The sequence below is a fragment of the Mycena indigotica genome (assembly GCF_014461135.1).
Source record: "Mycena indigotica strain 171206Taipei chromosome Unknown Mind.scaff0012, whole genome shotgun sequence".
Taxonomy (NCBI): domain Eukaryota; kingdom Fungi; phylum Basidiomycota; class Agaricomycetes; order Agaricales; family Mycenaceae; genus Mycena; species Mycena indigotica.
The window spans coordinates 1,397,466-1,523,006 of record NW_023503011.1 but is presented as its reverse complement, the minus strand read 5'-3'; the positions used below and the strand labels follow the sequence as shown (position 1 = coordinate 1,523,006).

Here is a 125,541-nt window from a genome sequence, read left to right as displayed (position 1 = left end):
CCCGCCGATGTTCGCCATATGGACATCCTCGACGAGGTAATCCAGCAACTTGGCGATGAGATGCTGGGAGAGCTACTTGCGGGGTTGTCCGACACCGCGGCCTTAGCAGAGGCGCATTCGGAGGCTCCGGCAGAGGATTTTGTCCCCCGCGACGAGTGACTGGTGTGCCCTCGTTCGCGTCCATAAATCGTTTCACTTGTTTGTATGATGAATCAACTCCCTTGCCCTACAACGAGCCTGAAACGAAAGACGCACCCCCTGCCCCCTCCGAAGCCCCCGTTCGGATTCGCCGACTTGCCTGGGAGAAAAAGCTACCTGGCAGCTATACCATCTCTGCCGCTCCTGGGGTTAACTCGCTCCACCTTCCTCTTGAGCTTGAGTCCACTGCGAACGCACTCAAGCTCTCCCTCTCCGGTCTGGTCGACTGCGGAGCCACCGGACTTTATCGACACAGAATACGTCAATCGAAACAACGTGCCGGTCCGAAATCTCTCAGTACCCATACCGGTCTACAATGTCGACGGCACCCCCAATGATGCTGGGTCTATTCGCCAAATCGCGGACCTGGTCCTACGGTACAACGGACACTCCGAACGCGTTCAGCTGGCTGTAACCCACCTTGGGAAACAGGACTTGATACTCGGGTACTCCTGGCTCAAAAAGCATAACCCCGAGATCAACTGGGAAACAAAGGAGGTGAAAATGAGCCGCTGCCCCGAAGCTGCTCCACCTGCCGCGACGAGGAACGGACCGAGCGCTGAGGTTCGCCGCCTCCGACTCCTTAAATCGCGCTTGCTTGCGGGCGCCTTCCCCACCGTTTGCGCTATCGATATCGCTGGCCCAGACGATGCCGATGACGAACTCGGAGCTCCTTCGGACCCTCCGGAGCGCTCACCAGATCTTGACGACGACGAGCATCTTGAAGACGGCGACCGCATCTTCTACACCTCCTTTCGCCCAATCGAGGAGATTCGCGCTGGGAGCACCGTGTCCCAACGCCTTGCAGAGGCCTTCGCCCGTAACTCGGCCCCCCCGCCTTGGAGATTCCGGACTGGGCCAAGGAGTTCCAAGACGTCTTTGACAAGGAGTCCTTCGACACGTTACCAGAGCGGAGGGCTTGGGACCACGCTATCGAACTCGTTCCCGGCGCGAAGCCCGCTAATTGCAAGGTGTATCCGATCTCCCCCTTGAACAGCGCGAACTTGACGAGTTCATCGAGGAGGGACTTGCCACAGGCCGTATCCGCCCTTCGAAATCTCCGATGGCTTCCCCCGTCTTCTTCGTTAAGAAAAAGGACGGAGGACTTCGGTTTGTCCAGGACTACCGCGCCCTCAACGCAATGACGATTAAGAACCGGTACCCCCTCCCGTTGATTAATGACCTTATCAACAGGCTTAAGGGCGCCCGTTACTTCACCAAACTCGACGTTCGCTGGGGGTTTAATAACGTCCGGATTAAAGAAGGAGACGAGTGGAAGGCGGCCTTTCGGACCAACCGAGGGTTGTTCGAACCTTTGGTGATGTATTTTGGCCTGACGAACTCCCCCGACTTTCCAAACGATGATGAATGACATTTTCCAGGATCTCATTCTCTCAGGAGACGTTATGATCTACCTTGACGATATCCTTATCGCACATTCGGACCTCCGTAAGCACCGCGAGATCGTCCGCGAAGTTCTTCGGCGACTCCGAATGCACAAGCTGTACCTTCGCAAGGAGAAGTGCGACTTGAGAAATCGTCAATCGAGTACCTGGGGGTTATCATCTCTCACAACCACGTCGAAATGGATCCCGTTAAGGTTGCCGGAGTCTCCGCATGGCCTCCGCCCGAGAACAAGAAGGACGTCCAGCAGTTCCTGGGGTTTGCTAATTTCTACCGCAGGTTCATTCGGGATTTCTCGGCCCTAGCGCAACCTCTCTTTGCGCTCACCAAGAAAGACCAGAAATGGGCCTGGGGAGACGCCGGAAGCCGCCGCCTTTCAAGCTATCAAAGACGCGGTCGTCTCAGAGCCCGTCTTAGCGATCCCGGACGACTCCCGGCCTTTCCGACTTGAAGCAGACAGCTCAGATTATGCGACGGGGGCGGTTCTTTCACAACAATCCGCCCCGGACGGGAAGTGGCACCCTGTAGCGTTCTATTCCAAAAGCTTAAATGATGTCCAGCGCAACTACGAGATTCACGACAAGGAAATGCTCGCGATCATCCGTGCCACCTGTGTAGCCCAATACCCACTGTGTACTATCTAGTCCACCTCAGCGGGGTGTCGCAGATAAGCCATGCTGCTCTCAGCATTGCCATAGAACTGAATAAACCTTGGAAAGGGAACTGAATAAATCTGAGCAGTTCTTAGGTTTTCACCATTTTTCGCACCAAGTCCACATGACTGGCTATTATCACCTCACTCATAGTATGAATAATGTTGAATAGACTGGGTATTTCCTAGTAGCATTGTATATAGTTTAGCTTATTAGTATATGTATCGCTATCATATAAGTGTATTCTGATATGAATAATAATGAATAGTAATGAATAATTCAAACCCTGGGTTGAACTCAGCACCTGGGTTACATGTGTGTCATGATGTGTGACAAATTTCCCCAAAAGGAAATTTTCACTATTTGACTCTACAATCATCAGAGAATGTCACAGATCGTCACAAAATCAAAGTTGTGTACAAACAACTTTCATTAAGTGACCTATAGTCACAACTGAATAATTGTATTACTAGAATTGGCCAATTATTAGCTGATCTACACCTGAGTAATATATCAGCAAGTGGATAACTTATATAGGTGATTAAAGCACTACCAAGGGTACCTAAATGATAAGATCAATATCCAGGACAATAAAATGTTATTTGCATAGCTATATTATGCTATGATGATTCATCACCTACATTGACACTGCAATATCTCCACCAATCCTGCATCAAGTGAGTTGATTTTTATACTGGTAGGTAGGTAATAACGCCGAGGGTCAGGGTGGGTTGGAGCGTCTGAGGGGGCGCCAGTAGGATGCGCCTCGGATGCGCTCGGACGGTCCAAAGGAGGTCAAAGCAGGGGTTCACCTGACAGGGACCAGGAGAAATATGCACCTGCTCAAGTAGGTATAGCTCATTTTGGAAGTCACTCTGCAGTTCTATCATGCAGTGCGAACAGCAGTTGACCGCACAATCTTCATCATCAGCTTGTTCCCGCTCTCACCATCAGCCACTTTAAGCTCCTCTGGTGTCAAATCCACCAGATTGGTTTTGTGTGAACGCTTGGCTCTGCAGAGCTTGCAGTTGCCAACAACAATCTTCCCAAATAACTTCCCATCTTCACCAATACACCAACTGTCCTTGTCAAGATACCCATGCTCTTGCAGCACGACTCGCATGCCCTTTGGTTAACCAGCAAAAGCCTTGTGTGGATGATTGGCACGAAGCCGGGCTGGAAACTGCATCAACTGTGTTTCACCAGCATGGCCATAAGGATTGTCGGAGGGGATTGTGGTGTCATGCAAGGTAGATAGGGATATTGTTGTTATATGTTCTGATATGAGAATAGGCTTATACCTTTAGACTATACTGTTATACCACTGTTCTATAGCTTTTCTGCTTCAAATTTGATGATGCATAATAATAACCTGATATCTGAGTGAGGAATGCATGGATAATCTTGATATAAGTTGTGTTGTAAACTAATGAATGTTTATCATAGCTCTGAGAAACCCATTTATTTTTAAACATCCTATATGTCTGTATATATGCCATGTATTTATTGCGCCAATCTGCCAATAACTCACTCAGGGATAAGGGACCCCTCATAGATTAAAAGGAGGAAGTATACAGAGGGGTCCTCTGATGACATAACATCCCTCACACCATCCTATTCACATATAATCTGCTGTTATTCTCCAATATCCCCCTGAATGGCATTCTACATCATATTGGCAATACAGCGATGATCTGGTAGTTGATTGTAGATCAAATATATGTACACCTTGTCATATGAGGTGTATACACCACCAGCATACTTAGATTGATCTCTATATATTTTTAGAGGATGAATTAGGGCGAACATTATAAGACATTTGCATGCAGTACTAGTTTACATGAATAGTAAGGTCTATAAACTGAGTGTTAAACATTGAGGTGGGTGTATAAGAATATTTGGATGTCTACTAGGACCCTGTACCATAATCAGTTGTGGTTCTGGTATGTGTTAATAAAGGTAGCTGAAGAGAGGGTAGGTACCCATAGAGCAAAAGAGAGTGTTTTTGTTATTACAACTGGTTAGAAATTAATTTCAAGACTTGGATATAGGATGGTAGAGACCTGTAAATGAACCTGTACAGCACTTGAGTCAACCTTATAGCTAATCTGGATCTCTCACAATACCATTATCAGTATTATCTATACCAATAATGATGAGTCCACCATGACATGACCTTTGTGAATCAGTATATCTGTAGTATAATCCACCTCCTAGAAACTGATGCTCTTACCCTCCTATCATATCTCTATTCTGAATTATACAGTACCTAAGGTCTGTGGAAGTTAACCCACTCCAGCACTTACTGCATGATTACCAATTTATAGGATTCTGCTACACCATCCCCTGAAGCTGTATCAAGCTGGATAATGAGATTCCATAAATGGGGCCCCAGGATATCAGCAAAATGCTCCTTACCTTAGCATTCAATCATGCTTGGCAGTCAATAGATTGATGTGATGGCATCAGATAAAATGGATAGATGGGCAAGATGATGGTAGGATGGCATACCCTTCAAATGAGCTCTCTCCCAGCTTCATCCACTGAGGTGCACTGGAGATCCATGCTTATCTTTGAGAGTTGATGAAGATCGAATACCACTGATAAAACAATTCATGGCATTTTTAGTACTATATTCACTTTTGGCTAGAGGTGGACAAGTAGGGAACTTATCACACCCTGTTGATTCCTACCACATACCTATCCTTTTTGATCCGATCATCGCCCTGATGACATCCCCGCTTGTCACTGTTCCTGTCAAATGTCTATGTCCTGTTGCATAGCCTTACTCTGACAGTAGTGTGACAAGTGCCATGGTGAAACAGCTACTTACAGTCTAGTTTAGTCTGACACCTGTTGCACTAGTATGTGACGTCACAGGTGCAGACGGTATATAAGTAGCCTGCTAGATCTCCTGTACCCTAGTCCTTTTATTCTCATTGATTACACCAAACACACCTACCTGTTTGGGAGTCTGTCACACTAGTGACAGACTCCTACCATCTTACGAATCCTCCCTTTACTTTGTTCTACGGAGCCATCACTTGATCACTCATTCAGTTGACCCATCATTTGATCAAGCTCTGTTTGTGACATAATAAAAGGGCTACCTTCGTACCCTCGTACCAACAACTACCAACAACCAACCACTACCAACCACTACCCTATCCCTTACCTCTACTCCACCACCCTCATCATACCACTATGACTACCAAAGTCATTCTCGCCTCTACTCCCTTGTTCTTCGATGGCACTCCAGCCAAGTGGAACAACTTTTACGACACTCTCACTACCTATATCGGTGCTGACGACAGTGAACTGAATACTGAGAAGAAGCGGATCTTCTTCACAGTATCCTTTCTTCGAAAGGCAGATGGTTCAGACTGTGTAGCAGCTGATTGGGTCCGCAACTGGAAGAAGCGTACTCTGAATCCAGATGGTACTCTTCGCACCTCCTATACTTTTGCAGAACTCATCACTGAGCTAGAATCTGCCTTTGAGGATAAGAACCTCTCACAGATTGCTCATCTGAAATTAACAAGTAATTGCCAGGGGCGTATGTCACTTGTTGAATTCTTGCAACAGTTTGAAATTCTTGCAACAGTTTGAAATTCATGCAGAACAGGCTGGTTACTCACCCCATGCAGAGGGTGGTAACTATGATGCCTTCCTGGTGGAACTTCTAGAGGACAATGTGAATGAAGATATCATCAGTCAGATGTATGTTGGAGGGGATGTCCTGCCTTCCACATACAAGCTCTTCAAGGAACGATTGCTACAGATTGATGGAAATCTGCAGCGAAGCAAGATTCGACGCAATCGACAAGTTACATCTCCGGTACACAAACCACGAGCAGTACATCATACTCCCCGTGGGTTTACTCCTACCCCAGTGGGCTTGACTCAGAAAACCTCTCAGTCAGTTCAAGACCAAGTGGTACCCATGGATGTGGACAAGCAAAGGCAAAAAGGAAAGCCTTTCACTTGTTATAATTGCGGCAAGATTGGACATTTGAGCAGAAACTGCAGTGAACCCCACAAGCAAGGATTCAATCTTCGAGCGCTTTGCGCTGAGATTGATGGCTTTGACACTGGCAGTGAAGTTCTGCAGACTCTCGCTACAAAGCTGAGAGAACGGGGTTTTTGAAGCGCTCAGTGCCCATGGCCAAGGTAGCTGAGCAGAAGTTTGGAAGATATACAATTCTTGAACAACTAACGGATACAGATCTTGTTGATAATACCGATTCATCTCCTAATTCCCCACCTAATACCATTTCGAAATTCCATATCCATTCCAAACGCAAGGCCCGTGGCAGACTTGCTGCCTCGACAACTAGAATGAAACCTCAAGAACAAAAGGGGAGCAAGAAGACTCCGATGGCTCAATCCTTGGATAAGGAGGAAGCGCCAATTCCAGTATATAAACGAACACGAATTCCATCCACCACACGCATTCGACAAGCTGCACTTAATCAGCACACCACGAAACCTGATAAGCTTTCACAAGATCTCAAGGAGTTCTACAAGCACAGGAACCGGCATGAATTCATGCTTCCTATCTCCCTGACTACGCTTGACACAGGCAAAGTCCGTTCTGTGAATGCATTGCTCGACTCTCGCTGCACTTCAACATGCATTGACAGAGATTATGCAGTTGCACAGAATTTCGAGATGAAGGAGCTGGATGTTCATATCCTGCCAAGAAATGCTGATGGAACTGTCAACTCCAGGGGGAGAATCACTCATTATGTTGAACTTCAGATGAAGATTGGCTCCCACCAGGAGAAGCAACGATTCTTGGTGACAGGTTTGGGAAAATCAAGAGTATTCATTGGATATGACTGGCTCTTGAAGCATAATCCCAAGGTTGATTGGCGAGCCCACAAGTTAACATTCACTGGCTGTCCAGCAGAATGCAACATGACTGGCACTGAATATGGAACTGGTTGCAATGATCCTCTAATGGAGGAAGGAGATTCAATTCTTCTGATTGACTTTGCACCTGCTATTGATATTCGAGCCAAGGAGACACAATCTCAACGGTTGGCTGAAGAAGCTCGCAAGGACCAACACTCAGCAGAGATTCCTGTGCAACACCGACATTACACAGATGTCTTTTCCAAGGAATCATTTGACTCTCTTCCTGAACGCCGACCATGGGATCATGCTATTGAATTAAAACCTGGAGCACAAGCTGTTGACTGCAAGATCTATCCTCTATCTCACCTGGAACAACAGAAGCTAGATGAGTTCCTAGAGGAAAATTTGGTGACTGGCCGAATCCGACCATCAAAATCACCAATGGCATCATCATTCTTCTTTGTCAAGAAAAAGGATGGGACCCTCAGACCAGTACAGGATTACAGGAAGTTGAATGAAATGACTATCAAAAATCGATATCCACTTCCTTTAATTTCTGAACTGGTGAACCAACTTCAGGGTGCCCATTACTTCACAAAGCTTGATATTCGCTGGGGATATAACAATGTGAGAATCCAGGAAGGTGACGAGTGGAAAGCTGCGTTTCGAACAAACCGTGGCTTGTTTGAACCACTTGTTATGTTCTTTGGACTCACCAACTCTCCTGCAACATTTCAAACTATGATGAATGACATTCTTCGAGATCTTATCAATGCAGGACATGTTATTGTCTACCTGGACGATATACTTATCTTCACCGAAACTCTTGAAGAACACCGGAAGGTTGTGGCCCAGGTGCTTGAAACCTTGGCTAAGCATAAGCTCTATCTCAAACCAGAGAAATGCCAATTTGAACAAACTTCAATTGAGTATCTGGGAGTGATTATCTCACACAATTCAATGAAGATGGATTCAGTTAAAATTCAAGGAGTTCTTGATTGGCCTGAACCTCGTTCCGTCAAACAGGTTCAAGCTTTCCTTGGTTTTACAAACTTCTATCGCCGATTCATTCGAGGATATAGTGAGGTAGCCCGACCACTTACAAAATTGACTGGCAAGTCTGGCTGGTGCTGGGGTGCTGAGCAACGAGATGCTTTCCAAGGTCTGAAGTCTCGGATAGCAGAAGACGCTGTCCTAGCCTTACCAGCAAATACCGGAAAGTTCTGATTGGAAGCTGATGCATCTGAAGGAGCAGTTGGTGCTGTGCTCAGCCAAAGACAGAATGACCAATGGCGTCCTATTGGATTCATGTCTCATAGTCTCAATCAGACAGAAAGGAACTATGAGATCTATGACAAGGAGATGCTTGCAATCATGTCTGCTCTTGAGGAGTATCGACCAATGCTCATGGGAGCTAATGAGACATTCGAAATTTTCACCGACCATCAAAATCTCGAATACTTCAAAAAGCCTCAGAAGCTTAATCAAAGACAAGCCCGCTGGTTAACAGAGCTCTCAGAATATGACTTCACTCTCCATCACCGCCCTGGTGCACTCAACCGTAAAGCTGACTTGCTATCACGCAGAGCGGACCATGACCAGGGAAAAAATGATAATGAAGATGTCACACTTCTCAAGAAAGAACTGTTCAGAGCAACAGACCTCCAGATAGAGAGTGTAGATGTTCAGATTTTGGAGAAAATCAAATCTAGCAAGGTGATTGACACTTCGGTCAAGCTTGCACTCCAAAAATCATTACCCGGTTGGAGTCGTAAAGGTGATATCATTCTCTATCAAGGCAAAATCTATATACCCCGTGACGAGACACTGCGGGAAGAGATTATTCAGCAGCATCATGATGTGCCAATGGTTGGTCACCCAGGAGAATATAGAACTCAGGAATTGATTGAACGCAATTTCTGGTGGCCACGCTTGGGCAATGATGTCAAGGCTTATGTCCGGACCTGTGAATCATGTCAACGAACTCGCTATCGACGACGCACACATGGATTCCTGAATCCACATCATGTGCCTGAAGGACCTTGGCAAACCATCTCCATGGATATGATTGGTCCCCTTCCCACGAGCAATGGGTTCAATGCAATTGCCCCGAACCACCGAGGAGAGCGTACCCGGCGCACTATCTTGAGGAATTCAAAGAGGTCTTCGAAAAACAGGACTTCGACAAACTCCCGGAACGGAGGAAGTGGGACCATGCCATTGAACTACACCCAGACGCCGAACCCGTCAAAGGGCGCTGCATTCCCCTATCAGGAGAGGAACAGAAAGAGCTTGATGCATTCATCAAGGAACATTTGGCAACCGGGCGGATTCGGCCCTCGAAATCCCCATACGCATCCCCGTTCTTCTTCGTCAAGAAGAAGGACGGGAAATTACGGCCCGTACAGGACTACCGGAAGCTGAACGAGATTACTATCAAAAACCGATACCCAATACCACTCATATCGGACATCATGCATAAGTTACGTAACGCCCGGTGGTTCACCAAGCTCGACGTACGTTGGGGGTACAACAACATCCGCATAAAAGAAGGCGACGAAGAGAAGGCCGCGTTCGTTACCAATCGGGGCCTATTCGAGCCACTCGTGATGTTTTTCGGCCTCACCAATTCCCCGGCCACGTTCCAATCCATGATGAACGAATTGTTTTCCAACCTGATCTCCCAGGGTTGCGTGATCGTGTACCTGGACGACATCCTCATATACTCTAGTGACCTCTCCGAACATCGCGCAACGGTGAAAGAGGTCCTACAGATCCTGAAGGACAACCAACTGTACCTGAAACCGGACAAGTGCGACTTTGAGCGGAACGAAGTCAAATACCTCGGTGTGATCGTCGGGAACAGGCAACTTCGCATGGACCCGATCAAGGTCGCTGGCCAGCTCATATAGCTCCATCTATGCGAAAGATGATGGCCACTGCCTACCAGGCTAATGCAAAAGATGAGGGCAAGGGCCTATGATATATTATTCAAAGAAGTATTATTGTGTTTTTAGCACCTGGGAGATGATATCATTGATGGGATTGATGGCAATAAGGTATTTTGACTAATGTGGAACGATTTTTGATTGCCATCACTGCTTTTGATAGCTGAATTCTGTTAGATCAATCTTACTTAAGCCATTATTTATTTCCTTGTTTCTGTCCTATTAAGTCTCCAATATTACATACCGAGTCATCGGCCTGAAGAAAAGGTGATTTATCTGACATAATATGTCAAAACATTAGTCATATACATCAGTACCATTGAGAAAATCAGCAAATACAAGGGGCCTGACATCTTTTGCATTAGCCTGGTAAGCAATTGCCAGCATCTTTTGCATAGAATCAGCAATAGGTAGTGCGCTGGCATGCGCGAATGGCCCCGACCTCGTAATCTGCGAGAGGTTCAAAGCTTCCTGGGGTTCCTCAACTTCTATCGACGATTCATCAAGGACTTCCGGCGCGTACGCCAAGCCACTGACTCGACTGACCCGAAAGGACAGCCCATGGAAATGGGGACCGGAAGAGGAGGAGGCCTTCCAGACCTTGATAGACCGGGTCACTGACGAACCCGTCCTACACTTCCCTACGGATCACGGGGCATGAGAACGGGGGAGATAAGCCGTTCGAAATCTGGACCGACCACAAGAACCTGGAGTACTTCATGACTGCTAAAAAACTGAACCGGCGGCAGGCACGATGGTCACTCGAACTGAGCGAGTATCACTTCTCCTTGCTGCATAAGCCGGGGAAAACGAACGGGCGGGCCGACGCGTTATCCCGACGAAACGGGTACGACAACGGGAAAGAGGATAACCAGGATATCGTCCTACTACCGGCGGGGCTATTCAAGGAACACGCGATCCGCGCTATGCTCACACTGGAGCATACGGAGGGCGACGGGCTGATGGACTCGATCCGACGGGCCGAATCGGCCACAGAGGAAAAGGTCCTCAAACTCTGGGAAGAAGGAGAACTGGAAGGCTGGGAACAGCATGACGGCTTCAAGACTAGGAACGGACTCGTATACGTGCCCCCAGCCATGGGACTGAGGCATCGGGTGCTACGTGTAAGCCTGGCTTACATGAGAGATGATGGATTGATGAGATCACTTTTCTTCTTGCTTCTGGACACTACTTTGCTTGTACCGGTACATATCCCGAATCACCCACAGAAGGGTTCTGTTGTCTCTCGGCGTACCTCTCGACGCTCTTAGTGTTTCCGGTCTCTCCTGAGCACCGGTTTCCACTTTTTTGACAACATCAACCACTTTCTGGACAACAACTTGTACAAGAAAACCAAAACAACTTCCCCACGCCTTTCTGAGCATCTCGCCGACCTCTCCGCGGGCCACGACCTTCATTTGGAGGCCTCGCCGAAGACACACGGCCGCGGAATTCGTCGCTCGACATATCACACACATCACACTTCTCGCTGGAGCACATCTTCACACGCCAATCACATATTCGGCCGATTCTCGGCCATACGCATCCACACACCTGCAGCGAGCTCTCTGGCGCTCAGCTGGAAGCTCATACACACACACATTCGGGCGGGCATAACCTCCAGCGACCACACGCACGGTCCGCTGATGCCTCGCCACCCACACGTCATTGGTGACATCATACTGCCAGCACATAACGCTCGCGCTCCACACGTCACACACCCACACACTTTCTTGACTCCCACACCCCCACCACGCGATATACACCTTCACACGAACCCACCATTCCACGACGCGAAACCATGAATCTCTCCAACTATCGATCATCAGCTTACGAAGAAGTACACTTGGCTCGGCTCGAGGATGGCCGCGCGCCAAAAAATGGCACCAGTTTTGCTTGGTGGCCGCTACACCCTCAAAGTTATACGCGAATGGATGAAGCACTGCCGCGACTACGCTGACCACAACAAGGTCAAAGAGAAGGACCTAGTCGGCAAGGTCATGGGAGGGTTGCAGGACGTTTTGCTTGCTGCCTGGGTCCGCACCGAATCAGACGAGCTCAAAGCTCTGGAGCTGGACGCGTTCGCCAAGCTGGTGAAGGAACAGGCTCTGGGCGACAACTGGGCGGCGGAGCAGATGCGTGTGGTTCGCAACACGCGCATGAGCGACCACGAGACGTGTGAGCGCTTCATCACGCGTCTCTGCGACGAAAACGACCTCCCTACGCGGCAACACTCTTCACATGGACTACGACGGTCTCCGTGCTCACATTTTCGCGAATGTCATCGACAAACTACAGCTTATCTTCGACGAACACCAGCAAGAGCTTTCGGGCATCGTTGACTTCCGCCTCTGGCTTAAAGCTATAAAAAAGCTCGACATCCGGCGCATTCACGATAACAAACGCATCGACGCCATTATCCGTAGCCGTTACCCCGCTCCCCCTTCACGCCCTTCGAACAACCGCGACTCCTACCCTCAGCAACGCGACTCCTTCTCCAACGCGAACCGCAATGCAAACGGCAAACGCGTGCCCGCGCCGATGATGCCGACGATGGCTTGCGTAAGCGCGCGAACACCTCTGAATTCCCCTACTATGGCCGCAAATATGTGGGGAAGCTCGATCCCGTTCAAGGACGCCTTTTGCGCGACAATGCGGGCTGCCTCAAGTGTCGCAAACTCTTTGCCTGTCACGATGGCGACAACTGCGACAAATGGCCCGATGCCAACACATACCGTATCATCACGCCGGCCCTCGTGGAAGCCGAACGTGCGAAACTGTCGCAGGCCGAGCTCGCACGTGCAGAGGCTTTCATGCGCCAGCGCGATACGGCCCCGCTCTCCACGTCGAACAACGCCAATCGCGCTCCAGGCGGCACTTGGCAGGCGAACACGAAGTCCAAACCACGCGCGGCTCACATCCCGACGCGCTCGATGGAAGACCCCAACGATTCCTCGGACTCGGAGGATGATCTCGCCACACGCTCGGTGAGTCATCTGCCCGCACACCCCCTCCCCTTGGCCGCTGCTACGATTACCGAGGCTGACGATGGCGTATTAGCGCCCGACACCTCGCGCCCCTCCACGCCGGCTGTCAGTACCCGAAACTCCAGCCGCGTGGGTCGGGATCCGCTCATCTGGAGCGGCATAATCGACGCGCCAAAAGTACGAGTTCCCTGTTATCGTTGATGCACTGCTTGACAACGGTTCAGGTCTAGACATGATCGACGCAAATTTTGCAGCACGACTCGCTCTCCCTACGTATAGATTATTGACGCCAGTTTCCTTTGGCTTAGCCATGAATCACGATGAACACCTCGCCTCGCATTACGTTAAAATTCGTTTACACTCTCTTGACTCGTCTTACTCTTCCCGATCGACCCGTTTCCTTGTCGTTCCAAACCTCTGTAAAGATATTATACTCGGACTGCCTTTCCTCGCACGTAATCACATTGTAATAGACCACGAGAATCGTACCGCAATAGACAAATCCTGCGGTCTAGACTTGCTTAACCCTGCTGCACCGGAACCAAAGAAGAGACCTAAGAAGAAACTGAGAGAACTTTTTGATGAAGTCAAACATAACCGTAAACAGCTTGCGGCTGAACTCCACGGGGTTTGCGCTGCACGCAGATTGGACATGGAAACAAAGGGCCTCTTTGAGGAGGTTAAACCTGTCAATATTGTGGCAGCAGTACAGGACCGTATCACAATACTGGCAGAATGGGAAAGACTGAAACTGCGGGGCGAGGCAATCAAAGACGACTTCCGAAAAATTTTCGAACCTATACCGCATGTCGAAGACTTGCCCCAGAATGTGTATTGTGAGATCTCAACCAAGGACGCAGCCCAAATGCTAACGAAGCGCACTTATCCAAGCCCTCGGAAGTACAAAGAGGCTTGGGGTATATTGATAAATAAGCATTTGGAGGCTGGCAGGATCAGACCTTCAAATTCCTCATTTGCTTCCCCTGCGATGTTGATTCCGAAGTCAGACACAACAGCACTGCCTCGCTGGGTGAATGACTTCCAAATCATAAATTCAAATACAGTTACAGATTCCTTCCCGCTACCACGGGTTGATGACATTTTGAATGATTGCGCAAAAGGAAAAATATGGTCAAAAATTGATTTCACAGATTCCTTCTTCCAGACATGTATGCACCCAGACTCAGTGAAATACACTGCGGTGTCGACACCTTTGGGTTTATATGAATGGCTGGTCATGCCCCAAGGCTTACGTAACGCCCCATCAGTCCAGCAACGCCGCGTAACTGCAGCATTACGAGAGTATATTGGAATCTTCTGCCATGTGTATATTGATGATGTGATCATCTGGTCTCAAACTGAGGAAGAACATGAGAAGCACATACGTCTGGTTTTTGAAGCATTACGGAAGGCCTCCCTTTATTGCAATGAGAAGAAGACTCAGCTATTCTGTTATGAGATAGACTTCCTGGGGCATCATATTTCACAGAAAGGGATAGAACCTGACAAATCAAAGGTTGCACGCATAGCAAACTGGCCAATTCCTAAATCCTCTACAAATGTACGAGCATTCTTAGGAGTCGTGCGGTTTGTGGCACAATTCCTGCCAAATCTGGCAAAACACACAGAAGTGCTTACAAAATTGACACATAAATCGGCTGACTTGGATTGGCCTGGGTGGCAGGAGCATCACCAAGCGGCCTTTGACGCCATAAAAAGGCTTGTTCTGGGGGCGGACTGTTTAACCACAATTGACCACCAGAATATGGGTGACAACAAAATATTCGTTACAACTGATGCAAGTGACACCCGAACAGGTGGCATCCTGTCCTATGGTCCTTCTTGGGAAACTGCAAGACCTGTCGCTTTTGACTCTATGACCCTGAAAGGCGCCGAATTAAACTACCCTGTACACGAGAAGGAACTTCTCGCTATCATTCATGCATTCAAGAGGTGGCGAACAGACCTCATAGGTGTCCCTGTGGAAGTTTATACGGACCACAGGACCTTGGAAAATTTTGCGACTCAGCGTGACCTTTCACGGAGACAAGCACGTTGGATGGAGTTCATGTCCCAGTTCGATGTCAAGATCACATATGTCCCGGGCGAAAGGAATACTGGGGCGGATGCCCTATCACGCACTGAATTCTCTGACCGACTTCCGGAGAACTTCGAACATCTCCCTCTTAAGGACCGTGACCACGTGGTTGCAGCAGTATTCCCAGTTTTACATGCTTGCCAATCCATATCTGCAACTAGAATCCGGGGTCTGGATCACACACCCGAAGTAGGAGCTATTCTGGAGATAACATCTGATGACTCCCTCCTGGACTCTATTCGATCAGGATATGACCAGGATGATTGGACGAGAAAGTTGCATGCAAAAATTGGCTCTCTTCCTGGGTTAAGGGAACAGAATGGTCTTCTCTTCATTGGTGATCGATTGGTCATCCCCCGTGCAAACAACCTACAAGAAACGCTCTATCATTTGGCTCATGATGCTATGGGTCACTTTGGGTTTGACAAGTGTTATGCTTCGTTGCGCAACTCATATTACTGGCCTCGCATGAGGGGAGACCTGGAAGCGGCTTATATACCAGGATGTGCAGATTGCCAGCGCAATAAATCTTCAACCAAACGCAAGGCAGGCCCTTTACATCCCCTGCCTGTCCCCGACCGCCGTTGTGACTCGGTAGCAATTGACTTTGTGGGCCCCTTACCTGAAGATGGAGGCTTCAATGCTATTGTCACAATGACAGATAGACTGGGTTCAGACATACGTATATGCCCGACGCGCACGAACATAGATGCAGAGGAATTTGCCACTGTTTTCTTCAACAACTGGTATTGTGAAAATGGCCTACCCTTGAACATTGTATGTGACCGAGATCGGTTATTTGTTTCAAAATTTTGGGAAACCCTATGCCACCTGACAGGCGTGAAGTTGAAGATGTCCACGGCCTATCATCCTGAAACAGATGGCTCTAGTGAACGCACTAACAAAACTGTGATTCAATGTCTCAGGTACTATGTAGACGCAAACCAGCGGGGTTGGGCTAAGGCCTTGCCACAGGTTCGGTTCCACATCATGAACTCACTGAATGCATCAACGGGTTTCACACCTTTCGAGCTGAGATTTGGGAGACCAGCACGCATTATACCTCCCTTGGGCACATACCAGATGATCTCTGACTCTAAGGAGGCTTTTGACGCGGAGACCTTTATGGAAAATATGAAGCTCAACGAACTACAGGCACAGGATAATTTGACACTTGCAAAGTCTCAGCAGGTTGAACAGGCTAACAAAGGACGCCTTCCTGATCCTGACTATCAGGTTGGTCAACGTGTGTTGATTGACACAGCTAAGCGACGCAAACACTTCCTGGGGAGCAGCAATGGACGTGTCGCAAAGTTCATGGTGCGATCTGATGGACCATTCAACATCACAAACGTACACAAGGAGGCCTCGACAGTGACTGTCGATTTACCTCCAGACTCGAAACTACATCCAGTAATACACTCATCGCAGTTGCGACCCTTTGTGGAAAATGATGCAGCTCTTTTCCCAAGCCGGGAAATGACCGAACCTGGCCCAATCACGTATGATGACGGGGTAGAGGAATACTATGTGGGCAAAATTTTGGAAAAACGCACACGCTACCGAAAGGTACAGTACAAGGTCAGATGGCATGGGTACGGTCGCGAACATGACTCCTGGGTGGATGCACTGGAGCTTGAGGACTCCGACCATGTCGCGGCCTTCGAGAGGGGCGAAAACCAGGACGAAATCACCTCAAGATTCCTTGCGAACAACGGAGACAGCCAACCACCTTCGAATACCGACAACATGGAATCAGTGGAATCACCGATTATTGTGCCTCCGCGGAAGCCACGGACAAGGAAGATTATGCCGCCAAGGGACCTGCCTTTACGACCTCGGGGAACTGATGGAAGGACCGCCACGTCTGCCGCATAACCAATCTTACGACGATCGTATGTGAAGTGCCCGCAGTTGGTGAAGAGGAGGGCTTGTTTTAAGAGGGGGAGGGTGTAAGCCTGGCTTACATGAGAGATGATGGATTGATGAGATCACTTTTCTTCTTGCTTCTGGACACTACTTTGCTTGTACCGGTACATATCCCGAATCACCCACAGAAGGGTTCTGTTGTCTCTCGGCGTACCTCTCGACGCTCTTAGTGTTTCCGGTCTCTCCTGAGCACCGGTTTCCACTACGCCAACACCATGACATCCCTATCGTAGGACACCCAGGGTGGCATCGAACCCTCGAACTGACGACCCGCAACTACTGGTGGCCGTCTATTCAGACCGATTGCCAGGCGTACGTACGGGCCTGCCCGTTGTGCCAACGAACGAAGATATTCCCGAGACGCCCCGCAGGTACCTTGGTCCCGAATAGCGTGCCGACTCGGGTATGGCAGCGCATATCAATCGATCTGATCGTGCAACTACCCGAGTCTTCCGGATACAACGCAATCCTCGTGATCATCGACAGATTGGGTAAAGGGATACGTGTACTCCCGTGCACGGGGAACATCTCCGGGGAAGGAGTCGCTCGGCTATATCGTGATCACGTCTGGAAGGATTACGGATTTCCGGAGGAAGTAACCAGCGACCGGGGCCAGCAATTCATCGGGCATTTCATGAGCGACTTGAGCAAATTGCTGGGAATCAAGGTTCGATCCTCATCGGCGTACCACCCGCAGACGGACGGGCAAACAGAGCGTGCGAATATGGAGGTCGAGCAATACCTTCGAACATTCTGCAACTTCCAGCAGAGTGACTGGTCTGACTGGCTTTCCCTAGCGGAATTTGCGTTCAACGATAAAGTTAACTCCTCAACGGGATTCTCGCCCTTCTTCCTCACGTTGGGATTTCACCCGAGGAAGGGGTCCGAAGCCCCGCAAGAGGTCCCGACCGAAGCCGCTACAGTTTTTGCCGAACGGATGAAAGAAGCTCGGGCCGACGCGGCCGAAGCCATGAAAGAAGCACAGGAGACGATGAAGAAGTACTACGACCGGAAGCGCTCTCCGGACCCGAATTACGCCGAAGGGGACAAAGTTTACCTTCAGGGGACGAATTTGACCAGCGATAGACCCTCAAAAAAACTGGACGACAAAAGATTCGGGCCGTTCGAAGTCAAACGCAAAGTTGGTAAAACATCCTACGAGCTGGTCCTACCCCCAACTTGGCGCGTGAGCCCCGTATTCCACACGGCGCTATTACGACCGTGGAACGCCCCAGTAGCGGATCACCAACGGGCCGCCCCGCCACCCCCGGCAGAGATGCGGGACGGCAAGCCTCACTACGAAGTCGAGGCCATTTCCCTCGTACGCAAGCAAGGTCGACATCGCCTGAGGTACCTAATTCAGTGGAAAGGTTACCCTCGAGAAGAGTGGACGTGGGAACTGCGGGACAAACTGGAAGGCGCAGAAGAGGCACTCGAGGATTTCTATATCGAGGATTTCTATATTCTTAACCCGTTCGCACCCCGCGAAGAACTCATAAACAGCCGATGGAAGATCCGAAAACAAGACCAGGGGACACGGACCCATAGGGCGTCGAGGCGCCGCCCACAACGGAGGGGGTGATGTCACGGTTCGGGTCGGGCCGTCCGGGCCATAAGGCCCGCACGGGCCCGAACGGGCCCGCATGGGCCCGCATACCGCCGCCCCTTCGACAATCCCCCATTCCTTCAACCCCTTCCCTTCACCCCTGCGGCCCTACGCAGCGCCCATCCGATCCACCCTGGGACCTGGCGCCCATCCGATCCATCCCTAATATCGTAGCATATAAAAACCGTACTTACAAGATGTAGTCGCTAGGCTAATATCGTCTATTCTCCGGGCGAATACCCATCTCTCGTGCTCCCAGACCCCTTCGAAGTCGGTTCCCCCGACGCCCCGATACGGCCCGAGCCTGACGTTGACATTGAGTTGGATCCGGCAAACTGAGAGCAAGGGAAGTTGAGTGGCCGGATGTTTTGTGAAGGGAGCGGGAGGCAACTAGATGGCATTGTGATTCCAATGTCGCCTCCAGCAACGAGCTCGCTATCACTGTCGTAAAAAACGCGGACAAGAGTCCAGCATGATGGCGATGACGAGAGCGCGCGTGAAGGATTCGCGGCCCTGCTAACAGCTGGTCGGGCTGCTGGTTTGAGCGCGTTGCTGTTGGCGCCAGCTTGAGCAAACGGAAGGGTGGCCTGACATGTGCTGCTCGTCGATGATGTCGCTGTGGATGGCTACAAGCCGGTATCGTGATGTAATCAACGTGACGTGATGCCTCCGATCGATAGATCCGGTGGTTTGTCATCCCGGACCACTTTGGGCGAAATCGCCGAGTGATTCGGACGAACAATCGACGTGTGTAAAATGCGTAGCCCAGTGTTCACGCCTATGCGCCGATCGGATGTGAAATCGCCCCCGTGGTTGGCAATTTCGTCCTTCCCGGCGATTATCGTCTGGATCACCTGGGGGAAATCGCCGGATAGTAATCGCCGAGCACGGGCGAAATCGCCCATTTGTCTGCCGCGTGCCTTCTCCTGCACGCCAAGCATGGCACCGCCCTGTTTGGACCTTAAACACCATGAATCCCATTGGTCGGCGACTTATCATCCGGATCATCACTCGGCGATTTTGCCCGAGAGCTCTAGGCTTGATAAGCGGCCCAAACATCAGCCTTGCTGGACCTAACGCTAAATCGCCGACCGCGGGCGAAATCGCCAACCCGGGCGAAATCAGACGGCGATTTCGCTGGCGATTTACTGTCCGGACCACCCAGCAATTCACCTGACTCTTGCAGTGCTGTCCCTTCATAAGCTGCGCACATGCATGTGCTTCGGGCTGGCTGGAGGGTCTGGCACCTTTGATAGCGCCACAAAGGGTATGCCAAAGCCCGTTGCAGCATATGCTGAAACTTGAAGAGCTTATACCTGGTGCGTTTAGCTATATAGCAGCTTACCAGGTATCCAATAGCACTCCCTTGAGTCCTTCAGGCTCTAGTCATGCACTATTAGGCAGATGATAGATTTCTCTGTACACAGTCTGCAAGAGTACTGCCCCAATAATGAAGAAAAATTGTCTGATCCAGATGAAAAAAAATTATGCAACAATTGAATTGTTTTCCTGTCTTCAAACTCTAGGTCAAAAAATGTATTGGAATATTTAAAATTTTTCAGGCCAAAAAACTCATCAAAAAGTCTGATATTTTCCGTGTCAGAAAACTCATTCTACTATTCAAAGTGGTTTATCATATCTCTCAGGCCTGAAAATCAGTCAATAAACTTAACTTTTTCCAATTGAAAAAACTTGTTCCAATAGTTTACATTTTACAATACATTTTACCCACCCTCAAAACTAGTATGAAGTCTCTATGTTTTTTAATTACTTTGTAGCTAAGAAATATTTTTTAATAATACTTAGCATTTGTAACAGTAAAATAACAATTTGTAAACTTTAGACTGCCCAATAAGTTTTTTTTCCAATTCAAAAACTTTACATTTTTGGTCCAGTTTATATAATCAAAACATTCATTATAAAATTTTGCCTCTTCCCACTAATGTTTCCACCCTCAACATTTTTGAAACGCGGCTGTGCCTTAGAGAACAAGCCAAGGAGCCCTCTAGCCCAGGTGCACTACTATATACTAGTGACCGGAGTAATGATAGAGTGACTGTGTAGCGACGAATGATGGATGAGAGCAGTTAGGTGTTGCTAACAGACCCTAGGTGAGTGTCGAGTAGCCCTCAAAGCTCTGGAGAGCCAGGTTTGGGACTGTGATGCCAAGGGAGGAGCCTAGGCATCTATAGAAGGCCCTGGGAGGGCTTCAGGAGGTCCAGGCTGCCTCTGTGCGTCTCCGATTGTGACCGTGACATGACAACCGGAATCAGAATCAGAATCGATTCCGGGTGTGTGACCGTGACATGACAGCCGGAAACGGAGAGGGAGAGGGCATGGAGTGGAGAGGGAAGGAGTCTGGTCTAGCCCAAGAGCCAGGGAGTGTTTACGAGGACCAATGGAAATGGCAGCCAGCTATGACTACTAGAGGGTAGCGACAGGGGGGTCACTCGGGGACGTCCCTGGATGTCTCCAGAGAGGTGGAGGTGTGAGGCCTGGGGCGCTGTAGTAGGCACGAGCCTTAACAGCAGTAGGCCTTACCCCAAAGGAAGACCTGATGACAGGGGCCATGGTGGTGGAGCGCAGAGCGGAGCCAGGGCAAGGCTCAGCCATCCGAACGTAAGCCCGAATGCTGACATAGGTTGGAGACACCCAAGAGGTCCAATAGGTAGAGATCGCAGGGAGACCTCGATGCTATAAGGCAATAAATAAAAGAGGTTCTCCTTTCTGTCTGAAAACATATTAAAATCAAGCAAGATAGGTCTTATCAATTTTGTTATTATCTTTAATCAATCTACATCAGAATCAAGCCTCAGGGCAACCATGAGGCCAATCTACCAAAGGTGAGTCAGATGCTCTTATGAGCATTAAGCAGTCTGATGCCATGGCACATGCCTGTGGTGGAACTTAGAGTTAGATTAGTACAGTAGCTGGCAGAAATACATAATTACAAAATCTGGGAGTAGGTGGCTAGTATAGTGCTAAGTTTGTGCAATGCTACTTGTTGGCTTACCTTTGATTATTGACAAACTGATTTATCAGTTTTGCCTATAGTCTTACAAGAATTCCCACCTCTGAGAATATCATCAATGGACATAACACCTCCACATCACCCATACTGTATCACATTAATTACAGCCATGTTTCAAGAATGTTCAGGGCAGAAATATTAGTGGGAAGAGGCAAAGTTTTTTAACAAATGTTTTTATCATACAAACTAGACCAAAAAGGTCAAGTTTTCAGAAGAGAAAAATTCATTGGACAATCCAAAATTTACAAATTGGTATTTGAGTGCCACAAATGGCAAGTATTACCACAAATATTCTTTAGTTACAAAGTCATCAAAAACATTGGACTTTTCTACTAGTTTTGAGAAGGAGGGAAAATATATTCTAAAAGGGGAAGTATTATGATAAGTTTTTCTGCTCAAAACTTAAGTGTTTGACTCATTTTTCAATCCAATAAATGACATACAAAGTGTTTTTTGACCCAGACAATGTCAAGTGTTTAAATGAGTTTTCTGAACTGGAAAACTTCAGATATTTCAATCCATTTTTGAACCAGAGGACCATAAGTATTTTGGATTGAATTTGATGAAATAAAAACTTCAAAGTTTCTCAAAGGGTGGGTGATTTCACCCGAGAGGCTAGAGCACCTGACATACCAACAGCGAAAGCTAATGCAGGCCGGCTAGGGCTTGGTTTGTAAAGATTTTAGAGGTTATTAAACGGTTTGATGAAAATAGCCTCTGAAACCCTGTTTATAAACCGATTTTTAGGTTTTATAAACCAACTGAGCCAACATGACAGGAAAGATCAAAATTGCCTTTTTTTGGGAAATTTTTTGCAGCAAATTTTGGTGTTTTAACTTTATGATTTTGAGATTCATAGACAGTAGGGTTGAAATAGCCAGGATATATCAACTATCACTTATAAGTTTACATAACATGGCTAAGTTATATATAGCATGTACAATTTACTTGAAGTTATCTTATCAGCAGATCTTAGATGCCCTGTCATAGATCCTTTATACCCTTGATGACCTTGATAATAATTAAATCTGTATAGTTAGTATAGTATAGTCACACAGCCAAGCTTCTAATACTAGTATTAATCATGATCAATATGCCAATACTGTAGTAATTAGACCACAAGTTCATCAATTTTGAATTTTTTTCATACCTGAGAGGGCTGAAAATTTTTCTTTTGATTTTAGGCGAATTTTAACGCTATGTTTTTTTGGCTTGATTATGCATTACGTAAACTTATGGTCTAATTACTACGGTATCAGCCAAAAGTAGGTTCAGATCCTACTTGATAAGAGACAATATATTATGATAGATCTATAAGATATGATCAAGCCTACTAGCAGTATATGGAAGCAATGATGGTGAAGTAAGTCTAGTTTACTAGCTTCTTTTCCTTTTTGGGTGCTTACTAATATAAACTATAAAACAGGGGTGTTTCCAGCCAGGCTGTTAATAAACATATGAAACAAGTTGAAGTAATTATAACCATTCTTAATCAGTTTGGGCTGCTGGAATCATTTGCACGGCAACTGTGACCACGCTCGTTACGTGCACGTCATCACGTCATCACCCTTCTCTTCCCAAACTCCCACCATCTTTACCTGCCTTATCTGAGCATCCAGATGGCGCCGCAAACCGGCACGGCCGATACTAAGACGGCGAAGGCAGATGTGCAAGAGGCGCTGCGGAAGGTGCAGCGCGAGCGAGATGCGTTTTTTGAGGACATCGAGAGGCTGAGGCGGGAGAAGGTTGCGCTGGAGGGGCGGCTGAGCGAGGCGGAGGGCCGGCTAAGAGAGGCCGGTGAGCGGCGAGTAGGGGATGCGGAGAGTATCAGGCGGCTGGAGCGGGAGTTAGAGGCTGCGCGGGTAGAGGCAAGGACAGCGGGATGGGCAAAGAACGATGCGGAGCGGGAATGGCAGCGGGAAAAGGGGGCGATGGGAGGTGAGATTGAGCAGTTGAAAAGGGACAGCGAGGTGCAGAAGCGCCAGATCGCGGGGCTGAAGAGGAAGTTGAAGGACAAGGTATGTCTGTGTTTCTGGTTTCGTTTCTGTTTGGTGAAGCAGCGGGCAGACAGCGGTGACTCCAATCGTCGTTATAGACGATGGCGACGATGGCATGAGTACCTTGGCATCCAACTTCCGGGTAAAGGAGCAAGACGAGAAGGCTCCGGTGAGCACTTGTTGTCTCCCTCTGAAGTTCAGCTGACTTGAGCAAGGACGACCGAAGCACCTCTGTGGCATCTTCATATGCGACTAGTACACTTGTCGGCCGTTCTTCAGAGGCTTGTTCTTCGTTCCCTTACTGAAGCTCAACTCACTAGGTCCACAGACTCCCACCGGCCCTACAAAACGACCACATAGCCCTGCGCAATCGGATCTCAGCTCTCCTACGAAACGGCTCAAAGGCGCGATATTGACGGACAGGAATGCGCAGAGCCGCTCTCCCGAGCGGCCAGTTATCCCGGTGCGTTACCGCATGCAACTAAACCCAGCCAACCAACCTCATCCACAGCCCCCCTTCTCTTCCGGTGGACGAGCAATGACAGTCTCGCTGTCACCGATAAAAACGGAGGCGAAGCCCGGCCGCGGCTTAAAGGTGCGTCCTGCCCGGCTGCCAGTGTCTTCCGCTCCATCTCCAGCGTCCGCACAGCGTGAAGTCAAGCAAGAGCAACTGGCGCTTCCCGCTGCGCTTCTCGCGACGCACCTCCACTCCGTGCCCCCATTCGCCATCCCGCCGCCGGGGCCCTCCGCCGTCTACGCCTCCCGCCGACAGCACCTCCACCCAGCCTTCAAGGGGCAGCGCCAGGCATTGCTGCCGACCATGTTGTACTGCCCGATACCCGGCGGGCCAGAGGTGAAAGCGAAAGTGCTGTTCCCGCAGCCCGACTTCAACCCGCTCCTTCCGCGCCGGCCTGGAGAGCCCGGGCTGCTCTTCGCCTCGCGGCCCGACGTGGCAAAGCCGGGCACAACCTATAAGCTCTTTTGCCGCCGGACAGCGAATGGACCCGTGGTGTGGCGATATATGGGAGAGTATGTACATAAGCGGGTGGGGGACGTGCCGAAGGAGACGTGGAGAGAGCAGACAGCGAGGGTAAGGTTGGCCGGCCTGAGCAGACGGTGGGCTGATGTGTGCTAGGTCCGGGCAACGTGGGCGAAGCATATCGCGAGTAGCAAGAACGGGGTTTATACTGCGGCGCGGCAACGGCTCCAGGAGGACAGCGATACGGGCAGGCTGACCGGGGGCGATATCGTCACGGCACTATGCAACGGCGGGGCGGTGGGTGGATTCTGTCTGCAACGAGGTTCTCAGGTATACTACTGAAACGTGCACAGACGATTGGCATTGTCCAGATGCGCTGTGTCGGGTACGACGCGGTGTTTGCGCGGCTCGTGGAAGAGGCGGTGGAGGCTGGGGATGCGCAACGGGAAGAGAGAGCTGTGGCGGGCGGACAGCGGAGCAAGCGCGGAACGAGCGGGTCCAGGTCTGGCTCGGACTCAGAGTACACCGAGTCTGACGCTGAATGGGACGGAGACGAGGAGGACGAAAATGGGGCTGGATATGCCCGTGGCTCGAGACGGGCAACGTTCCCACCGGAGTGGGCAGATGGTGAACTTTCGGATCTAACGGAGTCGGAGGAGGAGGGAGAACGGGAACAGGAACTCGCAGGCAATGGGGCGTTGTAGTAGACTAGCAATTGATTGGATTCAAGGTGGAAGTGGATCCAAATGACAAGAGACAACTGAACACATGAAAAAACACTCTTTGGTATCTTCAACTTCGTCAATTGCCGGGTCCTCGCTTTGGCCTAATCGGCTTTTTAATTTTAAGGTTGTCCTATTCTCAGCCCCCGCTGGCCCGCATTCACCATCGAGAGCGATGAACTTTGACTGTGAATATATCGCTGCAGTAGCACCCAAGAAATTCGAGGGAATGGTCAATTAAGTGGTACTACCGTACATGAAACAACTACAACTGCCAGGAATTTTGCCTCGCGAAGTTTCAGTCGGATGTGTAATTACAACTTGAAGCTTTAGTAAGGCAAACTTTTATGAAGAATAGAAAGGAGACACCAACGAACTGCGATTTCTACTGACCTCCGAGTCATCATCATCATGACTCAGAGTAGATATCTGATAGCTCCTCCTCCTCGGAGTCAAAATTACGACGCTTTCGTCCCGGCCCCGACTTCTTTGCGTTCTTCCCCGGCGCACCCTTCCCCTTCCCACTAGTACTGGCCGAGGCGCCGACCGACTCCTCCACTCGCCGCGCGAACGCGTGATCATATCCCACACAACGCATCTGGATGATGCCAATTGTCTGGAGACGCGTCAGCTTGTAATGGACATACAGAAGCAAACGACACACCACATTCTCCCCGCTGCACAATGCGTCCACGATGTCCTTCACAGCCAGCTCGCCCCGACCCTCCTTGCGCTTCCGCGTGCGCAGCTCCTCCCGCATCTCGGCATACACCCCACGCTTAGTCTTGAAGATATGCTTCGCCCATGTCATTTGCACCTGGAGAATTTCAATATAATAATCAAGAACAATATTCGAAAACAAGCTCGCCCCAGTCGTTTGCGCCGTCCAGGTCTCCCCGCTCACGTTTCCCACCCGCGCATGCGCATATTCGCCCATATACAGCCACGTCACGGGCCCCTTCGCCGCCCGCCGGCAGAAGAGCGTATACGTCACGCCCGGCCGCGCGATATCCTCCCGCGACGCGAACATCAGGCCAGGCATGCCGGGTTCGCTCGGCAGCAGCGGGTTGAAGTCCGGCTGCGGGAACGCGGTCGTCAGCTTCACCGCCGACCCCGGCGCCGCGGCCATCCGTGTGATGAGCGACTGATGGTTGCCCCCGAAGTGTTTCTGCAGGTCTTGTGTGCGCGAGACGTACTTGCTCGACGGCCCGGGGCTGAAAATGGAGAATGGCAGGACGGAGTGCAGGTACGTGGCCAGTAGGGATGCGGGAAGCTCTAAGTGCTGGCCTTGAGTCTATAACCGTGGTTGAGACTCAACTTGAGAGAGAGCGGGTATAAAGCCGAATGAGTTACCTTGACCGAGGAAGGGATTGAAGCGTGGATTACCGCTCGGGAGGAGCGAGCACGGGACGTTTCAGGCTGCTGTTTGCCTCATGAGTCAACGCAACCCACCAGATAAAGCACTCACAGGGCTTGTGGATGGCTCCGGAGAGGATGTCTCCCGATAGTTCCTGATGATTCTGCTCCGCTTCGGGTGTCGCGTTCCCACCTCTGAGTCGGCGTCTGAACCCTCCTCACTGCGAAGTCGTTTTGACGGGGCCGACGTCCCAGCCACGTTGTGGGGTGGAATCTACATATATTGAGCTCCTGCAGAAGAACAGGGACAGCAGACCTCTGAAAAACGGTCTAGCAGGCCTGTATCGGCGCCAGACGACGTGGCAACAGAGGTGCCGCGGTCAATATCAAGGTTGATATTCTGCATGCGCGTAAGATCGTGTGGGCAAGGGGAGAAGAAGTCGCTCGCCGGCATCAAGTCTTGCTCCTTGACCTGTAAATCCGACCGTGGTAACAGGTCATCATCATCCAGAATGATAATCCTAGGGTTGGCAGCTGAAGACGTCTGCCCTTTGGCGTCAACAAACGAGCCTCGAGCCAGCAAACGGCTTCCGCACTCACCTTGGTCTTCAACTTCCTCTTCAACTCCGCAATCTGTCGCTTCTGGGCCTCTTTTTCCTGCTTGAGCTGCGCTATTTCGCTCCCCATCGCCCTGCCCTCCTTCTCTTTTTCGCACTCAGCGTCGTTCTTCGCCCACGTCGCCGTCCTTGCCTCTAGCCGCACACTCTCCAACTCACCTTCCAAATTCCTGATACTCTCCGCATCCGCCACCCTCCGTTCGCCCGCTTCCCTCAGCCGGCTCTCCGCCTCGCCCAGCCTCCCCTCCAGCCCCGCCTTTTCGCGCCGCAGTCGCTCGACGTCCTCACAGAACGCATCACGCTCGCGCTGCAGCTTGCGCACCCTGTCCTGCATGTCTTCGAGGGTTGGTTTGACGTCGGTGTTGGGCGGCACCAACTCGTCGGCCATCGCGATGAGCAGATGCGATGGATGATGTGCTGGTGAGAGTTTGAGAAAGAGACGTGAGTGATGAGGTAAGTAAATGATTTGCCGTGGGTCACATGGGTCACAACCTTTGATTGATTAATAATTCAAGCATCGGACTTCAGTTACATATCCCGGTGCTAGTCAACATTGCATTAAGTATATACTCTTATTGCTGGAGATATACAATATGCTTTGCACTCTCCTATCAGTGTTTTGGGTCTGAAATCAATCAAGTTAAGTTTTAATCATTGGTGCTATTAGCATACTGACATAAGTAATCAAGTATACTTGTCCCTTGATAGCAAGGGGGGCACAAGATGCCTATCACGGCTATGGGGCAGGGGGGGGGTCCAGAGCCTAGAAAAAAAACTTTTGTGTTTGGTGTAGGGATGCTTCAAGAGGTACTTAGGAGGCCTTAGGAGGCCTTTCATATGTAGATCTTCCATGTTAAATGCCATTTTATACCTTTGAATGCAGTGAAACCCAGTTTTTTTGGTGAAGTGACTAAACTTGTCACAGTCTTTGATAGCATCAACATATCATCATGATGCAAGAAGCAATACAACTTTATATGAAAGTTCATTTAAAGGCATAGGAACATTATAATAGCCTAGTTACAATTTAATTTAATCACATTTTCCATTTTCAAGACCTCTATCGATCATTTTGATGCGATTTTGATCGCATCAGTCACGTTTTCGTGGGAGATCATTACTATATAAGGCAGGAGGGGGAGGGGGGGGGGTCCAGTGGGCGCAAAAAAAAACTTTCAGCCCTATGTATGTAATTTCCACCTTGCGCCCCCCTTGCTTGATAGCCAATTTTATAAAAGCATTTTTCATTGTTTACTGCTGGTTGTGGTTTTCCACCAATTTGAGAGGTTTTAGTGTGATATTATGTGGTTGCAACCAGTGGTTTCAGTCCGCTTAGAGATTGACAGGCTATCACATTCGTGACATTCGTGACATCAAATATCGGCCGTAAATACGGCTACGGATGGCACGTTCCGGCGCTGACCGTCACCGTACCGTATAATTAGTTACTCTCCCCACGGCTCCGGTATGGCCGTACCGACTTGATGGCCGCGTTGCTTGTGCCCCGAGTGAGGCGTGAGTTGCTCGGAAGTCTCGTGAGTAGCAGCGACTGCGTTGCGTTGCATGTTGCTGGCATGCGACGGGGCGGGGACGCACATCACTAACCATCTGTCGCGGGCGGCGGCTCGGTATGCTGCGGCTCTTGGCGCCGTATCGTATCCGGCCGTGAACACCAAGTCCATGACCCCAATTGGTGTCGCCGACCGTAATCGCCGCAGCACGGCCAGCATCTTCCCGGACCGTACTATAGAGGCCTGCACGGTCCGGCAGCCATCCCTTGGCCTACAGCGCAGATCAGACAAACTATGTGATTTTTTTAAAAAAAAACCTGCCTTTTCTGAGTTTAAATGGAACATAATATATACAGTATGGCCGTACAATACTCCCTTTTTGGACTGAAACCTTACACAATGATCATTTTTTTGTCTATTTGATGATCACTGAGCACAAAACCACCCAGTGTTGTGACACAAAACCAGAAGTTTGGTGATGGAACCACTTTACAACGATAAATACCGTCATATCCTGTATGCTGAATAGGGTGCTGTGAGTAATGTTGGTTTCGAAACGGTTTTGAAACATGTGTGAGTTTTGAATTCCATGGGCATCTGACCCGGTTTTGAAACCAATATGTGATCCTCCGGGAAGCCCAGGCCTGACCACATCAGCAAACACGGATGCATTATCTGTAGCACTGCAGGTGCTCAGGTAGCCTTCGTAGCTCTGTAGCTAAGTACCCAAATAGGTAGTGTTGCAGTAGCAGTTCGGTAGCAAATAGTGATGACTGCATAGATGCCGCATAGACTCATCGTAACCACTCATAGCATTGATTAGTATGTGGCCTGCTCTTATAGCATCGGACAATTTCAAGCATGTATTTGAGATTAGACAATCGACGAATTTATATTTCATTGTTATCGAAATTAATCCAAGCTATGCACCATCTTCATCGCTTTTATCATCCCCCCCATTGTCCTCAGCTTCAGAATCCGGTCACGTATAATCCGCTCCTTCATCTCCTCTGACATTTCCTCGTCCTCAATGATTGCGTCGGAAGTAATACCAGCAGCGCGGCTATAAAGTGAGTTGAGTGAGCAAAAGGATCGGAGTACATGCATACCGAAGCCGCTTCCCCCATGTTGCGCGAAGCTTGCCGGAGAAAGCCGGGTCAATTGAGTCCCATTCCATAACCCGGGCAAGCGTCTTGTAGTAGATCGATGCCACCAGTCGCCCCTCGAAGGCCGCCTTGACGCATGTCCCGGTTTGCCACTCTTGAATGCAGAACTCAATCTGGATCATATGAGTATCAATACTGTGTTTAGAGAAGTCAGTACTTACCACCGTGTATATAAGAGCCATCATCTGCATTGTGATGCTTTCGAAGCTCTCCTCAAAGATGATACCAAAAGATTTTTCGCCATTATTGAAGTACGCTTGTCGGAGTATTGTGAAGGCGGCCTTGTTTTCGAAGAGACACGTGTGATTCTTGACATCCTAGAACGATGCTTAGCACGAGCCTTGAATTGAATCGTAGAGTACCTTGTAGCGAAAAGAGTTGTCCTTCAAAAAGAGTTGTCCTTCAATAGTGCTTTGCAGAGTTTACGGTTCTTGGAACGGTTTGCCGATGAGCTGGGATCGAGAAAGGCAAATGCCATTTGGACGGTGGGACGGCCGTGGACACGCAGAAGATCACCGCGAATTCGGCTGTCGCGACATTTGATCTATAATAATGAGGGTGTTAGTGACTGTGGATAGCGTGAAAGGGGCGGTGACAGTACAATTCGTTCGACCGGCTTGATGAGAAAGTACTTCACATCTGAGCTCGCCTGGGCCTCCCTCCAGCACTTCTCAATGAGCTCGAGGGTCGTGGGCATCTCTGCGACAATGCCATTGGCACCGCTGGCAGATGCTGTGGGATCTGCCCGTCGTTTACGTGGAAAGGCAGCCTCCGTCACAATGGCCGCCTCGAAGCGATGGCATGTAGCAATGATGATCTCCCGTGGACCGGCAGCGTAGTCTTCGGCCTTAGGCTTTGCACCAGCCCGGTAGTCAGCAGCAAGCATAGGGATAACTTGACCATCGGAGGTCGTCTTTGGAGTTGGATCTCGTGATAGTGTCAGTTTGTAGAAGTGCTATGATATATGGTGTACAGACCTTGTTGAGTGGTCGTCCGGGCGCGCTTCTCCGCTGGTAACTCGTCATTGATGAGCTCTCACCAGAGCCAGTCGCGAAAATGCCTTGCAATACAAGAATCTCGCCGCAAACGGAAGCTTGTGGAGGTGTCCGACCATAACATGGACATTGACGAAGGCAATAGCCCACTCCCTGCATCGCCACCCACTTTCGATAGACCACCGACACCGAAGAAGGCCAGGGTTGAAGACGTTGAGGACGACCCAAGTAACGACCCCATCTCCTACTATGACCCGCGCTTTCTCCACCGAGAGTCATATCCAGTCTAGTGCTGTCCAATTATGATTATGAATAGGAAATTTTCATAATTTATTCATATTCATAATATATTCTCCCTGCTGGAGCATATTATAATTGTATTCATATTCATAATCATAATTGGGCTCACAATATGAATATATTATGAATATATTCAATTATATTCAAGCTTCACAAGTCTGCACATGGTGCATATAATCCACCTTATCTCATGGTTTATTGAACCACTCCTTGGTTATGGTTGTTTCTGTGGCCAATTTTGCAGTCATTGAGGCATGCATATCTGTCATCCTATGCTTGATGCTGGAGTCTGGAGACCAGGTGCCCTACAGAGATGCTCTTTGCAGCCATAACCAGGATTGGTAACATAGCCTGGATATTCTACAACAAGATATTAAGCTGAACAAAACTCTAGCCTAGGTTAAGTATGATACCTTCACCAGCGAAGAGTATCATCAAAGTCCAGGGTAGCAATATAAAGGTCAACTTCAGCCTTCTGTCAGGGCTGGATATGGATATTGTCCGGCCTGATTTACTGCCAAAAGCCATTGATATGGTAAAGACTGAGTTTGAAGATGTTGCTACTGCTGCTAGTAGCCTGCTACAGAGCTAGTACCTCTGGCTGAAGGGCTTGCTGGTGTATTTGAATATAATTAATTATGGCCAAGGTATAATATATTATATTCATAATATATTCATATTCATAATCACTCATATTCAATGGGTCTGAATATGCAAAGGGCATAATATAATCATATTTATTCGAATATATTCAAAATATATTCTAGCATAATATAATTGTGGACAGCACTAATCCAGTCGAGCGAGAGGCAGGGAAGCAAAAGCGAAGAGTTGAGACACCATTCGAGGAGCAGGAGGCAATACATGAAAAGCAGGGGGAGAAGCCATACACGCCATTCGAATCACTGGACGATTGGGACCTCGCGCAATGGATGGTCCGTTCGGGACTGTCGCAAGGGAAGATAGACGAGTTCCTGCATTTGAAAGCAATACGACGTCTTCATCTTCCATATAACACCAGCCGCAGCTTCTTCAAAGACATTGATTCACTTCCCAGTGGGCCAAAGTGGATGTGTACACCGATGGAGGTGGTGGGCGACGAGTTGGATGATCATGGGAAACCACAGATCGAGGTACTTGAGCTTTGGCACCGCGATCCGCTCGACTGTATTCGCGAGCTGTTGGGCAACCCGAAGTTTGAGAAGGACCAGACTTTCAAGCCAATGCGCCTCTTCCGCAAAAGGGATTCGTCGACAGGGGAGGGAATTAATCGCCAATACGATGAAATGTGGACTGGGACTTGGTGGTGGGACACACAGGTGAGTGGTCCGTGATACAGGGAGACAGTTCCACTCACCATACAGCTAGGACTTGCTCGAAGATGGCGCAACGATCGTTCCCGTTATCCTCTCCTCCGACAGGACCCAATTATCCACCTTCGCTGGCGACAAGCAAGCATGGCCCGTCTATATAACGATTGGAAACATCAGCAAATCTGTTCGCCGACAGTCAGGTGCGCGTGCGACGACATTGCTTGGGTACATACCGGTGCCGAAGCTGGATGGGGTGTCCAAGAAAAACCGAAGGTTTCGCGCCTATCAGATCTTCCACGACTGCATGCGGCAGATGTTGTCGACATTGGTGGAGGCTGGGAGGAAGGGAGTCGATATGGCGTGTGCGGACGGGTGGGAGCGATGGATATTCCCGTTACTTGCGGCATATATTGCTGACTATCCCGAGCAATGCTTGGTGGTATGCTGCCAGGAAAACTCCTGTCCGACGTGTGTTTGTCGTCCAAAAGAGAGGGAGTTGACGAAGGAGTTTGCTAGAAGGACGCAGCAGCATACCCTGCAGGTGCTGGAGAAGGAGTCCCAAGGTCCAAGAGGTATGCATACCTGAAACCCCCGACGTCAGGTCGGAAAAGTGAATTAGCTACTGCTGGACACCCCCCCTCCCTGTGTGACGTCACGCCATGTGATTGCACGTGATGTCCCAAAAAGGCAATTCCTTGATGGTCGCCAGAAACTGGTGAAAATGTTATGCAGTACTACTAATTTCCTCTATATATAGTATCCCTTCTTGTGCCCTCCACCCACATTCACCCTGCAGACATCATTATGAAACCAATTTTGGCTGCGGGCATAACTGGCGTGACTTGGGTGTGACGTGGCTGTGTCATCACCACCTAAACAGGAAATTCCTAACAAAATGCTTATACATGCCTCAGAAGAACCCCAAAATCTGCTTTCAATGACAATTATATGCATTCTGAGACCATTAATAGCATTCCCAGCCACTCTGTACCCTACAAAAGAAAAGTGAATTAAGGCCACCAGACCACCCCCCTCCCCTCCCCCCTGACGTCTCGGCTTGCGCTGGCGCGTACCCCTTGCCAAGGTCTGAAGCCTAGAGAGTTCGATGAGCTGAATTTGCGGCCAATCGATCCGTTCTGGGCAGACTTACCGCATTGCGATATCAACTCATGCATCACCCCTCACCTCCTGAGCCCAGTGCAATGTGCAGCACAAGGGTTATAACCCAAAAGTGCAATGCACACTTTATGGGTTATCAATACATCAATTTGAGGAGGTGTTCGGCCATGTCGGCAAATCACTAGGATTTGATGTCCGAGTGCTTATTTGATGGTTGATTCTCGGCACTTCGGCATCAAATTAAATAGCATTATATCCACGTTTACGCCGCGAACAATATATGTAATCACCGGTGGACGCGCGGACGCCGCACTTCCCCCGCCAGCACCCATCGCGCCTCCCGGTTCCACCCTACCCCCCGCCAGCTGCCAGTGTTCGGTCGGCCGTCCCGGCCATCCCGCCCGCCCGCTGCCCACTTCCCTCCGCCCGCTGCCCACGTGCGACCCGCTGCCCGCTGCCCGCCAGTGCGCACTGCCCGCCCAGTGCGCTGTGCGCCGGCGGCCGCGCGCCGCCCGGCCCTGGCCATTCGGAAATCGGTTGCCTGTCAGCGCGTCCTGGCTACAAAACTCCGTCCCGGACCACAGCCTCCAGCGTCCCAGCAATGCGCGCGCCCCCATTGGGCAACCACACCACCTTGCCCGCCTTGAACACTGCCCGCCGGTCGGAGGGCTGACCGCGGGCCCATCCCTGGCTGCCAGTCCCAGTTCTGGCGATCCCGCAGCTCCAGTTGGCCGTTCCCTTGGCCGTTCCGCCAGCCCCCACCTTGCTTCTGCTCCCCGCCAACAACGCATACGCTGATGCGCGACACCGACGCCATCAACGTTGCCCGCCTCATTCGACCGCACTCCCGTCCATTGTAGGGCCCCGACGCCGCCGGCCCGCTGCTTCCAGGCTGCAAACATCAGCCCAGGCCACATCCTCCAGCGTGCTGCATCGTGCCCAGCGATGCGGGCCTCCTTTGCGCAACCACTACGCGCTGCCCGCCACTTCAGCTCGGAGCCTTCCGGTCGAAACATGCGGCGCGAGCTGGGCCCGTAATCGTGCCTGGTTGTCAGTTCCAGTTCCGGCTCCTCCTGTTGGACTCACCCCTGAATTTCGCAGCGGCTCCCCCACATCACCAACATGCCTGCCACACATGCAACACCCACCCGTTCCTGAATCCTCAACCCTTGTGCTCGGCGCGGGGACCAAGCGGGGACCATCATTTTCGTCGCTTCGTGCTGAGCAGCTGGGGTTGCGGGTCTTCGGCAGTGGCGCTGGCCTATTATTGCGACTCTCGGACTCGCACATATGAGTCGCCAGTGTCCAGTTTGGGTTGAGGGGAGCTCGAGAAAGGTGGTGGTGGGTGAAGAAAGAAGAGGATAGTCTGCCACGTAGCGTGACATCGGCCTTCGGCGTTTGGCCCGGAGTCCGATCAAACCTCTCGGAGCGACCATTTCTCTGGATTATGGGCGGCATCCTGGTTTCTGGAGGCTGTGAAGCACGGAGCAACGAGTCTAGAGGCTATAAAAATACATTACCAGGCATTTTTTGCCCGCAAACCTTGACAATAAATGTTGGCACGCTGAATAAATGTCACACACAGCCAATTATAAATCTGGGATTTTGTATTTTCAATGTTTTGAGGTGAATTTTGCAGCATTAATTGTATTGAAAATGGCTATGGATTGTCATTGCTTGCCCCATTTTGACAATATATACATTTGTGGGAGATACAGATGAGAATGTTTCATAAGGACATTGAAAGTCGCAGAGTGCGAAGGCAGTTTAGCACTGGCAGTCAGTTCACAACTGGTTATCTTCAAGTTCTACTGCAATGGTAAATCTGATTGAGGACTTATGAGCTTTTGCACATGTTCTGGGGCATATATCCCCTCTCTAAAACTGTCTTTATCTACTCTAATAGTACTCTATGTTCCACATAATTAAGAACACATTGAATCCCAGATTTTCAGTCACACTGTTACAAGGGCTTCCTGCCTGTAACTGATGTGCTAGCTATGGCTGCCAAGAGTGAAGTGGAGGAAAACTCACTGCCAGTCACTGGAGACCCGCCAGCCGCTGCGGCGCGCGTAGGGCAAGGCCCGGAACCGTGGCGCGCCGCCGCATGGGACTGTCACGTGGCCGTGGCCAGGGCCCAGGGCCAGCCATGAGTATTCGATCCAACCAGTGTACCACATGCTGGCGCGTGGCGCGCATATGATGCTACACTGCACTATGGCATGGCGGGCTGTTAATAGGCACATTTAACAGCGCTGCGGGACCCGTCGGCGCCGGGAGGCCCGGGGAGGGCCGGGATCAAATTGACACCCCCGTTGTTTGTAACCCCCAGGTGACAGTCCAGGTGTAAGCGCGGGCCTGGCTCTAAAGACCACGCAATGTGGTTCAGGCCGGAGCCGGAATGGGGGGCCGCGAGCTGAGGTCGGGTGGTGGGGTCACCGCCGGGGTGGCGCCGTGCGGGTGTCCGCATGCGTTGCAGGGGGGCCGCGGAGGCTGCTGGAGACCTCCCAGAGCCCACACGAACTCATCGTTGAGCAGTGCGATGTGGAGGCGGGAACGGGGGGCGGGAACGGCAGCTACCGGGCAGCACCGGGAAGCGCCGGGCCGCGGTATTGGCTACAAGCGGCCGGCGAGGCCCGCACGCACCGGCGTATGCGTCGTGTAGGCTGTGGGGTGTCAACGGCGGCTCGAACCTGCGGTCCAGGCCGGAGCCGGAATGGGGGGCCGCAAGCTGCGGTCGGGGTGGCGGTGTGGCACCGTGCGGGTGTGCGCATGCGCCGTGGAGGGTCGCGGAGGGTGCTGGAGGCCTCACAGAGCCTGCACAAGCCCATTGTGCGGCAGTGCGACGTGAGGGCGGAAACGGTGGGCGGGAACGGCGGCTCCCGCGCAGTACCCAGCAGCGCTGGCGGGGCCAAGGCGGGGCGGCCACAGGCGGCCTGCGACGCACGCCGGTGCGTGACCTGCTAGTGCGGAGGGAATGCGTAAACCCTGTGCGCCTCTCGGAAGCTTCGTGCTACGGGCAAGCAGCAAGGAGGCGGGCAAGGGCGGCCTAGGAGCGGCCGGGCGGAGTCTCCGTTGATCGGAGTCTCCGTTGATCGGAATCCCGGAGGACGTGGAAGCAGTGACAAATGATCGTGATCGCGGCAGCAGCAATTCCGGGACCATCAGGCATCAATATTGATGCCCACCAGCGCCGGGGACATCAATATTGATGGCCTGAAGCTCCCTGGGCCCTGCTAGGTTATATCCCATAAAGTGTGCATTGCACTCTTGGGTTGTAACCCATATGGTGTGCATTGCAGTAGGGGTATCAGCTGCACCCCTGACCTCCTTCACCAACTACACAAGGGGGTGTTTGCAGACCATGTCTCGCAGTGGGCTGGCCAGTCGATGGACGGAACGGAGGACGAGAGAAAAAGAGAGATCGATGCTCGCTTCAAAGCACTGCCATGTCATCCCACCCTTCGTCACTTCACCAATGGCACCTCTGTCATTAAACAATGGACAGGGTCGGAGTACCGAAGTCTGGCGAAAACATTTCTTGGTGTTGTCCACGATGCGGTCGATGAGAAGGTGGCGGCTGTCACGCGTCACTTTCTTGATTTCATGGGCTATGCCCATCTACAAGTCCATACCGATGACTCTCTGGCTGCGATGAAGGAGGCGTGGACAGCAATGCATAAAGACATTGAGGTCTTTAAGCGACTTGGTCCCGAGCGAACAGATTTCAATATCCCGAAGTTTCATAATATTCGACACCATATGGAGAGTATTCGGTTGCTGGGCACTGAAGATGGGCACTGAAGCTACAATACGGAGAACACTGAGCGACTGCATATCGACCTTGCAAAGAATGGCTACCGAGCATCTAATCGGGCGGGATTATGTCCCACAAATGACGCGTTGGCTGACACGCCAAGAATCCGTACATCGATTCTCGCTCTACCTGCAGTGGAAATGCCCAGGATATTCGCCTGGCCGGGGCTATACACCACCGGACAATGTAGAATGGGAACAAGACGAAGAGGATTCTGATGCAGAGGATGAGCCGGAAGACGATCTGGACGACGACAGCATTAAGTATGCAATTGCTCAGCGCCCCGCTTACGCAAATTTGTCGAGCATGGACATTGAGCAACGATTTGAAGTCAAGGACTTCTTCTACTACATAGAAGAGTATCTGAACAAAAGCAACACACCTCTCCGACAACCTCTCACCGCCGAAACACGCTTTAGTGCATTCAAGAAGGCGACCCTCTCCCTCCCGCTTATTCATGCTGTCGAAGCCGAAACCACTGATACTATCCATGCCGTCTTACCAACACAAGGATCAATCTCAAATGACGGAGTCAAACGGGGAAGTCCGGCAAGGTTCAGCACCGTGCTTGTGCGCGTAAAGGAGCGGAACGGGAAGGAAGGGCCGTTTAGTGGTAAGTTTCTATGTTACACCAGCGTCAGCATTGTTTTTGACTCAGTATAGGCTTACAAGCAGCGCATGTGAAGTTGATTTTCAAGCTCCCCTCAAACATTTCCGACTGTCAGCACCCACTTGCCTATGTCCATTGGTTCATGCCATTTCGTGATGCTTTGGCTGATTTCAAGTCTGCTTTGGGATTTAGTCGCATCGCACACTCAACAACCATGGGCCAACGTCGGTCTGCGGTGATTTCCCTTTCAGATATCGAACAGTCCTGCCACCTCATTCCTCAATTTAGTCATCCTGCCAACCCTCGATGGACATCGAATGATATTCTCACTCAAGCCACAGTGTTTTATTTCAATCCGTACCTCAGGTATCGAGATTTTTACATCTTCCGATATCATATGTATCTGGTGGCAGTTGAGCGTGCACAAAGGGCAGCAGATTTGGCTCGTACACTCGCAAGAGGGGCTAATAATATAAATTTTTTGACTTGAAGTGTTCACTAAAACTGAAAATCTTTTCATATTGTGCATAGATTACTAGAGCTATCCCTAAATGCTATCACACTGCTATCAGATGCTACATAGCACAGGGTTATTGCTACGAGTGGCAATGGTAGCACCCATTGGGTCGATATCATGCGCACTAGATGATGTAGCCAAATCCGTGCTTGCTGATGCATTATGGCTTCATGCATGAATCATATCACCTGTAGTCACCTACTGAAGACTAAGCAGGTAAGTTATTGCAGCAGTGGGGCCGCCTCTGACACCAGCAGGGCTTTGCCCTTGGGATTGTGATACCCAGAGAGTGTCACAAGCTGCTGGCTGTCAGCGGCCCCCTGGCCGGCCGGTTTTGAAACTGTTTTGAAATGGAGGTGTTTTGAAACCGGTGTGAGTGATGCTTTTTGCATTACTTACAGCACCCTAACATTGCTGAAATCTAGTTATTAAGCTTGCATTTAAAATGAAATACTCTCTCAAAGAAGAAGAAGAAAGGGTGACCAAATAGGTCCAGACTCAATACCAAATTGGGGAGCTTATCACCTCCTCAAGGCTCATATTACGTTTACCCTAGGGCCATTTTTATGCATATTCTAGACAAAATATCTACTTTTTAATATACTATAGCATTTTAGTCATTTTACCAAATGACAAATGATTCCCTAATTTGGAAGTGAATCAGTAAGAACATTAATTAATTTTATATATGTTCATATATATATATTCAATTAGATTAAATTTCAGATAGAAAGAAAGTTGACCTTTCCCTAGTCATAAGCCCATTTAAAAGATAGTGTTTCTCTTCTTCTTCCCATTTATATAAAAAGATCACCTATGGAAAAAAGAAGAAGACTGTTGAAAATTACAAAACTGCTTGAAATGACCTGTTTTCATATTCCTTTTTGTGCAGTACCAAGAACTCATTTCAATAACGTGGAAAGGTGCTCAGAAAGATGTTATTTCCTGTTCTCTTCTATTCTGACACAAATTTGTCCTTTATTCTGACAGAAAAATGGAAGGAAATTGCTTTGTTTCTGTTACCTGTGTGTCCTAGTATGCATTGTGAATTATCAGGTCTACCATGGCTATGATTCATGATGATATCTGCACGGCCCATACAAATGAATAATTTATAGAAGATGTGATAAATCATTTCTTTTTTTTTGTTTAAGTCTATAAGTATATGAATAACTATAAACAATTTAAGTAGTATAACACTTGGACTTGAGATCTAACACTGGTATGTAATGTCACAAAAGGCTTTTTTTGTTGGAAATTGTGATATAAGTGTATCATGCTATAAATAATAATGACTATGGTAGTATTCTGGGAGGGTGAAACATAACACATACCAGGCAACCTGTTTCAGGCATTACTATTCACATTTGCAGTAACGTCAGACAAATACTCTTCTCCTTTTTACCATTACCACATTTGCCATCCACTTCCTCGGCTGCTTGCAGTGTGACACACTAACAGCCTGCAGCATGTACATAAGTCATAATATTTGGGGGGGGGGACGGGGCATTGCAGCCCTGTATTTATACTGTACAGACAGTATCTAGATAATTCTACTAGACAGAGCCTTGAATGTTACTTAGATAAGGTGAGGAAAATTTCACTAACTACAGAATAGCATACAGGTGCCTAATAACCTTCTTAAATATCTGGTTTATTATTATCTATATAGATTGTAACCCTATTTTATATACTTATTCATCAATTTGTTAGGAAATTGTGTTGACATAGTAAATAACCCTGAATATACTTCATGGTACTGGGAGTTATACAAATTTTAGCAACTTGAACATATGCAGCTGTGCAGGGAGTTTGGGCCAAGAAAAATTGGGGAAAAAATCACAGATATTTTTCAAGATTTTGCTAGTAAAATTTTTGATCAAAACTTGAATGTGGTTCTAAGGAAAAAACTTCAAGTTTTTGATTGAGTTTTTTTTTAAGCAAAAATGAGAACAAAAACTCCTAATTTTTCTTTTTGGAAAAAACTTGAAAGTTTTTTGTTTCTAAAAGATTAAGGAAAAAACTGATCATTTGTGCAACAACTTTTAATGGGAAAAAATTTCAAATATTTAACAAGCAAGAATGTTGAAAAACATCTTGAATTTTTTTTCTTGTAAATTTTTCTTGGCCAAACTACTTGCAAAAACTGTCAATACCATCATTGACATTGCAGACACTGACAGTCACGCTGACAATGAAGGCGCCAGCACCAGCTATGGTGAAAACAAGAAACCAAAGTCGAAGAAGGAGAAATCAAAGTGTCGACATCTTATGGAGCGAGATTCAACATCCTTTATTGAGTCTAAGGGGCACCAGTGTCGAAAATGGCGTGCTAGTAAGAAGCCATCAAATTTGGCACAAGAACACCTTTAGTGTCAAAATCAAGAAGATGGGACCAACAATTGTCAAGGTATACACATAGTTCATTTACGACCTCACTCATTGCTGATTGTGCACATCCGTAGTGCATCAAGAGTTGATATTGGTCTCCCGGAGTCCGAAAACGGGCCAGAAGTAGGCATAAAGCCTCGATATCAAAGAAGACGGAGCAATTTTTTGTCTTGAATGGCTGAGGGATGTCGAGCACATCTACAAGTGTTTGTAACTCTGCAGTATATAAGCTAGAGGTCCTATAAGGATATGTAAGTTGCAGATAAGTGGTTGAGACCGACCGGAATTGGTATACGCAGTCACAGGGCTTGAGCTGCTCAAGCCAAGGTAGGCTGATTCGTGTACCTCCAATATCCGGGCGTGCATAGGGAGACAATGGCATGCTGGGCAGGGTTGAGCTGAGCCAAATATTGTCGCCTCCATAATCCATTGCAGCATGGAGTGCATTTGTGCCATCGAGGCCTAGTGTTTGGCCAAGGAGCATGTAGCACAGAAGCTCTTAGCGAATAGGGGGCATGACTCTGAAGGGGACGTTATGGCAAGATGAGAGAGAGGCACAGGTCCCATTTTAGAAGGACGCTGGATAACCCCAGTCACATTATTGTATTGTAGCCAGCGAGAAAAGCGACATTTGTGAAGTGGAGCTCAATTTTTGGTGAAAATCTACATCAAATGTTTTCAAGTTTTGGGAAAAACCCGCTGCTGATAATCTCTATTGTTCTAGTTTTTCTCTCTCTATATATATAGTCTGACATTTTCTTGGTAATCATTAGGTAAAAAAATTTCTCTGATATTATGCAAGCAAAAGTTGCTGAAAAAAGTCTAGTAGTTTAGTAATTGGTTATGAAAAACCCGCTGCTGATAATCTCTATTGTTCTAGTTTTTCTCTCTCTATATATATAGTCTGACATTTTCTTGGTAATCATTAGGTAAAAAAGATTTCTCTGATATTATGCAAGCAAAAGTTGCTGAAAAAAGTCTAGTAGTTTAGTAATTGGTTATGACTAGGAACTTTCTGTAAATGCACTTAGAAGCCTATAGAAACTCATGGATTTTAATATCATATCATATGGCTATGTGAAATTGTGAATTGCTTCCTAATGCTTAAACAAGAAGTCCAACATATATTCCTTTATTGTCTTTTTCTGGTACCCCCTTGAGCTTGCCGGTAGTTTATCACATCACTATTCTGTCCGCAAATACTATAGTAAAGCTACAGTGAATAATTCAACTAGTAGATATCTTATACCCTTGTTTCTCCTCTCTCTGTCCTGTCTGTGCTTCAGTGCTGACTTCAGTGTTCTGGGTCAAAACATTCTGGCTGGTATGTGGTAGACTACTGGTAGGATGATCAAATCTTGCACCACTGAGACTCGGGCCAGAATCTATCCCTTGGGGAAGTTCTACTGTCTGTATTGGCCCTTCTCGGAATGGTACCCCGACAAGGAAGTTTCCCAGGAGGGTTAAGGCATAAATCCTGCCCTGACAAGAGAAAAAGAAGCTAAATTCTGCTAAAGTGAATCAACTGATCTTCACTTCTTTAACAATGAAAACTTACCAGGACTTCCTTTCAGAAGAAGAGCCATGACAATCAACGTATTTGATGCGACAACTACACCAGAACTGATGACCAAGAGCAGAAACCTTTGAGAGAAGCTACAGCATAACAGTCAGTCGCCAGACAGCCTCAGAAGAAAAATTGTAGACCTAGATCTAGTAGGAAGGACATCTGTTGGGCCCATCATCCTCCATACTTTGAAGCCTAAGCATCCAGCAATTGCAAAATCTGTGATAGCACAAGTAATGGAAGAAGCACTAAAAATACAGTCTTGTCATTGAATAGCATTCCTGAGAATAAATGGCAGACCTTGCAGTCCTCAAAGCTATGGTCATTTCTGAGGAAAGTACGATGATAAGTCCTCCAGATGTGAATGCCAGGGCCATCTTGTGCACTAGGTAAGTAGAGCATACAGTGCATTTGAGTTGGCAAAAAGCATACATGTGAGAGGATGAGGATTGCCAGAAATATTGTCACTGGTAGATTATGAGTCCTGAAGGACATAAGTAGGTTGACATGAGAAATATGCAGTGACAACCCACAGTGCAAAAAATATACAACACATGACAGTCTGCTCGACAGCCGCCGTCGCATACGTCATCATAATTGACAGTATTGTGGGCACAAATTGCGCTGTCGTACCGGAAACGCCCGCAATTACGAGGCACAAGTTTACGCATATGTCCATGGTGCAGACTGTGTCAAAAAGCAGCATTGCGCCTGCACAGATGCGATGGAATAAACGGCGTTTCGGTCGTCGGAAAAAGGCTTGTATCAGCACAAGCTCCAAGGTATAGAGGGCAACATTCAACCACGATGCTGCAAGGAGTAGCCTGTGGATAGATAAGTCAGCCAGGGGCCAATCATCATGATGATATACGCGAGGACGCACACATTTGTCAAGACCATGCTTACAGCCATGTGGCAAACGGCTAGTGTAAGAGTGTCAGAGTAGTGTCTTCGATCGTCTCGGAGGATCCCTTTATAAAGTGGCGCTTGACATTGAAGCGCTTCGCATCACAACACTTCGCCGCGCCGTGGTGCCAAGTTTAGCAGCCTTCGGAGTCTCAAAGGTTCCTCCGACTTTGATAGTCCTCGTTGTGCGGTTGGGCGAGCGAGAAGTCCTTGTTATGCGCGTTGTCAGGGGGAGAAATGTGACCCATAATCAAAACGGACGTGGCACCAAGTCATTTGTCCAGCTTGCGGCAAAGGAGAAGTGGAAACCAGCCGCGGCCGTCATGTTTTTAATGCCGCCGTGATCCTGGCCCACGACAAGTCCCCGTCTTCCGCATCTCGACACCTCCTCGCACGGTGCACAGCCGACGGTGACGACGGAGACGGAGTCTGCAACGGCCGACGGCAAGCGTGTGTGTGTAGCGGAATTCGAGAACCAGGTTGTGATATTCGAGTCCGACACCATCGCGCGTCGTGGGAGGAGGAATCAGACGGAAGATGAATACAACAAGAATTTACATTGAATATAAGCAACTCGCGAGTTTCACCGCCAAGATGTCGAGATCGTCTGCGTTCCTGAGCCAACCGTTGTGACGCTTCGATTCGGGTCCGACTCCCACACAACCTGGACAAACAGCAAGGAAAACAAGTGAACATCGAGACTCGGCATATAAAAGGCCCTTACCGAGCCATCTGTCTCCTTCCTGATGAACTTGTACTGGAAATTAGTGTTTGGGGGCAGGTTGACCGTGATTGTCCAGACTGGATACGATGCAGAGGAGAGCGGTAACTGTGAGGCTCGCTTCAACGGATGTGGGCGAAAATGAGGCACTACTCACAGCAGACGCCGGCGCCCAGTTGCCCAGCTGCGAAATGCTACCCACAAGGAAAATATTCTTGGGTCATTAGTGGACGTTCCTGTGCCACGACGCCATTTACCTCGCCAAATGTCGTGGTTGCCGTTTCGGCCCAGCTGACAGCCACTGTCCCACTCCCTCCGCCGCCGCCACCACCACCACCTGAACCAGTGCCCTGGGCTCCCGTGTGAATAGCGACAGCGCTTCGTGCCGGCACTGTCGCTGTGAGTTTACCTCCAGAGACGGTAAACCTGTGGAATGTTCCGTTGATTTGATCAAGCTGGAAGGAAAAGCACTGACCCCGTGCCGGTGCATGCTCCATTCGAACTCTTCCCACTGATCACATCGCAGTAGTTGCCATTTGGCAATGACGTGGTGAAGGTCGCAGTCCAGGCAGAGTCGGCATTGTTAATCGCGACAAAGCCCAGGCTACCTGGCGCTTGCTTAGCACAGAGAATGAAGGGAGGCCGGAAGACTTGCCTCGACCAAAAGCTATTTGCTGGGACTGCGGACTGACCCAGTTATTCAGTGCGGCGCTGCCAACATTGTTCCGGAACCCAACCATGCCGGAGATAGCGACGTAACGGTGCTGGCAGAGCCATCCGTTAGCACCGCCTGTCGCCGAGCAGGTGCCTGAAAACTTGTAAAATCGGATATGAAGAGTATATCAAAACCTACCAGCGTTGTTGTTTGGTGCCCCGGCGTCAGTGTTTGAGAAGCTGTACGAAGAAAGCACAGTGGGGGTTCCATATGGATGCGCAAGAGAGAAGATAGTTGCGGTGATATAGGTATTGGAAGGCGAATTAATGTTGAGCGAGTTACCATTCTGCGTTATGAACGGTCAGCACACAAATGCGCAGACGGGAAAGGCGTACACGCTCAGTATCATGGTTGGCCACAAACACATTGGCCTGCGAGCCCGCGACCCACCCTATGAAAGAGTTAGACGTGACCAAGCTCTATAAGAGGGAACGCACCTTGATTGTCAAGATTTTGTAGACCGCTGATCCCTCCTCCCAAGAACGCATTCTTCACGGCAGTAGTGTATCGGAACTCTTGGACGTCTCCGTTTCCAACGTACTCCGATGGCTGAATTGGTTCGCCAGAGCCCCAGATGACTTCCTGGGTAATATATGGCTTAGATGAAAGGCGCGATAAGATATTGGCGATGTCCGATGACGCGATGTCTGAGTTGATTCAAGAGGAAGAACATTGGAGCAAAGATAACTGACGTTTCGCTGCATCCAGTCGGAACCCATCGACTCCAAGGGACAGCAGGTGGTTGCCGTACGAAGCCAACGTGCTTCTGACGTGGTCTGTCTCCGTTGCAAGACTGGGAGCTGATAAGCGCGCGGATGCAGAGGGCATTCGGACGCACTCTGCCAAATTCACAAGCTCGCAGGTCTGCACCTCTACGCGGTTCCCGTAGTTGACGATGTCGTCTCCCGATTCGAGGCCGCAATGGTGGAAGTCCTGGTGACCAACAGCTCTCGGTAATTGACAGTGGACATAGCGCCAAAAAACGCACCGAGTTGGTATATATACCGGGATAATTATAATGCGTGAATGACGAGCCGGCGGTTCCAGTTCCCGAGTCGACACCGGCCATGTGGTTAAAGAGTGTGTCTTTCCAACAATCAGCAACGGAACGGAGACCGTCAGATCTTGAGCGCACCAGTAATCACTTTCACACCTGCAGCATGGCATGTAGAAACCATCCTGTGGCATCGCGTCATTGCTGAGAGAACATGATGAATGATCAGCGACGAACGCAGAGAACTGGGCTTCATTCCCTCGTTTGGATGTGAGGATATAGGATACAGGCTGGTAGTCTGTCCACCATTGGGAACCAGTGATATGTTCTTGGGGCGGACTGACTGATGAGCAGTCAGGATGGTTTGAGAGCGACTTTGTATCGGAAGCGGATACACACCTTGGACAAAGCCATATCCGGCTGGCCCGATGAAATTAGTGCATTCTGCGGCAACGCTGTTCCAAGACCATTCGAACATCTGAATTATGACGGTCTTGGACCCCGAAGGGGCACGGACGTCCAAAGTGACGTTCGACATAGGCCCGGGTGACGCGAGCGGCGAAGCGAATGAAAGAGTAAGAAGCGCCAACTGGAGGGCCAGGGCGACAGCACGGAAAGCCATGGCGCCGCACAGCAGGGAGGCAATGAGCGACGATGGGTAGGCCATGCGCACGACCTATTACTTATAGCGTCCAACTGGGAAGTCCAGCTGATACCTAAGTATCATCCCTAAGCCGAAAGAAGCATGCAAACGAACAAGCTACCCACCTCAGCAGATATCGTCACACCATCGATGCGGCCACCCGACCAGCACACGTGGGTGTGGCAACTGTCGTCCGTAGATGGATGGGAGGTGACCAAGTTTGGTTGTACGTATGGTGACTCTGGCTGTGCAGCCCCGCTTATTTGCAGCCCGCCACACGGGGCTTTGGAATGCGAAACGAAAGAGGGAGGAAGAGAAGTGGTGACGTGGGATTCCGCATGATCACCGGATCGTAAATGGCCGTCACCACGTGGCAACTCGACAATCAGCTGTGACGTACTTATCGTATATAACTTATATTCTAAGAGATAAGAAAGCAGAAATATTAAAAGTATTTGTATATCAATGATTATCGAGACAAATAATACACTCTGTATGTTAGATAGAGGCGTAAATCAATCTTGCCGATCGAGTCTCTTCGTCTCCGAGTAAAGCAGCAGTAAAATAACAAATTGGCGCTGCGGCTCGCTTTGCAGAGCCCGCGAGAGACGTAGGACGGGGAGAGGGTTGGGCTTGAAGACATGCTTCGTCGCCGAGGTGAGCGACGCAACAGGTTCGTTATTCGCGTCCGACGCCTACATCAGTATGAGCAAGTCCAATATCGGAGTGGGGACAGACGCACAATCCACATGTTGTCCAGATAACGCACTTTGTACTCCTCCTTGTCGTCTCCCCAGCGCCAATATCTCGACCTTGGTATGGCGGAATTAGTTGACTGGCCGCCGGCGCAGCGCATACTGGGGCACTTACCCGGTGAAATTGCCCGTCTTGCGCTTCACCTCATCGACGCCCTTCATCTCCCCTCCAACCTGCAGCGTCCGGGCCTTCCAATCGATCACCGCCTTTGTGAGCTCGTTCGTGGAGGGCTCATACCGCTCAAGGGTCGTCGGCGGACGGGTGCTATGCGGATTCTTGGCTGTCCCCGTAATCGTTGTGTACTGGCGCGTAAGATAGACGTCCCGCAGGGCCGTTCTGAGCAGCCGCTCCGACTCGAAAGTGTACTCGTGCATCCGGCCAGCAGCGACTGCGGCCGCGAGAGTGGCAGCGGCGCTCGAGCTCGAGCTCATCGGTGGGCAGAGAAGGGGGGCGCCGGGCCTTGGAGCGGGAAGAATCTTTTTCACATCGCGTGAAGTGTTTCCGCTTATGTATGACCTCACGGCGGGCCGGGGGCCGGAGCCGGACTCCGCCGAATGGAGATCATTGTCCACGTTTTGTTCTTGTGCCTCACACGCCTTGCGATATGAACAGCGAAAATCCGTCCTGTCGCGCGAAACTTGGATACCCAGACGGTCAGCTGGACCCGAGCTGGTGGATCGAAGATGGACATTGCGTGGCTCAGCCTGAGGCTTCGACTCGTCGTCAGGGACTCAGGGCCTGGTCGTGAACAATGTTCAACGTTGTTGTTGAGGTGCGAGCTTCCGTGTTTTTTGGGAAAGGGACGCCAGTACCCCTGTTTGGCTAGGCAAAACATTTTCCAAGTTGGCTTGACAACCTGAGGCTGCGCAGCAAAAAAAAATGCGGAATTTATTCGGAATAAGTATATGATCGACGAGTTACGATCGAATTACCAGGAACAGGCGTCGTTTTTGGTCTCTTCCACTGCCTTCTCCCTGATCTCCCTCGTGTGATGAGGACTACTTGAGCGACGACCGACCTTGAGCGTAAATTTGAAGAATGACGTGGCGTGACGTCACAGCCCGGCCCAATCTTAGCCGAGGATGACCTCACGTCAGTCACGTCACTTTTTTTCCCGTTCTCTTCCACGACAGACGGTGGACAAACCACAACGCTGCGCGCCGTACACCATCCAGCGGTCAGAGCTGTCTGGAAACGCAATGTAGTGACCTTCTGCCATGCATTCACGCTCGGCCAGTCGTCGCCAAGGGCGTCCGGGCTTTGCAAATTCCGTCCATGTCGATCAGAATGCAGCCAAAGCTTTTTAGCCCCTTTGCCCTTGCCCTTCCCTTGGACGGCCACACCGATGGCCAGCTGGGCGACGCTTTGCTGTGGGTGGGGGCACTCCTCCGCAGACGATATCGAGGACGACTACTTGGTGCGTGCATGACAGGACTTAGAAGGAGGCCCACTTACTTACCTCCGGCCCAGATCATCCCCAACGAGAGCGAGACCAGTCGTCTGTGGACGCCAGGCATCGCAGGGAGCACGGGCTATACGACGTATGTCTCCATTCGCAAGTTGTTTCGCTCACAGAGCTCATCGCCTGTAGGCCGGCCCCGCTCAGCGCTGAATCCAGACGATTCACAGATGATTCAGAGGAAGAGATCGTGGCGCGGTTGGGCTCGATAGTGAGGACGAAAGAAAAGTGCGTCTTGTCCAGCTTGAGGGCATCATTCCCATCTTCGTTCCCAGCAAAATGGTCAAGATTGGCCCGCGGCCAGCGTTCACCCTCCATCCCACAACGGTCGAGGACGGACAATTGGACACGACGACGACGCCGTCAAAGTCCCCCCTGCATAGCATGCCGTCCATCAGCTCGCTAGGAGGGACGCTACAGTTGCCATTTCCTCCCCCTCCCTCTCCTGCGACTCCTAGGGCGACCATGATCGTACACCATTCACACCTCCACGAGGCAGCGGAGTACGAGAAGAACGTCCCTCACTCGAAATTTCTCCCTCGCAGGCCGCCCATCCCCCCCGTTTTCACGCTTTCGCCCGCACCCGCCTATCCCTCGGCGCAAACTACACCGGCGGTATCGCGCTCGAGCTCGGTCAGCGGGTCACAGATGCTGCGAAGGAACCTGTCATCGGGTTCAAGGAAGGGATCGCGAGTGAGGGTTCGTGGGCGCATGTCCAGTGGAGGCTCCAGGGACTCGAAAACACACTCGGTGGAGGAAAGCGAAGAGGAAAATGAAGAGCGGGGTCGCATGGGGGGTCGGAGTTGCAACATCACCGAGGAACAGGCTGCCTCAGACGTGTCCGACGCCAGTGGGCTGACGTTCCGCGGAGTAAGTGATCTGTTTTGTCTGCGGGAGACGTTGCTGATATTTGCGCCTGGACAGCCCTCGACGCTGACGAGTGCGATGTCCGCAAAGCTTGCTCTTAACACCAGCACAACGGCAGTTGACCCAGCATCTGTGTCGCTCTCCAGTCCGGAAGGGTCTGAGCCCGACCATATGCAGAGTTCGTTGGTATTTACCTGGGGCGAATAAAAGTCCGTCATGGCCTAGTGTGTGTAATTGTATTGTACGTGCCATCTAACTTCTGTATGAAACAACAGTTTAATATCTACGTCTATCTCTATGGAATACATATAAATTGCCTACTTTATTCACGAAAGAATCACACTCAGACCAAAACTAGGACGCGTTTTCTGGGAACGGTCGTCCACAACAAGCCCAGAAGTACGAGCATTCCAATCACGCTGTCGTCTCGTCAGTAGCTGATTCATAAGCGGACACGACAACGCACAACGGCTCCAAACTCCCAATGCCCCTCTGGCCAGCAATAGCGCCGGTAACGAAAGGGAGCACGGCGGCGCCGGAGATCGAGATACCGGCGACCCAGGCGATGCTGGCGGTTAGTAGCTTCGGCGGGAGGATGCGTGCGGCGTGGTTCATGCCGATAGGGAACATCGGCCCGAGACATAGCCCGACGAGGGCAACTGAAATCGAGGAAAGCAGAAGCGAAGGGACGAGGTAGATGAGGAGCTCCAGTCTAAAGGGTTATCAGCCGCTTTCGACTCTGACACCATGATTACCCTATCGCGGTTGCGGTATAAACGTATACGGCGCGGACTTCTCCGATCTATATTCGACTATGAGGGGCTGGTCGTAGCACGGAAGGAAGAAACACTGACGAGTTTGTTAAGCGGTAGTAGGAGTACCCGACCGAGCATTAACCCTTTGTAACAATCAGTACTAAATAGTAGCACCTTTGGAAAAAACGACGGCTTACCGCCCCAGAATCCAGCAGAGATATAGCCCGAGCTTGACCCGCCATGGCGGACCGTAATCATGAACGAGACGATCCAACCTACATCGAATATTTCGGCAATGGTGCGGAAACAAAGGAAGGAATACGGACCTCCGATCGTAACTTCCGTGCCCACATACACGAACAGGAAGAGCGCGAGGAGGTGGACTGCCTTTATCGAAAGCATCTGCCGCAAGTAACTGGGCTCATCCACACCCTCCGCGGGTACGTGCTGCTCGCGCTGACCGATACTACTCAGACATTCTAGGATTGAACTCAGGGCAAGCGCCATAACAGTAACAAAACGCGGCCTACCTCTTTGGGTCTTGCCTCGGAAGACGACCGCGCAATGAACAGCGTTAAGCAGGTTCAGTCCGACGGTGATGATGTAGCTGTACGACCACTTTCCATGCGAGAGGCGGGTGAATTGAGTAGCGACGAGCGGGGAGACCAGAGCACCGGCACCGTAAGCCGCCTGGGTGATGCCCATTTTTGCTTCTGGGGCGGAGGAAAGCGATGCGACATAAGCGGTGGACTGTGCATTCTGTGTTGCAAGGCCGACTCCAGTGAGGAAGTTTCCCAGAACGAAGACGGGGAACGGAAGACCAAGGGCAGCGGATTGGAGAGAGTTACCAACGATTTGGAAGGCGGCGCCGACAATGAGAAGCTATGGAAACAGATAAGCAAGGATGTGTCAGGGGGAAATAACGCAAAGTTCGAGCACATACCTTTCCGAAGCCGTACTTTTCGGTCAACCCCATACTCCCAATGGCGCCCAGAATATATCCCTTTAAGTTGCGCATCTCAGTTGATTTGGACACGGTAAGAGAAATCAACTGACAGTGCATTTGAAGACGAAAAGCAGTGAAACGATGGTGTAGCTGAGCTAACAAAACGTCTGTCCGGCTTCCCAGTAGTGAATTATATAAGACTCACATGGTAAAACTCCTGAATCTTGGGTATCAACGGCCCCAGGCTCCCGTCGTTCCACCCGGACAAGAAGAGGGTCCCAGAAAGGGCAATGATCTGGTAGTGCTCCGACCACCGTTCAGCCCGGGTCCGCCTCGGCAAGCTAGGGCGAGGAAGAGACGGAAGAATGGCTTGATCGAGATTGATGCTCTTCTCCGAGGTGGGCGTGTCCATGCTCGTCTGAGAGGGAGGGCTGGTAGATGTGACCGTCGAGAGACTCTTTTATATCTTCTTCTGCATCGCGGTCGGTCATGTCGTTATCATTGCTGGCCGATAAGAATTGCGCGAAATGGTAAAAGGTTGATAGGCAACGAGGAAGGGCGGCCCTGGAGGCGATAAGTCATGCCAGAATTCGACCACAGAAGCCACCTATCACCCTGCCCAATGATCCGTCCGACAGCCTTGCACAATATATCGGTCGTCGGCGGAGTGGGCCGCCCTCATCCGCTGTCGGCTCAAAGTAAGAGCTCCAAATTGATCAGGGAAGCGGCAAAGGCGAGGCGTATCTAGCTTTTTCTCGCACGTTCGGCCACGGAAATGAAAGAACGTGGCTCGGCCGCTGGCGAAGGTCGTGTCTGACTCATTCGTGTGGCAGCAATACGTTCCGCTGTCTAGAAGCCCGCTGAAGGCTTGAGTCGCCAAACGAGGATGGGGGAAGAAGAAGAAGAAGAAAAACGTGTTGATTGACGGCGTGTGACATTATAGCATCAATATGGTAGTCAGGAAATAACTCTCCTCACAACTCCTTAATAAAGTCGTCCCAGTCAACTTCCATCTGATCCAACCGTTCGCTCGGAACAGGAAGCACACGTGTTTCATCCGTGAAAACGGGGAGATTGGTGGCAGCATTCCTCTGTAGCCCAGTATTGTCGACATACCCTTTCATAGCTTTATCGCGAAGCTTTTGAAGCATTTCCTAAGCGGGGTCGATTTATCAGACTCGTTTGGACGCGTAAATTTTGAGAAGAAAGTTCACCAATCCGCTTTTCACACGGGGCGATTCGGAGGCGCTTGTGCCGCGTTCAAAGAGGTCGATGGCAGCGAGTAGTTGAAGGAGGGCCTGGGGCCCATATGCGCTCTTGAACGATTTCGCTGCAACAGTGCCAACGATGACCTAATAGACTGTATATGCGCGATATTTTGTGCAATGGCATCCACTTACACCGGCATTGAACACTATAAGTTCGACATAAGACCGTAATGCAGACGGGCTAGCAAATAACTTACTGCAGTTCCAAACAGGCCACCAACGGCCGTAGAGCAAGGGGTGGGCGGCGAAGTGGTGTCCGTGTTCTCTGATGAGGTCTCCCGCATATCTATACGCCGACAGGAACGACGTGGAAAAGGACGTCTCCCAGGGTGCGTCGGGATTTTGTCTCACCGCACGAATAAAGGGTCGACTGTGGATATAAAGCAAAGCTGTAGATCGTAAGGATTAGTCGGGTCGTTGACGTAAACAAGGAAAATTGACTTGAAAGGCACGAATCCCTCATCCCGCGTTGCTGAAAGGCCCCGGTTGGAGTATCCTGTGCTGATCCTTCGAGCGCAATGGGTGTTGTACAAAATGGGGACTCAAGAAAGCGTCGAACGCGTTCGTCTAGATCAAGGATGTCTTCGTAGCGAGAGGTGCCCGATGAAACACGCAGCATGGTCTCAAGTGTGGGCGCTCCGATCTGCTTGGAGAATTGCCAAAGCCGTCGGATGACTAGATAAATTGTCAGCGAGATGGGCCTTTCAGCTCTGCGAGGACGCACAAACAGTGTCAGGTATGTCAGGCAAAGGACACTTGATCGTATCGAGAAAAATGAAGTTAGGTCGGCCCAACGCCATGCATTGATAGGACCCAATGGCGAAGGTCTGCCAGAAAAGGCTCTATAACGACGCTTAACTATGAACACAAAGCGTAATGAGACTCAACTCTATAGCGTAGCGTCTCAAGGTTGGTGCAGGCTTCTTGTGCCGTATCTGAAAGAGATAAGCATACCTCGGAAGCACAATCTCCACAGACATACGAAATTTTAGCTAGGACGACGTTAACCAACGCAGAGGAGGTATATATGTGACTGAACGTACTCGCAAACAGGTGTTTCCTGCCAGCATGATCGCCGTCCACGCAGCTTCCAGCGAAAATTTTTTCCCGCCATGCCAATAGAATAACGACGTTAGCACCAGCCCTTGAATGGTGACATAGCCAGCTTCAAGCGCGGATTCATCAAAGATGGTTTGGCTGTTAATGCCGAGCGCAGCGCAGCTCAAGTCAAAGTAAAGATTGGCGTCAAAGCTATCAGCGGGAAGAGCCAAATCAACGAGCGAGGCGAGTGCGAAGACTCCAAAGAGCACACTGAGGTGGTGGATACTCATCTTGGCGCCTGGAGGTGCGATACCCGACGAGGCCGACTTGGATGCGTCGCCGTAGGCCAAGAGGAGGAGTTCGGCCAGTTCTTCCCGGTCTATAGGAGTCCCGCTCCAGCAGCCATTATCGAAGTATGTTTTCACAAGATGCTCTGCGCGGGAGAACGAGGGGAGAAAATTGAGGAGATAGGTCAGCGATACAATGGGATTCGCAGCTGTCCTGATGAGGATGTCGACACCAGGCGGGCGGTGCTGACCATTTGGGTCCGGTGAGGGACTGCGCTTCTTATGCCCAAGCTACTTGAGTCAGTAATACCCCGCCAGCATTGACTGTTCCTTACCGATAACATTGCCTCAAGAAAGATCAATAGGTAATACTATGATAGGGGCGCCGCGGCAACGCACCTCGCTGACACCAGTTGGCCCGAAGTAGTTCTCCGTAGCATCCCTTTTGAGGCTCAGATCTCCCATTATTGTCTGGATCTCGCTTAAGATTTCGTCGTTGTGGTCCTCCTCCTCCGCCTGGGTCGTTTTCCCGGAAGCTAGATACGGACAGGTACTCAGTGGTGATTCATTTAGCCGAGTAACCTCTTCTTCAAGGATCCGAGCGCGTTCAGTCATATCGCCCAGAGCTTTCTGGAGGCGAGAAGCCTTTGTCGGAACTGCTCTGGGAGGCGTAAGCAGACGAACGGCGTGCAAACAGCGGAACCAAAGTTACCTATTGCCCCGTCCAGTGGGCAAAAACTCTCCTGCAAGTGTGTTAGAAATGCAGCTGGTCAAGACTTTGGGAGATTTACCCGTGGGGCAGAAGTCCGCACAGCCTCGTCGAGCTACATGGTCCCTGTAAAAAGAGCGGGGCTCCACATGGAGACCAGGGACTTACTGCACGAATCGCATGGTATGTTTTTATCGCATTTCAGTTTTGAGCTGCGTACAGTCAGTTCCAGTTATATTCAGCCTTCAATGGTGACGCACCGTCGACATTCCGCACATGAAAGCTGCACAGAAAGAAGTTTTGACTCATGAGCAACCGTCAACGCCTAATAGGAGAATCTTGCCTTGCCGCGTAGCCTTTTGAGGGTCATGTTATCCTTCTCCGCGAGCCCGCTCTGGCGGGGCGCGCTTTGAGGGAGGACAGAGCTCTGCTGGGCCATGAGTGTCAGAAAAGAAGAATGTGATCGCCGGTCACACTGTGATCACCGGTGATTGTCACTCCGGATACATATATATTTGCAATTGCTGTCTGGCGCTAACTTTTGATTATTATGGGGGTCGCAAGCTCCCCACATTTCTGACCTGAGGTACTGACCCTTCTCCGTAGGAGTCGCGGAGGAACTCCAAGTCGATGGTAGTCAGAAATTGGTCAGCAGCCTGCGCGGCGGCGCAGTGCGCATCGTGTGCTACGTGTACATTTGTCGGGCGTGTGACTAACGGATCCGGACGTGCCAAGCCGACCGATCGTGATGGTTTGATCGCCGCCCACGTCCACAGACATCACAGCGGGGTTGTCGGGGGCCCTCGGGCTATGATCCACGCCCGTTAACGTTGATGCCATTCCGGCACGCGACCAAAAGCGAGCTCTCCATTTAGCGCCCCCCCTCTCGGGCGGACATAAACTTATCATACTAGAACAATTTTCCATAAAAACCAAGGTGAGACGAACATAAATAGTCATAAGTTTATCGATAGCATAGTGGATTATCGAGGAAGGTAGATTACCAGCACAGGGTGTAACCACGGAGTTGACAAAGTTGAAACAGCGCATAACACAAGAGACCGAGCATAATTGGGCGGAGGAACAGTCCGACCAGGGCGACAGCCGTGAATACAAAGAGCAGCAATTGGACAATGAGACCGAGGATGATGGGATGGTACCACCGCGCCGTGTAAACTTCGGGCTCTTCTGACGGAGAGTCCGAGGGAGATGAGAAAACGTCTTCGTCGTCTGAGTCCAAAAGCGGAGATGGTGGCGGGGAGAACCACGCGCCGGTAGACTGTGAAGGCCAGCGAAAAGATCGCGGATCTTCGAGAGGGACATAAGAGTAGCGTGGCGACTGCGGACCGCGTGCCACGGCGGGCGTTTCGGAGACAGGCATCGGGTCTGGAAGTGGCGGGACGTACCACGACGCGCCAGGGAAAGGTTCCCTGTCAGACGCTGGCGCGCGATGACTGTCCATGATTGCCTGAGCATCGTCTGCGGTGATCGTTTGCAGCATCGCAGCGCGTTTAAAGGCAGTTTCAAGCAAGGAATGATTCGGGTCAGCGGACTGCCAAAGTAGGTCCAGTAAGTAGTGGATTTTTAAAAAGGAAGGTGACTCACTGGCTTAAAAGGCCGCCGCGAGGCTTTTACTATTTCCGCAGATCGAGACTTCACGGGTTCAAGAACGACGGAAGTTGACGCCGGGATGGGAGGCATGCTGGCGGTACTATCCCGCTTGAACAATTTCGGCCGCTTTGGCAGGGGCAGCGAAGTCGTCGAGTTCTGCACAGCCTTCCACAGCCGTTTCGGGGAGAGACCGAGCGGAGACAGCGGACTGCGTGGGGAAGCAGAGGAAGGGGACTCCATCCCCGACTTCAAGTTTGAACCAGACAGTCTCGGGATGATGATTTTGAGCCCACGGCTGGCACGACGGTGCCAAGTCCGAGCGGGAGACGGCGATGGTGGAGTAGAAGGACCAGAAGAGGACGGGGCAAACAGTAGACTGGAAGTCGAGTCTGTTGATGGGGTAAACGGGACGGGTCGCGGAATCGTCGGCGTTGTCTGCACAGTTTCAATAATCCAAGGCATTGACATGAGGAGAAAACACACTGGAGGAGTAGGATCAATAACCTCGTCCGCATTTCGGTCCGCAAAATCGTCGTCTGGGGCGAGCAACCCTGCAGAAACAAGCCACTTGTCCACCTTCTATAGTCAACCAACGTCAATATGTTGAACGGGACGGAAGATCAAAAATGACACACCTTTTGTGCTGCGTTAGGCCCATGACCATTCTCCTTGTTCTCGCGCCAAAACTCGCGGCCGTGCTCGTACGAGTCTGCGATCATCTTTTGCAATAGCAGCGTCGTCGTCGCCTCTATCAGCCCTTCCTCGGTATACAGCGGCGGCTGGAGCAAGCGATTAGCTGATGCTTAACCGCGAGGAACGATCTGACTCACTGGTGGAATGTACACCGCGCGCTCAGTGACGATCTTCATCTCCCGTTTGGGTTTGACAGCCTCGCGGCGGCGTCTACGCGTTGTTGGGCTCTTCGCAGAGCCCGGTGCAGCAGCAGCAAGAGATGGCATGGTGGTAGTGCGTATTGACGTCGGAGGCGTGGTCAGGGAAGGAGAATTCGTGGTCGAAGTTGGGACACAGGGAAGAAACAGCAATATGTGGCATTGTCCCCTGCAACCCCCAGCTTATACCCCTCCGGCGAATGCGGGCCTAAGCATCGACGGACTTGCCATATCCGGAAAGCTTCTATGGACAATGCGTGCTTGCTTTGTCTGTGCCGGTCAATGCACACTCTGGAATGCCGGACGTGCTAACAACGAGGCGTGTCGGGTGATTTCGGGTGGAGCGGGCGTACCGCCGCCTGATGACAGGTTGGCCGAATGGACCAGGACTGTAGACAGTGGCAAGGGATGCTCGACATGAGTGGCATAGGCAAGGAAAAACGTCATGTCACTGATCGGCTGATTGCACAGCCCTTCGGACTGATAACGGCGAAAGCATCGGACTTTTCGGCTGAGGTGTAAAGTGAAGATCAGATCCGGCTGCCCTGGCAACTAACATTAGCCAGCGTCAAGCCGAATGACAGAATTTCAACGTTTTCTGAATTGTTTCTGAACGTATCCGCTCCACCGTGACTATTCGACAACTATTCGCTCCACCGTGACGGCAGCCTCGGAGCTCGGCAGCTTGCCAGTGTCCTGTTACGATGCCAGTGTCGGTGCTGGAGTTGCTTTGGCCCTAGTAGACTGCTAGATGCGCGAAAATACAAAGGGTTTCAAAAGGCTGAGGTTCAACCTCAGCCTTTTTCGCAACGGCGGCAACGCAAACCCCGACTACAATGAGGCCCGGCGTGGGCCCAACACCCGTCACCCGGCCGGGATCTTCCCGTCGCCTGCGCCAACTAAAACGCGGGTGGAATGGAAGTCGCGAAGCGAAGCGCTAAGTTCAGTGCTCCTTGAGTGCTCCACAAAATCATTGGTCGCTTCGCTGGTTTACGCGCCGTATAAAAGACCCTGCCCGCGGTCACGGTCGTGTTCTCCCGTCCTGCTCTCCCACCTTCGTTTGGTACCACCACGACTCTCATTCCTCACGATGCAGCTCTCCGCCATGCTCGCCTCTGCTTTCCTTCTCCTGGGCGCCTCGACTGGCGCTGTACCCGCCCCCCGCCGCCGGCCCCGCCCCATCACCGACGGCACTCCATCAGCTCGACGTCTGGGTGCCACGCATTACTTTCCCCACCGCTGGCGCCATCCTCGCCGCCAACTCGCAGGTCAACGTCACATGGTGCGCAATTGAACGGCTCTCTTATATCTAAAATTTAACCACCATTCGGCAGGACGACAGTAAATGCGCCACAGAACATCTCGAACCGTGCAATGCTTCTGCTTGGCCACACCGGCGGCAACTATCCATGTGCGTCGTGACCCCTCTTTGGAACTGTTTAACCTGCCCACAGTCATCCTCGCTAAGGACTTCGACCTCCGCGCCGGGTTTGTCACTGTCGCCGTGCCGTATGTTTTCACCGGCACCGCCTACACCTTCGTCCGTGCGTGCTGTCTTTCCGGCTATTACCAGCTTGCTGATGCTCACCTGCAACAGTTTTCGGCGACTCGGGCAACGCGAGCCCGCCGTTCACGATCGAGAGCGATGTGCTTTAACTGAAGAGGGACGAACAGTTTTTTCGTAGACAATGGACAATGGACACTTGAATACATTCATGCATTTACCTTCACCACTCGCGCAGCGCACCGTCGGGCCCCCTCCCTACTTATAATCAGCGACGCTCACAATAAGACCCATTACGACACGCACAAACCGGGTTTCGCCACGCGTTCACTTCGCCGGCCCTAAACTTGCCATCCTCTGCTCTGACCCGCTTCTCGTCGATGTCGATGCCGAGCCCCGGGCGGCTCAGCCCCGCGACGTCGACCATGCCATCGCGAACCGCAAATGCGGCGGGGTTGCGGATGTACGTCAGCAGGTCGTGTTCCGCGGAGTTGTAGTGAATCTAACGCAGAGTTAACGTCGGTAGTTCACAGTAGAGAAACCCCGCCTTCCAGCTCATCTCGCAGATGACAAAGTTCGGCGTCGCGAAGGCGAGCTGCAAGCAGGCCGCGAGCGCGATGGGGCCGAGCGGGCAGTGCGGCGCGAGCCCGATGTCGTATGTTCTGTAACCCATTGATCCCCCCAAATAAATGAACAAAACTGGTCACATACTCAGCCATGTTTGCAATCCGCCGCACCTCGCTGATGCCACCCGCATGCGCGACATCTGGTTGTACGATATCAACGCAGCCCGCCTCAAAGTATGGGCGGAACTCCTGTCGCGTGAAGAGCCGTTCGCCGAGCTGACATAGGTTGTCAGGCTCAATTTGAAAATGCCTGACTCACTGCGATGGGGATGGTCGTGCTCGCAGCGAGAGCCTGGATCTCCTGTGGCTGACCAGGAAGAAGCGGCTCTTCGATGAACAGTGGACGGTGCGGCTCAAGCGCTTTGGCAAGTTGTTTCGCGAGGGGACGGTGCACGCGACCGTGGAAGTCTCTTGAAAGCCTTGAGTAATAGAAAGCAGACAATGAGCACACTCACAGGCCAACGTCAATCCCGATACTCTTGACCTCCTTCACCCGTTCCACCACAGCGTCGACGATGTCTGGAGAGGCGAGCCAGTCAACCTGTTCCACGTTAATGATGACCCCAAAGGCGTCTGACCATACATCTTCGACTGCATTCATCTTCACAGCTGTAAACCCCTCGGCCTTCCGCGCGACAGCCTGCGCTAGCACGTCGCTGGGCTTGTCTCCACCGATCCACCCATAGCAACGACATTTGTCGCGGCTGAAGGAGGTTTCGGTGTTTTCAGCAAGGAGGACCATATACGCACACTTTCCCGCCAAGCAGCTGCCACACTGGTACGCCGAGCGTCTTGCCCTTGATGTCCCACAGCGCAATGTCCAGGCTGGTATGGGTCAGTCTGTGAGCAGGCATGAGGCCCAGACACACCCAGATATCGCGCTCATCATAACCGGCCCGCCACGGTAAAAGCGCAGTCGATATGCCGTCTGCCAGATGTCCTCGATCGCCGCGCTGTCCCACCCAATGAATCGCTCGCGGAGGTCCGTGAAGACGCCCTCCACGGCTTCGGTGTGCCCTTAATGAGTGATATCGTCCAGAGAGCTCTAGAGGGCATAATTGGAGAAGTCTCACCTTCGAGTGTAGCCTCGCCCCAGCCAACAACTCCGCTTTCTGTCTCCACGCGCACAAATAGCCATCGGGGGCGCACATAGAACGTCTCTATCGTCTTAATCGCATTGGCGCCGGGCGAGTGCAGGCCGGTCGGGAACTCCGCCATGGTGGAAGTGAGCAAGAAGCGCAGCGGCTGCCGGTCCGGATATTCTATGTTGATATGTTGATGCGCACCACGTGCTATTTCTCGGCGGACTCGGAGATACGGATGTTGTACGGATGTAGCACGATGCCCAGAGAATGATGCGGCTTGCGGTGGATCCGGCTTCGTAAGAGCGTGATGTCCCTGGCTGAAACAGCGGAGCCTTTCTGCTGAGTTCCTTGTACTAGTACCAGCCCACCCGTTCCCCATAGCACTACCATCTACCACACGCAACCTTATCAAGGTCGCGGACACCGTCTCCGCATCGCCGAGGCCCGACTCGAGGGTCGACAGATTTCGTGCCTGCCGCCCATCAGCGTTAGGTAAACCAACACAAATTGGACAGGTCCGTGGCGGTGCCTGCCGTCGATTGTGATCCGACCATCGCGAAAACGCATGGCGTCGTCAGTGGTCCCTTCTTTTTCGCCTCCCACTTAGCCCTCCCCTCCTTACGACCACGACAGCGGATGCCCCACCGATGAGCGAGGCGGGGTCGGTTGCCATCCAGCACCAGCTGTGCGTTATACCCTTTCCTGTGACTGCCCTGCTGACCTGGATGGGGCCCCAGAAACGCCAACTACTACCTCAATACTGCCTCCTTCAGTGCCCCATCTCTCCCACTCTCAGCTAATCTACTCACTCTCAGCACAGCGCTCCTCTTCTACGACTACCTCCTCACCCTGCCGTTGGAGACCGCGCGGTTTTGGCCCGCAGCCAGCAGGCACCGTGTCTCAGCGGTGAACGTGCTGTTCTTTGTGAACCGCTACGGCACCCTCTTCGGGAATATCCCGGTAGTAATGCAGTATTTCTGGACCGGGCGGCCGAGCGCAGTCAAACTATCCGTGTGTCTTCTCCCAGCGTAACAGCCCCCGCTTGACCTTTCTTAGACGTGAGTAGCTTCCACTGCGCGCTCTGTATGTGAGCCCATCTCATGCACAGTTGCATCTCCCTCCACACCTACCACCAGTACTTTGCCGTCGTCACACAGATCATCATTGGCAGTGCGTTGGCTCCCATCGTTCCCCTATTACCGCCGCTGATGTTGTCCGTAGTAATGCTTATCCTCCGCACCTACGCGCTTTACGAGCGCAATCGCCGCGTTCTGACGCTCATGGTCTGCGTGGCAGCCGCAGTCATCGCAGTCGGTGCCGTCCGTCCCGTCTCTTCCACACAAATGACTTGCTGACATTCACCAGTGGGCCGTGCTTGCGCCAACCCACGTCCCCGAAGACGCACCGCGGATATCGCTCTACATCGGGTGCTTCTCTGCCGTGAATGAGTCCCAGTGCGCAATCTTGTGTTCTTTCTGATTTTCTCTGAGACCCAACAGAACGACCCGGCTGGCGATTGCGTGGGGCGGTATGGGCGTGTTCGACAGCATGATCTTCCTGCTCACGCTCTACCGTGCGCTCAGCCGGCACATCGGCCGCGGCGGGGGGGCAGGGGGAGCGAACTGGTCGGAGTGCTTTTACGCGACGGTATGGCGCATGCGGTCCTAAAGCTGTTGTTGCTGATTGGCGACACAGGATCGATATACTTTGGGTAAGTCGGCTGCCCCAGCGGGATCAACTCACGGAGTTGGCTCTAGTGTGATACTGCTGTCAACGATCTCCAACATTCTGACCTTTGTAGTACGTGTCAATCTCCCCGTAAACTGACATCCCACCGACCTCCCTTTTCAGCTTGCCGCCGTACGCCCCCTTTACCTTCCCCGCTTACTCCCTTCCAACCCCGCACACAGCCTGTCACCCGGGGCCTGCCCACGACCTTCACCAACGTGTCCGTCCTCTCCCTTCCTCCCGCTGCCCCTGGGTGACCCATTCTGTCTAGCATTTCCTCGATCATGATCTCCCGCCTGATGCTCAACCTCCGCGACCCGGCACTCGCGAGCATGTCCGGCCGCGGCGGCAGTACCTCGCGGACACAGACGTTCACGGCCCCCGACTCGGTGGGTATGTTTTCCACGTACGTCAGCGAGGGCGAACATGAACGGGGGGTGTCTGCGGTTGAGCTGCAGGCGCGCGGACGGAGGACTGCCAGGAGCACCTTGGGTTCGGATGCATAACATTATAGAGAAGTTGTATTGTATGACGAGGGTATATATGACGGTTTGAGGCTTTGTCAGATGGCACCGCTTTAGTTAAGACTACAAAATAGGGGGGAATGCCCCAGAAAGGAAAGAAGTGAAGGAGAGAAAGGAGGATTATCTATGTAGGACTTAATCTAGACTTCCAGTAGTGCATTCAGTTGTAAAGCAATGATACACACGATTACACAGTATTGCTCTTTTTCCATAGCTCTGCATCAGGAAAAAAAAATAAACCAGGTCCACTATGTCTTACTACATGTGCTATATAGCTAATATATTCTCACAAGGGCCTCTGGCGCCTGCGCTTGAGACTGAGACCTTGCTTTCCTTTATATGCATTTTTGTCAGTGATCTGGCTTGTCAGTACAGATGGGTTAATGTTCCAACCAGGCAATGATGGTAATGAGCAGCCAATATGACCACTATATGCATAATAACATATGGGCCCCATAAATTCATTTTCATACACAATAGTCTTGCAACATATGAGAATCTCAGTTAAACAAGTTAAAACAACATCCTAAATTCAACTGATATCAATAAGAACATCTAGATCTGTTAGCTGTTTCCTGTAGCTCGAACTCTGAACACAAACCGCACAAAATCAGGATTTGGTTAGTTCAGTTGAAGGTCCTGGTGATCTCCTTGATTGCTCATTTTCTACATGTATTAATGGGTAATATTGTAAAATTGTCAGATTGTCAGGGGAAGCTCCCTTTCAGCCCCTAAAAGACGACTCTGATTCTGATCGGGCTCCGGTCTCGACTCCAGTCTGGCCCTCCATCTTGCCCGCACAATCACTGATTCATCAACGCCCTCCTGACGGTCCTAGTAGTGATGTCTAGGGCCGGGCTGCCCTGCCAAGCCCTGTTTAGGACCGGGCTTCCCAGGGCTCGGGCTTGGGAGGAAGCCGAGCCCCGGCCCTCGGCTAAGGCGGGGCTTCGAGGGCTTGGGGCCTGAAGCTGTCAAGCCCCACCTCTTAATGCAGGAGGGCTTTGGCGACCCAAAGCCCGAGCCCTAGGCAAAAGGTGTCAGATCTGCCATCGGGCAACACAGTCTCACGACCCCCCCCCCCCCAAAAAAAGGGGGATGTAGCTCCACAGGTTGTTTACGACAGGTTGTCGACTTGTTGTCGACGCAATGCCGACGACCAGCTTCAACCCATCAATGTCCTCACTTCACGTGCCTTGTCGCCCGAGTGCGCATCAAGGCGCGCAACAACGCCTTGAATCCGCCCTACTTACACTGTCCAAACATTTCTGCCCTCGCGTCTCAGACCGCTCAGCCGCTCTTCATGCATTCAAAGCTGCCATTGTGTCACCCTACATGTGAGAACCATAAGATTACCTGCCGCGAGTCGCAACCCATGTTGCGCGCAAGTCGTGCGACACGTTGACTGTCGTTGCTCATCGTGAGTCCGAGTCGGGAGGCCGAGGCCCGTCACTCTGCCGGTGACACATGCCGTGCAGGGCGGTGCCCATCACCCCAAGGGGGTTATATCCACGGTGCTGCCCAATGGCAGATCTGACACCTCTTGGCCCCAGGCCCTGGCAAGCCCCACCCCAGGGCCGGGCCTGGGCCGGGCCGGGCTTCAGGGCTCGGGCCCGGCCCTAGTCAACACTAGGTCCCAGGGCGACGGTTGCCCTGGGACCAAGTTGCCTGCGACGCCACCCAGGCCTTCTGTGCCCGACAGTGGCAGCTGCGGACAAGCAGTATATAGTCAGCTCCCCAGCAGGCAGACCCTTAGAGTTTCTTCTCTTTAGATCCTCCCCTGCTAGGACCTTGATCTCAGACCTTCGGGGCAAGGGGGGTTCAAGTCTCAAATCATGGATATAGTGTCGGAAAGTTTTTTTCCAACCCCCAGGGGACCCCTCCTGCCATACCGGGTAATATGTTCCCACGATTCGCATCATGTGACCACTGATGTGATCAAAAAAAAAAAGTGGGATAAAAAATTCAATCTTTGTGAAACTTTTTTTTTGCAAATTTTTTTATATATGTGTATGTGTATATGTATATGTATGTATGTGCCTGGAACCTTCAAACACACATGGCAGGCTATATCAACTCTTTAACATGTTCACCTCTCATTAATTACCTATCCATGGACCTATAACAGAGTGGGCTATCCAAGCTCATGGGCCTGAAAGTATATAGATATAAGTATGAGGGTTGTGAACTCTAGAAATTGGAGTGTATACACTATATTTTCAGTGTCTTTACACCCATATAAGGCCCAAATATTCATATAAAAAAAGTTTTTTGTACCCCCTGGGACCCCCCCCCTGCCCCCTACCCCATGTGCCTGATAAGGATCTTGAACCCCCCCTTGCTCCGGATATGCCCTTACAGCAGAAGAAACTCTCTACAGGATCAATCAGACAAGATTGCCAGGTTTGGCGCTGACTCAGGCTCGGAGTACGAGTCCGGCCCGCCCTTGTCACCACCCCTGCCACTTGTCCCCTCCTCCTCCTCCGCTCCTGTGGTCCCCGCACCCGTCATGCCATCTGAAGTCACTCCCACCACAGATGCCCGGTGGGACTCACTCAAGGCAAAAAATCGACAGCCTAACTGAGGCCCTTGCTTTACTCACCAACCAGGCTTCCGCTGCCGCTGCCACCGCTAATAATGTTGGTGTGCCCCAAACACCATCACCGGAGACATCGATTCCGACTCCAACTCCAGTCCAGGGCAACTCCGAAGCCCTCTTTGGCGACATCAACCTTGCCTCAAAATTGGTCTTCCAACCAAACCCCCCTGTTCCCCATCATGTCTTCCACTTCTCCGGCCATGATGACAAGTTTTGCAACAATCACTGTCTCCCTATTCTCTTCTCCAAAAGGACTTCACAAACAATCTCGCGGTGCTTGCGGAGGTCTGAATGCGCGATGAGGATGTCGTCGAGGTAGATCATAATGTCCCCTGAAAGGATGAGATCCTGGAAAATGTCATTCATCATTGTTTGGAACGTCGCGGGGGAGTTTGTCAGGCCGAAATACATCACCAAAGGTTCAAACAACCCTCGGTTAGTCCGAAAGGCCGCCTTCCACTCGTCTCCTTCTTTAATCCTGACGTTATTAAAGCCCCAGCGAACATCGAGTTTGGTGAAGTAACGGGCATCCTTAAGTCTGTTGATAAGGTCATTAATCAACGGAAGGGGGTACCGGTTCTTAATCATCATTGCGTTGAGGGCGCGGTAGTCCTGGACAAACCGAAGTCCTCTGTCCTTCTTCTTAACGAAGAAGACGGGGGAAGCCATCGGAGATTTCGAAGGGCGGATACGGCCTGTGGCAAGTCCTTCCTCGATGAACTCGTCAAGTTCGCGCTGTTCGAGGGGGGAGATCGGATACACCTTGCAATTAGCGGGCTTCGCGTTGGGGGACAAGTTTGATAGCATGGTCCCAGGCCCTTTGCTCAGGTAACATGTCGAAGGACTCCTTGTCGAAGACATCTTGGAACTCCTTGGCCCAATCCGGGATCTCCGAAGGTGGGGGAGCCGAGTTACGTGCAAAAGCTTCGGCAAGGCGTTGGGACACTGTGCTCCCAGCGCGGATCTCCTCGACTGGGCGAAAAGAGGTGTAGAAGATGCGGTCGCCGTCTTCAAGATTCTCGTCGTCGTCGAGATCTGGTGAGCGCTCCGGAGGGTCCGAAAGAGCTCCGAAGTTCGTCGTTGGCATCGTCTGGGCCAGCGATATCGATAGCGCAAACGGTGGGGAAGGCGCCCGCAAGCAAGCGCGATTTAAGGAGTCGGAGGCGCCGAACCTCAGCGCGCTCGGTCCGTTCCTCGTCGCGGCAGGTGGAGCAGCTTCGGGGGCAGCGGCTCATTTTCACCTCCTTTGTTCCCCAGTTGATCTCGGGGTTATGCCTTTTGAGCCAGGAGTACCCGAGTATCAAGTCCTGTTTCCCAAGGTGGGTTACAGCCAGCTGAACGCGTTCGGAGTGTCCGTTGTACCGTAGGACCAGGTCCGCGATTTGGCGAATAGACCCAGCATCATTGGGGGTGCCGTCGACATTGTAGACCGGTATGGGTACTGAGAGATTTCGGACTGGCACGTTGTTTCGGTTGACGTATTCTGTGTCGATAAAGTCCGAAGTGGCTCCGCAGTCGACCAGACCTGAGAGGGAGAGCTTGAGCGGTTCGCAGTGGACTCAAGCTCAAGAGGAAGGTGGAGCAAGTTAACCCCAGGAGCGGCAGAGATGGTATAGCTGCTAGGTAGCTTTTTCTCCCAGGCAAGTCGGCGAATCCGAACGGGGGCTTCGGAGGGGGCAGGGGGGCGTCTTTCGTTTCAGGCTCGTTGTAGGGCAAGGGAGTTGATTCATCATACAAACAAGTGAAACGATTTATGGACGCAAACGAGGGCACACCAGTCACTCGTCGCGGGGACAAAATCCTCTGCCGGAGCCTCCGAATGCGCCTCTGCTAAGGCCGCGGTGTCGGACAACCGCGCAAGCAGCTCTCCCAGCATCTCATCGCCAAGTTGCTGGATCACCTCGTCGAGGATGTCCATATGGCGAACATCGGCGGGGAGCGGACAGTCCCGAGCCAAGTGATTGGGGTCGCCACATCTGAAGCAGGCTCGACGAGGGGCGCCCCGAGCCCTAGTACGATCCAACTCCATGGGGACAGGAGCCGGAGGTACCGAGACGGGGGTGCGGGCCACGGGTGGCGCGGGTGCGGCCACCGGGCGGATGGGGAACGGCGTTGCCGAACGGGCGATAGGGAATGTGCCACGCGGAGCCCCCGAAGGCGTCTGCGGGGTGGTCCCTTTGATGAGCTTCGCCCGCACCAAGGCTTCGTATTGGCGGAAAGCCCGAGTGCGCCAGCCCAAATAGTCACAGAGGTCTGGGGGGTCGTTCGAGGACGTGATGCCGTTGTTGACCAGGGGGTCAAGTCCATAGCCGTACTTGGTCACCTTAACCAACACGTCTTCGAATCCGGCGAGGTCCATCAGGTCCTCGAAGTCATCGGTGTATCCGTAGACATCCCGCGTTCCCATGTGATAACCCGTGCTCTCCAACTTGGCAAGCGCAAGGTCCTGCTCGTTCTCCTCAACGAACCGAAGGCGAAACTCGGAGAGGAATAGGTTCCACCGAGGGAAGGGGAAGGGGGTTTTGCTCCCATGACGCTCTGCCCACTGCTGAGCAGGCCCCTCCGCCATATAGGACATGGCGTAGCGGACGGCCTTTTCTTCGCTCGGCTCTCCGTTGACCACGAAGGCCTCCGGGGCAAGCTGGGCGTAAGTCTTGACCGCGTATAGGAAGGCGCGGCCCGCGTTTCCGATCTCCGTTAAACGCAAATGGGGGGTTTGGTCGTAAGACCAGTTTTGAGGCGACAGTAATGTCACCAAATAACGCATCCGCGAAGGTGGTGCGGCAGCGGAAGCCTGGGAAGCAAGGTGGGTGAGGACAAGTGCGTCCATGCGCGCGTCAGCGTCCGGAGCAGCTCCGGTAGACATAGCGGGCGTAAGGACGACAAGAGCAGAGGAGGAGGGGTCAAGTGGCAGGGGCGGTAACGAGGGGGGTACGGACTCGTAATCCGAGCCTGAATCAGCGCCAAACCTGGCAATCTTGACCGGTTAATCCCGTAGAGAGTTTCTTCTGCTGTAAGGGCAACCCTGGAGACTCTGACGAAAGCCTAGCAGGGGAGGATCCAAAGCGTGAATAAAAGCTACGGAAATACACGGAGGGACCGACCTAGCAGGGGAGGATCCAAAGAGAAGAAACTCTAAGGGTCCGCCTGCTAGGGCGCCAACTATATACTGGTCGTCCGTAACTGCCGACGTAGAGCGCAGAAGGCCTGAGCGGCGTCGCAGGCTCTGTCCCAAGGTGATCGTTGGGAGGGTCTTGACGGATCGGTGATTGTGTGGGCGAAGGAGGCCGTGGACGATGGTCGGGGTGGGTCGGAGCGTCCGAGGGGGCGCCGGTCGGATGTGCCTTGGATGTGTTCGGAGGGTCCGAAGGAGGCCGAAGCGGGGGTTAGTCAGTGAAAACGAAGATGGCATGTCCATCAGGAATCTCATGGGAGTGAAGGAATGGTGGGTGAGAAGTGAGTGTGATGTCCGGCCGTTCAGTGTAGCCAAGCTTGGGCTTTTGCTACTTTCCTATAGCTCAGAAACACATCGAGACATGAAGAAAAGAGGGCGAGAAGAAAGGCAATATATTATGACAGCTCGATCAAACTTGTGTTACAAAAATCAAAACTCGCATTTGAGTTTCATCCGAACGGACTCTTATGGTGGCCTAATTTTACTACAGATTGGTCTGAAATCAATGACAGTTTCTGTATTTTGCTTTTTTCCGGTGTGGCTGAATATGCTGAATTTCATCGGCGGTCACACAGATTACCAGGTGGCATCAAAATTTCAATTTTGGCACCAATGTCACGTGATTGTTCAATGCCAAATTAAATAAATTGTTACAGCATACACCCTCATTTGTGTATACCCATTGACAAGCCTTGTACGTCACAAGTCACACTTTGTCACAAGGTTTGATTTCCCACTTTAGTTTCCACTTGCATTTCTAGTTGTCATTTTCCTATTTTAGTTCCACCTCCTACCTCATTTTCCATTTGATTTTAGTTTCTATTACATTTAGCCCTTATTTATTTAGTCAATAAAATCCTGTCCATAGTCAGTAGTTAGTATCATATCTGCTCCCCCCCCTTTCCCTTCTGAGTTTGAGTTCTCTCTCAAGTTCTTGAGTTCTTGGTGTTGAGTTTCCTGAGGAGTTTGTCAGCTCTGAAGGCACTTGCACACTTAGTCCTTGTTTGTCACCATCTATGTGATGCAGATGTGAGCTAAGTGAATTTATACACTCCTAGACAATCCAGATTGAGAAGGAGTTGAACCTAGATCAGTTAGATTCATTCCAGTGAGAGCTAATTGGGAGAATAATGGCCTTGCTTCATCTAGAACACAGCTGTCCCTCACTCTGGCTTACACAATATATAACAGGCAATCCTTGACAGTTGAACAGGCTACACTTGATTGGGGACATACTTGGTGACTTTGCTCTAGGACTCTCTTTTGTAGCAATATCAGCGGTTTGAAGGGCAATACATTTAGGTCTGCTTTTCCTGCCATACATTTGCAGAAAGTACAAGATAATGATACATATTGTATGCTGGCTGAGGATACTCTACACAGAGAAGGACCCGGGCTTGAGATTGATTATTATGATGTAACTCTTACAGAATATGCATTCAATGAGATATATGTACAGTAGCCAGTAAATCAAGTTTTTATGAATTTATGGATATACAAATGTTAGGATTAAGGCGAGCTTTCTCTCTCACGGGAACACTGTTCCCATGAATCAGATTTCCTTGACCCGGGGCCCTATTTATTGCAGCGGTAAACTTGCACACCATCCTTCTTTTGCAGCGAGAAGATGATTTCATTGAGATTGGTACATGCAAGTGTGATATGTAGACAGAAAACGAGAAAAAGAGAGCAATAGCAATATGCAAAGCAATCAGACTAACAACTAAACTAATAGCAAAAGCCACAATCCTACCCCTCACCGTCGAGTCCCCCCGCGAGCAGCGCGCGAATCTCGGCGACGCATTCGCCCAGCCTTGCGTGGACCTCCCGCGCATTCTCCAGCAATGGCTTGATATTCTCGGGCGTCATTGCGAGCCTCCCCAGCGCAAGATCAGGCACCGCGGGGACGGGCGGCATTGACCGCACTGAGCCGCCAGCACCGGTGCGTTTTGACCGCGAAGATGGACTGCCATTTTTGCTGCTGCTAGCGGATGGGGTGGCCCCGGGCATTTCTGCGACATTCGACAGCCTTGTCGAACGCGTCGTTCCAGAGGCATGGGCAAGCGACGTCCGTGAGCCACTCGCGCTGGGGGAACGCATTGGGTTGGGATGTGACGGCGAGCTGGGCGTGGTCGGCCGATTTAGGATCGGTAAGCCATACGGAGACTTCCCACCTCTTCCCCGCACGGTCCCCGTCGACATGCCCATACCAATATTCATCCCTTCAGCATCGGAAGCTGACGCTGACGCCGAGTCCTCCATCCTGTCCCAGTCCTCCTCCTCCGTACTATTATGCGCACTCTCCCGCCCGCCAGAAATACCACTGAACGTGGGGTACAGCTCAAACCCATACTCCGGCCCGGACACCGGCGGTGGTGAGGCCTTGGGCGATTTGCCCCCGATGCGAAAGATGGCCGCAAGAGACGGCCGGCGCGGCGATGGTGACGCCGTCTTGTACGATGCAGTCAAGTCGTTTGGTGACATTGGCCGCGGGGCATTCGTTGAGCGGACCGACTCTGGCCCTGCGCTCGTCTTGGCCCGTCTCCGCCCCTGAGTGGGCACGTGACCGTGCTCGTACAGATGCCCCGACGAGTCTGTGCTAACTGAGGTAGACGACGCGGCTGTGGGCTTTGCGGGTAGCGGCCCGTTTGCACTAGCCCCCCGTTTCAATGCCCTAAGCATGTCCCGAATCCCACTCATTCGCAGCCGACTGCTCCGCCTTTTCTTCTTCGCCTCCTTCTCCTCGACCCCCACCCCCGCGCTCTCCTCGCTCGGCAGTGTAACCGTACTCCCCATCGCATCGCCCCATCGCCAGTCACGGTTCACTGGCAACGACATCGTAGGTGACTCCTCTGGAATCCCGCCCTCACTAATGAACGACTCGTCCGCATTGCCCGCCAGCATTTCCTTCAGAAGATGGAGTTGCCGTTGGCTGAGGTCGTTTCGGCCAGTTGATGCCCTCCACGCAGAATTCGGCGGGCTCGCAATCGGGGGACCAGTCATGGGCGGGGGTACAGGAGAGTCGTCCGTGAGCGTGATCGCCCGCTCACGTGTTTTACCCGCAGCTGTAACCGTTGGCATCGCCGGTGCAGACGTGCTCGTCGTCGGTTGCCCGCTAGAGCTCCCGCCACCGCCGAGGTCAATTAGCAGTTCCGCGCACTCCCACGAGATGCGATATTTAGAATTGATCGTATAAAAGGCGGACGCGAGTTGCTTGTATGCCTGCTGAGGCGATGTGGGGTTGGAAGACGATGTGTTGGACCGATGTCGTCGGAAGAACGTTGGGGAAGAGGTACTGCGAGTTGTGGATGATTCGTCTTTAGGCGGGGGATGAGAAAGAACGTGGGCATCGAGAAGCCCTTGAACCTCTGAGACAAGCGATTGGTAGGTTGATTGGAGATCTTTGAGTTCTGTAATACAGTCAGCAAGAAGGACAAAACAATGGATAACTTACCTTCCACACTCCGCGCAAACTCCCTCACCATCCCCAAATCGCGTCGTAGACCTTGTTGTGCCTGGCTGATCCTTGCAGGAATCTTCAAGTCACCCAGCGAATTTCTTCGCATCGCACCAGGCCCCATTTCCACCCCCCGCCCGCTTGCAAGCACCGGAAGGTGGCCATGGGCAGCAGCCGACCGGCCCAGAGACGCCGCGTGACCGTGTGGGGAGAGTGTCAGTGGGGACTTTTGTTGTGGCAGTTGCGATTGCGTGTGTGGCGTCAGCGAAGGTGTCGAGGAGGAGGCAAGGGGAACGGGCGAGTTAAGCGTGGTACTCGGGTTGGAGAAAGTGGGCGAGAAAGAAAGGGGAAGGCCGTCTACGCCCGCTGCGACGCCGGGCGCGATGGTCATCATGCTGCTCCCCCCACTCGGCGACCGCACTGTTTGCGGCGGCGACGGCGGCTGCAGCTGGACATCCACCGGCGGGACCGGTACCGGCCCGGAATCCGGCGACAGAGGCAGGCCGGCCGGTAGGCCTGAAAGCGACACCCCGCTCTTTGTGCGTTTGTGCCCAACAAGGCTGATGCGGCGGACATTGCGCTCGATGAAGCCCATTCCATGGCCTTCCGAGCTGGACGCCTTATTGAGATCCTCGACACTGTCTGACGGGGGCGGCCGACCGACGCCGAGCCCGCCGTACTTGCTTGGACTAGCATTCGGTGTTTGCGCTGCAGTAGCCCCAGAATTCTTCGCCGTTGGTGTGGCGTGCTCATCGCCGTTGAGTGGCCTGAGCCCCTTACGAATCTGCACAAAGCCCAGACTTCGCCGTTTCACCAGCTTGCTGCTCTCCTTCGGCTCCTCCTGTCCAGTGGGCGAAGGCGTATACGGCCTCACTGCTTCTCCCGCCGCAGGGGAACCATCTCGACCCAAATCTCCTCCGGTTTTGGACGCAGTTGCTGGGACTCGTGGCCGACCCCGGTCTGCAGGCGATCCTGACCCGGCCCGAAAAAACCAGTTTCTTGACCCCCCACTCGTACCGGCACTGCTTTGAGGGGTAGAATTGGGAATTGGTCTGGGCGGTGTCCGAGGCGCGTCCCCCGCATAGTGCGAGTGTCGAATAGCACTTCGCTTCACGACAGGACCGGTTGGTGACGCGCTTGACGATGGCGCAGAATATGAATGGCGGGAGCGGGAGGATGATTGCGAGCCGGAGCGTAGAAGCGCGGGATGTGAATGCGAGTGAATGTCCGCGAGAACATCCAGGTCGGGGTCTACAAATGGTTCACAGATGAACAAAATAAGAAAAACAAAACACACGAACCGGGTCCCAATGTCTCGCTCGCCACACTAACGCTACTACTTTTCTTCCGCCTGCCTAGAACACCGCCTCCGCCGCCCCACCGTTTGACGCTGCCAATTCTTGACAACAACCCGCCTCCGCCTGAAGTAGTCGAAAGCGCCACCTGTGAAGCACTTGCATTTCTGGATGTGCCCGTCTGGCTCGCGCCGACATCCGTGCTGGAGCCATAGGGATTATACCGCTGGTGCTGACGCTCCTCTTCTTCCCGCTCCCGCTCCAAATCCGCGTCCCAGTCTTCGACTTCTTCCTCCGTAACGCCTGCTCCATCCTCACTTGCCCGGCGCATATCTCGCAGCTCCACCGTGCCCGTTTTTTCCTGGCCATGTGGTCGGCTCTTCTTTCGCAGCCGTCTCCGCTCGCGGTGGATTGGCGGACTGGGCGGAAGGCCCGCAAGCCCCTTTGCAGCCTCTCTTTCCCGCTTGCCTGACCGTGAAGTTGGCCGTAAATGAGTTGTGCTTCCCGCACTGGTATGCGTATACGCAATCGACGCGTTATCGGGAGCTGAGAAGACAGATGCAGTTGGGGAACGCGGGAAGGGCATGTTCTGCAGCGACTCTTTGGTGGGAATATGTAAGCCTGGTCCCCGTCGTCCGACTGTGGCGGATTGTGGTAGTGGGGGTACAGGCGGCGGCGGAGAGGCGTGGACCAGATGATGAGACAATGCCCTTCTTCCTGTCCGGGCCGTAACTGTTCTGTCCTCCTCGTCACCAAATCCCAGCTCGGCGTCCATATCGTCATCGCTCGACTCGCCCCACTGTTGCTGGGCGGTCTGGATAGCCGTCGCCGCCGATCCAGCCCTGCTGCGGATTTTGCTTGCTCGTGGGGTCTGGTCGCGATGTCTTGTCGCATCTGAGTCGTGGGGACGGGAAAGAGCACGAGCGGGTGGTGGAGGAGGGAGCGCAAAAGAAGATCGAGAGGAAGATGGGTTCGGGGGAATTGGTGATGCAGCAGAGGAGGAGGAAGATATTGGAGAGTGGGAATTCGATGTGGAATGGGAATCCGTCGAGCTGTATTGCTGGTGCCCCTCCTGCTCATGCTCCTCCTCAGCAAAATCGTCGTCCCAATTCTCCGTCGTTGACTGCGAGCCGCGCTGCCGCTGATGATGGCGGTGGCCGTTTTCGTTTGCGGAGGTCGTGTCATTATGTGTGGTGGGGGTGTCGCTATATAGATGGTCGTGGGGCGGCTGGTCATGGCTATTGAGGGGGGGTCGCCGTGTGCGTTTCGAGGATGTGGATTGGAATTCAAAGTCGTCGTCCCAGTTTTCGGAAGCCTCTGTGGAAGAGTCAGCCGGTGGAAATGGAAGAGGAGGGTAAAGTGAGAAGGGAAGAGGGAGGGAAGATGGGAAGCGAAGATAGTGAAAAGTCCATCCGGCCTTGTGGGTTTCGGGACGGTAAAAGGTAACGCGTATGTAGAAGGGTGTGTTAAGGGCGCTAGCGAAGCCTCCCAAATCGACCGTACGCGCCTCCAGCTGGCACCCATGGGCCTCCTCTATAATCCTTGAGCCCCATCTCCCCTCCTTCGCCCCCCGCAGGAAAGAAAAAGCTCGAAAGAACGGCACACGCACCTGCAGCATGCATGGCTCCGTATCATGAGGCGCCTCGTGGGGCGTCGTATCTGCAAAACGTATCAGCACTTCTCTCCGTCGCGCCGGGCAACGGGCGGGCGGGAGCGGACGCACCGTATGGGGGCGAGAGCAAAAGACAAGGCCGCGCGTTACGTGACGGTGACACGTCACCGTGACCATCACTGATGAAAATGACAGTGTGGGTAGCGTTGGGACGGCGACCGCTTGTACTTCGTTTTCACCTTGTCCTTGTGGGGGCAATGGACATTTGGGCCTTGTTCAGCTACCAAGACTGTGACGTCGCCCTGGTAGTTCTCAAAACCGGCGTAATTTACTAATTATAACCCCTTTGGGCGATCGGAGCCAATACGCGATCGGTCATCGGTCCTCCCGACATCAGCAACATAGATGTTGACACCTCCGAGACAGTGTGTCGGCTAAAACAACCATCCCCACACACAAAACGTTAAGTGTGTAGTCACCCTGAGGATTCAGAAGAAAACTGGAGGATTTTTAAAAATTTTAATGAGGGTAATAATTGGCCAAAAAAAGGGACACTTTATTTGTTGGGGAAAAAGATTGGAAAAGACCCAATAAATAGAATAGCAATCTTGTCAGAAAACAACAGTCAATATTATAATACAAAAGGCTTCTTGTGACCAAAAAAGTTCTATTTTTCCACCCTACAGGCAAGCTTTTTTTGCCACAATCTGGGAAGCTTTTTTTCCCTATAGATTTATTTGCTATCCACTTGATCTTTTTCAACTTTTTTTTCTACTCAATAAAGATAGCCTTTTTTGGCATATTATTACCTTCATTAAAATTTTTAAAAATGGTCCAGTTTTCTTTGGAATCCTTGGGGTGAGTAAAGCAAGGCTTGCACTGTTGGGAGTCAATTTCTTGTTCTATTGTATCCAAGTATTTTGGCCCAAAAACCACTTACTTGCAATTTGGCTGGTGTAACAGGATTCTAGAACCAAGATATTTACTGTTTTTTTAGTTCAAAGAAAAATGTTACCTAAGTATACCACAAATGCTTCCAGGCAGAATATTGGCTTATCATTCAATTTACAGATGTGCAAAAAGATTCAAAATAACTATTATGACATTTTGCATCTATTTCATACAAGAACATATATCCACATTCTAATATTACTTTCTTTCCTCCTCTTTATGTAATGGCACTGAAAGTTGTATCTCTGTACATGCTGCTATTGCCCTCTGCCATAACTCATTCTGCAGAAGTGTGGTTTTGTCTCCTATAATTATAAGAGCCAATCGTGCACGTGTCCACATTACATTCAATCTTCTGGGGTCATCCAAAAATCCAATGTCCTGTGCTGTGTTACTTCGCACACTGGTAAAAATAACAATATCTGCCTCTCTCCCCTGGAATGAATCAACAGTAAATGCTTCTGTAACACCCTCCTTTCGGAGATTCTGGATCTGTGTAGCATAGGGCGATAATATAGCAACTGATAATTGTTTTCCTAGGTTTCCATCTTCCATATTCAATTTGAACATAGGCAAAATATGCTTGACAAGGTCGACTTGGCCAGGGTTGCATTTTGATCTGCCAGATGTTTCTGGTGAACCTATGTGGATAAAGACCGTGGGCACTACAGTTCCCTGATAGTTATTCTGAGGCCAGGGAAAGGTACAGAACTTCAAAACTTCAAGAATTCCTTGGCTATCTTGTAGAGCTGTTTGAAGTTTTCCCTTATAAAATTCATTTGAAGGGAACCAGGCTAACTCCTTTGGGAACCGATATTGTGTCTAAAAATCATTCAGCTTGGATTTTCAAATGCTCTGATCTTACATTTAGCATAGTTTTGACAAGTCCTGGAAGCTGAGGCCCAGTATAGAGTCTTTCTAACATGGATATGTCCGATTGAAGTGCTCGACCCATTACTTGTACAGTAGGTCTAAGTTGAACACTAAAATCATGTTATACCAGCCAAGAGAGGGCAATTTTAAGGCTTACTGATCTCCTACTAGTACTGCTTTCTTTACTCCTTTCACTAGGGGAATGAGTGCAATAGCTTCTGTGATCTGAGATGCTTCATCAATGACTGCAATATCAAAGTCCATCCTTCTCAGAACTCCTAGTCCAGCACCCTATATAGATCATCAGTATCATATATTAAAGAACAATAACAATGTGATCTACTGCACAGGTAGTAAACACAATAATTGCGGTCTTTAGCCTTTCCTGGGCCTTCTTGAAGAGCTTGTTACTCTCTGTCATATCGCCTCCAACCCGAGCATCAATAGTATAACTACTCAATGCCCTGTTAACTTTACTTGAATCTGTAGCAACCCGCAGAATTTCCTGCTCTGATAATATGTTTTTTGCAGCATTCAACTTGATAAATCGCTCAAGAACATTATCTACAGCTAATAATATTGTTAACAAACAAGCATTGAATTTATAGGATACCTGCCATTATGTGTAGAAGCAGTCATTAAGATCTTGGTGCCATTGACTTGTGTCTTTATGAGGTGCTTCAATATTTGAACTACAACAGTGGTTTTTCCAGTTCCTGGAGGTCCCCAAACTAAGCTAACCTCAGCAGCAGTATGACTGACTGCTAGAGATTGACTTGGATTCAATGATATAATAGGGACAACAGGCTTGAGACTTGCTGTTTCTGAATGGTTTTCTTGACTAGTTTTGTTTTCAATGATTATATCATAAAAGCTACAGGCATCTTCCTTTTGGGATAGGAGTTTTTGCAAAGCTTCCATAGCAGCTTTGCTAGTAGCTAAAGGAGTTCAGTTTTATTATAAAAATTTATACTGATATCTATTCAACTTACCAGTGCTGCCTGCATTATATAAATTCCAATCCATCTGTTCCATCTCGGGTGGTGGTGGATGTAACAGCTCAATAGTTAACTGTCCTCTCTCAGCTTTAACTACAATTCCATCTAATATGATTCCAGAAATAAATCTGTTATCAGGCTTAGATGATGCCTGCACTCTGACATGTGAGTATAACCTGATTGAAGACTGCATATCAATCCTAATTGGTGCTTTAACACATAGTGGCTCATCTGGAATATATGATAATCTAGTATGAGCTGGTGCAACCTTTTGTTTCCGAGGTTTCCCATTTTCATCACAGGGACACTCCTGAAATGCTTCTTCTGCACGTTCAAATGCAATGGCAAGCCCATGTTTTGCTAGATATGCTGATACTCTGTCATCATCTTGCCTATGTAACAATCGGGAATCGTTCAATACTAATAGCACTTCTTGTTGTACATTCTGTGCCCTGATGGAGCAAGATGCAAGCCACAGAATATCAAGATAATGTACTACAGAAAGTGCTGCAATAGCACCTGAAGCTTTTTCTAGGCCAACCAGAACTGCTATGCCTAGTGAATTGGCACATCTGACCAGGTTGATTAAGATATTATATCCCATAGATGCAATCTTATCAGGAAGCTGGTGATTATCCATAGGAGGATATATTTTGAGTAAACAAAATACTAATGGTGGATGAGCATCTAGCCACTCTATCAGAAGAGCATTATTGACTGGTTGCAAGCTGGAAATAAAAGTGAAAATCCAATGGACTTCTTCCTCTAGATGATACTTTAGAGCAAATTGCATCAGAGTTCTTATTTGTACAGTACTCAAAGATGCTATATTTTGGAGGAAAATCTCTTCTGATTTTCTTGGGTGAAATGCTAAAGTCATCCAAACTGGATATAGTTTTGTATTACTCCAATCTTCCTTTGTAATATCTCTTAGATCATTTAAGTGATAATCTGATGCCTGTCTATTGAAGCGTTTGATGATATTATCTGTAGGAATACTGGAGGAACACCGTGAGAATAATTCAAGCTAGAAGTCTTATACATACTGCTCAAACCACATATCAAATAGCTGATGTGCAACCCGATCTCGGTTAGATACTACATGTATCTCAATTCCAGTGATTGGACTTCGGTTAACTCTACCCATTTGCTGTATAATATCAGGACAGATACTCCCTTTATATTTAGTCAACAGACCTTTTTCACCCCATCTGAGATTTTGTCAAGTGCAATACTAACCGCAAGTTCATGTCCAGATGATGCTGGTGGTCTAGTGATGAATACAAAAGTATTTCCTCGCTTCCTATCATATAGTTGCAAGTTTGTGTCACTACAGTGAAGCCTATATCCTGTTGTGCATTGACAGTAATTGGAGAAGTTTGATGATGTTTTGTTCATGAAGGAACAAATCACAACATCTTCATTTACTTCAGGTTCATCATCCCATGTAACATTTCCTCTGATAAAAATGCCAATTGCAAATCGGTCATCAGTCTATCAACAATGGTAAGATTAAACTAATAGGAGATAGAGGGTTACCTTAATAACAAGTAACCGTTTAGGAAACTCTTCAATAGCTATTTTGAGAAAGTAGAAAAATGTTGCTAAGCTGTTTGATTGGGAAGAGTAAAGCTTTTGAAGTCGGTAAGGTTGGTTTAGAGATCTGCTATAAAGGTCTGCCTGTTTCAATATGCTTGAGTGGAATAATGAGTTCCAGATTGCCTTGTACTCTGAAGTATCCTCTATGATGCCTAAGCTGCTAATGACTGCATAGCGCTGAGCAGTAGTCATAGCACCAAAATCTAGATGTCCCAATAATGGAATGAAGTCTTGAGTTGACATTCCAAGTTTCTTGGCTAGTCCCAATGCAAGACTGAAAATCTCATATTCTGTGAGGGCTGTATATTCACTTTTTAACAGTTGAGCCAATACAGCATGAGCTGTGTGTCCTGAATCAGAGGTCACTGTTTGAACAATAGACTGATTTTGAGATAAAAAGCTGGAGGCAAACATTTGAGCAGCTCTAGCTAGCTTATTGAGGATAAATTCAGTTTCATTAATTGGTGGGGGTTCCAATAACCGCGGAGGAATTTTGATAGCCGCTCCATCCACAGATTGAGAATGCAAAGCATTGAGTTCTTGGCACTCTATACATAAAGCACCTAGAGGACTAGCCTTGATCCAGCGTGCATGTAGGGCAGCCACACGAGCCAGTGATGCACTAAACAGTCAGTCTAGAAGGAGTGACCAGCAACCATACTAACTTGTTATATTGTGCAAAATGAGTCGCAAGATCCATTCTGGTCACCTCTCTTGGTGGTAATTCACGGTTTGGTGGATAATCATAGGACTGTCATATTATCTGATATAAGCATATATCAGAGAAGAATTTTCTTGGCATACCTCTGAAATAGTAGCTGGAACAATATCTGGGTCCCAGCATACAAAATACCTATCCCCATCCAAATCACCTGAAATTTTTATATTATTTCTGTATCAATATAATCAGTTTTGCTGACCTCCACTTGACATAGATGGTGCAGCTTTGTGACCTGGTTTTGCAACCCCAGAAAACACTATACAATCAACCAAATGTGTTAGTGCTGGGTGATAAACTGCTTGAAGCTTCAGACAGTCCCCTATTGAAAAGGTTAGTATCAATGATACACCAAGTTATTACCTTACCAGGATGAAGACAAGGATTGCGTACAACTAAGACATTGCCATTAATTGGAGTTGTTGCCCCATCTCGCCCAGCTGTGATCCGGATATGTACCTCTCCTTCTCTGAGAACACCAAATGGATCACAAACTCCAAAGATAAGCCTTGATTTTCGAATAATCATCCTAGACCGATCCTTCTGATTGCGCTCATTTTTGAAGCCTGATAACTCCCTCATTTGAAGCTTCCTTATAGCTTGTGCAACAGCAGGTGCTTCTACACCATCTAGCAAGATCTGAGACGCCAGTGATTGATCTGAATCAGAACCCTCTGTTAATGTTTCTTGATCCATAGCTGAGAGAAAGTCCAAGGCATGGAGAGTATCCAGTGATGCATTTTGTATCCAATTAAAATATTCCTGTTGCTTTGCAAGCAACTTTTCATTGGTGATTCCAAGACTGGATAAAAGAACAATAATGTCATTGTTCAGACGACCAAAAGAATATGGGGCAGAGTAGTCAACTACAGAAAATGTATTGTTCTGTGTTGCATTGAATTTTTTCATACTCTTGCGGAAATGAACTAGGAATTGCTCATTTTTGTTGTTATGTGCAAGTGCATCAAGTTGGGGATGAAGCATAAGAACACCTTTGTATCCACGATATCTAGATAATCTAAGTATTGATATGATTTTTTTTATGAATTAATACTCATACCTGATCTGGAAAACTGTAGGAGTATATCTTTTGCCTCGGAAAATTATCTTTTTTTCTTTTGCAAGTTGAACTGCAAGCCTCCGTGAAATAAGACCACAGCCATCAGAAAATAATTCATCTCCTAATTTTATATCCTCAATGTCTTTGACATATTTTGGATCTAAATCAAAGTCAAGTTGAGCTTCAGAGAACAGTAGTCCAATTCGTTTTGCCCCTATTACGGGTTCAATAGAGCTCCAATTGAACTAGTGAGATCTCACTTTTGGCTGCACTTTTGATCTTGGAAAAGTCACCCCACGCATTGATCCGCTCGTCGAGAACACTATCTGAGGTGGCTTCACGAAGAAGACAACTTCTTGATCGCTGTTATCCACTTGTCTTCAACAAGAACAAGGACAAATAATACATTGCATACCAATTGACTGTTTGAATGGTGATAAAATCGGTATTGGACACCATTCAAGAACAATCCCATCTTGAACAAACGAGTCATGTACTCAGCAGTAGCCTTCAATGTTGTCTCTGGGAAACGAAGGTCTCCAAATGACAGGAGGATGAACTTGGTCTTGTCATCAGACTGTAGAATCCGGTTGTTTGGCAGCAGCTGCATCTGAAATGTAATGTGCGTTGCTGTGAACTTTATGAATTTGCCATAGAGCTCGGGATTCTTTGCCTTCGGTGGGATGCTGAAGGCTGTGGCAGGAAGGGTAAACTTCCACTCAGTGTCGTCCTTGGTGGGGTTGTGCTGCAGGATAATGTGCTTGCCATGGGCGGCTTGGGGCTGAGACATGGTGTGTGGAGGGGGGTCGTGGTAGGAAGTCGTGGAAGAGGTGTGGGACGTGGGAGCATGTATGTATATATATCTGACATGCGCACGGGCCATTCTTACAGATTCGGACACGCTGTCGCGCACATCCATCTTTATCTCCGCCCTCACCCCCATGCAAAGCAGCAAGCGTATATACATAGTGGGGCCTTCGGTGAGTTTCACATTGTATTTGACTGTGAGTATTGCCTGATGACGGCGACCTAACGTAGTCCACGGGGAAGTCCACCTTATGTGGTGCAATTGCGGCCCGGTGGGGTTTGACGCCAAAGCAACACATTACTGAGGTTGCAAGGACCGTCATAAAGCAACTAGGTCTGAGCCGTGATCACATCAGCAACCTTGAAATGCAGAAAGCAATTATGTTGGCTCACCTCCAGAAGGAAAATGAAAGTGACCAACAAAAAATCTTGCTGTGCGACCGTTCGGCAGTCGACCCCGTTGTCTATTCTGTCTTCACCTCGAAGGATAAAGATACCGCGAACGAGCGCAAGCGGGCATTGGTCACCCTCCCGGAGTTCCAAACGGCAATCGAGGGATATAGAAACTCCCTTTTTATCCTGCTGACGCCAGTGTCAGAATGGATAGTGGACGATGGCTTCAGACATGTGGGGAATGAAGTGGATGTGACAAAGATTTTTCAAGAAACACTCCACGAGCTAGGCATCCACTATGTGGAAATAGGTGAGGAGACGCAGAAGTTGGAAGATCGCGTGAATTTGGTACAGCATTTAGCATTTGGAAATTGACTCGGAAAGATATAACCTAGTTGTATTTACCGCACCTTATACATTTGCACAACAGTCTCCACTTTCCCTCCCTCCGCATCCTGAGGCACGACATGATAATGGATTTCCACGTCCAGCTCGCGCGAGTTGACGTCGCTTTTTGTGCAGTGGAAAGTTCCACTGATCTTCGTGCCTGCAGAAGATAGAACGTTATTAAATTGGCTAAACCGCAGAGGAAACATTCGCGTACCCTCAACGACTCCGACGGGTTCTTTCAACAGGAAGAGTGTCTGCTTCCAGTGTGTGGGCACGCTCTGCGGGCCAGTGCTAAAACTTGTGATTTCCGGCGGAACAGACCGCTCCACCGTAGGGGATAGAGTGCTGCTCTTGGTGCTCGCCCTCCGCAGCGGAACAGGCCGACCAACACCTGCACCAAGCGGCCAGACGTCTGCCAGGATGGCGTCACCCTCTCTGATGATCTTGACTTGCTCCGCACTGTCCAGTGCACCGCTCGATGGAAGGAAAAATGTGTCGAAGTATAAAACAAACGCGTGCACCTTCTGTCGTTTATCGGCCGTCGAAGTCAGCGTGAATGCTGCCGCGAAGTTGAGCTGAGATGGAGACAGTGTCGATAAGTGGAGGTCCTTGATGCAGGCTGCGGAGGAAAGGAGGGCGGTTGGCGGAATGATATCGACCACGGAGTCGGTGTAGACCGGCGCTTGCATCACGCTGAGGTCGAAACCTGCGATGGCCTCAATATCATGAGGGATAGCGAGCACGGAAACTCACCGTAGACATCGTCCCAGAACTCGACCCGCTCTTTCCGGACTTCCACTGGGTCACACAGCGCAAGCATCATCCGACATTGACTGGGAGCCATAACCCCGCCAGGCTTCAAGAACCTATCCCTCGCCACCAGCACAGAGTCGAGCATTGACTCGTACAGCAATGCATAGCCCATCCACTCGCTGATGATCACATCCACTTTCTCTCCCTGCTCCAAGCCGGGAAGAACGACATCCTCGACTTTACCCTCCACCACTGTGATTATCTCGTCCAGCTTATTGACCTTGACGATTTCCTTTGCTCGGCTAACGATACCTTTGCTCGCGTCCACCGCATAGACTCGTTTGGCGCCAGCTCTCGCCGCGAAGAGCGAGAGTATCCCCGTCCCGCAGCCTACGTCAAGCACTGTAGCGCCAGAGAAGAGAGCAGAGTTGGATAGAATGAACTGCGCATACGTCGACGTGCGGACTTTGTCTTGCAGCATGACTGCGTGAATGTCTATTGGCCAGTTTAGCATAGGAAGCTAGAGTCACGTTCATGACGCACCGTTTTCGCCGTAGCTGTCGAAATAGTGCGAGTCGTCATCCGTCGCCGCCTTCAAGTCTTTCTTTGACGGGCCCGGTTCATCGAAGGCTGCGCGTAGAGCAGCGAAGTCCCCGCCAAGTTGTCGGCCAACGAGGCTTCGATAGTCTGCGAACTCCTGCTTCGCTACAGCAAGTTTCTTTTCGAGTTGTGCGACGCGTTTCTCCGCAGAGGCCGTAGGGCCTTCGCTCTCCGAGTCAGACCAGTTCTCGCCCCCGCCTTGAAACTCTGTCTTTTGGTCAACTCAGGTGGAGTCAGGAGCAGATTAAAACGCACGCAGGACAGGGTCATCCTCCACAACCGGCTTCAAGTACTCCTCCCCCTCAAAGCCTTTCGCGTCCTGCAGCGCAAGCACACTTTCTGGAGTCGGTTTCTCCCGCCTAATCCAATTCACCAGCCTGATCCAGCCATACACATCTGCCTCCAGCCCAAGCCTCCGTGAAACCTCGCGAATATCCACACCAAACTGCTTTTTGTCCCACTCAAATGCCTGCTCCGCGTTTGGCAGCTCCTTTTTAGCGTCAAACAGCGACTGACACGGCCGCGCGTCGTCGACCCAGTCCGAGAAGGTCTCTTCTTCATCGTTCGAGTCGCTTGACAGTGAGGCAGAGTCGGAGCCTTCGTCCACCGCGTCCGATGGGGAAAGGTGCACAATTGTCGGTGCACTCATCGGAGATCGATGGAAGGAGAGAAAAAAGATGTGCGTGGCTGTGCTATGACATCAGCTGGCCGAAAGGTGCGGTCATGTCTGGGATCTAAGCAAGACGAAACATGATTTTGACCTATTATTCACATCCACACATCGATCGGATTTACTTATGCTACGTACAAGTAATAGCACCCGAAACCGAATACATTAATCACTGTGTACATCTGTCACGTTCGCAGCATTCATTGAAGACTTTGCTTCATTCAGTGGCATGCGCTACTTGATCGTACGAATCACTTACCTTTTGGCCGGAATACTTGCGTCGGCCAGCTTCTGTGGTGTATTCTCTGCCTTGCGGCATTGCAGCCCGCGAGCTTGGAGTGGGAGGCGGTCTGCGCGCGCCACCCTCGGTGTCCAGCGACGGAGTACATTCGAACGACGGGCATTATCCGATCCAAATGATTTCTTGTGTCGAGGATTCACGGTAGATTCAGACGGAGGAGCGATGAGGACTTACGGAGAGAAGGTCGAAGTTCTTCTGGAACAGTGACACCTTGGTGCTCTTGTCAAACAGGCCAAAGAACGATCCGGTGGCGCCTGCATTGAGGGCGAGACCCGCAGAGACGGTGAAAGATCCACCAAATGAGGCGTCTGTATTTGTGGACACGCGGGATTGGGCAGCAGCTAGGTCAGTATTGTTGTCGGAGCTTCGGGAAGAGTCAGCCGCAGTAGAGTTGGCTGAGGGCAGGCCGTCGGTAGCGGCCACAACACTTCAGTTTACAGGAGTTCAACGTAAGAAATCGGCTGAATACCATCACATACGAGCTGGTTAGCGCATCAGCATCGTCGTTCCTGTCGGTATCCGCAGGTGAATCAATGCTGGTCGAGTTTCTGTCGGTTTTTTGAGACAATTAAGCCGCCTGAGGAAACTCGAACTGACGAGAAAGAGTTGTCGTCGAGTGAGCTGTCTTCATCATCATTGCCCAAACCATCGGTAGAATCATCTTCTGCACCGAAATTACTGAAGTCTCATAAACATTGGCACTTCTTCTGAGAACACAGTGTATCACGTACGCAGTATCCGCCGAATCGTCGACATCTGCGTTTTGAACTTCGCTCCAGGCATCAGATAAATGCGACTCCGAATCGTCATCAGCAAGCCTAAACCATTGAATAGTTGCTGAAACTTGAGGGAGATACGGCCTTGACTTACGTGTCATCAGAATCCCCAATATCATCAGCTTGGGGAGTGTCCGAGGAGCTAGACAACCGAATTTATCAAGGGAGATGCACATACTTGAACCACATAAACGTACTCTGCTTCGTCATCGTCATCAACAAGGCTCGCATCGTCGAGGGAACTGGATGAATTCTTCGAATCGAAATTTCTCAGCACAAAATCAATCAACTTACTCCGTTGGATTATCGTCATCTTCTAAGTCCTCTCCAAACGCATCGTCATCGTCATTTGCCCTACAACCAGAGTTAGATGAGCAATGCGACGAATGGAAGAAACGCACGATGAGGAATCGCTGGGGTCTGAATCGTCAGAGCTACACATCATCAGCGCTAAAAGAAAATGTCAAGGTTGTGAGATTACGAGGTAGCATCGTCCGAGTCGTCCTGAGAACTAGAGTTCGCCGCGCTACGGAAACAGGTTTATGCAGTTCGGCGGAGAACGGGTGGAATCTTACTCCCCTGGGCCATCGACCGTATCGCCCGAATCGCTATCGTTATCAGAGTCGTCGAGCTCCGAATCGCCAGCGTCATCTGACTCATCGTCTGAGAAGTCAATGCCGCCATTAGCCCGTTTCTGGGCGACGGTCGCGCCTGCCCCCTGGTCTATTGCATTAGCCCTCCCTCAACGAGACGCTATAGTCTTACAGCATTGGCTTCAACCTTAAGCTGCATTGTCGCCGATGCATCAAGGTCAAGATTAACTGTCGCTTGCACGACCCCCAGCGCAGACAGACCGAGGTTGATTGACGGTACAAGGTGTGCCTCCACAGTCCCTGTGGCAGCAGCCTTGGTGTCGGCGGACAACTTCAATGCTATACATGCTCAGCAATATCAAAACTGGAAAAAATGGGATTGGTACGGGTATTCCCCAGCTGGAATGATCCTCCGCCCTGCTGTCCATTCGGCGGGAAGAAGAGCTGTGCGTTGTCAATATGATAGTTGATGCCAACGGTCATGTCAACGTTCATGTCGAGCGTGGCTTTGGCATTGGCATTGACCTGGAAGGTCGGTCCGATGGAGAGGATACCGGGAAAATCGAAGCCCGGGATGCCCGCCTCAAACAGCTTGATGTTTCCAGAGGAAATCGCGCCCTGGGAGAAGAGGATGATTATACGAACGCACACAAAAAGGAACTTAGGCTTACGGAAAGGTCTGCTGTTATGTCGAGCTCGCCGTTGAGATCCGCAGTGAGGCCTGCCGGAATTTAGTCAGGAAATTGGATTCGAACTTAGCACTGCTTGCCCGCGATCAACGAGAAATCACTAATCTTGGGTGGAACGATCGTGCCGGCTGCTGCCACGCCGAGTGTGACGACGGCATGCGCCTTCGCATTGACGTCGACCGATATCTTCGCGCTGACCGGTGGACAGTCCAGCGACTGCTCAAAAAGTGTCGCCTGCTTGTTGAAATCTATGGCCGGGAGGGCTCGTGATTTGTCAATACCGAAGCTGTTGGCGTTGGAAACGACGTCTGAGATTGCTAGACGGCGTCTGAGATCCCTCGAAAATCATTTCGAAGCTTACTTACCGTTGGCAGCATTTACAACGAAGTTTTTGAAGCTGGCGAGAGATTGTCGACGGTTAAGTCTGCTGCGGCGCTGCGATGCGATAGCTGCTGAAGAATCGCTCGTATTTCCACTGATTAAATCGTTCAATCCGGGAACGTTGATGGCTTTGACCATCAGAGCAACGGGGCCCGTGCTGCAGAGGGTGTGAATTACGGGCAAAGATGAGAGTGAAAAACAATGCACTTTGTGTCATTGACAGAAGAGAAGTCTGTGTCGAACCTTAGTGCCTTCACTTGGGGTTGCGCATCTTCTTGCCGACGAGCGATGCGTGCTGCGATGGAGGAGGGTATCGATTGGTCTGTGGGGACCCAAGCGCGCGCAATGCGGGCGAACGGCCCTTTTCCACACTGAGCCAGGCGGGGGGGGGAGCAGTTAGGGTATCATCGTCGGACATAATGCAGCCTCACACTTTCAGGTAATCTGACAATCGTATCCACCGCTCCGTGACCCGCGTAGAGGTGTTGGCACATCGAATCGTATTCGGCGCCCATACATACCAGGCGGATGTCCTGCGAAATGGCGGAAGAGTCGCATCCCAGGATCTGCCAGCCAGCGGCGGTCGTGATGTCTCCAATGGCAGTATGGGCACCGGCAGTCTGGATTATGTGAGAAGCGGAGACACAAGGGAAAAGAGGAGGATCACGATTTGGATGCTCCCAGAAGATGTTGCATCTGTGGTGGAGGGGAGGTCGTAGGAGCAGGTACCGGAGAGACACGGCTGAGGCATGCTCAGGCTAATCTCAGCGGCGAGTTTGGCGGTGAGCACATACCCTGCTCCAGTCATTTCGGCCATGCACGACGGCCACAATGGATAAGACCAGGATAATGGCCACCATATTGGAGGAATAGAAGTGTTAATTTACGGGTAAATGAGCCGACTAGGGCTATAAAAGAACGTATGGTTGGCCCAAAGGAGAGCTTGAACGGCGAACAAGCTCAGCTGAAGAAAGGAATAAGCGGAAAGAGAGAGAGAGGTGAGAATGGATTGGGAGGACTCGGAGGAGAGCCTTAGGATATGTATGGTCACCCTTGCGGATGCTGTGGCAGATTGAAGCCGCGCAATTTGAAAGCTGACAGCGTATTAATGCTCTGTCGCCGACTCTGTACAGCACATGTCAATTACAACTTGAACGTGGTGTGTGTAGGTGACGACTCACTTGAATACGGTTTCGGAGCTCGAGCGCTCCAGGTGAGCTATCAATAACTCGGTGTATTCGCGACCAGCAGATGCGAAGTGGCAGATGTGTCGAAGCTTGACAGATTGCGCGTGGTCTTGTGCGGTGAATGTCATGCTTAGAGGACCATGAAAAACGAAGGCAAGAATGACGGTGATAGCCGTAAGCGCGTGATGCGCGTGACTGATCGGGCTTCGCTCTCCGCAGCCGACTCCCACACGCCTCACCTTGGCTGCCCATGTCGCGCTCGCCAGCCCCGCTGTATAGTGCGTTATCCTTCGAATGCCTCTGAAGCGGGGCTCATTTACCCACTAGATGCTGTCTGCGGGCTGTCATTGACGCACATGGCCTCCAGCCTGGCCACCATCCTTGTCTACGACATCGAAGATGCCCGTCCGTGTCTTCCCCTCCTCCTGCCCACAGACTTCAGCTGAGCGCGTGGACTATCACAGGAGACTCGCAAGTCATCGCAATTATGTACTCCATGGTGACCTTCTACATGGTATACACCTTGTGTGTCACCGATGCTGCCTTGTCCATCTTTCGCGCTTACCAAGCTCCAGAATCCCGCAGACGACAAGCAAGGACAATGATCCCGTTTCGCGACTCAACAAGCAGTTCGTCATCGCCAACTTCCTCCTGCTCTGTTGGCTGCTGTGCGGTGCGCGACCATATCTTGTCCCATGTCTTAGATAGACTAACTCCTCTCCAGTCGGGCTTGTCCCTCTCACCGTAGGCCCAGGAATTGCTCCCCTCATATCCTCCTGTGCCGTCCGAATGTTTTTCTCTCCCGCCTGCATCACTTTGGGACTGGACATGGTCATCCCTTTTGCGTTGATTGCCACCTGTGCGTCACTTCCGTTTACCTCCTTGTTCCACACTCATTCCGGCATGAAGTCTCCTGCCTCTCCTGGCGTTTCTACCACAATGCCGACCATATTCAATCCCTCCCTCCTCTTGCCCCCCCACCAGCACCATCTTCGCCAGCCCCCCCTGCTCCATACACCGATGCGCCCCCTTCCCTGCTGGCATTAGAGCCACAACCTCGACACTCACATCGTGGTATTAGACCACTAATTTCGTTCACGGACGTTTGAAAAAATCTACTGCTTTGTATCTTGCTACTTTGTTCTAGAATACATCTGTCGGAAAAACTTCTTATGGCCTTAGCTCAAGCGGCGATCATATGCAACTCTCCTCCAAATCGTTCTAGCGCACATACGAAGAATGAAATCATGAGTTCATCTAACGACGTCCGAGCTTAAACCGCCAATCGTCACCAGCACGGGCACAAGCTCAATATTGACCTTCGTCCCGATGGCACGGTCCGGGCATCGAGTATAAAATCCCTATTTCGGCTAACGCTCAGGCAAGATTACCAATGTTGACATGTTCCTTGCAGGCATTTTTCTCCACCTCCTTAGTCTCATAGCACAACTGTGCGATGCGAACCCAGTGGAGCTTGGGTCGCGCCAGTCAACATCAATGGTAATGACAGCAAGGGTACCGCAGATCATCAGCATCGGGTCACACATGTCACATAGGGTACGGTGGGTCAATGGGGTGAAATTTCACTTTTTGGACTTGTGTCTGGGGAAGCTCCAGGGACATCCAGGAGGACCAGAAAGGCACAGTTCTATGTTTATAGCACTTATTGCTAATGAATACAGCATGTTTGATGGCCTATGCCCCAATTGGGAGAGTTTAGTGATGAGTACAATGATATGGAAGCATGGCATTGCATCTATATGATAGGTCTCAAATTGCCCTTATAAAGAATCCAATAGGCCAGTACTGTGTGCCTGTATACACACTGATGACAAATGATTTCCTTTTTGGGAAGTCACATAGCTTAGTCATGCTTATGTGAATGGGTAGGGAGGGCCAACTGGTGCTTAATTCACTTTTTTTTGACCTAATGTCTAGGATTTTTTTTTACGTGGTACCCTTGAACAATAGTCGACCTCAGCATTCACAGAGGGGTATTATCTCATTGGGTGTGTTTTTATCTTGTAACTTGACAACTTCTGATGTGTCCCTAACACCAAGAACCAGATTCCTTCCTCATTTTACACTGGTACTTTTGGGCTATTAGATATCTAACCCGTCCCAAACAAATAACACCTATAGGCATGGGATTTAACTACTGTAGCATTCTGTAGGGGTGAAACACCTCGAGCAGTGTTACACTTATGTAATCAACTGAAACAGGAAACACTAGCTGAGTTATGTGTACACAGAAAGAAATACTGAAACAGTGGCACTCAAAAGTACCAGCTAAGGTTCTGATATTCTGAAATATTTGGTCCATAAACATATATATATCAGTGGTATTTCTACTTAACAACAGGCAAACATGCAAAGGTTGACGGTATTTTCAGGCAATACAAAGTCACAGGTGGAAATTTAGCACAATTTTGAGAATCCTACCTAAAGAATACTATTATTGGTTCATTTTGGACCTGACACAGTTGGTCCGTTATGTGTTACTTGTTTCAGAATATAGAAACAAAACAGTGGGGGAGTTATGTGTTATGTAACTATGTTTCAACCCTACAGAATCCTACAGTACCTGATCACTGGCGGAGCACAGTTTGTCAATGCGTCAGGATGGATCTTCGGCGGTCACACAGTGATTTTGAGTTTCTGCAACCTTGGATATGCTTATCACAATCATGCAGGCCCGCTTCCAAAACGTCCTATCCAACTACCAGACCGCCCGGCAATACAACATATGATTTGTACTCAAGATGAGCGATAACTAGGGTACCAATGCAACTCAGGGAAGCAATGTAGTCTATCCTGGTGCAAATGGAGACTTTACACGTGAGTATGAAGAATAATCACTCTTGTCACCCCAAGTATTTCAAAGACAACTGGAGCATTTTAAAGAAAATTTAATCACACTGGGGTTTCTGCCCAAAAATGGACCCCAAAGTAGGATTTATTTATGATAAATAGTGAACAAAAAGATGTATGCTTTAATGACTTGGATAGATAACAAATAAAACTTCAGGAAAGTAGACTTGATTTGTAAGAAATTAGGGCATATATTAAGTTATCAGATTGGACTTGACTCATGGTCAATATCAGGTGACAATTTAGTAGCTACAATTTGTAACAAATAAATGCATCAAAAATGTCCTAAGATATAAGATCATATATATCAAAAATCAGGGACAGCACCAGAGTGTACCTGATATATATATAACAAATTAGGGCAATAATAATATGATACGAGTTTTTGACAAATATTTGGGTTCAAATGAGATACACTTATTGTCTACAAAACATGGTCAGGGAGGGGTAGTCACAATATATGCTATATTTTATACCCCAATACAGAACTTGATTTCTTGTAAATCAGATACAATTTTTGCAACTTTTATTGCATATTAATCAAAACAGCAAAAAAGGCTATTGTTTTGGACCACTATTGCTCATATCTAAATTCTGCTTAGGGGACCATTTTTTGGCTGAAACCGCAGTATGAATGGAGGTAATGACAGGTCAAAAAAGGCCATCTTTAATTGATTGAAAAAAAGAGCTGAAAAAGGTCAAGTGGATGGAAATTGAATCTATGTGTTAAGGGAACCCCCCCTTTCGGCCCCTCGGAGATGCATCCGATTCTGGTCTGATTCTGATGTCGTCTCCAGTCCGGCCCTCCATCTCGCCTGCACAATCACCAATCCATCAATGTCCTCCTACCAGTTGCCCTGGGACCTTGCCTGCGATGCCGCCCAAGCCGTCTGTGCCCAACAGCAGCAGCTACGGACAAGCAGTATATAGTCAGCTACCTAGCAGGCAGACCCTTAGAGTTTCTTCTCTTTGGATCCTCCCCTGCTAGGACCTTGATCTCAGGCCTCGGGGGTTGCCCTTACAGAAGAAGAAACTCTCTACAGGATCAACCGGACAAGATTGCCAGGTTTGGTGCCTCAGGCTCGGAGTACGAGTCTGTCCTCCCCTTGTCACTGCCCCTGCCACTTGTCCCCTCCTTCTCTGTTACTCCTGTCATCCCCGCACTTGTCATGCCTTCCGAAGCTACTTTGGATGCTGGTGCGTTGCGTAGGGCCCCGCAGGGGTGAAGGGAAGGGGTTAGAAGAATTGGGAAGCGTTGAGGAGTGTGGGCATACGGGCCCGCACGGGCCCAATTGGCCCCGTGGCCCGGCGGCCCGACCCGAACTGTGACATCTTGCCTCCCAGGCTTCCACTACTACTGATACAGCTGGCGCACCCCAAACACTATTGCCGGGATTCCGACTTCGACTCCGGTCCAGGGCGATTCCGAGACATTAACCTTGCCTCAAAATTGGTCTTGCAACCAAACCCCCTGTTCTGTCAAACCCTGGGTTTAAAAACCTTTTTTCTTCGCCCTTTAAACCTTTTATTCTGGCCCTGGTTGATAAGATAAGACAAGGAGGAGATAAGATGGACGATAAGATGATGATTGGATCATCAGATGTCGATGCTGATGTTGATTGACAGCGTGGAGTTGGACATGAGGCAAACAGCACGTAAAGGCATGGCTAAAGTATGACGTCATTGCCTCTCGTATTAGGCATGGTAAACACATGGTAGTAGTGTATATAAGTAGAGTAGATTTTGTCTTGTACCCCAGTCTTCGAATTCCATCATCTTTACGATATCCTTTCACGATGCTTCTTGCTTGCCTTTACTGGCCAACTGGCATCCTCTGAATTGGTGTTGTTTGTGACATGTTCACCTTCAACAGCAATTGGAAATGCGGCTGCACGTTCCTCTACGCGGTCTGCACCCAGCACACTTATGCCCCCACCTTGCACCCAAGCAGCTGGAACCCCTAGTGCAATGTGCAACATCTGGGCTATAGCCCAAACGGGCAATGCACAACATATGGGATATAACCCAGTTTTCTCTGTTGCAAGTATTTCTTTATTTGACTTTTATTCTTTTGACTATTTTAGTGTCTTATGTCAGGTGAATGGTGATGGGATCAGTGGTCCTAATGTAATATATTGATTGTGGAACCATTTTCCTAAGAGATCACTGATTTTGATGCCTGTGTGATCTTACATCACTCCCACTTGATTTAATATTGATTCTCTTTGAATGAATAATTTGAACTTTTCAACACTTCCTAGACCCTTTTTTCGCCTAAGTCAACCATATTTGACACTAGTGGCAGCTAAATAGTTGTGGCAGCACTGGCTAATCACTAACTATACAACTGATGAGCCTCTGTCCCCATAACTACCTAAGATAATGCATGATTGAAGTACCATTAGGAAGGTTGTCAAGGGGTACCATTGATTGACCATAGTAGTTGATTAACATTATGTGATATAGTTATCATATTGCCTATTTAATATAAACAGGAATATCTGGTACTCAAATAATGTAATATAACTAACTTGTAACTTAACATACTCCAGGCTAGTTCTGTCACAAACAGAGCTTGATCAAATGATGGGTCAACTGAATGAGTGATCAAGTGATGGCTCCGTAGAACAAAGTAAAGGGAGGATTCGTAAGATGGTAGGAGTTTGTTACGAGTGTGACAGACTCCCAAACAGGTAGGTGTGTTTGGTGTAATCAATGAGAATAAAAGGACTAGGGTACAGGAGATCTAGCAGGCTACTTATATACCGTCTGCACCTGTGACGTCACATACTAGTGCAACAGGTGTCAAACTAAACTAGACTGTAAGTAGCTGTTTCACCATGGCACTTGTCACACTACTGTCAGAGTAAGGCTATGCAACAGGACATAGACATTTGACAGGAACAGTGACAAGCGGGGATGTCATCAGGGCGATGATCGGATCAAAAAGGATAGGTATGTGGTAGGAATCAACAGGGTGTGATATTACCCCCCCTCTAGGTTCGATGTCCTCATCGACTAGATTAGGGAACAGCTCATATAGCTCCATCTATGCGAAAGATGATGGCCACTGCCTACCAGGCTAATGCAAAAGATGAGGGCAAGGGCCTATGATATATTATTCAAAGAAGTATTATTGTGTTTTTAGCACCTGGGAGATGATATCATTGATGGGATTGATGGCAATAAGGTATTTTGACTAATGTGGAACGATTTTTGATTGCCATCACTGCTTTTGATAGCTGAATTCTGTTAGATCAATCTTACTTAAGCCATTATTTATTTCCTTGTTTCTGTCCTATTAAGTCTCCAATATTACATACCGAGTCATCGGCCTGAAGAAAAGGTGATTTATCTGACATAATATGTCAAAACATTAGTCATATACATCAGTACCATTGAGAAAATCAGCAAATACAAGGGGCCTGACATCTTTTGCATTAGCCTGGTAAGCAATTGCCAGCATCTTTTGCATAGAATCAGCAATAGGTAGTGTGCGGGGGTGCTCATCGTACTGTTGTGCTCGGTAGACATTCGTCGCGCTTCTTGCGTTCGTGGGGGAGGCTAATATTCTGTCAACGTCGGGCTCGGGCCGTATCGGGGCGTCGGGGGAACCGACTTCGAAGGGGTCTGGGAGCACGAGAGATGGGTATTCACCCGGAGAATAGACGATATTAGCCTAGCGACTACATCTTGTAAGTACGGTTTTTATATGCTACGATATTAGGGATGGATCGGATGGGCGCCAGGTCCCAGGGCGGATCGGATGGGCGCTGCGTAGGGCCGCAGGGGTGAAGGGAAGGGGTTGAAGGAATGGGGGATTGTCGAAGGGGCGGCGGTATGCGGGCCCATGCGGGCCCGTTCGGGCCCGTGCGGGCCTTATGGCCCGGACGGCCCGACCCGAACCGTGACACTCAAGCACCCAAGTATATGGAGCGTGACTGCTTGCCCAGAAATACTGCAGGAAGGCTCTCAATAGCGAGCGCAAGATTACTGGGTCTTTGGGATTATCAAAAGGTCTTGAGAGCAAAATCGCCGGTAATGAGCCGTCAATATGACAACCGGTGAATAATGCCAGGAGGGCTCTATAAATTCATTTTGAAGCACAATAATCATGCCATATATATAGAACTTCCAGTAGAATTGTTCTAGACTCTTGATCTATTCCAGAAGGGACCAGCCAAGCGGTCTACACAGTTCTGGACCAATTCTAGACATAGACCTGGTCTAGAAACTGAACCGAATAAGTGGTAACATGTCTGTATTTGGCAACTCTGAACCAGGTAAAATATTAGAACATTCCAGAATCCAGAACTAGAACATTCTAGAGGCGGATCAGCGGATCAGGTCACAGTGTCACACATTACATAATTATTTCTAGAGTAGTATATAAGGAGCCTTGTAAATTCCATAAGAATAGAACAAGGGATCAAATCCCCATCAGACCTGTTCATTGTGACCACTACCATAGTCACATCAGTTGGGTTTGTTGAAGTTTAGATATCATTTCAAGTGCAAGTGCTAGGTGCAAAGTGAAAGTGCAAGTTCAAGTTAAGTGCAAAGTGCAAGTTTTAAGTGCAAAGTGCAAGTGCAAGTGCTAGGAGAGTAGAGCCATATTGCTCCTCTCAAATCTAAACTCCTCACCAATCAACTGCTATTTCTGTTCACCATAAGTGAAAACATCAATACAAGTTGACACAACATCTTACAAACTACTGATATCAATAAGAACATCTGAATCTGTTAGCCGTTTCCTGCGGCTCGAACCCCGAACACAAATCACACAAAATTAGGATTTGAATAGTTAGGTTGAAGGTCCCAGTGATCTCCTTGATTGCTCATTTTCTACGTGTATTACCGGGGTGGCCGCCGATTTCGCCCAGTCGGCAATTTACGCATCCGACGATAAATCGCCCAGTCAGGCAACATCACGCCGACAAAAGGGCCGATTGGGGCAGATCAGCTGCTCCGCCGAATTGCTCGCTATTCCACCAACGGCAACATTTACCTACTTACTCCCCTTAACACTCACCACTGAGGTGTTTGCGGCCCCTGGCGTCAACACACGCTTCACGGCACTATCGGACCCCGGGTAGAAGACCGTGCATGGGCGGGTCTCAGTCTCCCTTTCCTTACTCAGTGCACACACGCCCCCCGACAACACAACCGTGGCCAGCGTCGGAAGCACCCTCGATGGCAGCCGCAATTGGCTGCCGTTCAGATCGCGCCCAGGTACGGGAGTGTGGGGGCCCGATTTCACGGTTCCCAAAGCAGTCCCTCGTCGTACATTGGCTTTTGGGGGCCTCAGAGGCACCAAAAGCTATGCCAAAGCAAGTCTGTCCGAGGGAGCTAGTTCCAGTCTTACCCGGCGTTTTTTGCCCGACCACCTGGCAATTTCGCCCGATCGCCCGGCGCGATTTCGCCCGACCCAACGATTTATCGTCCAGTCGTTCATGGTTGGTGATCATTTCCCCGCCGGCACAATGGGGGAAATGACAACCACCTGCAGCTGGCGGGCTGCATGTGTCATCGTACTGCCTGTCCTGCCCGGGTGCAGCCCGTCGGCTTGACACACTGGCCATTTGGGGCCGTCCGGTGACCCGGAATCCCACTAGCATTTGTCACATGTAGGCGGGCATCAGCGTTGACCAGGAGACTGTAGTTGGGGGTTTCTCATTAGCCAGCAGAGCAATGTATCATCTTGTGGAGGTCGACAAAAAATCGCCTGATCCAGTCGAATTCGGGCAAAAAAATGACGCAACAATTGAATTTATTTAATATTTTCCTGTCTTTATAATCCAGGTCAAAAAAATGTATTGGAATATTTGAAATTTTCCAGGCCAAAAAACTCATTGAAAAGTCTAATATTTTCCGCATCAGAAAACTGATTCTACCATTCAAAGTGTTTTATTATGTTTTTCAGGCCTAAAAAACTGTTAATAAACTAAAGTTTTTCCACTTGAAAACACTTGTTCTAATAGTTTACATTTTACAATACATTTTCCCTTGGTCTCAAAACTAGTAGAAAAGCCCAATCTTTTTAGATGACTTTGTAACTAAAGAACATTTATAATAATACTTGCCATTTGTAGCACTAAAATACCCATTTGTAAATTTTGGATTGTCTAATAAATTTTTCTCTTATGAAAACTTGACCTTTTTGGTCCAGTTTGTATGATGGAAACATTTGTTAAAAAACTTTGCCTCTTCCCACTAACGTTCCCACCCTCAACATTTTTGAAACACAGCTGTGAGGATTCCCCCTCTGCTCAGGTGAGTCTGTAGCATCCCTTCCTGTTGTAGTAGGATTCCCCCCTCTGCTCAGGACTCTGATGTAGGTTGCCCTTACAAGAGTGTCATAAAAATGAGCCAAAAAAAGTGTAAACGTGAAAAACAGCTGTCATTTTTCTGTTCTGAGCCAAATGGTGGGTGCCGGCCCTGTCTGGCCATTCCATCTTCCACGGCGGCAACAACCCCCCAGCTTCCATTTGAGCACCAGCCCATCACCCTCTTCTGACTTGGCCAATTTGGCAACGCAGCCTCCGTCGAGTCTGTGGTGCAGTGGGCAAGAACGGCAGTGGGCACTGTCATTAATGTGACATGTCTGGTCATGATCCCAATCTATTAGCAGGCAATATAGTGGCCGGACACTTACATCAACAGGCCTGGCCACAGCAAATAGCCAAAAAAAACGATCTCAAAAATTGCAGGTTGCTTTTGAAAAGGAGCTCCGGAGCTGCTTTTAGAAAACAACCAAAAAATGATTTTTTTCTTTTGTGACAAAAGAAACATTACTGTAGTATTTTACTCGATTCGAATGGCATTTTACGTGTGACATCGCATACGAAAATTTAAATTCGTATAACTGCCTAATTAGGCAACTCTTGGCGCCGGAGGCGCCCAGAAATGTCAATAATTACCATTTTAGGACGTGATTTTGCTGAAATTCGTGTGACATGCGAAAAAAATTCGTATAATAGCGGCAGTGTGACGCATGACATTCGAAATGAGTAAAATTCCACAGTATTGAAAATCGACATCGAAAAATGCCTAAAAAAACGGGTTGTGCTACGCCCTAATTAATTCTGGTGCAGCAAAATTGGTTAATTTTTTTTTTAAAATAATCCTTTCAACCATCCTGTACTCTCAATTTTAAATTGCCACAGAACAAAATTAAAGGATTACAGCTTACTCAGTAAACATTCTACTAGTTGTATTCTGCTAGGGCAGAAAACAAGCTCATTGACTTTAGAGGAATCTGTCGGAGACCCCTTGCGATTAAATAATCTTCCGCTTTTAAATTTATTCTAATCCATTGAGGATTGGAATGGCCGCTGCCTACGTGACATCATAATCAGAGGGTGACATCAATCTCACGTAAGTACTCCTTTTCTTCCTCCACCTCTCATCGACACTCTTTTTGAAAGCTCAAACTATGATCTCTCTACCGCCTGAGCTCATTGGTGCCATCGTGAACGAGGTCGACGAACAGGACCGTGACACTCTCAAGTCTTGCTGCCTCGCAGCTTCAATCTTCCGCACGCCGTGCCAACAACGCCTCTTGGGCTCGCTCTCGCTCGGGACAATGAGAAGCTATGCCGAGGCGGTTGCGCGTTTCGAGCGCTGGCCCCACCTTGCCTCCCTTGTCGTCAAACTTACCCTCACGCTTGGAAGGCCTGCCGACTCGGAACAGCTTCTAGGGGTCAGTGCTGTAACAGCGCTTCTCTCCCGATTCACCCGACTTGGCTCTTTGATTCTCTTTGGCGACAACATTCGCTGGACGAGCCACCAGGACCCGCTGAGCGACGCACTTGCCGAATGGCTCGCGCTGGTTCCCGGTGGCACGCTGCGATGTGTCCGCCTTGTGTCTATCTCTAGAGTGCCGCGCTACATTATCCACAGCATCTTCCGGGCATTGGCGCCCTTTGCTCAGCTTGAATTCAGTGTCGTCACAGTAGGCGATGCTGAGTCCAATGATACACTTCCATACCGGTACCCCACAAATCCATTCGAACTTCGATGCAGCGATGCCAATGGCCTGCGCACCAGGGCGCCAATGGGGTCAGGGCTGACTCACCCGGAGTTCCTGCCTTCCTTGCACAGTGTCTACAAACTTGTTGCCCTGTTGGACCTCGATACCATCTTTGGAGAGTCGATGTCTCTCGCTAGAGCGGTAGCCGGCAATCTCCAGCATCTCCAGCTCCTCATGTGTGGTACGCACCGAGATCATACGGGCCTTATAGCTTACAGTCTGTTCAGGAATACGCATCGATCCCAGCCATATCACCAAGCCACGATACTTTCCTGCCCTCACACAGCTCACGCTCGCCTTCAAGTCACTGTACCACGTGCTCAGCGACCGCGAGTACTTCCTCCGGCTGCTCGCCACGACCGTCCTACCGCTCGTCTGTCCATCAGCGTCCCCACGCCTGGAGACACTCGTCCTGACGACTTCTGAATACCAAGACATTCCGCGTTGTGTGCGCATGCTGGTCAGTGTCCTGCGCTATGACACCGGGGCCGTCCACACTGGACTTCGCAGTTTGGATGATAGCCTTAACAGCCGGAAGGATATGCTGGCAGTCAGGCTCGTGTTGGTCTTGCAGGTGTCCGATGGGCAGCAGGTCATAAAAAACAACTTAAACAAGGCCCAGGTGCAGCCGGTTTGGGAGGTATTGCGGCAGCGTTTTCCGGGCTTGGCGCAGAAGAACTTGCTTGATGTCGTTGTTGAGCCGTTCGAAGCCTCTCAGTAATTGGAACCTACACACAGACAGCGGTCTTGGAGGAGTCAGAGTCGTTTCTTGGGCGGTGTCTACATTTTTTTCGCACGTCACACTGTGTGCAACTTGAACTCTTGGGAGTGTTACTCGTACTAGTAGTAGGTTATAATAAATTGACCTTGGTCCTTGATAATATACAAGCTGAAGTCATTTGACCTCCACAATCACCTCCAAGCAGGGATACATGGCGCGACAGTCTTCCTGGAGGATGTCCAACTCCTCTTCCACCAGCGGCGAAAGCTCTTCGAACCCAAGGCGGACCTGCTCAATCTCTTCGAGTAACGGAAGCGCGGCACGCAGGCGTGCGGAGAACCACTGGTTCCGGTGTCAGTGATGCTGACAGCGGCAACGGAGCTTGCGTACCTCGATATCTGCCCCTGGCAGACCATGCGAACCGAGCCTCGTGAGTGGCGCGACGGGGGCGGCCCCACGAAAGGACAACGACGCGAGATGGGGGAAGGCCTGCGCGATGTGGACGGGGTCGACCGCAGTCCAGCCGTGGAGGATGTGCCCCACATGGTGCAGTTGCGTCGTGGCGGCGGTGTGGCAGATATGGTCGAGACATTCGCACGTGAATTGCTGCTGGATTACCGAAAGGCGGCCTGTGAAGCGTGCGTACGGATGGGTCCAGATGATCGTTAGCTTTTCGAGAGGAGTGTGAGGAGTGGCAAGAAGCAGGGATGCAACGAGCCACTCCGGGGCGTGCAGTACTCTGAGCCGGGGGAGGGGCGGTGTGGCGGGGATCATGGCCTCTTTAAACTCTGTGTCTGACTCGGCAAATGGCGTGCAGGTGATATGCAGATGTTCAATGCCGCAGTGCGCGGTGAGGAAGGCTGGGAGCTCGGGGAACAGCGGGGCAGCTAAGGAAGTGAGACTGGGGAAGGCGGCGTCCGCGCTGACAAACAAGGACATGATCAGCGCGCTCCTCGTAGCGAGGCTCGTGAGCGTGTGAAAACGGAGGGTGGCAAGCCGTTCTATGCGGGTTGAAACGGCGCCAAGCTGGCCACAGAACATGAAGGAGTCGTCTATGTTACTACCAGATGTTCAGAAAGCTTGCCACATACGGAGATATAAGTAAACAACGCACATCGTCAAGTTGCGCAAGGATGCATGGACATCTGCGCGCAGTTCCAGCGTATTGCAGAAGCCTTCCAGCACACTGACGCTGTCTATTTGGACGACACGGTAGAGCTGTCGCAGCGCAGCACGGTGTAGCGACGTGTCTCCTAGTAGTGCAAGCTTTTTCAGTGACGCGGAGCTTGCGTGAGAGGCGATTTCGTCCATAAGTTCGAGGGGAAGAGTGGCGAGCGACATGGTCGAGATAGCAGTGTAATGGCCCAGCTCATCCCCACAATGCCATGTTTTTATACGATCGCGCTTTGGATCATCTTTGACGCGAGGTCAAAGCCAAAGCGCAGGTAAAGTGGCGGATACGCACTTGCAGTCCCAAGCGACCCGTTCTAAGAGTCTAAAGTTCGACAGTGTCCGTGCTGTGAGCAGATGCTCCATGGTGGAGAGAGACAAGAAGTGTAATGCTGGCGCCGTGACGTTGATTGATGGCGGACTCAGTCGGCACCGTCCGTTCGAATCCTACATGCGACGCGCCTTTTGTCTGTCTTCGCCGACAAGGTCCCATACGCGTGTGTAGTATATCCAGCTATCAAGCATCGCACTTAAGTATAATGTGTCGCTTGCACCTCACAAGAGTTGAAAGTTGATAGACCCAAAATGCGCAGTTTAAATATATTCGGCCTCACACACAGAGTATGTCACTACAAGGTACGACGCCCTCCTTTTTTACCGATGCTTTTGCATCACGTTCAAGGGCAGAAGGTGACTGCAGCGAGTCAGCACTCCCCGAATTTCTTTGCCAAAATAGAACGTACTGGTGAAGGGGACCGCGCCGGCGCCGCATCCGCGGACGGGCGAGTCGTTTCCGCAGCCGCTGGTGTCCTGAAAAGGGTGAGATAATTGGCAGCTTAGGGGAGAAGCGGGCGTACGCCGATGGGGTAGGCGTTGCGGCACTAGCAGGGAAAGGTCAGGGGGAATACATCACGAAGGAGTCGACAGGACGCACCCCGCAGTTAGCGTTGGTGCAGGTGACGGTGTCGCAGCCGTTGGCGGAGATCTGGATGGAGTCGGTGAAGCCCTGGATGTTGCTGATGTCGTAGGCCTGCGGGGTCCACTGGTCGCCGGTATCTGTCATTCAGCAGAGTTAGCGCATGATTGGCGCGAGGAGTGAAACGAACCGAGATTGAACTCGCCGAGGGTGCAGCTCTCGCCCTTGGGGCCGCACTGGCCACGCTTGTTGAAGATGCGGCCGACCCACTGGGTGATTCAATAAGCATGCAGTCATTAGAGGATGGAGTGGAGGGCGCCTACGCGTGCGTCGATGTTCACGGTCTTGCGTTGGCCGGCGCCGATCTGGCCGGGCTGCTGGCCAGAGAACGAGGCGGCGTCACCGCAGCCTGAGCGAACAACGATGTCAGGAAGGACAAACTAAAGGGGCGGAAAAGAGACGCACGAGGGCTGTAGCCGCAGCGGGTGTCGGCGATGACAGGGTTCACCGTGCTGCCACACTTGTTGACGAAAGTGAACTGTGGAAGGTCGTCAGGCGGACGTCGAGGAAAACGGCAGGTAGCAACGCACGGGGTGGGAACCAGCTTGACGCTTGAGATTGGGGGTCTCGGCGACGACGGTGGTGGCGACGAAGGCGAGGGCGACGAGGAGGGCTTTAACAGAGTACATGGCGAGTGAATGTGTTGTCGTTTGCTGCTCTGGCGCCGCCTTTTAAAGGCGTTGGGGTCGCCGGAGGCGAATTCGGAACCATAGACATCTTGCGGAGGAGAGATGTGATGCATACCTTCCACGCGAGCTCACATGCCGATGCATCAGCCATATGGAGGCGACTCTATACATTCCATTCATTCGCCCGCGTTCTTGTCAACAACCTGGAGTGCCGCACCCGACTTGTGAGCGTTCAGCAGTGTTCCAAGACGATGTTTACGCGCATGCAGCGCTGCACGGCAGTTTCACGACAGCGCCCGCGGAGGCGAGAGCGAGACGCGCAGCACATGGTGGGACGAAGCAAGAAGTGAAGTGGTGACTAAGATGGCGTCGATCCATCCCGGAAAAATGATCCGACAGTGTGCAGACGTCGATCAAGTGTGTTGCCGAGGCACTTCGAAGCTAACAGGAGCCGGCATCGTGAATGTCTGGATGTCTAGGTGCCTTCCGGACTATTAGTTCATCCTCGAGGATACTACTCTAGGTTCAAATCTGGAGCAACTGGAACTTGGCGACAACCTTGCCGCACAAAAACGCACCCAATGTATCATATCTGAGCTGACCATTCGAGTGATGTATCGCGGGCAGGAGTGACCGCCGATGATCGATGGAATTATGAAGGCATTTATCGCTGTTTAATCAAATATTGGGATCAACGTTGGAAGTCCATAGGAAGTCTGAACTTTTGTATGACATGCAGGGCAGGTGTAGTTGGTACTCGGAAGTTGAAGGTCATACAAATAGAAATCTAACTATGATTCACTTTTGTGCTTATATCCAGTTTTGACCGTATTTGGACTGATGTCTGGAATTTTGATTATTTTAATTATGTTGGCTGAGTATACCAATCACATCGGTGTTTCGGAGAAAAAAAAGGCGGCCGCCCGTAGCTGGGCTTTTTTGTGGCAGATCCAGGCCCAAATAACTGGGGCCAATTCTTACATAAATCATGGGCCTCGATCCCTGCGCATGTGACTCAGGAATTACCTTATTTGATAATTTTCGAGTCACATGCGTGGAAATCCACAGCCTTGATTTGACTCCAATCGGCTGCTTTGGGCCCCTGTTTTTGCGTGAATCCTCACCGTGAATACTATATGACTCTGAACTGTATAAGTTCAATCAAATGGTTCACATTATACTTGCACCTTAAAAGCCTACTTAACATTGAATAAAGGCCACTAAGACTATTTTCACCCAGAACATAGTCTTCTCAGCTGTAAAAAAAATTCCAACAGTCAATATTTAATTCAAAATATGACTTTGGTCAATTCATAGTACTGTACTATTTTGTTCAATGTGGGCAGATTGCACAATCACCGATCCGTTAAGACCCTCCCAACGATCACCTTGGGACAGAGCCTGCGATGCCGCTCAGGCCTTCTGCGCTCTACGTGGGCAGTTACGGACGACCAGTATATAGTTGGCGCCCTAGCAGGTGGACCCTTAGAGTTTCTTCTCTTTGGATCCTCCCCTGCTAGGCTTTCGTCGAGTCTCTAGGGTTGCCCTTACAAAACTCAACAAAAGTCCAAAAAAAAAAATCCAGAAAAAAAATATTATCAGTATTTCAAAAAAAAAAATCTCATCACTGTAACATGTCAAATTGATCAAAATAGTGCACTATTGCCAAATTAAGAAGCTGTTAGAGAGAGTCTAAGACAAAATATAAATAATAAAAATTATAGAATCCTGATCTGACTTACAGGCACTTTTCAGAGGCTCAATGTTTATACTTTTATAGAAAATTCTCAAGACTCTTAAATATGTGCTTGGAACAGAACAGACAAATTGTCTAGCTATAAAGGCAACCCTGGAGGCTTAGAGATCAGAGTCCTAGCAGGAGAGGATCCAAAGAGAAGAAACTCTGAGAGTCCGCCGACTAGGCTGCTGAGTATATATACTGTATGTCTAACACGCCAAGGATGATTGTTGCTCCATGCAGAAGGAGGATTCCTACTGAGGTAGGATTACCTAAATCTGGACAAATTTTGGCAAATTTTGATGGAGGGTCTGACCAGAATCCAGACAAAAATCAATCTCAAAGCAGACATCTTTAATTTACAATCCAGACAAGAGAATTGGGGCTTGGACAGGTCAGATCCGAATCCAGACAAAGTGCCAGGTTGGGGCAGAGAAATCATCTGAATCTAAACAACAGAGGTACAAATGTCAAATTTAACACAAAATCAGGTGCCAAAGAGGGGGGGGGGGAATTAGAGTTTCGTGGAAATATCATCCTTTCCATAAAATTTCAATGGAAGCAGCTTTTTCAGCCACTTTTCACATCGGGGTTTTGGTGAAAAAAAGCGGCCCGAAGCTGGACTTATTTGTGGCAGATACAGGCCCAAATAACTGGGGCCGATTGTTACGGCCCTGATTTGGGTGCACGTGACTTGGGAATTACCAAATAAGGTAATTTCCGAGTCACGTGCGTGGAAAATCCGCGGCCTTGATTTAAATCCAATTGGCTGACCCCATTTGGCGCCGGTTTTCCCACAAATAAGTCCTGCTTCGGGCCGCCGTTCTTGCGCAAATCCCCGATGTGTTTAGTACTTTTGGCGTTTTTTAGAGGTTAAAACAGAATCTGGACAAAAAATTGGTATTTTGGTGGTGTCTGATCCAAATCTGGACAAACTGAGTCAAGTGTGATGTCCAAAATATCCAGACAAATCTTAGCCATAATAATTTTCAGAATCCTACCTTAATAGGGACTTTACGGATCCTGCAGAGGTGACTGTTGGGAGGGTGTTGACAGATCAGTGATAGTGTGGGCAAGGGAGGCTGTGGAGGGTGGCAAGGTGGAGCGGCAGGCTGAGGGGTGCAGAGAGTCCAAAGGGGGAGTTTTCCTAACCCAGGCCTGCAAATGTAGCAAGCGGGGTTGAAGTCGAGCCAAAAGTGCCTGTTAAGAACCTGGCAATGATTGATGATCTGGGTGATTGGGACTATGTACAACTAGTGTACTCAAGAGGTATGCATCTCTGAAACTCCCGACATCAGGTCGGAAAAGTGGATTAGCAACTGCAGGACACCCCCCTCCCTGTGTGACATCATGCCACGTGATCGCACATGATGTCCCAGAAAGGGAACTTCTTGATGGGTGCCAGAAACTGGTGAGAATCTCATGCAGTACTACTAATTTGCTCTATATATATTGTCCCTTCTTGTGCCCTCCACCAACATTCAACCTGCAGGCATCATTGCAAGACCAATTTTGGCCATAGGCAAGAGGGTGTCACGTGTCAAAAAGTGACAACCGGGATGGTCGGTCGGTCCCCTCCGGACCCTTAAAAATTTTTTTTGGTAGAAACTTTTTGGCTGAAATGGTAAGTCAAAATTGTCTTAGGATGGGTTACAAGTACTGTTTGGTGCACTATACATCCATAATTAAGTATCAACAATCTCACAAGTAGTTATTTTTCAGTATCTCATCATCAGATGGAACATTGTGACAAATCAGACCATATGGGGATGGATATCTGTACTCTGGAGTGAGATTTGTAAGACAATGACTATATCAGAACTTTGTCTACAAGATATATATATAGCTAGAAGTCTATGTTTCTATTTAATGTTCTTGGAAATTCAGAGGACTGACTGAGTTTGATGCTATCAGATCACATGACTGTGTGAATTACCTTCCTAATATGGTAATGTCACGTCACAGTCACGGTCGGTGGGTCCCCTGGAAGGGCTTAAACAAAAAGTCCAACGTATGTTCCATTATTTTCTTTTCTGATACCCCCTTGGCCATGGGCAGGTGTTACTTGGGTGTGAGGTGGCCGAGTCATCACCAGCCAAATAGGAAATTCTCATCAAAAATAATTGTACATGTCTCAGAACAACCCCAAAATCTGCTTTCAATAAGAATTATATACATTCTGAGACCATTAATAGCATTCCCAGCTACCTGTACCATACAAAAGAAAAGTGAATTAAGGCCACTAGACCACCCCCCTCCCCTCCCCCCTGACTTCTCGGCTTGCACCGGCGCATACCCCTTGAGTGTACTAAACAATTTGTAACCCTTCCTAAGGCATTTTTAACTCATAATTCTAGCCAAAAGGTTTCTATAGAATTTTTTTTTTTTTCAAGGGTCTGGAGGGTGGTCAACTGACCATCTCTCACTTTCTGATATGTGATACCCCCTTGAGTAGTATAAGGGTCCCAACTTTTGAAAATCAGATATACTATTGAAAGTTTTTTCAGAGCATCTGGGACCCCCTCTCCTAATTCAGTTAAATTTAAGGTGTTGAAGGCCTTTCCATAGGAAAGTAGTAGGCATTCTATACACCCCATGGCTGTGATAAACATCTTGGACCCATTAGAGTATTTCAAGTCACTCTTATTGATTCAGCTTCAATGGTTACTAGTCACTATTTATGCAAACTTTGCAAAGCTCAATATTCAACTAATGTTGCAGTCAGTTTGTGCTCAGCTGCTTGTCGGGCCTCCTTAAATCATCTTATATATGAAAACAGCTGGAATCGCGTAATGACAGAAAGTCACGCAAAAAGTCATGCATTTTGATTGATAGCATGTGAATTTCATGTGACCAACCTTCAGATACCGCCCGCCGGCTGCGAGCCGCAGGCGAGCAGCCGTGTGGGCGCTGCAAAAGCTCTTTCATTTGCTCCATGCCATAGGCACGGACGTTACACTTGTATTACTTATAAGTTATGGCTATCAGATCATAGCTTGTCACACATCCGTGACGCGTACCGTGACGCGTATGTGACAAGCGATGACTGCGAAGATCATGCCCCTACGTCACCGACATCGATCTCTTCCAAATCTCTCCCCTCATGAACATCCGCCTTGCGAAGGTGCGTCCCGCCATCCATCCCTCGTTTGGCTTGGGCGCTTACGCCACCCCGCCGCCCTCTGTCACTCCGGCTGACCGCGTCCAGGCAGACGACCTGCTCGCGATGCAGGCTGGCAACCTCGTGAACCTTCCAGAGAACTACACCCAGAAACTGTGTGCGGGCCGTGATACTGGAGGTTGTACTGACCGATAGTTGTGGCCAGGGATGTACCATCTACTAAGCTGGCCGCAAATCTCGTTTGTCGCTGAAGACGCCAAAGGCCGCATCGTCGGCTATGTTCTCGCAAAGATGTGCGTCACCTGCCTGTTCGAGCTTGCCTATCGTTTGACGGGGCCGCATAACTACTTAGCACCGATCCAGACGACGATGAGGATGGCGCGGGCAATCGTGACGGACCAGGCGCCACGCACGGGCACATCAACTCGCTCTCAGTTTTCCGGACGTACCGCCGCCTCGGCCTCGCGAAGAAGCTCATGCTGCAGTCCCGTGCGTCCTCTTGCTCGCCACACCGCCTCTGGCTGACAAATGCGTCGCGAGAACACGCGATGGCGACGGTGTACCGTGCGGAGTACGTCTCGCTACACGTGCGTAAGTCAAACGCCGCAGCGCTCGGGCTGTACCGCGATGCGCTCGGCTTCGATGTGGAGAAGGTAGTTGCGGGATACTGTGCGTGCTGTCAATCCGTTGTACTTAGTCGTCGCTGAGCCGCTTATAGATGCAGACAAAGAAGATGCCTATTCGATGAAGCTGTCGCTCGCCCCGTAACATGAGTGACTACTTGACTGACCTCCCAATTCGCTCGCAATGCTCAATTCGGATCTCTCATGGATACACGCCGCGTTGAAGTTATACTTAAACTCCACATTGTAAAACTTGAAGGTAGAGATGTATTTAGCTGTAATGACCAGTGACCCACAACCCAAAAAGTAGCATCCATTGCCATCAAAGTACTAAAATTCTAGGACACCACCTTATTATGGCGGATCATCATTCGCGTGACGGCTTCTTGACAGTCACACGACACAGCAATCACAGGCAATCACGTCACGTCACGTCACAGCATCACGTTTTCACTGTCAACCACCACACGATCTTCAGCAAGAAGACCGAAAGCCTGCTTCACACCACTAGCACCTAGTGGATGCGCATGCGCAATACGCCAGCCTCAGGCGCGTCGCCCCTATAATGTGGCGGTGCACCTCGGAGCAGACCGGCGGCGCGTCCGACATAGGGTCTGGCAAGGTCCGCGTCGTTCTGGTATGTTTCTGTGCCCGTCGAGCCCTTGCTCGAACATACCAGAGACGGTGGGGGAGACTGATAAGTAGGCGGCGCTCCCGCGCTCCGCTGCTTCTCCCGACTGTTCCGCCCATGGACACTAGTCCCCCCACTCCTTCTCCCCCATCGCCCTCTGGGCTTCCCGCCCAAACCCAAACCCAGCTGCAGCACGCGGCTGTCATCGGCCTCCTCCGGTCTGGTACGACCCCCGGCAGCGGCGACGCGCGACACCTGCAGCAGCTACTCGGTGGGCTCACGACCGAAGTCGCGCGATTTGACGCGGTCATCGCTGCGAAGGAAACGGAAATCTCCCAGGTCAAAGAGGCACGGGAGTCGCTGCAGCGATATGCGAGTGCAACGGAGAGTTTGCTCGCGCCCATCCGCCGTCTGCCGCCCGAATTGCTGGGCAAGGTCTTCGTCGCGCTGATTGCGCTGCCGAGTGTCAACGAAACGCGGCTCGAACGGCTTGGTAATGCCCGCGTGGTGCGCATTACGGGAGTGTGCTACCTCTGGCACTCGCTCGTGCACAAGACACCGCAGCTGTGGACGAATATCCATGCCAACATCGACGACAGCGTTCCGCCTGCCCTCGCTGAACATCTCATCGCGGTCTCTCTGCAGCGTTCGGCCGGGCTTCCACTTGATGTGCATGTCCAGCTGCGGCCGATGTGGACGCTTGGCTTATTCCAGACGCTTTTAGACCAATGCGAGCGTTGGGAGAACGCCGAACTTGCCCTGTCGCACGCGCACGTTGAGCTGCTTTCCGCCGCGCGGCCGCGCTTTCCCCTCCTCGAGACGCTCGACTTGCTCGACATGTCGTTGACCGGCATGGAACAACTGGACACTTTCCAACACGCGCCCCTGCTGTCTCATGTGACCGTGTACGACGACCCGCCGCTCCTCCCATGGAGTCAGATTCGCGAGATCTTCAGCTATATCGGCCATCTTGCGTCCAACGCCGACGAGTTGCAGGGCATCTTCGGCTTCGTTGGCCACTGCTCTACGTTGTGCACTGTTGTCATTCCCGAAATCCACCTCGATATGACCACACGGTGGACACTCCCTCCGTCCCCCACCATCATTTCTAACGTGGGGGCGTTGCGGATTGGGATTTCAAACATCGACGACGCTGCGCCACCAACTCGTCGTATCATCGGGTCGTTGTTGGCCCTCCTCAACCTACCCGATTTGCGCCAACTCGTCATCCACAGTGCCTCAGCCACCGCGCTGCTCTGGCCCCAAGAGGCGTTCTCCGCCTTTTGCCTTCGATCTTCGTCAATCACCCGGCTACGGCTTGCGGACGTCCTGATCACGCATGACGAGCTGATCGCATCTCTGCGCAGCCTGTCAGCGCTCCGGGAGCTGGCGCTGGAGGATGTGCACGACCCGAAGCATCTTGTGGTTACCGACCAACTGCTCAGCCGGCTTTCTTGGGCCGCGGACGCGGGCAGCGAGTGCCTTGTCCGTGATCTCCGCTATATGTCACTTCGGGCATTCTTCGAGTGTGCTGATGCTGCGCTGCTTACGATGGTCGAATCACGGGCGCACGTCCACAGGCCGTTCCGACTCGAGGCCACCGTTCTATCAGCCCAGACGGACGATCCGAACCATGCGTCCGCCGTCGCGCTGGCGACGGGCACACGGCTGACAGCGCTCTTCGCTGGCCTCGTCAAGCACGAGGAACTGCAGTTTCATATGCTATAGGTATTTGTTCGATTATAATCACCATATACTTACTCGTTGAAATACTACCATATGTTCCAGTATGCGCATGTCGTCGGCGGATCAGCGAAGCATCTGGAGCCCTCTACCCGAAGGTTAGCGGTCTCGCGCTGCGCCTTGGCCGTGTCTTTACCTTTACAGCAAAGCAACAGCGAAGGATCACCCAGCAGCAACTCAGCAGCACGCCGCTGAAGATTTACCCGGTACGCGTCTAATGACTCCGATCCATCCATCACCCAAACACAATCTCGCCATCCATGTGCTGGCTCGCGCAACCAACTTCTTTTCACACAGGCCGGACGCAGCTGCTTTTTAAGCAGCACACAAAGTCTCAGTTTTGCAGCAAGAGTTTTCTCCTCCCTCTCCACAACCTCACAGTTCTATCATGAAATTCGCCGCCGCCGCCCTCTCTGTCCTCGCCGTCGCCATCGCGGGCGTCAGCGCTGAGACCCACACCGTGACATTCGACAACCGGTGCGGTGCTTGCTCCGTTGCCTCTGGCTTGACTTCTGACTTTGCATAGTTGCGGCTTCGGTACCCCCCAGCTCATCCAGGGAAGCCGTGTCCTCTCCAGCGGCGGCGCGTACACGAGCAACGGCCCGCTCTGGTCCGCCATCGCGTACCTCCAGACCGGCAACTGCCTGTTCAACGGAGAGCGCTGCACGACCGTCGAGACCACTCTCGTCAACCCGACCTCGCCCGGCTCGGGCTCGAGCACCGACATCTCGCTCATCCCCCCGTACGTGCTCCCCCTCCTCCGCGTGATGCGGCTGATCCTTTACCAGGCACTCGTTCTCGGTGACCACCGGCTTCGGGTACTACCGCGGCTGCGACGGCGCCGGAGCCAACTGTGCGTGCCCCTTCGTCCTCCGCCGTGACCCGGCTAACTGACAAATCGTTCCATAGGCAACGGCCCGAACTGCCCCACCGCGTTTCGCGTCCCCTCGGACACCCACGTCCAGGTTGCATGCCAGAGCAACGACGTCAACCTCGTCGTACGTGCACTCCCCCTATTCGCGCCGATCGTGCTCACGCGTTTCGTTTTAGATCACCTTCTGCGCTTAAGCTCGCGATGCCGACCAAAAGGCGCCTGATTAGATAAAAAAAGTACATGTTTGTTGGGACGTCACGGATGATGATAATATAATTATTCCCATTGAATGCTTGCAACAGCTCCACATTCCGTTTACTGTGAATTCCAGCGAATTGCTCACTTCGGGCGCCGGCCATGGCCATGCGCTAGCATGCGCTCGTGGTAGATCCCCGCTGGCCGCGCGCTGATCATCGTCGATCCGCGCTGCAATGACAGTATGACATAAGATCAGCGGCGAGTCACGATGCTAACACTTTCTCCCACGCTCTCTCAAGATATTCTAGTAGATTCTTAATTTCTAGTCACCGAAGACATGGTGGGAATTTTATAATACCGTAGTATAAAGTTATTTCAGGTAATAATTGTGTTCAAAAAGTTTTCATCAATATTACATATGATTTATGGGAACAGTGGTTGAGAGGGAAGCTTCACACCAGGTTTTCAGCCAAAAATGATCCCCTGAGCAGAATTTATATATAAGAAATAGTGGTCCAAAACAATAACCTTCTTTTGCTGCTGTGAGGGCAACCCCGGAGGCCTGAGATCAAAAGGTCTAGCAGGGGCCAGTGTTGGCCCTAAGGGCTTAAAAACCTACCTCCCCAGGGTCTAAGGGCTGAGAGCTTAGGCTAAGGCTTAGGGCTTAGAAGGCTTAGCCGGGTTTAAGGGCTTAGAGTCCCAAAAAGGAAATTTTTGATGGCTCTAATTTTTGCAATATACATGCAAACTATGGTTGGTAGACCTCCGAATCGTCAATTTCAATAGCTCCTGAATCAAGAGTATCATCCTCCGCCTCCAATTCTGCTATCACACGCATGTAGCGCTCGGTGTCTGCCCGCACACGAGCCGAAACCCTCGTGCACATCGACTCTGCAACCCAGCCAGCCATTTCGACGCGCCAAGAGTCGACGGAATTTACGAGAAGACGGCCGTGCTTTGTCGGGATCCGGAAGATGGGCCGATAATAATCGATGAATTTTTTGCCAGCTGCGTCGATCATAGGTCATACATATTACGCAATCTCTAAGCCCTCTAAGCTCTCCGAAGATTTTCGGCCAATATCTAAGCCTTAGCCTAAGCCTTAGTCTAAGGCCTTAGGGGCTTAGACACCCTCTAAGCCTTAGAGCTTAGAGCCAACACTGAGCAGGGGAGGATCCAAAGCATGAACATTGGTAAGCAAATACAAATGAAGCTGACCTAGCAGGGGAGGATCCAAAGAGAAGAAACTCTAAGGGTCCGCCTGCTCGGTAGCTGACTATATACTGCTCGTCCGTAGCTGCCACTGTCGGGCAAAGAAGGCCTGGGTGGCATCGCAGGCAAGGTCCCAGGGCGACTGTTGGGAGGGCGTTGACAGATCGATGATTGTGCGTGCGAGATGAAGGGGAACCGGAATCAGACCGGAATCGGAATCATCTCCGAGGGGCCGAAGGGGAGGTTCCCCTGACAGCTGCTTTGATTGATATGTAATAAAAGTTGCAATATTGTATCTGATTTACAAGAAATTAAGTTCTGTATTGGGGTATCAAATATAGCATATACTGTGACTACCCCCCTTCCTGACCATGTTTTGTAGATAATACTGTATCAATTTATTCAATTCGGCGGTCACGCGTCACACCGGACCTCCGGCGCCAAAATATTTCGGCGTGTCACAACTTATTATTCAGATGCCGAATGTCAGACGGCCATCAGAGCATCAAAATTTCTCCAGCGGCCGCTGAATATGCCGAATTTTTTCGGCGGTCACACAGATTACCACGCAGTGCCGAAATTTTCATTTCGGCACCGATGTCACGCAGTTTTTCGCCGCCGAATTGAATAAATTATTACAGTAAGTACACCTCATTGGAGCCCAAATATTTATCAAAAAATAGTGTCACATTATTATTACCCCAATTATTGTTGAGAGCAATAATCCACGTCCTGTCACACCGCGTAGTATAAGCCCTGCGTCGTGACGGTCACTGCTCTTTGGCATTGACCGCTCCGACGCAGGTATGTATTGTAGCTACCAAATACATTTGGCATTGACCGCTCCGACGCAGTCTCGTCCCGGACTCCCTCCGCGCTCAACAGGTTATGGGCCCCGAGCATGGAAGCTCCTGGACGCGCCCGTTGCTCACGATTCGGCCACGCGCTGTCATAGCGCAGCTTGCCAGGCAAACCACAAAACATTGCCCCACTAACGGACCAATGGAATATGCAAGTTCTGCTACCAGCAAACTTGTCTCTAACGCCACGAACTTGCCCTGGATTGTCGACACTGGCGCCACACGACACATGTCCCACCGGCGCGAATACTTCATCAAGTATAAACCATGCTGCATTCCCGTACGACTTGCCAACGGCTCCGTAGTGTATTCCGAAGGCACTGGGAGCATCATCCTCCAGCTACAAAATGGCATGGAAGTCGAAATTACCGAAGTACTGCACGTACCAGCATTATGCTGCAACCTATTCTCGGCACTCTTCCTGGTACGACAACGGAATTGCACATTCGAAGGAGACTCGACAGGGCTACGTTTCAAATGCGGAAGCCTTACGCTGACGGCAGAATACACACAAAACAACGAGGCCATCCTTGTCGGCACAACCCTCGTAGCCGCCACCAACAACTCAGACGCCCAAAGCGCCAACAGTAATTACGCCACACAGAGAAGCACACTGCCTGAAGACGAAACACTCTGGCATCGTCGTTTTGCACATGTCAGCATCAATCGTGTCCGCGACGCTATCACAAATGGGACTGTAAACGGCGCTATAATAAAGGACGACCAGAAAGCCGATCCGATATGCGAGCCCTGCATTGCCGGGAAGCAACACCGACACGTCTCGCGCAGCCCTCGCACACGAGCCACCCGACCGCTGGAAATCATCCACTCCGACTTGAAAGGCCCGCTTCCAGTAACAAGTCGTGAAGGCTACCAATACTGGGTTACATTCATCGACGACTACACGGAGCTACGTGCGGTCTACTTCCTCAAGCGGAAAAGCGACATGGAGGACAGATTCTGGGACTTCAAAGCCCTTGCCGAAGCTCAACACCCAGAGTATAAAATAGCCTTCCTCCAAAACGACGGAGGGGGGGAATACATTGGCGCTGTCTTCAAATGCAAACTAGCTGCCCATGGAATAACCCCCGAGGGAAACGGAACCAGGGGAGCCGCACCAAAATGGTGTCGCCGAGCGCGCAAATCGCACACTGGAAGAAGGCTCAACAGCATTGCTTCATGAAGCCAAACTTCCGCTCAGCTTCTGGATATACGCAGTCTCCACTATCAACTATGCCACAAACCGCCTCCCAACCGAAAATTCATTAACGAAGTCGCCGTACATAGGCTGGTTCCAGCGGACGCCAGATGTCGGTCATCTGCGCGTTTTCGGTTGCCTCGCATATGTCCTTATACCGAAGAAGAAGCGGAAGTCATTTCAATCAAAGACACAACTCATGGTGTTTATTGGGTATCCCGCAAACTCGAAGGCTTGGCTATTCTGGGACACCAAGCGAAAACGAACAATAATTTCATCACATGCGAAATTCGACGAACGTGTCCTACCCGGAAATCACTGGCCACTCGAAAACCCAAATGCACTACAGCCACCGCAGCCATACCTGTCTCACACTGAGCACAGCCCTCCAACAACCACAAGCCCTTCAATAGAAACCGACCCTGTTGATGACGCTCCACGTCGAGGGGGAGCGCCTGACTTCAGCGACATGGAGCGCCTTACCAAAGCATATCCAACGCCCCCAGGGACACCAACCAATCCCAGCACACCAGCGACACCATCATTGGTGAATTCTCCCCTGCTCCCCGATATTCGCTCTCCGCCGCTTTCGCCAATGAGCGATCTACCATCTCGCTTCAACTCAGATTCGAATCTGATCAATCCGAATCAGACACACGTCTTCCTCCTCCACTCCCACGAAGACTTGCACCACAAGAGTTCCAAGCATCAGGAAAAGAAGGACTCTACCAAATGCCCCCAGGACTTGGGCGAGGACAACGAACTCGTAACAACCAGCAAAACCAGAAAGCACCATGGAACTACCAAGGTCACTGGGACGAAAACGCTCGAGCGACAAACACTACGGCGACTTACATAACGATTCGGGAAGCGCTGAAAATTGCCTACGAGAGGGCGCAACAAAAGGCGCTATCGACCACCCTCGCTGGCCCCGGAACGTATGAGGAGGCCATGAAGTTGCCAAAAGAAGAAGCCGAAAAATGGCATGCTGCAGCGCTCCGTGAACTGGAGTCACTAATCGAGATGGGTGTGTTTGAGATGGTCGAGTTGCCCAAGGGACAAAAAGCCATTGGAAACCGATGGGTCTTTCGCATCAAGCTGAACGGCGACGGAACCATCGAGCGCTTCAAAGCCCGATTGGTCGCAAAGGGATACTCACAACGCCCTGGCTTCGATTTCTCCGAGACGTTCGCCCCAACACCAAAATGGGCCACTCTTCGAATGATTCTTGCCCTTGCCGCCATCGAGGACCTGGAACTCTGGAGCGTTGACATATCATCTGCATATCTTTACGGCGACATCTCCGAAGATGTTTACATGCAATTGCCGGAGGGCTCGACATATATTCCACCTGGTCAAGCGCTCAAGTTGTTGAAGTCACTCTATGGGCTTAAGCAAGCCGGCCACCAATGGCATCTCAAGCTTCACGAAGTCCTCACTTCCCTGGGCTTCACACGGGTTCGCTGCGAGCACAGTGTCTGGGTCTACACAACTGACAAATCAAGCACGAGAATTATTGTCCCCGTGTTCATCGACGACATGACCATCGCCGCCAAGTCAACCGCTGAAGCGCGTGAATTTATTGACAAGCTCAGTCAACACTTCAAACTGCGCGACTTGGGACCATCGAGTTGGCTTCTGGGCGTAAAAATCGAGCGTGATCGGGAGAACCGCACCATCTCAATGTCCCAGGACCAGTACGTTCGTGACATCCTCGAACGAGCGGGGATGTCAGGCTGCAACTCAGTCACCACGCCAATGGATGCAAAGACTAGGCTCACTGTCGATGATTGCCCAACATCGCCCGAAGACCAGAAGCGGATGAAAACTATCCCTTATCTACAAATCCTCGGCGCCGTTGCATATCTCGCTGTCGCCACTCGTCCCGACATAGCTCACGCCGTTGGTGTCCTGTCCCGATTCTCGCATAACCCTGGGTGGATCCATTGGCAGGCGTTGAAACGCGTGCTACGCTACCTCAAAGGAACAATTGACCACAAGCTAACCTTCGGGGGACATTTGATAAAGAGGGGGAGCTCTTCACGACGTACAGCGACGCAGATCATGGCGGGAACCCCGACAATGGACGATCGACATCTGCATACGTGGTAATGATGGGCGGCGGAGCTATTAGCTGGTCAAGCAAGCTTCAACCCTTTGTAACACTATCGACGACCAAGCGGAGTACGTGGCGGCTGTCTCAGCAGGACAAGAAATACTCTGGTTGCAAAATCTACTCAAAGAGCTTGGGTACAATCAAACTAAAACATCAACTTTGTTCATCGACAACCAATCCGCCATATCCGTTGCAAAAAACCCAGATCATCATGGACGCGTGAAGCATTTGGATCTACGCTTCTACTGGCTCCGCGACGTCGTTGCAGCCAAGCTCATCGGCATCAAGCACTGCAGCACACTCGACATGGTCGCTGATGGATTAACCAAAGCTCTCGGCCGCGAAAAACTGCAAAAGGCTGTCCACATGCTAGGATTGCGATGACAGACGTGTCTTATCGAGGGGGAGTGTTGAGAGCAATAATCCACGTCCTGTCACACCGCGTAGTATAAGCCCTGCGTCGTGACGGTCACTGCTCTTTGGCATTGACCGCTCCGACGCAGGTATGTATTGTAGCTACCAAATACATTTGGCATTGACCGCTCCGACGCAGTCTCGTCCCGGACTCCCTCCGCGCTCAACAATTATCATATATATTTCGGTTCAACTCTACCCCGCAAGCAGCCTCTGTTCTGTTCCGGGCGTGTGTTCTTAGGAGAAACCTTGCACAGCCCGACCCGAAGCCTGACAATTTACCTCTATAGTCACAAAGTTCTACAATGACAACACTGCTTAGATCCTTTCGAGTAGTGACTACTGACCCATTCCGATCAATTCAGCGGGCCTGTGACTGTTTGGCCGAAATGTCCAATATTCGGCCGCAGGCCGAATTTCGCGTGACCTATTACCCGATTAGGAAGTTCAGTGCGCCGTGGGCGCCAAAAATCACCTATCCTGCCCACTTATCCCCTCTAGTTAGAGCCTCAGGGGGGGGTGAAGCTCTAACTAGAGGGGATAATGAATATCTGCTGTGTTTCCTTAAACTCCCTTCTGGATGTTAGTGGACAGGATGTTAGTGGACAGGGAGTCTTTGGGGGGGAAGGGGGGAGGCCGGCTGGGGGGGAGCGGGCTGGGGGAGCGGGCTGGCCGGAGCATCAATAGATGATCACCGGATGACACGATGACAGCAAAGGTCATTATCGCTGTCTGCTGTCAAGTCCCGCCCTCTGCCCGCCCTCCCCTGCCCTCATGCCATCACTGCCATCAAAGTTGCTGATGGCTGTTGATCTTGGGGTCGCCCATGGTCCCGCCCGCCGTCCCGATCTAATGGCGCATCAAAACAAAAGTTGTGCAGAATGCTCTGCTGATACCAAATGTACAAACCGTTTATCAATAGCTTGAGTAGTTAAGGAGATATAAGCCTTTTGATCTAGTGATGGATGAGTCTGAAGTTAGTAGACATCTTTTATATGGGATAGTTGGAGGATTTTAATATAGTATGAGTATGCCAAAAAATCCGATGTGACCGTGACCTGCCTAATTGAATGAAATAGGTCAGTAGTCTCTCTGCAATTATTGTGCTAATTAATTTAAGCTGTACCAGATTTTTTTCACTATTCCCTGTGAGCCATTGACCAGACTTATAAGAGTCCAGAGATTTCTGGTAGGTATGTGCTTCCGGAGCAAGAAAGTGCTGAAGGAAGTGCACGATGGCTGACAGATGTGCATGGATGGGCAGCACAATGCTAATGAGTAATTAGCTTTGTTTAACTTTTGAGGGCCGAACCAATATATTCTATTTACCTAAGGATTAAGTGGTGAATAATTGCTGAAAAGAGAGGTAAATATTTCCCAAGTCCAAAGCAATTTTTTTGCCAAGTCCAGAATGTAAGGGTAAATAAATGTCAAATACAACATAGGCCATCTAGACCGCGTCCCTGAGACAAGGTTGTGTGATATGCGTGACACACCATCCCTAAAATGAAATTTTCACCAATAACTACCTATGTCCCACTGTTATATGGTGTCACATACAGTGCTAAATTTCCAAGAAAGGGAATGTTTGCTATTCAACCGTACAATCACTAGAAAAATGTCATATAGTGTGTAAGGGCAACCCTGGAGACTCTGACGAAAGCCTAGCAGGGGAGGATCCAAAGTGTGAATAAAAGCTACAGGAAATACACAGAGGGACTGACCTAGCAGGGGAGGATCCAAAGAGAAGAAACTCTAAGGGTCTGCCTGCTAGGGTGCCAACTATATACTGGTCGTCCGTAACTGCTGATGTAGAGCGCAGAAGGCCTGAGTGGCATCGCAGCCTCTGTCCCAAGGTGATCGTTGGCAGGGTCTTGACGGATTGGTGATTGTGCGGGCGAAGGAGTCTGAGGATGAGGGTCGGGGTGGGTCGGAGCGTCCGAGGGGGCGCCGGTCAGATGTGCCTCGGATGTGTTTGGACGGTCCGAAGGAGGCCGAAGCGGGGGTTCCCCTGACATAGTGTCATAAAATCAGACTTGTATATCTTGACCATATGAGTAACTTTCATTAAGTAACCTATAGTGCCAACTGAATAATTGCATCAGCCTTGGCTAATGGCTAATGCCTCCATCTCTCTAGCTACTTAGGCTAAAAGCATGAATCAGGTAACAGCAGGTATGCTTTCAAGAGTACCATGAATTTTCATTGGCATTTTGTCACAATCATATCCCATAATCATTATATTAACTCTTTAGTCATATAAAAGGGAATATCTGGTGCTTGAAAAGTGTACGAGGGCTGACTTGTAAATGAAGTCAATACACTAAAACTTTGGCCCTTAGCCGAATTGCACATTTCTCCTACATGTGTCACAGGTCACAGGCCTACAGAATTGATTGAAATAGTATAGTAATATAACATTGTTTTTGGCCACAAGCCATAATATAATCATAATAACAATAATATTGCAATCACATTAGGGTTTGGGTGAATAAAGAGGGCCCAAAGCTGGACTTTTTTGTGGAAGATACAGGCCCAAATAACTGGGGCCGATTCTTATATAAATTCTGGGCCCCAATCTCAGTACACATGACCTGGAAATTACCAAATAAGATGATTTCTGAGTCATTTACATGTAAATCTGCGGCCTTGATTTAAATCCAATCAACTGACCCCATTTGGCACTGGTTTTCCCACAAGAAAGTCCTGCTTCAGGAATCAGGTCCATGTTTTTGTGTGAATCCCCAGTGTGAATCATAATATAATAATGGTCAACACTCAATCAGCACTAGTGGCAACAAGCATCTTTAACAATTAGACCAATCATGGTGAGACTATACAGATACTTCTAGTAGAAGACTACACTGGCAGGAGTAGTATTGAGTATATAAGCTAGTTTGGTATGAAGCTTAGGAGTTTGGGGTCAGATACCTGTTACTTGAATAATATATTATAATATATGCTATAATAAGGAAAGAATCTCATCATATAACATTATATGGCACATCAATTCCAGACACCAGGGCTTCTGCCCCAAAATGAGCCCCAAAGTAGGATTTATTTCTAATTAATAATAGACAAAAATGTATATTTTAATGACTTGGAAAGATAATAAATAAAACTCCAGGAAAGTAGACTTGATTTGTATCAAATTGGGGCATATATTAAGTTATCAGATTGGACTTAACTCAAAGTCAATATTAGCTGACAATTTTATGGCTATAATTTGTAGCAAATAAATACACCAAATATGCCACAAGATATAAAACCATATATATCAAAAATCACACCGGGGATTCAGGCAAAAAGGGCGGCCCAAAGCTGTATTTATATGGCAGAGATTTGGTGCTAAAAACGGCCAGCTGATTGCTGCCAAATCAAGGCCCCCGATGTAAATGCATGTGACCGGCAAATTTCCAAATAAGGAAATTTGCCGGTCACATGCCTTATTTGGAAATTTGCCGGTCACGTCCAATCAGGGCCATTGATTTTGACCAATATCTGTCACATATAAATCCTACTTCGGGTGGCCTTTTTTGCGCGAATCCCCGGTGTGAATGTGGGACAGCACCAAAGTGTATCTCATATGTTTGAAATAAGTGACAAATTGCTATATATATGACAAATCACCCTTATATATGATAAATGGGGTAATAATAATGTGGCACTATTTTTTAAATAAATATTTAGGCTTGAATGAGGTACACTTATTGTCTACAAAACATGGTCAGGAAGGGGTAGTCACAGTATATGCTATATTTGATACCCAATACAGAACTCAATTTCTTGTAAATCAGATCCAATTTTTGCAACTTTTATTGCATATTAATCAAAGCAGCAAAAAAGGTCATTGTTTTGGATCACTATTTCGTATATATAAATTCTGCTTAGGGGACTATTTTTTGGCCGGAACCCGGCGCTCTTGACTTTTATCATTTCTGCTGTCACCTGGAAAAGGGAATTTGTGGAGCGAGGGCTCGGACGATCGCCGGACGGTCAAACATTGTGATGCGAGCCGCCGTGACTCCGGGTTGCTCTCCCTTTCCCTCCCCCCTCCATCATCTCCGTTTTATTCCAGTGCCCCAGCTCATCATCCAATGTGGGAAGACTACGAAAGAGAGCCGACCTGTGGAGTACTGTAACTGTCAACTCAAGTTTGAGTGACGGTCGGACTTGAGCCTTTCGGCGGCGCGGCCCGGCCGCCGCCCGGGTGCCACTCTAGCCAAAGCGGTGCCAGGCAACGGTTTGGGAGTAGTGTACATAGTGTGTTGCATCCATATATTGCTTGCTCGATGCTAGTGTGTAAATGCTTGTGTGGACTTGTGAATTCGGCGCATGAGTGACACTCCAATTGTGACCCCCGGACCTCCGGCCGATCGCCGGCGATCATCGTCTGAGGTATTCCTTTTTCGGATGACAGCGGAAATGATAAAACTTCGCAACTGAACCCCGGTGTGCCAGCCATGGGCCATCATGATAGTATCATAATATAATACAATACTAAATCATAATAACCAGCACTAGTCACCAAGCCTCCGACAAATAAGTAACTGCTTCTCAGTTTCGGTGATGGAGAAATCAAATGATATTGTTATACAGATAGAACACTATACTACAGTAGATGAGGAATACAATGAAGGGGACGAGACAGTAAATAAAGGCTACAAGATGTTGTGAAGTCAAAGATGGGTATGAAACCGGGAGTTCTCTAGACGGTTGAATGGTTTTCTAAATCAAATAGGTGTGCGTTCGCGCAGTGCGGTGGGAGTTAGAATCCGAAGCCACAAATGCAAGGAACCTGGCGGCAAACGCAGCTCTGAGCGCCGGGCTGGTAAGAGTACGGATCGACGGCACCAGGAAGGCCGCGGGCATAGTCCATGTCGTATTCTGCGGGATACTGCACGTAGTCGTTGTAAGGGCCAGAGGCCGTCTGCACACCCGGATATTGACTATACTCGTATGAGCCGAGCGCACCGGCAAGAGAAGAAGAACGGGAACGCGAGTCTTGAATGAAGGTGTTCTGCTGATATGCAGTATATGCAGGGAGCGTGGGAGCGTGGGAGTTGGGGTGTGTCTGTCCGGATGACGAGGGGCTCTGCGCCTGGCCCCAATGGTGATGTGTGGCCTGGGACGGCGGGCGCGCCGGGGCCGAATGCGGATGGCCGTAAGCGGGATTAGTTGCCGTTGCCATGCCCGTGGGAAGCGGTGCCGGCGTCTTGCGACCGCGGGCGGTGCTGAAGGTTGCCGGCGCCGAGGCGGGGGTCGTTCGCCCCATCTGGGCCTGTGCCTGTCGCGAACGCTCCTCCTCTTCTGCCGTCTCCAGGTACTCGCAGATGAGCCCTTTGCGGGCACACCGCGCGCAGGGCTCGCCGCTGTTTTTCCTCCCTGGTACCGCGGGGACACACTTCTATGGAGTCAGAACAGGAAAGGATGGGTAAATATATGAAGCACTTTTATATGATGCTTGCGGCAGATGACGCAAGCGATGTGCGCGCGGTAGGGCGAGGGAGCCATGGATGCATACTGTACGCCTGATGCTTGTCCTTGCATTGTGCTCAAGGTGGATCGGGAGAACACGACACAGACTCGACTGGAAGCCCTGCCATTTTAACCATCCGTCTTCTAGACGCTGAGACCGATGCTACCAGCGACGAACTCACCATTGCGTCTCAGCCTCTTCCCCGTAATTGTATGGATCATCGATGCGCTATCAATTATCAGTAGGTGAGATTGTGTCTTCAAACTTGAACTCTTCTGCGCAAGATGTCCCAGTACGGGATCAAGTTGGTCGGTCGGAGAGGCTGCACAGCCAAGCGCGATGATGCAACAACCAGTCGAAGCGGAACCCTTGATGCAATGCAGAACAGTTAGATCGCCGTCTTAGTCAGCAAAGCCTGTATGTGTTTAAGGCTTAGTTTGACCAGTTCATGTTAGCTCCTGTTGAGTGAAGCCACGAAGTGAAACGCCGTGTGGAGGCAGCGCCCACTGGCACGGCACGGCCGCACAATGCCCTGATTGGCGAAGATCGACGCGAGAATGCCCGAGATCGACGCCGAAACAATCATTTCGTCAAGGCAATTTGATCATCAACTAGACTTGGAAGGTTCTGTGGGTCCTTGCTACCCTTCGAATGCCACGAGAGCAAGTCCGAGATCGCCCAGGTAGCCTTCTACCCGCCATCTCCGAGCCTAGGAATGGGTGCAGTTGGTTATCTTGATCAGATTCTGTTACTTGCCCATGCATGCTCCTCAAATGAGTTATATTAGGTGTTTGACCCTAGATGGACTTTGTGTTGGAGGATTGCTTTCCACTCCACCTTCGCACACATGAGGTTGGTAGCTTCTTTTCGGGGGGTTGAAGCTCACCACGACGGCTTGGTGAGATAGACCGGGTCCTTGCCGTATCCACCCAATCAAGCTCTCCGCGGGTTCTCATATCAAGGATCAAGGATCAAGGATCGGCGAGACGAACTTGATTCCACGGCGTCTGTTGAACTGAGAACATAATATAGTCTGTGTCTTCGTCACCTACATGAAACGCTGAGAAGGGACAGCAAATAACCGTTTGTCGCGTGGATCCGCGAAAGCACACGCTTTATAGACGACAGACGTGTTGATGTCATAGACTATCAAATGGTATATCGAGGAACGAAGAATATAGGATAATGGGACAGCCTCCTCGCGTGGCAAGAGAGTGGAAACCACGTTTTTCCATATTCACAGGAGGGGAGTGACGTTGTGGGCACAGGCGAAGGGTCGGAGATGGCGAGGAAAACGCGATGATATCGTCGCTTGGTACCCGTTTGGAGCTAATTGAAGCTTTCAGTTACCCAGAACAGAAACGCTGTAAGGACGCACCTTGGCTCATCAATGCGGCTTCAAAGGAGCGCTTTCCTCCACGAGGCAATCTGAGGCCTGGTGTGCGGCTGCTCTTGCACTAGTCCCTGACCCCATTGCACCACTAGTCGCCCACTCAATCCTACGACCGCCCCCACAATGCAAGCGACGCCGACGAGAAGGTATAGCGGGTACAGCGCGTCTGCGAGGTAGGACGCCGCCTGGAGTGGCGTGTAAACGAGCGCTTCTAGCACAACGTGGGCGAAGAAGAGCGCCGGAGCGAGTAGATAGAGTAGTAGTGGGAGTGGCGAAAGCATGGCGACCGGCTTCACGACGAGCCACAGCCCAATGGCGGCGAGGACGTAGCGAACAGTCCTGAAGATGGAAGCGAAGAGCGACAAGGGTGGCGGCTACTTTCGCGTACAATATGTCGCCTCGATGACTCCTGGGACCTGTGGTGGTCGTCGCTGGAGGGCTCGCTGTCGTTCCCGTCGATGTCAGCGCTGACACATGACACATGATGTGACATGGTGACTGATGAGGATGACGTGGCATGAATACCTTGCATTTTGACTCTCACAGTCCCATTTGCTTTGCGAAAGGCATCGTCCTCGTCCTGACCTTGCCCTGGCCTGTATCTATGACCTACTGCCGTGCTGAACACGCCACTGATTCGCTCGGTAGTCGGGCTTCGCCGACGCCCGGCGGGCCGGCTGCTCTAGGAAGCTAGAATCGAGGTGGTACCTCAACTTTCCCGGCCCAACACCCAGTCCTCCAGGTGTGTCACCATACAGCTTCTGCTGTTCGATTTCGATGCCAACTTCACATAACTTCAGCTTCAACTGTTCACTGGCGTCTATCGCGTTTCAAACTTGAAGGGATAGTAATGGCGTGTAGTGCCTTGATGCTTGATTTACCCCTACTGGTAAGCGGGAAACAACGTTCTAAGCAACCTTGCTATATAGCTCAACCTTACAT

General features: G+C 50.3%; 23 protein-coding genes across 23 annotated transcripts; 11 read left to right on the top strand and 12 right to left on the bottom strand.

Moving 5' to 3' along the window:
• Positions 1-23,297: 23,297 nt before the first annotated feature.
• MIND_01239200 (uncharacterized protein) lies at positions 23,298-25,394 on the top strand (the record flags this gene model as incomplete). Its single annotated transcript, XM_037368881.1, has 8 exons — positions 23,298-23,732; positions 23,782-23,880; positions 23,927-23,992; positions 24,040-24,174; positions 24,223-24,306; positions 24,361-24,801; positions 24,847-24,987; positions 25,044-25,394. Exons 1-8 carry the CDS (start codon positions 23,334-23,336, stop codon positions 25,392-25,394), a joined length of 1,716 nt encoding a protein of 571 aa, XP_037214849.1. The 5' UTR covers positions 23,298-23,333.
• A 5,695-nt stretch (positions 25,395-31,089) lies between these two features.
• MIND_01239100 (uncharacterized protein) lies at positions 31,090-33,256 on the top strand (the record flags this gene model as incomplete). The annotated part of the gene is made up of 4 exons (XM_037368880.1): positions 31,090-31,285; positions 32,156-32,676; positions 32,726-33,138; positions 33,187-33,256. 4 exons carry the CDS (start codon positions 31,090-31,092, stop codon positions 33,254-33,256), a joined length of 1,200 nt encoding a protein of 399 aa, XP_037214848.1.
• Positions 33,257-34,347: 1,091 nt separating this feature from the next.
• MIND_01239000 (uncharacterized protein) lies at positions 34,348-35,144 on the bottom strand (the record flags this gene model as incomplete). Its single annotated transcript, XM_037368879.1, has 3 exons — positions 34,876-35,144; positions 34,552-34,833; positions 34,348-34,495 (listed from the first exon to the last, which is right to left on the bottom strand). The coding sequence occupies exons 1-3, from the start codon at positions 34,992-34,994 to the stop codon at positions 34,348-34,350; spliced, it is 549 nt and encodes a 182-aa protein (XP_037214847.1). The 5' UTR covers positions 34,995-35,144.
• Positions 35,145-37,179: 2,035 nt separating this feature from the next.
• MIND_01238900 (uncharacterized protein) lies at positions 37,180-37,593 on the top strand (the record flags this gene model as incomplete). Its single annotated transcript, XM_037368878.1, has 1 exon — positions 37,180-37,593. One exon carries the CDS (start codon positions 37,180-37,182, stop codon positions 37,591-37,593), a length of 414 nt encoding a protein of 137 aa, XP_037214846.1.
• A 6,587-nt stretch (positions 37,594-44,180) lies between these two features.
• Positions 44,181-46,694, bottom strand: MIND_01238700 (Alpha-amylase; the record flags this gene model as incomplete). The annotated part of the gene is made up of 14 exons (XM_037368877.1): positions 44,181-44,426; positions 44,476-44,532; positions 44,576-44,744; positions 44,794-44,922; positions 44,970-45,126; positions 45,172-45,319; positions 45,369-45,424; positions 45,471-45,680; positions 45,726-45,826; positions 45,872-45,966; positions 46,022-46,119; positions 46,169-46,212; positions 46,265-46,370; positions 46,427-46,694. The coding sequence occupies 14 exons, from the start codon at positions 46,692-46,694 to the stop codon at positions 44,181-44,183; spliced, it is 1,884 nt and encodes a 627-aa protein (XP_037214845.1).
• A 491-nt stretch (positions 46,695-47,185) lies between these two features.
• Positions 47,186-47,893, bottom strand: MIND_01238600 (uncharacterized protein; the record flags this gene model as incomplete). The annotated part of the gene is made up of 3 exons (XM_037368876.1): positions 47,541-47,893; positions 47,413-47,482; positions 47,186-47,365 (listed from the first exon to the last, which is right to left on the bottom strand). The coding sequence occupies exons 1-3, from the start codon at positions 47,855-47,857 to the stop codon at positions 47,186-47,188; spliced, it is 567 nt and encodes a 188-aa protein (XP_037214844.1). The 5' UTR covers positions 47,858-47,893.
• Positions 47,894-48,609: 716 nt separating this feature from the next.
• Positions 48,610-49,959, top strand: MIND_01238500 (uncharacterized protein; the record flags this gene model as incomplete). The annotated part of the gene is made up of 5 exons (XM_037368875.1): positions 48,610-48,843; positions 48,897-48,967; positions 49,018-49,113; positions 49,161-49,755; positions 49,810-49,959. The coding sequence occupies exons 1-5, from the start codon at positions 48,772-48,774 to the stop codon at positions 49,957-49,959; spliced, it is 984 nt and encodes a 327-aa protein (XP_037214843.1). The 5' UTR covers positions 48,610-48,771.
• A 136-nt stretch (positions 49,960-50,095) lies between these two features.
• On the bottom strand, positions 50,096-51,865 carry MIND_01238400 (MFS domain-containing protein; the record flags this gene model as incomplete). The annotated part of the gene is made up of 10 exons (XM_037368874.1): positions 50,096-50,171; positions 50,219-50,464; positions 50,508-50,554; positions 50,607-50,650; positions 50,705-50,782; positions 50,834-50,986; positions 51,038-51,389; positions 51,451-51,510; positions 51,564-51,608; positions 51,659-51,865. The coding sequence occupies 10 exons, from the start codon at positions 51,863-51,865 to the stop codon at positions 50,096-50,098; spliced, it is 1,308 nt and encodes a 435-aa protein (XP_037214842.1).
• A 3,893-nt stretch (positions 51,866-55,758) lies between these two features.
• MIND_01238100 (uncharacterized protein) lies at positions 55,759-57,328 on the bottom strand (the record flags this gene model as incomplete). Its single annotated transcript, XM_037368873.1, has 5 exons — positions 55,759-56,310; positions 56,364-56,804; positions 56,853-56,948; positions 57,005-57,148; positions 57,200-57,328. The coding sequence occupies 5 exons, from the start codon at positions 57,326-57,328 to the stop codon at positions 55,759-55,761; spliced, it is 1,362 nt and encodes a 453-aa protein (XP_037214841.1).
• Positions 57,329-58,349: 1,021 nt separating this feature from the next.
• Positions 58,350-58,915, top strand: MIND_01238000 (uncharacterized protein; the record flags this gene model as incomplete). Its single annotated transcript, XM_037368872.1, has 5 exons — positions 58,350-58,409; positions 58,462-58,541; positions 58,594-58,670; positions 58,714-58,803; positions 58,857-58,915. 5 exons carry the CDS (start codon positions 58,350-58,352, stop codon positions 58,913-58,915), a joined length of 366 nt encoding a protein of 121 aa, XP_037214840.1.
• A 71-nt stretch (positions 58,916-58,986) lies between these two features.
• MIND_01237900 (Enolase C-terminal domain-like protein) lies at positions 58,987-60,607 on the bottom strand (the record flags this gene model as incomplete). Its single annotated transcript, XM_037368871.1, has 8 exons — positions 58,987-59,021; positions 59,070-59,265; positions 59,306-59,605; positions 59,649-59,799; positions 59,845-60,093; positions 60,140-60,214; positions 60,259-60,406; positions 60,463-60,607. The coding sequence occupies 8 exons, from the start codon at positions 60,605-60,607 to the stop codon at positions 58,987-58,989; spliced, it is 1,299 nt and encodes a 432-aa protein (XP_037214839.1).
• A 514-nt stretch (positions 60,608-61,121) lies between these two features.
• On the top strand, positions 61,122-62,708 carry MIND_01237800 (uncharacterized protein; the record flags this gene model as incomplete). Its single annotated transcript, XM_037368870.1, has 14 exons — positions 61,122-61,159; positions 61,212-61,246; positions 61,295-61,487; positions 61,583-61,644; positions 61,696-61,793; positions 61,840-61,928; positions 61,974-62,002; positions 62,058-62,121; positions 62,170-62,185; positions 62,232-62,274; positions 62,326-62,334; positions 62,385-62,422; positions 62,474-62,608; positions 62,661-62,708. The coding sequence occupies 14 exons, from the start codon at positions 61,122-61,124 to the stop codon at positions 62,706-62,708; spliced, it is 897 nt and encodes a 298-aa protein (XP_037214838.1).
• A 7,538-nt stretch (positions 62,709-70,246) lies between these two features.
• Positions 70,247-74,871, bottom strand: MIND_01237700 (uncharacterized protein; the record flags this gene model as incomplete). The annotated part of the gene is made up of 5 exons (XM_037368869.1): positions 70,247-71,907; positions 71,952-72,926; positions 72,972-73,205; positions 73,256-74,566; positions 74,859-74,871. The coding sequence occupies 5 exons, from the start codon at positions 74,869-74,871 to the stop codon at positions 70,247-70,249; spliced, it is 4,194 nt and encodes a 1,397-aa protein (XP_037214837.1).
• A 5,439-nt stretch (positions 74,872-80,310) lies between these two features.
• On the bottom strand, positions 80,311-81,850 carry MIND_01237600 (uncharacterized protein; the record flags this gene model as incomplete). Its single annotated transcript, XM_037368868.1, has 5 exons — positions 80,311-80,322; positions 80,364-81,009; positions 81,061-81,274; positions 81,321-81,423; positions 81,476-81,850. 5 exons carry the CDS (start codon positions 81,848-81,850, stop codon positions 80,311-80,313), a joined length of 1,350 nt encoding a protein of 449 aa, XP_037214836.1.
• Positions 81,851-82,001: 151 nt separating this feature from the next.
• Positions 82,002-82,635, top strand: MIND_01237500 (uncharacterized protein; the record flags this gene model as incomplete). Its single annotated transcript, XM_037368867.1, has 2 exons — positions 82,002-82,040; positions 82,099-82,635. The coding sequence occupies 2 exons, from the start codon at positions 82,002-82,004 to the stop codon at positions 82,633-82,635; spliced, it is 576 nt and encodes a 191-aa protein (XP_037214835.1).
• Positions 82,636-82,661: 26 nt separating this feature from the next.
• MIND_01237400 (Protein arginine N-methyltransferase) lies at positions 82,662-84,652 on the bottom strand (the record flags this gene model as incomplete). Its single annotated transcript, XM_037368866.1, has 5 exons — positions 82,662-82,807; positions 82,865-83,356; positions 83,404-83,898; positions 83,947-84,210; positions 84,259-84,652. 5 exons carry the CDS (start codon positions 84,650-84,652, stop codon positions 82,662-82,664), a joined length of 1,791 nt encoding a protein of 596 aa, XP_037214834.1.
• Positions 84,653-84,873: 221 nt separating this feature from the next.
• MIND_01237300 (uncharacterized protein) lies at positions 84,874-88,740 on the bottom strand (the record flags this gene model as incomplete). Its single annotated transcript, XM_037368865.1, has 22 exons — positions 88,595-88,740; positions 88,513-88,538; positions 88,081-88,208; positions 87,845-88,033; positions 87,621-87,784; positions 87,398-87,570; positions 87,134-87,349; positions 87,015-87,064; positions 86,730-86,961; positions 86,516-86,682; positions 86,326-86,468; positions 86,232-86,276; positions 86,152-86,184; positions 86,045-86,104; positions 85,948-85,992; positions 85,845-85,892; positions 85,706-85,792; positions 85,572-85,652; positions 85,454-85,522; positions 85,149-85,401; positions 84,933-85,096; positions 84,874-84,883 (listed from the first exon to the last, which is right to left on the bottom strand). The coding sequence occupies exons 1-22, from the start codon at positions 88,726-88,728 to the stop codon at positions 84,874-84,876; spliced, it is 2,517 nt and encodes an 838-aa protein (XP_037214833.1). The 5' UTR covers positions 88,729-88,740.
• Positions 88,741-88,811: 71 nt separating this feature from the next.
• Positions 88,812-89,709, top strand: MIND_01237200 (uncharacterized protein; the record flags this gene model as incomplete). The annotated part of the gene is made up of 6 exons (XM_037368864.1): positions 88,812-88,878; positions 88,928-89,005; positions 89,065-89,125; positions 89,176-89,273; positions 89,325-89,459; positions 89,510-89,709. The coding sequence occupies exons 1-6, from the start codon at positions 88,851-88,853 to the stop codon at positions 89,707-89,709; spliced, it is 600 nt and encodes a 199-aa protein (XP_037214832.1). The 5' UTR covers positions 88,812-88,850.
• A 10,689-nt stretch (positions 89,710-100,398) lies between these two features.
• Positions 100,399-101,565, bottom strand: MIND_01237100 (uncharacterized protein; the record flags this gene model as incomplete). Its single annotated transcript, XM_037368863.1, has 3 exons — positions 100,399-100,566; positions 100,615-101,284; positions 101,339-101,565. 3 exons carry the CDS (start codon positions 101,563-101,565, stop codon positions 100,399-100,401), a joined length of 1,065 nt encoding a protein of 354 aa, XP_037214831.1.
• A 506-nt stretch (positions 101,566-102,071) lies between these two features.
• Positions 102,072-102,999, bottom strand: MIND_01237000 (Thaumatin-like protein 12; the record flags this gene model as incomplete). The annotated part of the gene is made up of 8 exons (XM_037368862.1): positions 102,072-102,088; positions 102,138-102,204; positions 102,252-102,275; positions 102,329-102,450; positions 102,501-102,579; positions 102,634-102,719; positions 102,776-102,848; positions 102,901-102,999. The coding sequence occupies 8 exons, from the start codon at positions 102,997-102,999 to the stop codon at positions 102,072-102,074; spliced, it is 567 nt and encodes a 188-aa protein (XP_037214830.1).
• A 4,841-nt stretch (positions 103,000-107,840) lies between these two features.
• On the top strand, positions 107,841-108,626 carry MIND_01236900 (Acyl-CoA N-acyltransferase; the record flags this gene model as incomplete). The annotated part of the gene is made up of 4 exons (XM_037368861.1): positions 107,841-108,015; positions 108,064-108,151; positions 108,211-108,527; positions 108,577-108,626. 4 exons carry the CDS (start codon positions 107,841-107,843, stop codon positions 108,624-108,626), a joined length of 630 nt encoding a protein of 209 aa, XP_037214829.1.
• Positions 108,627-109,229: 603 nt separating this feature from the next.
• On the top strand, positions 109,230-110,840 carry MIND_01236800 (F-box domain-containing protein; the record flags this gene model as incomplete). The annotated part of the gene is made up of 1 exon (XM_037368860.1): positions 109,230-110,840. The coding sequence occupies one exon, from the start codon at positions 109,230-109,232 to the stop codon at positions 110,838-110,840; it is 1,611 nt and encodes a 536-aa protein (XP_037214828.1).
• A 403-nt stretch (positions 110,841-111,243) lies between these two features.
• MIND_01236700 (Glycopeptide) lies at positions 111,244-111,923 on the top strand (the record flags this gene model as incomplete). The annotated part of the gene is made up of 5 exons (XM_037368859.1): positions 111,244-111,332; positions 111,382-111,597; positions 111,644-111,708; positions 111,765-111,853; positions 111,906-111,923. The coding sequence occupies 5 exons, from the start codon at positions 111,244-111,246 to the stop codon at positions 111,921-111,923; spliced, it is 477 nt and encodes a 158-aa protein (XP_037214827.1).
• Between the last annotated feature and the right edge of the window lie 13,618 nt (positions 111,924-125,541).